Source organism: Heterodontus francisci, chromosome 31 (assembly GCF_036365525.1).
Source record: "Heterodontus francisci isolate sHetFra1 chromosome 31, sHetFra1.hap1, whole genome shotgun sequence".
NCBI classification, from domain to species: Eukaryota; Metazoa; Chordata; class Chondrichthyes; order Heterodontiformes; family Heterodontidae; genus Heterodontus; species Heterodontus francisci.
This window is the reverse complement of record NC_090401.1, coordinates 61353098-61497276: the sequence shown is the minus strand read 5'-3', so window position 1 is coordinate 61497276 and position 144179 is coordinate 61353098. Positions and strand designations below refer to the sequence as shown.

Here is a 144179-nt window from a genome sequence, read left to right as displayed (position 1 = left end):
ATTGAGAAGGGCCCGCCGCATATTACCAGCGGCGGTGGGAACTCAGTGCGGCTCCCCCCACCCCGCCATCTGGCGGCGGGCCCTTCATCTCCATTCGCAGATTGACACTATATATATTCAAAATAACTTATCTGCCGTCCCACGCTGATTTTACGGCCTCCATTTGGCCTTCGCGTGCCTTTGGAGCTCCGCACGGAGTTCCGAGGAGAGAACTTGGTGGGGAGGAGGGAGTAATAAACATTTCAGGACGATAGGGGTGGGAAAGTAGGGAAAACAAATTTAATTGGTTGTGTGAATGGTGGAAAGAGGTTAGAGGCCAAACGTTAGAAGGTTTGGGCCGAAAGTCATTTCAGGCAATAAAATCACCATTGTGGGGGGGTGGGAGAGGGGGTTGGCGAAGGGCATCCATTACTTACTTTTCTATTTAATAAGAAGCACTTATGTTTTGGCTTGGCCATGTGAGCCGCATGGAAGATGGCAGGATCCCCAAAGACACATTGTACAGCGAGCTCGCCACTGGTATCAGACCCACCGGCCGTCCATGTCTCCGTTATAAAGACGTCTGCAAACGCGACATGAAATCGTGTGACATTGATCACAAGTCGTGGGAGTCAGTTGCCAGCATTCGCCAGAGCTGGCGGGCAGCCATAAAGACAGGGCTAAATTGTGGCGAGTCGAAGAGACTTAGTAGTTGGCAGGAAAAAAGACAGAGGCGCAAGGGGAGAGCCAACTGTGCAACAGCCCCAACAAACAAATTTCTCTGCAGCACCTGTGGAAGAGCCTGTCACTCCAGAATTGGCCTTTATAGCCACTCCAGGCGCTGCTTCACAAACCACTGACCACCTCCAGGCGCGTATCCATTGTCTCTCGAGATAAGGAGGCCCAAAAGAAGAATGTTTTGACTCTAAAAATTAAAATTAATTGTCAGGGCTTAAAGCCCTTTAAAAATGGTGCTGGTGGCGGACGCCATTGCCGGGGAGGCCGCTCCTACGTGTCATCGGGGGCCAGCGCTCCGCCCCCACTATTTAGATGAGCCCTCATGCAAAATATCACGGGGGCTCCTCAGCGGTTTTTGAATGCAGGCACCCCACCGTGTTCAGAGGGCGCCGACTGCAGAGCGTGTGCCCGAGTAAAATTCAGCCCACAGCGTCTAAATTACAAATCAGGTTTTTTAAGTAACATTAAACAGTAAAGCAAAAACAGCGGACTTCACTAGATTATCATACCTTATGCAATTTTCCAGTATGTCTTTCCAAATAGTAAGTCAAGAATACTTTAGCAGCACTTGCTGCAATGCTTTGAACCGCTTGTGTCATTGTTAAGATTTTTATGCATTTATACAGCCAATGTAGTATTTTTGTAGTCGCTGTTATAATGTAGGGAGACATGGCAGCCAGTTGGCATGCATCAATGAGATAAACAACCAAAGAATCTGTTTAGTGATGTTGATTGAGGGATAAATTTGGTCAGGACACTCAGAGAACTCTTCTCTTTTTCCAATACTGCCATGGGACTTTTTGCATCCACCTGAGAAGGCAAATGGGGTCTTGATTTAACACTTTATCTGAAAGATGACACATGTGACAGTGCAGCACTCCCTCAGTACTATACTAAATTGTCATCCTAGATTATATGCTCAAATCTTCAGAGTAGGGCTTGAACACACCACCTAACTCAGCGGCAAGACTGACCCAAGACTAGCACCTAAAAAGATAATCAATATAACAAGTAGCTTTTCAAAGACCTACACAATATTAGTAAATCTGGGGAGAACTCCAGTGATCCATATTAATTACTGCTACCACCTGGGTAAACTTCCAGGTTTCTCCCATTTGCTGAATAGGATGATAAAACCCACATTTTACATATCTAATCCACCTCCTTGAAACCCGAAAAGATTAAATAATGAGGACAGGTTGCATAAAGTTGGCTTGTATTTTTTGAGTATAGTAAGTTGAGAGGGTGATCTATTGGAGGTATTTAATATGATTAAGGGATTCAATAGGGTAGATGTAGGGAAATGATTTTCTCTAGTGGGGGAGTGCAGAACTGGAGGGAATAATCTTCAGATTTGAGCTAGGCCATGTAGACGTGAAATCAGGAAGTACCATTTCACACGAAGGGGAGTGAAAATCTGGAACTCCCTCGCCCAAAAAGCTGAGAATGTCTAGTCAAATGAAATTTTCAAGACTGAGATCAATATATTTTGTAAGGTAAGGGTATCAAGGGACATGAAACAAAGGCTGGTAAATGAAGCTGAGGTACATATCTAATTGAATGCCAGTACAGGCTCAAAAGGGTGAATGACCTATTCCTTGTCCTATGTGGATAACCTTCCCCAAACCTATACCAGCGCATAGTTATGAACAGATGAAACCTACTATTTACAATGTTAAGTTCGAGAATTTTAAACTCAAAAATGGATGACAAGATAATTGCTGCTTCAGGACATTTCAGTATAATACTATCTGTTTAATTAAAGGAAAAATGATTAAAAGATGGAAAGTGAATGAGAATGTACCTTTGGGTTAAGTTTGGCAAAGCCAAAGTTACATATGCGTAATTTTAATGAACGACAAGACCTTCAAATTCAAGATTTAAATGTTTTGGATATAAAATTTGCTATTACTTCATATAAATGACGAGTGACAAAAAATGGTGGATTAGACTGAAAAACAACTACACCATTCATGTATTATTGTAATTGAACCTAATATAGGATTTTAATTTTCAGTCTATTAGCAGAAGATAATATGAATTTGATCTGATGTCTCTGTCAAGGCCAATGAATTTCAACAGGTTTTGATGCCAAGTTAACACTAATATGAATCCTTATTAACCAAATTCTCTTTTCCTCTTCAATTATCCTCGTCTTATCCCCTGAAGTTCCAGATGTGCTGGCTGGCCTCCACAGCTTTGCCCAAGTGGTCATTCTTTAACTACTACTGGTATCCTGTAGTCAGAACAAAGCAAATTTCCTTTAGAGTGTATGAATGATGTTTGTAGGTGAGTGTCATGGTAGGCCCCCACCTGCCAAGAATGAGGCACATTAATTTTGTCATGAACATTAATTTTAAACTGTTACTGGAGTGAACAAAGGATTTGTTAAACAGATCAGCTGTGGCTGGAAAAGACATTTGCATATTAACAGATAGTGATTGGAAGGACAAAGGACCATTCCCTGACACATTCAACCCACAATGGACCTTGATCGCCAGGTATTGTGTGTAAGAAGAGCATTCCAGAGACTGCTAAGGTGATACAATCCAAGACGTGGTCAGATCAGTTAGTCACATGACTAACCTGCTTGGCAACCTGTGTTTTTCTGAATTGTGCAAACAGTTTGAACTGACAGTGTCTGTTTGCTCCTGGACTGAAAAGATCTCTCCTGTCTGCTCGCATCTCTTTCTCACAAGCCTCTGAATCCACTGAAGACACATGAACCCCAAGAGAGAAAAGCCTCTTACAGCAAACAAGGTTTAAGAAGAATACTGGGCCCCAACGAAAAGCAATATCTACCTACAATCCAGGACTTTACAGTGAGCTCAAAGAACCGTAACAAAAACTCTTCAGATATTGCCTCAAACTTTTCTACTTTATTTTTCTTCTGCTCTTTTCTGTCTCAATTTGCATGTGTGTATCGCATATGCATGCAATACAATCTTGTATCCGTAGGCGTGAACCAAATTAGAGTTTAAGTTAATTAGAGTTAGTGTTTCTTCTTTAAACCTAAGAAAACCTGGCTGTGCTGGTTTCTTTGCCTTATAATTGGAAAGCGGTGAACAAGGACTCACCAAGGGGGAGATAAAAACACAGTGTGTTTAAAATTAAACCCTGTTACAGTAAGACCAGGTGAAGGCTGAGAGCGACCCCTAGACACCTTTCTCACAGAGTCATAACACTGGGGATACGAGGATCTACAGCTTTGGGAGCTATCGTTGATAGATGCATGCAGCTGTTGGCATTACTGTGAGTCAAGATTGGTGAGGCCCAAATATGAAGTGCACAACATATCAGATCAAATATATTTATAGTTGAGCTTAGCGATTCAGTTGTCGAAAGTATCACAGATGAAACCAGTCCTGTCCCTGCACACATTTCCCAACAGGAGTCACTGACTTTTAAAAAACATTATGGGAACCATGACTGCCCTGTTAAACGTACAATCTTAGCTGCAGCCTTGCTTTCCAACTTTTCGAAGCGGTTTCTGATTTTTTTTAATGTTTAAAGAATTTACCATAATGTCAAACAATTTTCTTTGATCATTTTAATATCAGATTAAAATTAATTTACATCTGGATATCCTCAAACAAGGAGGTAATGGGGAAATTTACTCACCACTGGTACAGTATGGTCTAAAAATATGACTGTATATGCATGTTGTAAACTGGGTAAACTGTCTTTCCACTGCAATAGAGGAGTGATCTTTAGGATAAGTCTCTCTGGTGAGGGAACAGCCAGTATCGTATTTAGTTGATATGTGGGTAGGGATGAGAAACATCTAAATGGGCAGTGTTCCTCTGACCTCTGTGCACAGATCTGAAGTGCATTGCACCTGACCAGATTTGAATCCAGGTAAATGGCCCAGATGCTCACCTGGCCCCAGCACAGCCAAGCACCTGGAAAGTCTACTATTGCTGCAAGCCTGAGGCAACACAGTCAGGATTTTGGTTTCTGTCCAAAAATTAAAGGCAGAAGCTCTCGAACACCAATCCTTGGCCCAATGTCTTTTTTCCTTTGGATCCTGTTTGCTTGCCATCAGAGAAAGAAGCAGTGCAGACCATAAGGACCATGTCTTCAGATCATCCATCAAAATAGGTGGCGCACATAAACAAATATGAAAATGAGATGTATGGGCTGGGAACAGACCCCTCATTTAAATGGCTGTCGTTAGCCTCCGTAGGTACAGTCACAGCAGTGCCCTTGGAAAAGCCTCATCAATCGCAGTGTAATAAAAGGGCATCTGCCCATTCTTCCTGTGCTTTGAACCTGGGCAATAAGCATTTCCCAAGTGAAACATATAAGCAAATCAGCCCTGTCTCTGGAGCACTGCATGACTTCTGTATAAAACACATTTTCTGTATCATTTTCACCAGTAAACAGAGCAAGAGCTCAATTATGAAAAAGCTGTCAAATTTTGCATATCAAACTTTGATAGATCAACATATAAAAAAAACATTTAACATGGACTTTAGTTAGTTACATACTTAAGAGCTCCTTTAATGTTTGGGAAAGAAAGACAGCTTGTGAATACTTTGTAGAGGTACTTATGAGTTTCAAAGGGAGGGGTGTTTGGTGGTATTGTGTGTTCAAGAATTAACCATATGAAGTTTGTTCGACTACTACAATAGGTTTTTGAAATGACAGGGTATGCAAGTTTATGAGCATGGGAGAAGATGGACCTTTAACTTTGCTGTTCACACTTTGTGCTCTTGAGTATCAGATAGAATTGACAGTCTGATTAACAGGCTGTTGAGAAATAATCTGGTGATCCTTTAAAGACACCTGCCTCCACTTCAAAGAAAGGCCAGAAGCCTGCTGTTCACACCACCTATCTAAATGGCAACATTGATTATTGCATGCCAGCTGGGGAAGTAACTACTTTGATCTGGGATGCAGAACCCTACCTTTGGAAAGGCAAATGTGTTTCTGATTTCCTTGTATCTTCAGTTCCTTGTTCTCCTGCCAGTTGTACCTGGCCAGCAAGGGCAGGAGCTCCATGAGTTAAACTATCCATATTGCATCCATCAAACACTCAGCTAAAAGATTCAGAAATGGACACCAAGATGTTGGACTTATTTTCAGGATAACTTTAAATACTCTAAGTTCAGAATTGTATTGCTGATTGTTTGCTCAAGGCTTTTGCTTTTTTTTTTAGTGATTATGATTCTTCTAAACAGATTCAACTACAATTTTGAGCTTCAACAATATGTGCTTCAGGATGATCAGGAATTAATGTGCAGTTTTGGTACAGCAGAATGAGGTCCCAAAACACTTGATTTGGTCCAGTCAGATGAACTGATGGTTGGTAAATTAGTTGTGTTTCAGATAGGCTCAGGGCTGTGCTCCTTGAACTTGGGGAAGTGAGGATAAGGGCCATACCAGAGGGAACAACTAGGAGAGAAAATAAAGGTTTTGCTTGGGAACAAAGGCTGAACAAATCAATGACTGGAGAAGCATCATGGCAAATAAGAAGGCAAAGTCCTAAATGAATGAAGTTGAGAACACCATGTCCCCTACCTCTTTTATGATTCCATATGACTTGGGTCCGAGTGGAAGTCATCTTCTCTATGTTTAAGACTAGCCACTGATCGCATTGTCCTTGTTGCTCCAATCAGAACTCTTGAGCAGCAGGGGATAGTGGGATCAAGGGCCAAGAAGCAGCGTATTGTAAATCCTAGTCTCAATGTGTGTCGGGAATTTCCTCAGGATTCTCCTGATTGGCTGCTTCAAATTTGGTAGAAACCCTAGATAGATATGTAAATGGAGTTTAACCAAAATTATGCCTGGCAGTTGAGAAAATGCCCATGGAAACTTCCAGCAATAGCCACTGGATCTCAAAGTGATATTTTAAAATTCCTTCCTCCACCTGTAAGGTTGTTTTTTTTTTATAATTGTTGGGTTGAATTTTCACAAATACTCAAAAAAATTGACCTTGTTATACAACTTGTATTTACATAACAATTAATCCATCGGAAATAATCGGAATATCATTGATGCTCAAATACCTAAACAAGGTAGTTTTACTGCCCTCTGGTGGCTAACCTCATTATTCAGACACCTTAAGGATTTCTCATAAAGGAAGTGATCATAGAAGTATGAACAAAAAATTGACTGATTAAGTTATAATTGACCTGGGAATATTTAATTTAATTGGGTGACAAGAGTGGATAAAGTGTTCCTTTCTCAGAATAGATATCTTACATCTTGCTGAGACTAAAATTCACCCAAAATATTGGTGCAGTGGTAATGTCACTAGAGTAGAAACCCAAAGCCCCAGGCTATTGCTCTGGGGTCATGGGTCCAAAACACAGCAAGGCAGATGGTGGAATTTCAATTCAATTAATAAATCTGGAATTAAAAAAACTAGTCTAGTGGTGATCATGAAACTATTGTTGTAAAAACCCATCTGGTTCACAAATGCCCTTTAAGGAAGGAAATCTGCTGTCCTTACCTGGTCTGGCCCCCATGTGACTCCAGACCACAGCAATGTGGTTAACTCTTAAATGCCCTCTGAAATGGCCTAGCAAGTCACTCAGTTATATCAAGCCGCTACAAAGTCTAAGAGAAGGAATGAAACTGGATGGACCATCCGACATCGACCTAGGCACTGGAAACGACAATGTAAACCCGGCCCTGTTGACCCTGAAAGTCCTTCTTACTAACATCTTGGGGCTATTGCTAAACTTGGGAGAGCTAACCCACAGACTAGTCGAGCAACAGCCTGACAATCATACTCATGGAATCATACCTTACAGTGTCCCTGACACCACCACTACCAGCCCTGGGTATGTCCTATCCCACCGGCAGGGCAGACACACCAGAGGTGGCAGCACAGTGGTATACAGTCAAGAGGGAGTTAACCTGCCCTCGACATTGACTCCAGACCCCATGAAGTCTCATGACATCAGGCCAAACAGGGACAAGGAAACCTCCTGCTGATTACCACCTACCGATCCCACCCCCCACCCTCTCGACTGATGAATCAGTGTTGCTCCATGTTGAACATCAATTGGAAGAGGCACTGAGGGTAGCAAGGGCACAAAATAGACTCTGGGTGGGGGACTTCAATGTCCACCACCAAGAGTGGCTTGGTAGCACCACTAATGACAGAGTCCTAAAGGACATAGCTGCTAGACTGGGTCTGTGGCAGGTGATGGGGGAAAAGATACTTGACCTCACCAATTTACCTGTCACAGATGCATCTGTCCATGACAGTCTTGGTAGGAGTGACCATCGCGCAGTCCTTGTGGAGACAAAGTCCTGTGTTCACACTGAGGGTACCCTCCATGGTGTTATGTGGGACTACCACCATGCTAAATGGGATGGATTTCAAACAGATCTAGCAACTCATAACTAGGCGTCCATGAGGCACTGTGGGCCATCAGCAGATGCAGAATTATGCTCAACCACAATCTGTAAATTCAAGGCCCAACATATCCCCCACTCTACCATTACCATCAAGCCGGGGGACCAACCGTAGTTCAATGAAGAGTGCAGGAGGGCATGCCAGGAACAGCACCAGGCATACCTAAAAATGAGGTGTCAATCTGGTGAAGCTACAACACAGGACTATTTGCATGCCGAATAGCAGAAGCAGTATGCAATAGTCAGGGCTAAGCGATCCCACAACCAACAGATCAGATCTGCAGTCCTGCCACATCCAGTCGTGAGTGGTGGTGGACAATTAAACAACTGACAGGAGGAGGAGGCTCCACAAATATCCCGTCCTCAATGATGGGGGAGCCCAGCACATCAGTGCAAAGAAAAGTGAAACATTTGCATCCACCACCAGCCAGAAGCGCCGAATGGATGATCCATCTCGCCTCCTCCTGAGGTCCCCAGCATCACAGATGCCAGTTTTCCAGCCAATCCGATTCACTCCATGTGATATCAAGAGATGGCTGAACGCACTGGATACTGCAAAGGCTATGGGCCCTGACAACATTCCGGCAACAGTACTGAAGACTTGTGCTCCAGAACTACCCATGCCACTAGCCAAACTGTTCCAGTACAGCTACAACACTGGCATCTACCTGGCAATGTGGAAAATTTCACAGATATGTCCTCTGCACAAAAAGCAAGACAAATCCAACTTGGCCAATTACCGTCCTATCAGTCGACTCCCTATCATCAGCAAAGTGATGAAAAGGGTTGTTAACAGTGCTACCAAGTGGCAGTTGCTCAGCAATAACCTGCTCATTGATGCTCAGGTTGGGTTCTGCCAAGGGCCCTCAGCTCCTGACCTCATTACAGCCTTTGTCCAAACATGGACAAAAGAGCTGAACTCAAGAGGTGAAGTGAGAGTGACTGCTCTTGACATCAAGGCAGCATTTGACCGAGTATGGCATCAAAGAGCCCTAGAAAAACTGGAGTCAATGGGAATAATGGGGAAAACTCTCCTCTGGTTGGAGTCACTTCTAGCACAAAGGAAGATGGTTGTGGTTGATGGAGGTCAATCATCTCAGTCCCAGGACATTACTGCAGGAATTCCTCAGGGTAGTGTCCTAGGCCCAACCATCGTTGGCTGCTTCATCAAGACCTTCCCTCCATCATAAATCAGAAGTGGGGATGTTCGCTGATGATTGCACAATGTTCAGCACCATTCAAGACTCCGCAGATCCTGAAAGAGCCCATGTCCATATGTAGCAAGACCTAGACAACATCCAGGCTTGGGCTGATAAGTGGCAAGTAACATTCGCACAAGTTCCAGGTAATGATCATCTCCAACAAGAGAGAATCTAACCATCTCCCCATGACGTTCAATGGCATTACCATTGCTGAATCCATAGGAACATCCTGGGGGTTACCATTGACCAGAAACTGAACTGGACCAGCCACATAAATGCTGTGGCTACCAGAGCAGGTCAGAGGCTGGGAATTCTGCGACGAATAACTCACCTCCTGCCTCCCCAATGCTTGTCCACCATCTACAAGGCACAAGTCAGGAGTGTGATGGAATACTCTCCACTTGTCTGGATGAGTGCAGCTCCAACAACACTCAAGAAGCTCAACATCATCCAGGACAAAGCGGCCCACTTGACTGGCACCCCACCCACCACCTTCAACATTCACTCCCTCCACCACCGATGCACAGTGGCAGCAGTGTGTACCATCTACAAGATGCACAGCAGCAACTCACCAAGGCTCCTTCAACAGCACCTTCCAAACCAATGACTTCTACCACTTAGACGGACAAGGGCAGCAGATGCAAGGGAACATCAACACCTGCAAGTTACCCTCCAAGCCACACATCATCCTGACTTGGAACTACATCGCCGTTCCTTCACTGTCGCTGGGTCAAGATCCTGGAACTCCCTTCCTAACAGCACTGTTGGTGTACCTACACCCCAAAGACTGCAGCAGTTCAAGAAGGCAGCTCACCACTCCACCTTCTTCTGGGCCTGTATTGTCTAGAGTTTCAAAGAATGAGAGGTGATCTCATTGAAACTTACAAAATACTTAAAGGGATAGACAGGGTAGATGCAGCTAAGATGTTTCCCCTGGTTGGGGAGTCTAGAACCAGGGGACACAATTTCAAAATAAGGGGGAAGCCACTTAGGACAGAGATGAGGAGAAATTTCTTTACTCAGAGGGTTGTGAATCTTTGGAATTCTCTACCCCAGAGGGCTGCGGAAGCTCAGTCACTGAGTATGTTTAAATTAGAGATTGACAGATTTCTAAATACCTATGACATAAAGGAATCTGGGGATAGTGTGGGAAAAAGGCATTGAAGTGGATGATCAGCCATGATTGTATGGAATGGCAGAGCAGACTCCAGCTGGGTGGCCTACTCCTGCTCCCATGTTCTTAAGGGCAACTAGGTTTGGGCAATAAATGCTGACATACCAGTGACACCCACACCCCGAAAGAATGAAAAAATATTTCTGGCTCATGCATTCTTCTAGCTGTTTGCCATTTTTCATTGATAGCAAGAGCCACCAGTCCTCACCCAATGTTCACTGGGCAGAGATCAAGAATGCCAACTCTGACCATTTGACCCGGCAGCTTTTACCCCAAATCTCACATTTCCCCAAAACCTCCCACCCTCTATATACTAAATCATCAAGCACTGGGACGCTAAATCAATTGTACCACCCTGATAGCACATCCCAACTAGACGGCAAAGGACACAGAGCAGAGACTGAAGCTGGGCCTTCTCAATCTGTATGGCTAAGGATTCCATCATACATGCATTTATCCACTAAACCAGGGGGTTGGTTTACCACACCTAACTGCTATCAATTTTAACATAAGAACATGGCGTAAGAAGTAAGAGCATAAGAAATAGAAGCTGGAGTAGGCCATTCAGCCCTTCAAGCCTGCACTGCCATTCAATAAGATCATGGCTGACCAAATTCTAAAACTGTGCCCCCTTAGTTCTAGATTCCCACACGAGGAGAAACATCCTCTCAGCATCTATCCTGTAAGCCCCCTCAGAATCTTATGTCTCAAAAGATCACCTCTCATTCTTCTAAACTCCAATGAGTATAGGCCCAACCTGCTCAACCTTTCCACATAAGACAACCCCTTCATCTGAGGAATCAACCCAGTGAACCTTCTCTGAACTGCCTCTGAAACAAGAATATCCCTCCTTAAATAAGCAGACCAACACTGCACGCAGTACTCTAGGTGTGGTCTCACTAACACCCTGTAAAGTTGTAGCAAGACTTCCCTACTTTTATATTCCATCCCCCTTGCAATAAAGGCTAACATTCCATCTGCCTTCCTAATTATTTGCTGTATCTGCATCCTAACCTTTTGTGATTCATGTACAAGGACACCCAGCAGCATTCTACAAATTCGAATCCACGCCTCCTAACAGAGTTGGGCTTTAATCTTGGAATTATTTATATATGAAATCATAAAAAATTTAACAGTTGCAGCCACTTTATCAGAGTCTGAAGCAAAACAAAGATGAATTCAGAATTCAGTATTGCGATCCTAGAGATGAAAACACATCCACAACTGCATTACAATATATGCTTGGAGTCATTCTGGGTTACTGGTTACTGATGTACCTGATAAACTAATTTCAGAGAAGTACTTAGGGACAGATTTCTGTCTTCTCCTGTGCTATTTGTCAAATCTAAAAAGATCAAATATAATCAATAATAAATAAATAATGGGGAAATAAAGTTTGATGAGACTTTTTCTCTGTGGTCTTATCTCATAGTGGGCTGGGTCGAGTAATTGGTTCAAAAATTAAAATGCATGTGCATCTGGCATCCGACTGCATTTATTCCTCAGAAATACTTATGTAGTATTATTGTGTATTTTGCTATATGAACAATTTCAGTAAGACCAATGGCATTGATGCAATGGTATGAGGTTAAATATTGTGATAGAGCTGCTGGATTTTCAACTAAAATTTTAATTGAACATGATTGATCAGCTGGATTACCAAAAGCAACCAACGTTTGAGGACTGTGAAGTGGATTCTATATCTAAAATCTAACAAAATACTGTAATCCAGGTTTATTTCATTTTTAATTTTGTATTCAAAAGAGAGCTGCACTTGAGGTCCGGAGACGGAAGTTTTCGGTATACTTTAAAAAACAGTCCAGGTGAGGGTTGTGAAGAGAAAAGATAACTTTTAATGTGAATATATACTTATTTTATGAATTTCCTAATACATAAGTGCATAATTCAGAAAAATACTTCTGTAATGTTGCAAATTTATAGCAGATTTCAACATCTCACAACAGTAACATCAAAAAGCATTAGACAATATTCTAAAGTGAACACATCATGTCACAAAAGTCCATATTTTAATTCATGGTCATTGTTTAAGGAATAGTCAAGAAAAGGCTCATGCTCACTTTTCTTCTTTACAATGTAGATACTTAAGCACAAACAAGTGTTTGATTTTGCTATTTCCTTAGGGAAGTACCTGACTTCTGTTCTGTGCACTTCCTCATCAGAGTGCAATCAGGAACTTGCAAAAGAAATTACGGACACAAATTATCATCTATAACATAATCACTCTTAAATCTGAACCCCCCACTACGCACCCCCCTGACCCAAATTAGTTTCTTTTGTAACATTAACCCTGAAGCACTACATCTTGTTTGGACAAGATAAAGCTCTTGGGATAACAGAAAAAAATAACTCAATCGAGCAGCAGGTATTTCCTCTCTACGGTAGGCCATAGCAGCTCAGGCACACCAGACAAACTGATCAGTGATGGAGCTGGTTAGCAGCACCTTGGCTAGACGCCAAGATCAGTGAAAGTGACTCTAGTCCACTGACCAGGAAATCAGCCACAAGTAAATAAACAGGCATACTAAATTTGAAAGGATTATTATTTTATGAAGTATACAAAATAGGGCTAGGAGTTTAACAGGACCATTAGAGAACCTTACCTGGAACATATGAACTGAAGTATTGCTTCAAGAAATGCATTAAGTTAATGTCATTAACATTCTTTAACTTTATGCTTTCTAAAAAAAATTTTCCAGCAGGTTCCACTTCATTGCATTCACTGCACACAGAATTGCATCCAGTTCATCACCAACTACCAAGAAGAACTTTTCCATGGTTTGTTCAGATCTACTTCGTATGGTTCATACAGTGCTGCCAATTCTGAAACCATATCATCATTCTGGAGTTCTCAATCGTTGCTTCAGTATCAAATACTGTTAAAGTGAAATAAGACCATTACAGTGAGTGAGTAAAATCACACACACACAATTGTTTATAAGATTGCAACAATGAAGACAGGCTATTTCAGACACACAGCTTATTGATTAGATGCATTGCCTCAGTCACACAGCAACTTACGTACATTTTTACGACTAGCAATGGCCTGTTGCAGCCACAAGAGTTCCATAGCAAGGCTACTTCTGTACTTCTGTAGCCCTTCCAGTGTTGTCGGCATCTCTTTCTTTTGTAATTCAAACAAAGGTTCTGTAAATTCAAATATCAACATTCCTCAGCATGCAGCTTTTCACTAGTTGGTTCTTGTATTTAATTACAATTCACAAATTAACAATTTTTAATGGGTGTGTCAAGAAAAACGATATACCAAAAAAGGAATATTAATTCATCAGTTACAAAGTGACATTAAATTTTTAATGAAAAAAATCCTGCAGTTAACTTTTTAAAAACTGACAGCCAAGATGGTCACCGCAATTTGCATCTGAAACACATTTTCACATTTACAGTCTGAGCAGCATGGACCCAGAACAATAGCTTGCTTTAAGTGTTTGAATTACCTAAGATTACTTCATTAGCACAGTATTTAAGGCAATCCTAACACCTTGACTTGGAAAGAGCAAACCCCAAGTGAAAAAATTGGCATCCTGGGGCGCCAACTGAACCTTGAATCTCATTAGAAGGTTCCAGAGAATACAGTGAGGCACTCATGTGACCATCTGTCCATCTGTATGAAAGCTGGGAGTTTCCTTGAACAAAGAGTCAAACCAGTAACGCAGACTGTGCAGCAGCAGAAAACCTGTGTGCCTCCCTCTCTCTCTCTCTCCCCAGATAACCCCACAAGTTTGAAAACCGTCTGCGACTGTGTACCCTCCAACCCTGCAGATTGCTACAGACAGAGACCAAGGGAAAAGAGCCACCTACAAGTCTGCTTCCAAGAAAACCCTGAGCCTAGCGGGCCAGCCACAAAATGCACTTTGACCAGCCAAAGACTTCAAGAATACAACTTCAGCTGGAAGACTACCGAATCATCCAACCTCACAAACTGGGTATTTAATTTCCATTTATTCTGGACTCTAATCCGACCACAAAATTTACTTTTCACTCTGTTTGCATCTGTGAGATTCTCATGTGAAGTGTGCGTGAATGTGTAGCATATTTTTTTAGATCAAGTTTAGAATGTTAAGTATAATAAACTCACCTCTTTTGTGTTTAAACTCAAGAAAACCTGTCCGTTTGGTTCTTTCACAATCACATTAAAGGTAAAAAGTAACACACTCACTGAGGTGGTAATCACAACCACTGTTTAAAAAGGAAGAAACCCAGCTGCGGTCAAATAAGAGGAAGGACAAGAGGGGAGCCTGCGACCCCTTCCTCACCTGGCCGTAACGGGTGTTATAAAGGAAAGCAGGTTGGAGAGGAGCAGTTTTATGCAAAGTCTTCCCCCATTTTAAGAAAAAAATCTGTACTCATTTCTAAAGACATTCTTTTTAAATCAAGACAACAACAGTTGGATCTGTGATTGACACACGGGTCAAAATGGTTTTCTAGTCGTGCAATTAAACAGATCCAAATAGGAACACACTCAAAAATACATGCAGGTGGAAGAGAGGGGAAACAGTCTATCCATCTTCCTAAAGAAACCCACTGTCCTCTATCTCAGCATCCAACTTTCCTATCAATCATTCCAGAGTTTTAAAACTTATATTTTTTTTATAATCAAACTGAAGAGTCTATTCCAGTATCTGCAAAAATATTCGAAAACATTTTATGAACATTAGTTCATTATAAAAACAAATACATTTTATTCAAGTTTAGTTTCCTCTTTTGCACACCACTCATTGTATTTTGCATTTTACCTGCACTGATAACATTGGACGAAACCTCTAGTACTGTACTATTCCAGACCGATGTTACATCAGTAAAGTTCATTGTGGTATCAGAGTCCTTCCCCTCATCACCACGTGCAGAGGTTGCTATTTCCACTTCTAAAGGTTGAATAACACCTTCAATCTTATCTGGTGACTGTTCATGTGAAGCAGGAACTACAAGCGGAGTACCAGGAACTTCCAGCTGATCAGACAATGTAGGAATATGTTTTGTGGTGGAGGCTGTCCTGCTTTCACAATAATCTTTTTCTGGTTCATCATCCTCAAATAGTGGGCAGATTTCCTTTTTTTCGTCGTCAGGACAAAGTGTTTCAGATGTTTTCCTTTTGGTTACACTGTTCACAACTTTTATTTTTGTATTCTGTTAAAGAAGAAAACAAATTCAGTCAGATCAAATTCTCAAATGAAGCTTTGTAGAAAAAGAAGCTTCGTTGTCACTATTTCAATCTAGTTTAGCCAGGAAGTGATGCACACTGAAGACACTAAACTCATTACTTGTATAAAAGTGACTGCAATGGTCATTGCACTTGGGAGATATCAATACTGCTAACACTCGACAAGACTATTCTGCTGTTCTACCAAATCTACTGGTTCTAGGTTCTGGATCCAATATCAGTTTTTCCTGACTCAATTGTAGGATCTAAGGGGTTAACCTGTTGTTACTGTACTGCTTGAATGAAACTGTGCAGGTTCTGGCCTGCTGCAGTTTTTATGAGGTGCTATATTTTAAAAATAGAATGCTTTTAAGAAATGATGCGGTTAAGCTCGGGAATAGTTATACTTTGTATGTATATCAATGCATTATAAAAGGATTAAGTTGTGTACCTTGTGTCTGGAATCATGTTATGTGAAATGTATATCTGTATGCTGTACTGGAAAGAAGGTGACAGACAGAGTACCTGCTGTAGCAACAGTAGCAGAAGTGGCTTTTGAGATAAAACAGGATGTGCGATGAATTCCAGGCCTCATGAGGATGGAAATGGAAATAAAGATACTCAGAGGCAGTTTTAATTGAAACAGCATCATGACAGTAAAAGAGGGACCTCAAAATGTAACCAGCAGGTAGAATTCACTTTGGGAACAGATTTCAAGAGGGCTCGCTTAGCAATGATGGCAGAGGACTTGAATGAGATCGACTGGGCACCCCTACAAATGAAAAATGGAATATCTCTAAATTAATCCTGATGTAGAAGGAAGCCACATATGCTCTTAGAGTTGAAACAAAGGCACATGGTAAAGCAAAGCCAAATTGGTTAATCGTTTGTGTGCAAGGATAAATCAGATTCGAGCAATATTACTTCTAAAGACTCAAAGGAAAACTGTTCTCAGGAGAACAGGGATATGTATTGATGTCAGCTATAAAAAAGCTGTTTTTACAGCAGTCAAATAGGTCACTGGAGAAGACGACAGTGGATAGCTGTGGTAGCACTCAAGACCTTTTCTAGTTAGGTCAGAAAGCCATTAAGAAAAAAGGAGGAAGAAAAACATGCATTTATTATAGTATCTTTCATAAACTCAGGATGTCCCAAAGCACATCACAGCCAATGAACTATTTTTTGAATGTAGCGATTGTTGTAATGCAAAGAACACAACAACCAAGATGCACAGCATGTTTGGCAAGCAGCAATGGGATAAATAACTGGAGAGAATGTGATGTTAGTTAAGGAATAAATGTTGGCCAGGATACTGTGAGAAATCACTTGCTCTTGTGTGAAAAGTGCTATGGGATCTTTTACATCCATCTGAGAGGGCAGATTTTGCAGCGATCCCTCAGTAACACACACATACACACCCCTGGTCATTCATCTCATGTGGGCTTTTGCGGTGCACTTATGCCTACATAATTGACTATACTTCAAAAATCATGAACTAGCCAGGATTTGGAACATCTACAGGATACGAAAGCTGCTGTATAAATACAAGTTATTTCTTCTTCTTCTCGTGTTCAAATCCTACCATTTGTTGGCTAGTTGGCAGGATTCCCTGTCCCTACTGGTCCAGGAAGTGAGAAGAGTTGGGACAGTTGGAAAAGAAACAACTATACTTTAAACTGGCACATTTTCTTCAAGCCTTATAGCAAATCAGAACTCTGCACTGCTCTTTATAGAAAATAAAAGCTAATCAAGAAATGTAACACTCAAAATGCAGCATGACAGGCAGGAAATAGCACTATTAATAGGATTCCACAGAATACTGTTTCAAGATGTTTGAGTTGTGGTATTTTAAAGCAGAGATGTTATTCCTTGTAACACAATGCATCAACAGCACACATTTGTATTTATGGAATAAGTCAAACTGTGTATTTCACCTGGTATTCTAGGATTTTGAAGCATCTTTTGGGGTCAGTGGAGAGAGGTAGGAAAAACAAATTCCCCAATTTGGTCCATATGCAGCGAAAAGTATAAATCAATGGCTTTATTATATGTTCTTTTATTTAAGTACTCAATTTTTATCTTTTTAAAAAACATTACACAGCAACATGTACTATGCTGAAAGTACTTCCTAGTGTTTAGCAGCATTGGAAAAGGAAATATCTTGAGGTTTAGCAGTACTAGGAGGGTGGTCTTGAGCTGTGGTTCTACCATGGTGAGAAGGGGAGGAATAAGAAGATAGAAATAGCAAAGAATTTGTAAGCAATTTCCCCAAACACACAGTTGTTCCTAAGTCTATGTTTTACAGTGTCTCGATGTAGGAGCTGGGGGTAGAGACATCTGATAAGTTTGAAGTATGCACTATTTTGCTGTTAAACTGTAGGCCTATGCCCATTTAATACCATAAAGACCATGTGATATTAAGTACACACTGAGTAACATCATTCAATGATTCAGATTGAGGATCAGGATCCTGAACTATTTTGTGGAAAGGCTGTGGCTTTCTAGAGTGTTTTTTCTGTACATTGCAAATGACTGGTTTTGTTTCTGAAAATTTGCATTAGACAGTGCAATACATGGGTATTAAATATGACAAGATTTACCAGAATGCTGTAACCCATTGTTCTGATCAATAATTTGAGCTTCGAAAGGCAATTTACCAAGAAGTCATATATACTGAAATAAATATGCACTTTTGTCCAGTGAAACATACCTGGTTCATAAATTTGGGCCTCGGTAACTCCTTGCCATCCCATTCCAACAAATCCACACCTCCCTCGATTTCCTTTACAATACTTTCATAGTCTTGACGCAAACGTCGGAACCTTTTTCTCACCAAATAACCTCTAACATAAGCCTAGAAAATGGGGAGGGGGAATGGTTTAAAAACAACAAATGTATGTAGCAGAGAGGATTACACGTCAAGGAGTATCGCTAAAATAAACAAAACTGCCAGCCACTATACCTGCATAGCATGTGTACAAAACTTGACACTTAAATTGGGCAGTAACTACCATTCACCAACACCAATTCAATATAAGACAATGGCAAGATAACCACTGTTCATTCCATTTAAAATAGCATTCACCTTTGCTGACTAATGCTTCATGCAAAATCATCCAAGAGATGTGATTAACAGAAATTTTGACAACAATTTAATAAATATTGGCTTTATGAAAAAAATGTCCATTTTTTAAAACAAGTAGCCTCTGAGCTCTTAAACAACTCTCAAAAAGAAAATGGTTCACTGTCAGGACCCCAATTAAAATATTCTTGTTTAAATCTCAATGTTGACAGCAATCATTGAAGGACTTCTGCAGAAAATCTAAAAAGGTAAAAAATATACAAGGGAAATCAGTTGTAATGACAAATTTGGTTATTCTTCCTTTCAATAGTAATTTGCAAAGCGTTTCTGGGCAGCAAAACAATGTTACAAAAAGCACTGAACATAAACAAGTTCTGATGAAAGGTCAAACACGAAACGTTAACTCTGCTTCTCTCTCCACAGATGCTGCCAGACCTGCTGAGTATTTCCAGCACTTATTGTTTTTATTTCAGATTTCCAGCATCTGCAGTATTTTGCTTTTATTTTCTAAATATTCAAGTGTCAGCTTTGCTAAGGGATAGCACTCATGCCTCAGACAGAAGCTTGTGGGTTGTAGGTTCAAGCTATACTCCTGGGCTTAAGTCTTGGTTTGACACTGTTGCGTTATTTACTAGTTCAACCTTTCAACTGAGACATTAAACAAAGGTTCCGTTTGCCCATTTGAAGTGGACATGAAAGATCCCACTGAGCAGGGAATTTGTCCACTGCTCAGGACGAGGTTCGGCCTTCAAACAGTACCTCCAAAACAGCTGAGCTGCTCATTTATAACATTGCTATTAATGACCTTAGAGTCAACACGGCACAGAAGGAGGCCATTCTGCCCACCAAGTCAATGCTGGCTCTCTGAAGAACAATCCAATTAGTCCCATTCCCCCACTCTACCACGTAGCCCTGCAAGTTTATTTCCCTCAAGTACTCACCCGATTTCCTTTAAAATCATTCATCATCTCTGCTTCCACTACACTTGCTGCGTAAAAAGGTGTTTCCTCACATCCCCCCTGCATCTCTTGCTCAAAACCTTAAATCTGTGTCCCCTACTCCTTGAACCATCAGCTACTGGGAACAGCTTTTCTTTATCTACCTTAGGTAGACCGGTCATAATCTTGTAGACCCCTACCAAATCTCTCCTCAATTTCCTTTGCTCCAAGGAGAACTACTCCAGCTTCTCCAATCTAACCTTGTAGCTAAAATCCCTCATCCCTGGAACCAGTCTGGTAAATTTCCTCTGCACCCTCTCATGGACCCTCACATCCTTCCTAAAATGTGATCAGAACTGGCCAAAATGCACTAGTTGTGGCCTAACCAGAATTTTTATAAAGGTTCAGCATAACACCCCTGCTTTTGTACACTAGAGGCCTGCTACCCGACCCGAACCCAACCACACGTGTCGGGCTTGGCTTGGGTCGGGCCCATCTTCCGGGGCTGACTTTCAGGCTCGGGTCGGGCCGAGTCCAGGACGAGTCAGGCCAGACACACACGGTAAGTGCTCTGCTGGTTAAGTATTAAAAATAAAAAACTTACCTGAGCTGGGAGTCCGGGACGAAACTGAGTCCACGCATTGAGCGAGTGACGTCCCTATGACGTCATCGCGCATGCACTGCAGCTTCTTGCAGATCCGGTGTCAGGAAGGTAAGTAAAGGGATGGTTGGGTCGGGCTCGGGTCAGGTCGAGTAATGGTAGGTTCGGTTCGGGTCAGGCATGGGGCAAAATCGGAGGGACTCAGGCCGGGTCAGGCTTGGGTCCGCTGTGGTTCGGTCGGGTTCTTTTTCCCGACCTAAAGCAGGCCTCTATTGTACACAGTACCTCTACTTATGAAGCCCAAGATTCCATATGCATTGCTGACTACTCTGTCAATATACCCTGACACATTCAAAGATCTATGCACCTAAATCCCCAGGTCCCTCTGTCCCTGGACACTGTACCATTTAGTGTATATTGCCTCTCTCTATCCCTGGTGCCAAAATGCATCATCTCACACTTCGCTATATTTAATTCCTTTTGCCACTTGTCTGCCCATTCTGCTAGCCTATTTATGTCCTGTTGACGTCAACTGGTATCATCTTCACCGATTGCCACACCTCCAAGTTTGGTATTATTGGCAAATTTTGAAATTTTAGTCTGCATTCCAATATCCAAATCATTTATATATATATGTGGTCCTAATACCAAACCTTGAGGAACAGCATTGTTTATCATCCTCCAGTCTGAAAAACAACCATTTACTGACTCGCTTTTTTCTGTTCTTAAGCCAATTTTTTATCCAAGCTGACACTGACCCTCCTATTCCATGAACATCAATTTTGTTAACCAGCCTTTTATGTAGTACTTTGCCAAATGCTTTCTTAAAATCCACATAGATAACATCCATTGCTTTTCCTTCATCAACGTTCTCTGTTACTTTATCAAAAAAAATCAACTAAATTAGTCAAGCACGATCTGCCTTTTACAAATCTGTGCTGGCTTTCCTTAATTAACTCATACCTGTTGATTTTCTCCCTGATTATTGTTTCTAAAACCTTACCCACCACTGATGTTAAACTGACTGGCCTGTAGTTACTAAGAGCGTCTTGGACCCTTTGTCATATTTGCTACTCTCCAATTTTCTGGCAACTCCCTATTATTGAGGGAAGATTGGAAGATTATGGCAAGCCCTCTGCTATCTCCACTCTCACTTTCTTTAGCAACCTTGGATACAAGCCATCCGGACCAAGTGACTTACCCACTCTAAGCATAGTCAGACTTTCCAGTACATCCTTCCCATCAATTTTCCACCCCATCCATTATCTCTACCATCTCCGTTTCTACTGATATTTTGTCAGTATCCTCTTCCTTAGTAAACATCGATTCAAAATACTCATTAAATATTCTGGCCTTGACTTTGTCCCTAATAGACCCCCACCTCTTACTACCCACTTACTACTTACATGCTGGTAGAAGATTTTTGGGTACCACTATATGTTAACTGCCATTCCATTCTCATATTGTCTCTTTGCCAGTCCTATTTTCCTCTTCATTTCCCTTCTCAACTTATTGTTGTTGGCCTGGTTGTCCCTTGAAGAATTCACCTGACATGCATCATACACCCTCTTTTTGTTTTATCATATTCTCTATCTCCCTCTTCATCCAAGGAGCCCTGGCTTTGGTTCCCTACCTTTCATCCTTGTTGGAATATACCTATCTTATACCTGAAACATTTCCTCCTTAAAGATCACCCTTTGTTCCGTTACAGTTTTTCTTGTCAGTCTTTGGTTCCATTTTTCCCTGGCTAGGTGTCTTCTCATCCCATTGAAGTTGCCCGTCTTCCAAGTTAGAAGTTCTACTTCAGATTGTTCCTTGCTCTTCCCCATTACTAACCTGAACCTTATGATACGATGATCATTCTTTCCAAGTGTGTCCCCCACAGACACTTGATCCACCTTATTCCCCTGCATCAGATCCAGAAATGCTTCCTTCCAGTTGGACTGAGAACATACTGGTCAACGAAGTTCTCCTGAACACATTTCAGAAATTCCTCCCCCCTCCTTACTCTAACACTATTCCAATCGATATTTAGGTAATTAAAGTCCCCTAATATCATCACTTTATAGCTCTTGCACATCTCTGTGATTTCCCTGCAGCTTTGCTCCTCCATCGCTATCTCACTATTTGGAGATCTATATAATACCCCCAGTAGTGTGATCATTGACCTTGCTGTGCACATGTTAGCTGCCAGATTTTCCTGCAAAAGAGAAATGACTATATTTCATAAAGTAACTCATCGGTTCCAAAGCACTTTGGAACATCCTGAGGATATGAAAGGTGCTTTATCAATTATAGTCTTATTAGGGGAAATAAGTACTTTGAGAGTCAGAGGGCAAAATTTCATTTAGTTGTTCAACTTATCAAGAAGGTCAATAAAGCCATAAGAAAAACAAAGCACTGGGGTTCATTTCTAGTGGGACAGAATTGAAAAGCAGAGAAGCTATATTAAACTTGTATAGAACCTTAAAATAAAAGCAAAATACTGCGGATGCTGGAAATCTGAAATAAAAACAAGAAATGCTGGAACCACTCAGCAGGTCTGGCAGCATCTGTGGAAAGAGAAGCAGAGTTAATGTTTCGGGTCAGTGACCCTTCTTCGGAACTTAGAACCTTACTTAGACCACTTGGATAGCTCAGGTCAAAGGATGTTAAGGCAAAAAGAATTTACTAGAATGATACCAGAATATTCTATTCTTTGGCCTCCTTGTCTCGAGAGACAATGGGTAAGCGCCTGGAAGTGGTCAGTGGTTTGTGGAGCAGCGCCTGGAGTGGCTATAAAGGCCAATTCTAGAGTGACAGACTCTTCCACAGGTGCTGCAGATAAAATTGGTTGTCAGGGCTGTTACACAATTGGCTCTCTCCTTGCGCTTCTGTCTTTTTTTCCTGCCAACTGCTAAGTCTCTTCGACTCGCCACGCTTTAGCCCCGCCTTTATGGTTGCCCGCCAGTTCTGGCGATCACTGGCAACTGACTCCCACGACTTGTGATCAATGTCACAGGACTTCATGTCGCGTTTGCAGACATCTTTAAAGTGGAGCCATGGACGGCTGGTGGGTCTGGTACCAGTGACGAGCTCGCTGTACAATCTGTCCTTGGGGATCCTGCCATCTTCCATGCGGCTCACATGGCCAAGCCATCTCAGGCGCCGCTGGCTTAGTAGGGTGTATATACTGGGGATGTTGGCCTCCTCGAGGACTTCTGTGTTGGAGACACGGTCCTGCCACCTGATGCCAAGGATTCTCCAGAGGCAGCGAAGATGGAATGAATTGAGACGTCGCTCTTGGCTGACGTACGTTGTCCAGGCCTCGCGGCCGTAGAGCAAGGTACTGAGGACACCGGCTTGATACACTTGGAATTTTGTGTTCTGTGTCAGTGCGCCATTTTCCCACACTCTCTTGGCCAGTCTGGACATAGCAGAGGAAATCTTTCCCATGCGCTTGTTTAATTCTGCATCGAGAGACAGGTTACTGGTGATAGTTGAGCCTAGGTAGGTGAACTCTTGAACCACTTCCAGAGTGTGATCGCTGATATTGATAGATGGGGCATTTCTGACGTCCTGTCCCATGATGTTTGTTTTCTTGAGGCTGATGGTTAGGCCAAATTCATTGCAGGCAGCTGCAAACCTGTCGATGAGTCTCTGCAGACACTCTTCAGTGTGAGATGTTAATGCAGCATCGTCAGTAAGGAGGAGTTCCCTGATCAGGACTTTTCGTACTTTGGTCTTCGCTTTTAGACGGGCAAGGTTGAACAACCTGCCACCTGATCTTGAGTGGAGGAAAATTCCTTCTTCTGAGGACTTGAATGCATGTGAGAGCAGCAGGGAGAAGAAGATCCCAAACAGTGTAGGTGCGAGAACACAGCCCTGTTTCACGCCACTCAGGATTGGAAAGGGGTCTGATGAGGCACCACTATGCTGAATTGTGCCTTTCATATTGTCATGGAATGAGATGATGATACTTAGTAGCTTTGGTGGACATCCAATCTTTTCTAGTAGTCTGAAGAGACCACTTCTGCTGACGAGGCCAAAGGCTTTGGTGAGATCAATGAAAGCAACGTAGAGGGGCATCTGTTGTTCACGGCATTTCTCCTGTAGCTGGCGAAGGGAGAACAGCATGTCAATGGTGGATCTCTCTGCTCGAAAGCCACACTGTGCCTCAGGATAGACACACTCAGCCAGCTTCTGGAGCCTGTTTAAAGCGACACGCGTGAAGACCTTCCCCACTATGCTGAGCAGGGAGATTCCATGGCAGTTGTTGCAGTCTCCGCGGTCACCCTTGCTCTTATAGAGGGTGATGATATTGGCATCGCACATGCCCTGTGGTACTGCTCCCTCATCCCAGCACAGGCAAAGCAGTTCGTGCAGAGCTGAAAGTATAGCAGGCTTGGCACTCTTAATGATTTCAGGGGTAATGCCGTCCTTCCCAGGGGCTTTTCCGCTGGCTAGAGAATCAATGGCATCACTGAGTTCCGATTTTGTTGGCTGTTCGTCCAGCTCATCCATGACTGGCAGAGACAGGGTTGCATTGAGGGTGGTCTCAGTGACAACATTTTCCCTGGAGTACAGTTCTAGGTAGTGTTCCACCCAGCGGTCCATTTGTTTGCGTTGGTCAGTGGTTGTGTCCCCTGATTTAGATTTGAGAGGGGCAATCTTCTTGACGGTTGGCCCAAAAGCTCTCTTAATGCCATCATACCTCCCTCTGATATTTCCTGTGTCAGAGGCCAGCTGGATATGACTGCATAGGTGTTGCCAGTAGTCATTTGCGCAGTGCCTGGCTGTTCTTTGTGCAGCGCTTCTGGCAGCTTTAAGTGCTGTGGATGTTAACTCGCTGGGGGCTTTCTTGTAGTTCAGCAGTGCAATGCGCTTAGCGGCTATGACAGGTTCCAGCTCTTCAATGTGAGATATACCAGAATATATATCAGGAAAAACTGAACATGCTGGGACTCTTCTGAAAGGTGGTTTCACTTCCCATTCACGGACTGCATCACTTCACCTGGGAAATGGTGTTTCAGTTTAAAATGGCAGCAGAAAAAGGCCTGAAGAAACTGTGCAACCTGCAGGTTAGTGACTTTCAGCAACTTGCTGGCGTTTTTATTGTGTGGTTATAAAGGGATATAGACAGGTTAACTGAGTGAGCAAGAACAAGGCAGATGGAATATGATGTCGAGAAATGTGAAGTTATCCATTTTCGGGCGGCACAGTGGTGCAGTGGTTAGCATTGCAGCCTCACAGCTCCAGCAATCCAGGTTCAGTTCTGGGTACTGCCTGTGCGGAGTTTGCAAGTTCTCCCTGTGACCGCATGGGTTTCCGCCGGGTGCTCCGGTTTCCTCCCACAGTAAAGACTTGCAGGTTGATAGGTAAATTGGCCATTGTAAATTGCCCCTAGTGTAGGGTAGGTGGTAGGAGAATGGTGGGGATGTGGTAGGGAATATGGGATTAATGTAGGATTAGTATAAATGGGTGGTTGTTGGTCGGCACAGACTCGGTGGGCCAAAGGGCCTGTTTCAGTGCTGTATGACTCTAGTAGAAAAAAAATAAAAGTAACCTATGTTTTCAATATTGAGAGACTAGGAAATGTTGGTATTCAGATTGACCTTGGTATCCTTGCACATAAATCAAAGAAAGTCAATATGCAGGTACAGAAAGCAATTGGGAAAGTAAATGGTATGTTAGCCTTTATTACAAAGAAATTGGTGTATAAGAGTAAAGAAGTCTGACTGCAATTATATTGGCCTTGGTGAGACCACACCTGCACTACTGTGTACTGTTTTGGTCTCCAACAACAACTTGTATTTATACAGCACCTTCAACAAAATAAAACATCCTAACGTGCACCTAAGAAACTTTAGAGAGAGTTCACTAGTCTGATTCCTTTTCCGATAATAACCCAATTCCCTCTTGAATGCCTCGATTGAACCTGCCTCCACCACACTCTCAGGCAGTGCATTCCAGATCCTAACCACTCACTGCATGAAAAAGTTTTTCCTCATATCATCATTGCTTCTTTTGCCAATTACCTTAAGTCTGTGCTCGCTTGTTCTTGATCTTTCCACCAATGGAAACAGTTTCTCCCTATCTACTTTGTCCAGATCACTCATGATTTTGAACACCTCTATCAAGTCTCCTCTTTTCCAAGGAAAATAGGCCCAACTTCTCCAATCTATGTAAATAACTGAAGTTCCTCATCCCTGGAACCATTCTTGTGAATCTTTTCTGCACCCTAAAGCCTTCACATCCTTCCTAAAGTGTGGTGCCCAGAACTGGACACAATATTCCAGTTGAGGACTATTAATTTTGTCCTGAATTATCATTGTAGAAGCTTCCCTACCACCAAGATCAAACTGACTGGCCTGTAGCTGCTGGGCTTATCTTTACACCCTTTTTTTAACCAGGGTGTTACATTTGCAATTCTAGAGTCCCTTGCCACCATCCCTGAGTCTAAGTGTCAGGCAAACCCCCCACCTGCCACGATTGAGGCACACATGATTTCGCCACATGACCCTTAAAACTTAAAATTGCAAGCCTCTAACCGGAAAGACATTTCCATGGTAACGGACAGTGTTGGAACAAGGGACAAAGGGGCCATGCCCTGATTCATTCAACCAACAATGGACTTTTGATTACCAGACGTTGAAGGTGGGGGGAAGCTAGCATTCCAGAGACTGCTAAGGTACAATCCACAAACCTCGCAGGAGAGACTGTACCATATAAGGAGCTAGTCACTTGACTAACCAGCTGGGAAACCTGGGAGTTTTTTGAATTTGAACTCCTAACAAAGGAATTGGAACAGAGACAAAGCCATGTGCTCATGGAGTAAAGATGGATGTCTCCTGGAACTGAAGCAAGAAGACCTCAATCTTGCCTGCTTCCATCCCCTTCCCACAGAACTGAATCTTGTGAAAACACATGAAACTCAAAGAGAGAAAAGTTTCCTACGTCAACAAGGTTTTAAGATGACTACTGGGCCCCAACAAAAAGCAAGACTACTTACAAAAGGACTACAGCGAGCTGGAAGCACCATAACAAGATATTGCCTCAAACTGTACCACCTTATCTTTTCTGTTCCTATCAGCATGTGTATATCGCACATGCATGCTGGCATGTGTCTTATATCCGTAGGCGTGAACTGTATTCGAGTTTAAGTTTTAATAAAATTTCATCTTCTTTAAACCTGACAGAGCCTGTCTGAATTGGTTTTTTTGTCTTATAATTGGAAAACTGTGAACAAGGATTAACAAAGGGGAAGCTCAAAACACAGCGTGTTTAAAATTAAACCCTTTTACAATAAGACCAGGTGAAGATAGTAACAGACCTCTAAACACCTTTCGCATCTGGTTGTAACACTAAGGAAGACTGGAGAATTATGGCTAGTGCCTCTGCAATTTCTACACTCATTTCCCTCAATATCCCTGGATGCATCTCATCCGGTCCTGGTGCCTTAACATCTTTAAGTACAGACAGCCTATCCAAAACCTCCATCAATTTTAAACCCTTCAAGTGTCTGAACTACCTCCTCTTTCATCATGACCTGCACAGATACAAAGTATTCATTCAGTACCTCAGCCATGCCCCCTGCCTCCATGTATAAATCCCCATTTTCCCCCCAATCAGCCCCACCCCTCCTTTTACCACCCTTTTGCTATTTATATGCCTACAGAAGACTTTTGGGTTCTCTTTTATGTTAGCTGCCAATCTCTTCTCATACTCTCTTTGCTTTTTCACTTCCCTTCTGAAACTTCTATATTCAGCCTGGTTCTCAGTGTATTATCCAACTGACATCTTTCATAAGCACACTTTTTCTTCTTCATCTTAATCATCTATTGTCATCCAGGGTGCTCTAGATTCATTTGACCTACCGTTCCCTTTCGTGGAAATATAACTTAACTGTGCCTGAACTCTCTCTTCTTTAAAGGCAGCCCATCGTTCAGTTAATTTTGCCTGCCAAACTTTGATTCCAATTTATCTGGGAGAGATCCATTGTTACCCCGCTGAAGTTGGCTTTTCCCCAGTTAATTATTACTCTGGCTGATTTCTTGTCCTTTTCCATAGCCAACCTGAACCTTTTGATATAATAATCACTATCCCCTAAATGTTTGGCATACTGACACTTGATCCACTTGGCCCATCTCACTCCCAAGAACGAGGTCTAGCAATACCTCCCTTCTCTCTGGATTGGAAACACACTGCTGTAGACTAAACTGCAACAAGCTCATTGCATTTTGGTCTATAAGTGGAAAATAAGATTCTTAATCAGCACAAGATCCAGATTTTGAATTTTCAATCACTGAAGGTTGCTGAGTTATTACCATGGCAACCACCTTGCGAAGTTATCAACTTTTAGAAAACAAACTTTCAATGTTTATTAATCAGCTTGAGACACAAATCCTAGTACTAAAGTTGTGATTTGCATTCCAGATTCAGAAATTATAGTGAAACAGCAGTGAGTAACCAAGACTCACTAACCTGCAGGATGCACAGTCTCTGCAGCTCATCAGTCACCGCCATTTTAAACTAAAACGGGAGAAGTGACGTAAACAGTGAACGGGAAATGACGCTCCTTTTCAATGCGACCAGCCACCGAGATAATGGACAACCATCGGAACCAATCAGAAACTGAATTGGGAACCAATCACCGATTGAGGGGGCGGGGGCCCCCCCTCAGGCCCCAGATCCACGCATGCGCACACACGACAGGTCCGGGCCCAGTGAGTGATGGACGACAGGGAATATGACCTGACCGCGGCGCAGAAAGCGGTCAAAGCTAAATATCCGCCCGTCAGTAAGAAATACGAATGTAAGTGGACCTTTCTCTATTGTTGTCCTGTTAGTGGCGGTGTCCGTTCACTCCTTGGGTAAAGACTGTGAGGGGGTTGCAGGGCTTAGGCCCAGTTCCCCTGACGCTGTTTGATTTCAGTCGATGAGTTGACGGGTTAACCGGGGTCCGGGCGGGGCGAGGGATCGGGGGTGGGAGTAGGAGGAGGGGGAGGGGGCTGGCAGGTTGGGGGTTAGCGTGGGGAGTGGTGGGGTGGAAAGGTTTGGGGGATTGGGGTGTGTAGCCACTCTGATGTTTTAAAGCCAATTAAGCCCCTAGAATATTCACACTTTTTCTAAGAAACATCCCTGCTTCCAAACAATTACTAGAATTCAAAATTATTATGACACACCCGCTGCCAAATCAGATCATGTGAGTGTTTGGTATCCTGGATACAGTAACACACTGAGCAAGATTGGTTAGAGAAAGAGGGATTTGTAATGTAACTTGGGAATTTGCATGTCTTGGCATGAAAGGTACTGTTGACTCTAATAATTGGATTTTTCTGGTTTTAGACTCCAGATAATCAAACTCACAATAACCAACTGTTTTCAATGTCTTTATTAACAGCACTGTCAAAAACAGAAATAATATTTGCCTGTGTGTGGAGAACAGTGTGCTACCTTCTCAAGTCTTGTTTTACCAGACTTTATGTGCTACGACACTTTTTTACGTTATGCTTCAAGAAATGTTTTTTTTTATCTGTCTTTATCAATTCCTGCTTGTTCAGGACAATGTTTGTATGTGAAATGGCCTCCATACATCGAATTGCCTGATGTGGAGCCCCATAAATGATTTTTAATATTTTTGTGTGCCTTGAGAATTTGGGTCAAAAGTTTGAACCTAATGTTTCCAATTACTTCGTGACCTTTTGGTCAGCTATGGGCCTGGTCCAATCTAGACCTCCTTTGTTATCTCTAGCCCCACCCCCACCTCACTTGCTTATAACCTGTGACTTTTCTAATATTTGTCAGTTCCGAAGAAGGGTCACTGACCCGAAACGTTAACTCTGCTTCTCTTTTCACAGATGCTGCCAGACCTGCTGAGTGGTTCCAGCATTTCTTGTTTTTGTTTCCAATTACTTAATGGTTAAGTGCATTGCACTGACCATTTTATGTACAAGCATTCTTCTGAACAAGCAGGAATTGATAGGTCAAAAAAATGAAATTTCTTGAAGCATAACATAAAAAAGTGTCGTAGCACATAAAGTCTGGTAAAACAAGACTTGAGAAGGTAGCACACTGTTCTCCACACACAGGCAAATATTATTTCTGTTTTTGACAGTGCTGTTAATAAAGACATTGAAGACAATTGGTTATTGTGAGTTTGATTATCTGGAGTCTAAAACCAGAAGATTCCAATTATTAGAGTCAACAGTACATTTCTTGCCAAGACATGCAAATTCCCAAGTTACATTACAAATCCTTCTTTCTCTTAGGTCAGGAAGTTTACAGATTTAATAAAAACAGAAATGACTGGCAATACTCTGGTCACGCAGCATCTGTGGAGAGAGAAACAAAGTTCATGTTTCAGGATGATGACCTTTCATCAGGTTACGGATTTGATTCTTGGTGGGTGTTAGCTGATCTCAGCCACATTAAGAATAGGAAGGCTGCAGTTGGGTCTTTCTTTCTTTTGGGCCTCCTTATCTCGAGAGACAATGGATACGCGCCTGGAGGTGGTCAGTGGTTTGTGAAGCAGCGCCTGGAGTGGCTATAAAGGCCAATTCTGGAGTGACAGGCTCTTCCACAGGTGCTGCAGAGAAATTTGTTTGTTGGGGCTGTTGCACAGTTGGCTCTCCCCTTGCGCCTCTGTCTTTTTTCCTGCCAACTACTAAGTCTCTTCGACTCGCCACAATTTAGCCCTGTCTTTATGGCTGCCCGCCAGCTCTGGCGAATGCTGGCAACTGACTCCCACGACTTGTGATCAATGTCACACGATTTCATGTCGCGTTTGCAGACGTCTTTATAACGGAGACATGGGCGGCCGGTGGGTCTGATACCAGTGGCGAGCTCGCTGTACAATGTGTCTTTGGGGATCCTGCCATCTTCCATGCGGCTCACATGGCCAAGCCATCTCAAGCGCCGCTGACTCAGTAGTGTGTATAAGCTGGGGATGTTGGCCGCTTCAAGGACTTCTGTGTTGGAGATATAGTCCTGCCACCTGATGCCAAGTATTCTCCGAAGGCAGCGAAGATGGAATGAATTGAGACGTCGCTCTTGGCTGGCATACGTTGTCCAGGCCTCGCTGCCGTAGAGCAAGGTACTGAGGACAGTTGGGTCTGGACACTGGAAAAATCAAGGGTATCTCACTTTATTCCAGCTTCTGGTTGCAGTCCAGTGGCCTGACCTGGAAAGTATACATGTAAATGTCAAGTGGGGTAAAGCAGAATGAGTTAATCGCCACCCTGCACATTCAGTCCTCATGTATCATCAGACAGTAAGATGCGACCTCTTTACCGGGGACCTTGGGTAGCAGAATGTGAACCAATATAAATCATGGTAATGAAAAGCAATTAACACACCAGTAAGTGAACAGATATTTCATAATTCCTTCCAGTATTGTGGGGTAAATCAGATGAATACACATCATAAAAGGGCGGCGCAGTGGTTAGCACCGCAGCCTCACAGCTCCAGCGACCCGGGTTCAATTCTGGGTACTGCCTGTGTGGAGTTTGCAAGTTCTCCCTGTGTCTGCATGGGTTTTCTCCGGGTGCTCCGGTTTCCTCCCACAAGCCAAAAGACTTGCAGGTTGATAGGTAAATTGGCCATTATAAATTGTCACTAGTATAGGTAGGTGGTAGGGAAATATAGGGACAGGTGGGGATGTTTGGTAGGAATATGGGATTAGTGTAGGATTAGTATAAATGGGTGGTTGATGGTCGGCACAGACTCGGTGGGCCGAAGGGCCTGTTTCAGTGCTGTATCTCTAATCTAATCTAAAACAATTTTTTCTTTGATATATTGAATCAGCTTGACTTCTGTACATTGTCACTTCAAGCACTTATAATGCATCTGAGTACAATGTACATTAAACTGATATTTAGCTTTCAATTTTTGTAATTTGTTTTCTCCTTAGACCTGGACCACACTGCAGATGTACAGTAAGTTCTTAAAATAGCTACTTTTAAATGAACTATGTTATTAAAAGGGATTGCAGATTTGGAATGTAATTCTTTGATATTCAGGAAGTTGTGTAACCTGTAATACCTGATTGTATGATTCAAGCTGGCATTCATTGCTGCTGCTGGAATTCTCCAGTGATTCATAGAGTTATACAGCACAGAAACAAGCCCTTCTGCCCATCGTGTCTGTGCCGGCTATCAAGCACCTAACTATTCTAATCTCATTTTCCAGCACATGGCCCATAGCCTTGTATGATATGGCATTTCAAGTGCTCATCTAAATATTCTTAAATGTTGTGAGGGTTCCTGCCTCTACCACCCCACCCTCTGGGTGAAAAGAAGTTTCCTCTAAACCTCCCGTCCCTTACCTTAAATCTATGCCCCCTGGTTATTGACACCATCGCTAAGGGGAAAAGGTTTCTTCCTATCTACCCTATCTATGCCCCTCATAATTTTGTATACCTCAATCAGGTTCCCCCTTAGCCTTCTCTGCTCTAAGGAAAACAATCCCAGCCTATCCAGTCTCTTTTCATAGCTGAAATGCTCCAGCCCAGGCAACATCCTGGTGAATCTCCTCTGCACCCTCTCCACTGCAATCACATCCTTCCTATAGTGTGGCGACCAGAACTGTACACAGTACTCCAGCAGTGGCCTAACTAGTGTTTTATAAAGCTCCATCATAACCTCCCTGCTCTTATATTCTATGCCTTGGCTAATAAAGGCAACTGTCCCATATGCCTTCCTAACCACCTTATCTACCTGTGCTGCTGCCTTCAGTGATCTAAGGCCAAGTACACAGAAGTCCCTCTGACTTGCTGTACTTCCTAGGGTCCTAACATCCATTGTATATTCCCTTGCCTTATTACTCCTCCAAAAATTAATCACCTCACACTTCTCAGAATTAAATTCCATTTGCCACTGCTCTGCCTATCTTACCAGCCCATCTATATCATCCCGTAATCTAAGGCTATCCTCCTCACTATTTACGACACCACCAATTTTCATGTCCTCTGCGAACTTACTGATCATACCTCCTATATTCGCGTCTAAATCATTAATGTACACTACAAGCAGCAAGGATCCCAGCACCGATCCCTGTGGTACACCACTGCTCACAGGCTTTCAATCGCATAAACCACCCTCAACCATCACCCTCTGCCTCCTGCCAGTAAGACAATTTTGGATCCAATTTGCCAAATTGCCCTGGATCCCATGGGCTATTACCTTCTTAACCAATCTCCCATGCGGGACCTTATCAAAAGCCTTACTGAAGTCCATGTAAGCTACATCAACTGCTTTCCCCTTATCTGCACACCTTGTCACCTCCTCAAAATTCAATCAGATGTGTTAGACACGATCTCCCCCTGACAAAGCCATACTGACTGTCCTTGATTAATCCCTGCCTCTCCAAGTGGAGATTAATCCTGTCCCTCTGAATTTTTTCCAATAGTTTCCCTGCCACTGATATTAGACTCACTGTACAATGTTTCATTGTGTCTGCTTTCTGATATAGGACCTTTTCATGCCTTATCTTGCAATAGAATAATCAATTGCTTTTGATTGAACTGTATTTTTTACATTTTCGTTACTTCAGAGGCATAGCTGTCTTGTTAAAAGTACGACTGTTTAATCAACATATTCTACTTAAACTTTATTTACATGTTTTTTCAATTAAATTCTGTCAATCATTGTAATAAAACTTATGGAGCAGAAGAATTCCAAAAATTTACAGCATGTTCAACCATAATAGACAATCTGTATGCTCTTCCCAGGCAAAATAATCATTTCTCTGTAATAACAGCCATAGGTCACTGAAATTTAGTCAGTTTACTGGACCATATAAACCTGCAGGTGGATTATCAGTGAGGTACAATAATGGCAGAACCAAGTTAATCCAATATTGTCACTGAGATGTTCATTTAAAGTGAAGCATGTAAAATGTTCTGCATTTTTACACTTGGATTATGAAAAGTATCTAGCATTATAATTAGACTCTGGCCTTGCAAGCGTGAACTGTGTCTGTGGAAAGAGTTTTGAACAATATCAACACTGGAGTACTTGCAGGCTTCACTGGTGTTTGTACTACTGGGAACAATCTTAGATGAATTTGAATGAGTCACAAACATATTGGACCATATTAATGTATATTGGCTTTTAATTGGTTCTATGCATAGTTTAGTGCCTCTTTGACAGCATTATAAATACATGACTCTGGACAATACTCTTTTCGTCCTTTTCAAAAAATTACATCCCGTGTCCAAGAAAAGGCTATGGTTGGGAAATATGCAGGTGTTGTGATCGATATTGGAGTCTTCCTCTCTGTGATCAGCTGATATAAAAACAGTAAATGTTAATGCACCACAACATCTTAAAAGATAAATTAACATTTCAAGTAGAGTCAAAACTAAAGCATGTGATGAATATGGGCCTTTGTTCTTCAGCCTGCTGTATATTGTCATTACAGCTTCTGTTTATGTTTAGAGATACAGCACTGAAACAGGTCCTTCGGCCCACCGAGTCTGTGCCGACCATCAACCACCCATTTATACTAATCCTACACTAATCCCATATTCCTACCACATCCCCACCTGTCCCCCTATATTTCCCTACCACCTACCTATACTAGGGGCAATTTATAATGGCCAATTTACCTACCAACCTGCAAGTCTTTTGGCTTGTGGGAGGAAACCGGAGGAAACCCACGCAGACACAGGGAGAACTTGCAAACTCCACACAGGCAGTACCCAGAATTGAACCCGGGTCGCTGGAGCTGTGAGGCTGCGGTGTTAACCACTGCGCCACTGTACCGCCCTGATGAGGCTTTGTCATCAAAATGCATTTTGGCTGAGTATTTGTGATTTGCAGCTGAAAAAAATGACAGTTATTAGTTTCACAGTTCATGATCGGTGTGTAACAGAATCTGCAATCAATGTGTTACTATATGAAGCAATTAACTTTCAGTTTTGAAGCCCCGAAATGTTCTCCTTTTCACAGGTTACATTCATGGGGCGATACGCTAGAAGAAGCATTTGAACAGGTTGTTATGGCCATGTTTGGATATATGACTGACATTGAAACAGTGCAACCCACAACAACAGTTGAAGTAGAGGCTGAAGGTAACCGTGTTGATATAGTGTATACCGTTATGATTATAAGTTTTCAATGAATAAAAATTGTGCCTAATGTATTATCCTTGAAGCCAGCACACTTGTGTGTCAGGATGGTTTGTTACTCAGCTGCTCCAGTTTCGCATGCACAATTGTGCATGCATCAAATTCCTGTGGAGATGAAGATGGGAGGCTACAGGGCATCAATTACCTTGTAACTTCAAACCATGTTCTCGCTGTTCTCAGGGACTGGTTAAGGCTAGGCCTTGAAAGAAGTTTGTTTGCCCAGTTGTCTGCCAGGTGATGTTTGGGGGAAGGGGAGAAACGTGGAAGGTAAAATATGTTTTAATTGTTGCATTTTGGGTTGAGGAAGAATCTTTTCCCAATCAATAATTTGGGCTAAAAACACAATCCTATTTTTAATATTGACAAAAAAATTAACTAGATAGGCACAGCTCAACTGAGGCAAAGCAAATCATGATCTGATAGCCACATATGCTTTACCATTCCACAAAGCTGGAGACAGGTTCATGCTTGTTTGCTGAGTTATGCTCAACTGTGTAAGGATACAGCAAGTGATAGTAAGGTACATTCAGTAGGAAGGAAAGCGATGGGCATTGGAGAGCCTGATATGTTCTCATAAATATCCTAGTCATTAGATGGATATATGTTCTGTTATCAGTGATTCTGTCTATTAGTCCATTAGTCACATGTACTTTATCTGATAGCAAGTCAGTATAAAGATTGTTTGAGAACTGATAATTCTAAAGCAGATAATAGTGATGTTCTGTAGCTTAGAAAAATGATTGGGCCTGACTGATGGATAAATTAATCACACCAAGCTTTCCCATACCAATACTTGGCAGAATAAAAAGATATGATAAATAAAGCTTTTTATTTTTGCTTCGAGATCAACAAGAGACTTTCCTCTAATTTCCATGGTCAGCTACCATGTGCTGCTCCTCAAATCCCCACCCACTTAGAATGATGTCAGCAAGTTTGACATTTGCGCAAATTGCAATCAACTTCCTGGAGGTGGGTGGGGCAGACAATGGTGTGACTGCTCATCTACCATTGCCTTTACATCAGAAATTTTATGTAAGGAACTCCCTGCAAATATTGACCCTGTCCCAACCTCAAAGACAATTGGGTAGGCAGTATGGGGGAACCGATGTGCAGCAGGGTAGTTCCTCAGTCATCACCGTGCCCTGTCCCAAATATCGAGGACAGGATCATCTGAATTCGCTGGGCGGATGCTTACGTCTACAGTGGCACAACACAGTTGTTCATCTGATTGAAGGTGCAGAAGTCGAAATGCTACCCCATCGCTCTGATAGGGAGGTTCCAATTAAAATTTGCCCTTACTCCCTTCGGAGGAATGGAAGGGTATTTTGGTAAAGTTAATCAATTCCGTTGGTTTGGTGTAAAAGCAGGACCTTTTTACTTCCTGGAACTGGATGTAGGCTTGTTTTCAGCAGATGTAAGTCTTGCTTGACCCACTGAGGAAGAATTCCACCCAGATTTGAGTCACCTCTGACTGGAATAGTGTCAGTGTTCCAGATTGGCATCTGGCATTTCACACCATCCACCAAAAATTTCCAGCCTAGTGTCAGTTACCTAAAGAAAATCAAAGCTTTAATTGCAGAAAATGTTTCTGAGTACCAGGTGACAGAAATTTTTGGCTAATACAGCAACAAATGCTGAAATGTACAGAAATTGGTGGCAAATGAGCAACGGTCTAATGGCCTTGCAGGCCCTTTAAATTTCCTTCCTCAGGCACCCCAGAGACTTTAGTTTAAAAAGCAGTTCTGCATGTTTTATAATTACATTGCATTGTGAGGATGTTGATTTGAAGTTATTTACTAGACAATGTCTTCAAAGCTCTGACACAATATTCTTGGGGATTTTATTGCTGCTAGTGTCTGTTGCATAGAAACCATCAATTGTCAACAAGAAACTTGATTGCATACCTCCTGATCAATTTATATAACCCATGAGTGTTGGTGCTGGTCAGAATACAATTTGAATGCATAGACATTAGTTTTTTTCTGTCCAGTGTCCATTGTGAACTGACTGCTGATTAGCAGTCTTCCGATAAGTTTATATCTGCAACAAAAAATACAGGAATCGCAGCAGGTTAGTCAGCATCGGTGGAGAGAACAGACAAGTCGGCGTTTCAGGTGTAAGCCCTGTGCCGGTACTTTAATTTCCATCATTTACATTTTGTTTTACCTCTCTTGAGGTGGAACATCATTTGACCTTACCAAGTGACCAACTCTACTGTTAATATGGTCACCAGAACTCAGTATATTCTCTGGCTGCTTGTCCATGGTTCTGGTCTGGCTTGCATAATATGAAATATAATACCAAACAGTAATTCCATCCTAATTTTAATATATTTTGTTTATTTTCTTTTAGGACATGACATGATGTCTCTGCTCTATAACTTCATGCATGAATGGCTGTATCAATTCAGCGCAGAAATGTTTTTTATTCCAAGGGTCAGTGAATTGTTTTAAGATTGGAATAAGTCTGATGTGCGCGGACATTAGAATTTATCACAAGTGCTGTGTTTGTACAGTGGTAGAAATGATTCAGAAAATTTGAACTGCGCCTGTGATGGGTGCTAGGAAATAAATGCAAGTCTACAAATTTATATATCCTGCTTGTTATAAGCATGCCTGAAAAGCTGTCCAGTAGAGGCTTATGGAGGTGTTGCACCCCAGGTTGATCTTATGTTTTACACATCATGGTGCCAGCAGGCTTAGCCAATACTTTTACTTGCTGCTAATAACCTGCCAACTTCAGCTTCCTTGGTTTTGTTCTAAAGGGCACAATGACAACCTAGCCTGTTCACAAGGCTTACCAATAAAATATGCTTTCCAAGGAAATTGGACTTGCTTACCCAATAGTTAAGCTAATTAAGGCAGCGAGTAAATAAGTTGAACGTATACACGTGGATGTTGGACGAGGATGAGATTAGGCTCCGTGAGGGCTTTGCAGTTAATGCTCAGGGTTAATTTTAACCTGTCATGCCCAATGAGGAATTAACTGACTGGATTGGACCATCCACCCAGTTTTATGCTTCACTTGGTTTTGACTTCAATGGAGAGCAAAATCATGCAGGGTGTAAAATGGGGGACCAACCCAATCCTATCATTGTACCTGCAGGTGGGTTAGGTTGAAATTACCCCTTAATTTTCTAAGTTCAGGTGAAAAATAGCCACTTGGTACTGGAGTAAAGACCGAGATAACTAAAAGAAGGAGGAAGTGTTCTTGAAACAGCAAGTTGCATTTATAAAGCATCTCTAACATCCCATGGTGTTTCAGAGACATAAGGAGTAACAGGTGCCAAACCAAAGAAAGAGCTTAGGAAAGATAATTAAAAGCATGGTCAAAGACATAGATTCTAAGGAAGGGAGGGAGATGACTGGCAGAGGGGTTTAGGGTTGGAATTTGAGTGAGTCCCAGGCACCTAAAGTACACCCGTCATTGGGACAAAGCAATTGGGGGGGCAGTGGAATGGAGTTGTTGGACAGTAGGAGGTTAATTGTTGACTGTTGGGGAATGTATTTTTGGTGAAGTAAAATGAAACTACTGTTGAGAAAGACCTATTATTGTAATTTACCCATTCCCTCCACATTGCAGATACTTCTCCATTAGCCTAGCTAAATTTGAAAGCTTGCTGTGGGAAAAGTCACAACCATGACCCTGTATCTCTGCATTCTTAACATTGGCCCACCATGCCATTGATGTGGCACAAGAGTCAGCTTGTAAAGAGTTTTTCTTTCCTAAAGGCATTACCTCCTTGCTTCACAGCACTTAGATTAGATTAGATTAGATTAGAGATACAGCACTGAAACAGGCCCTTCGGCCCACCGAGTCTGTGCCGACCATCAACCACCCATTTATACTAATCCTACACTAATCCCATATACCTACCAAACATCCCCACCTGTCCCTGTATTTCCCTACCACCTACCTATACTAGTGACAATTTATAATGGCCAATTTACCTACCAACCTGCAAGTCTTTTGGCTTGTGGGAGGAAACCGGAGCACCCGGAGAAAACCCACGCAGACACAGGGAGAACTTGCAAACTCCGCACAGGCAGTACCCGGAATCGAACCCGGGTCCCTGGAGCTGTGAGGCTGCGGTGCTAACCACTGCGCCACTGTGCCGCCCACTTGTGAGGATGCCTTTGGTCACCATGCTTCATGTGCAAGCTTAGATACTGAATGTTGGCAGCTTATTCAGCAATGGGGACATCCATTTGACCTCAGTTCTAATTTCAACTGATCTTCACACACATGCATCCCAGGCAGAGGATATTGGACAGCTATTTACAGCAATTTCCCTTCCATACTCTGGGGTGCTGAGGCCACTTGTGGTACCCGACCTGCTGCCCTGTCTGCGATAAGCTAACTCAGCACAGGCTAGGGCTGGGATTTGGAGCCTTCCTGATCTAGTTACTGCTTTGATTAACTTAACCATCAAGGGAGCTACCATAATTTAAAATTTTAAAACTTTCAGTAGGGAACATTATGACTGTCCAAATAATTCAACCAGTCTCAAAATGGCCATGGTTTACTTTGTAAGTGTTGCTACTATATGGTCCAAACAAATGTAAAATTTCAATGACAAATGTAATATACTTTATCAGGAATTCTTGATTTCTAATGCATGTTTAAGATTTTTTAAAGTTGCTATTCTAACTTTCTTGAATTTCTCTTTTAGGAAATGAAAGTGATTCATATAGACAGAATTAATTATAAGATTCGATCAATCGGGTATGTACAATAAACTTAACAATATAGTATATTGACCATTAACCCTAACTGCTGGTAGGTCTAGAAAATTGACAATCTCTGGGCCCAACTGGTTACTTAGATTTTCATCTTGCATACTGTCACTGAAAAACCCTATTTCCATTCCCCCTCAGCTTTAAATTATATATTCTAATTTTAATAATTAAAGTTTTTACTTGTAGGAAGCATTTTTCTACCTGTGATTTATCTAGTGGCAAGTTTCTTGTTGCAGCTCCATTATTAGTGGGGAAGAAATGTCAGCCAAGTGCTGTTCTTTGAAAGGAAGAACTCAGTTCCCAGGCTGGCCTGTCTTAACATCTTTGACCAGCTTGAGTGACGTTTGCACAAGTCTGTGACTGGGCTGTCTGGCTGCTTTATCATTGAGAGAATGGTGCATGGCAAGGGGAGACCTAAAGACAGTGAAATATACTAGGAAATTGGGTTAGGATCTAGGGCTTCAACTGGTTATTAATATTTTTGTATTTATGCTCCAAATTGTGGTCCGTAGCACTTCCAACTATCCACTGATCAATACAGCAATGTGTTCAGTTGTGTTATTTAAATTTCTGTATTTATTTTGTTCTCTATTCTGTGGCTATTCTATTGGTATTGCTGGTTGATTTTTTTATGTTGCCGTTTTCCTTGTATTTTAATCCATAGGCATCACTAGTGAAACCATTTCATAAAAGGGAAGGAAATCTAATGGGTGGATTGAAAATTAATTTAGAAAATTGGATATTCAGAGATCTTTTGTTTCAGTTTTAGAGATCTAAGCATTGAAAATTCGTTTGACAACAATACAGAACTTGGATTTATGTGCTTAGATTCTAACTTGTATGAGTTCATTTTCTTTTGGGCAGTGAAATTAATAATTATGTCTGTAGAATTAAAGAAACAATGGTGGACACAGTTGAAATAAAAACAGAAAGTGCTGGAAATACTCAGCAAGTCCGGCAACATCTGTGGAGAGAGAGAAGCAGAGTTAACATTTCAGTTCTGATGAAAGGTCACAGACCTGAAACGTTAACTCTACTCTCTTCACAGATTCTGCCTGACCTGCTGAGTATTTCTAGCACTTTGTTTATATTTCAGATTTCCAGCATCTACAGTGTTTTGCTTTTATTTTAGTGGGCACAGTTGAAGTTCATTTAAATTTGTCCATTGAACTAGTGTTTTATGAAGATTTGGCCTTTTATCCTGTCTAATGATTAAGATGAATCTCGTAGTATGTTGGCTAATGCGAGGTTTGTAATAAGTTTGATACCTCGGCTCACCTGAAATGTGACCTAAGGTGCCTTTTTTTTCTTGTAAGGTGGGGAGAAGAGTTTGATTTGGCCAAACATCCACAGGTAACGCTACAACATTGTGATTTTCATTTTACACCATCTCTTACTATTTGAATTGCGGAATTGTAAGCAAAATTGTAAGTTGTTTCTCTACTTTTACAGGGCACTGAAGTCAAAGCCATCACATACTCAGCAATGCAGATTCACGAGGACGAAACACCTCAAATTTTTGTTATCATTGATATTTGATTTTTATTTAAATTTTAGAAAATTTTCTGTGTATTTCAAAATATCTCCAGACGTATTTTATTGAAGTAATTCATTAAAGTATCTGGAAATTATAGCTAGTGCCTGTAAATAAAATATCAGGAAAACTGACTTCTATTTATGTTTAACATGCACTCCTTTTCATTTATTAAAAGAACTTACTATACCAGGAGGTAACTATAAAATCCAGATTTTCTGTAGTTTGCCTTTTTTTGTTGAAATATAATCGGAATGGGTGATTTAGCAAATTAAAAATGGGTGTATCGTACCAGAAGGGCATGTCCCATCTACTGGAAATATTTGGTTCTCATCTGACAAACCGATCAACAGTAAATGTGGCAGTTATGCATCTCGCATTTATTTTCTATTTTTTACATAATTTTTACTTCTCTGAAATGGATGCACATTTTTCATTTCCTTCCACAGCTGGCAGGACTGGCACTGTCAGCTGCTTGTTTGATGGGCATGCCTGAAGATGGACTGTTTGAGGTTGCAGTTATTGTTGGTCAAGATGTATATAGTATTTTTTTTATTGGATATGAAACTTTTAGAAAATGAAATGTACCTGACTTAGAAATATGAGGGTCACTCTCCACTGGGCCCCAAATCATTCCATTGGCAGTGCAATAGAAATGGCTTTTCTACAAAACAATGTGGTGTCTCAATAAAATTTATATTTCTGTGCTAATGATTCAGGAAGAAAAAAAATAATCATTGTCAAACTTTTCTGAACATTTAATGTTCAATATAGGGATGGGAAAAAATCAGGAAACATTAAAACATTCCCTGTAGTAATGCACAAAAATGTCTTTTGTATCCATAAATAAATCATTGGTGGTGGTAGGGCATAATACTTAATCCTTTATTAATACATAATTAAAATTGAGTTCATTGCTTTAAATAATTCTGATCAATTTTGTTTTTACAAATGTTCTTTGGCATCACCAGTTTATAATATATGTTTGATATTTCTGGATTGCTTCATACAATCTACAAAGGTTTAGCCTTTACAAATGTATGATCAATTATATAAGCGGTGTTGGTAATTTTTTAAAGGTTTAATTTAAAGCATTGTTTTAGTTTAAAATGGACAATAAAGCTGTTTAAGTAATGCATATAATGATCTTGTTCATTCATGTATTATCGGACCTTGCTGTGTTTAAATTGTTTGTCACATTTACCTACATAAAGTTACTGCACTTCAGAAGTAATCCCTTGGCCTTAAAGCACTTTGCTTTTTTTTTAAATATTTAAAGAACAATCTGGTTCCACCTCAGACAGTTGCCAGGGAGAGGGATGGAGTCAGAGCTAAGGAACGGGGTTTGTCGTTGGGACTATAAGCAATGTCAGTCTTTCCAATATTTAGTTGAAGGAAATTTCTGCTCATCAATGAATACAACTAAATATTCAGTGATGTATATCTTCCTCAGTACCTTGCTCTACGGCAGCGAGGCCTGGACAACGTATGCCAGCCAAGAGCGACGTCTCAATTCATTCCATCTTCGCTGCCTTCGGAGAATACTTGGCATCAGGTGGCAGGACTATATCTCCAACACAGAAGTCCTTGAAGCGGCCAACATCCCCAGCTTATACACACTACTGAGTCAGCGGCGCTTGAGATGGCTTGGCCATGTGAGCCGCATGGAAGATGGCAGGATCCCCAAAGACACATTGTACAGCGAGCTCGCCGCTGGTATCAGACCCACCGGCCGTCCATGTCTCCGCTATAAAGACGTCTGCAAACGCGACATGAAATCGTGTGACATTGATCACAAGTCGTGGGAGTCAGTTGCCAGTGTTCGCCAGAGCTGGCGGGCAGCCATAAAGACAGGGCTAAATTGTGGCGAGTCGAAGAGACTTAGTAGTTGGCAGGAAAAAAGACAGTGGCGCAAGGGGAGAGCCAACTGTGCAACAGCCCCGACAAACAAATTTCTCTGCACCTGTGGAAGAGCCTGTCACTCTAGAATTGGCCTTTATAGCCACTCCAGGCGCTGCTTCACAAACCACTGACCACCTCCAGGCGCGTATCCATTGTCTCTCGAGCTAAGGAGGCCCAAAACAAAGAATATCTTCCTCAGATAAAGTATTGTCTATATACTATGTGCTGAGTGCTGGAAAATGGGATGAGAATAGATAGGTGCTTGATGGCTGACATGGGCACGATGGGCCGAAAGGCCTGTTTCTGTGCTGTATAACTATGACTACCGCCATTCACAAGAGTTTGTGATACAGTTTGTGGGCGGCGCAGTGGTTAGCACTGCAGCTTCACAGCTCCAGCGACCCGGGTTCAGTTCTGGGTACTGCCTGTGCGGAGTTTGCAAGTTCTCCCTGTGACTGTGTGGGTTTCTGCCGGGTGCTCCGGTTTCCTCCCACCTCCAAAGACTTGCAGGTTGATAGGTAAATTGGCCATTGTAAATTGCCCCTAGTGTAGGTAGGTGGTAGGAGAATGGTGGGGATGTGGTAGAGAATATGGGGTTAATGTAGGATTAGTATAAATGGGTGGTTGTTGGTCGGCACAGACTTGGTGGGCCAAAGGGCCCGTTTCAGTGCTGTATCTATAAATAACTAAAAGCAGTAAAATGGAAGAAATTTGTATGTGAATATGAAGTAATTTCTTGAACTGCCTACAGGTGGCAGTAGCAAGCCAGGAATATTTGCCTGATTTATCAGCAGATCTTTATTGCAGAGTACAGGCTGAGGAATTACCAGAGCACAGAAAGAAGCCATTCAGCCTACTGTGTCTGTGCCAGCTCTCTGCAAGGAAAATTCAGCTAGTTCCACTCCCCCTCTCTTTTCCCATAGCCTTGCAAATTTTTCCCCTCAGCTGCTCATCCAATTCCTCTTTGAAAGCCACAATTGAATCTGCCTCTACCACATTCTCGGGCAGTGTATTCTAGATTCTAACATAAAATAGTTTTTCCTCATGTTACCTCTGGTTCTTTTGCTATTCACTTTAAATCGGTGCCCTCTGGTTCTTTGCCCTTCCCCCAATGGGAACAGTTTATCCCTATCTACTCTGTCCAGATGCTTCATGATTTTGAACAATCCAATCTCCTCTCAACCTTCTCTAAGTAGTACAACCCCAGCTTTTCCAGACTCCACATAACTGAAGAAATATCATGAATTTATTAGCTTTTCTTAAAAGAAATGTTAAACACATTTAAAGTGGTATTAGCTATATTTTGTATTTTTATAAACTGGTAATTTTTGACCACCAGCAAATGTACAACAACTTGAATTTATATAGTGCCTTTAACTTGGGAAAATGTCCCAAGGCACTTTGCAAGAGCGTAATAAGACAAAAGTGGCACCGAGCCAAAGGTGGCCAAAAATTAGGACCGCTGACTAAAAATTTAGTCAAATTAGTAAGTTTTAAGCTGGATTTTAAAGAAGGGGAGAGAGATGGAGCGGTTTAGGATCGGAATTCCGAGACAGCTGAAGGCATGACTGTCAATGATCTGGCGCATGGATGGGGGATGCGCAAGAGTCCAGGAGAACAAAGAGTTGGAGGGTTGTAGGGTTTGAGGAAGTTACAAAGATAGGTGTAGGCCCATGGCAGGAATTGAATGTTAGGATGAGATTTTAAAAATGGAGGTGTTGGACTGGGAACCAACGTAGGTCAGCGAGCACAGGGGCTGATGGGTGAGCGTGACTTGGTGTGAGTTAGAATACAAGCAGAAAAACTTTGGATGAGCTCAAGTTTACGGAGGATGACAAGCTGGCCAGGAGAGCGGAATAGGTGAGTCTAGAATTCACAATGTACAGTTGAAGATTTCAGCAGATAAGCTGAGATCTTTGAAGATGAGCGACATTACTAAGGTAAGAATGGGTGGTTGTGATGGAGAGGATATCGGGTCGGAAGCTCAACTGGGGGTCAAAAAGGATGCTGTAACTCCCTCTTGCCCATCACCCTGAGTATAATGACCTCTTTAAACTTGTTAGCCTGAGCTGCATCAATTTCAAAATCCTTTTTCTCAAGGGTCTTGATCCTTGCTACCTGAACAACTTTTAGCCCTATCCATATCGTCTGTTCTTCCAATGCTACTGCTTCCACATGCATGCTCTACAACCCTGAAAGAACCTCAGTCACCTTGATCTACACTCAAGGTCCCTTCCTAGACTCCATGTTGCTACATTGTTTACTATTTTGGAAAGCTCTTAAAACCTACCTCTTCAGCCACCTCTAATTTCCCTCCTACCCCCTTCTGTGATGGGACATGGTGCAACATTTGTTGTGCTTTCTATATAAATGCAAATAGTTGTTATTTGGTCAAAAGTTAGATCAGGTTCACCACCACCACCTTCTCAAGGGCAATTAGGGACGAGCAACAAGTGCTGGCCTTGCTGGTGATGCTCACGTCCAGTGAAAGAAAAAAAGTTACGGGGCAAGAGAATAGTTTCACTGGTTAAAAAGGAACCTGGTTAGAGGTGGGGGTGATGTCAGATGGGGTCAAAATTGGGGGGATGAAGGAAGGAGGCTGAGGCAGATATGGAATAGTATCACTCTTAGAAACTTAAAAACCCTTGAACTCTTTGTGGTGATGATAGAGAGGGGCTTATTGTTGAGTCTGGAGCTGCATCTAAATATAATCCTGAAGTAGCAGTAAGAGTTAGATTGCAGAGAGCAATGTGGTATATTTGACTTGGTCAAGCCAGATCTGAGAGTGGATAATCAGTCCAGTCATGGGGTGTGTACAAGCCTCTATTTGGGGTCTTGTGCGTGTGGAGTTGGAATTGTACGAAGGGAACAATGGGAATGGGAGATTGAGGGAGTTGGTATACCAGCCACTCTGAGATATCTGTGCTCCTCTAATTCTGGCCTCTTGACCGTCCCCAATTTTAATTGCTCCACCAGTGGTGGTCGTAAAGGACAGCTATCCAACGGGACTTGATGTCGGGTTTGGGTCGGGTCACATTTCCGGGTCCAGCATTCGGGCTCGGGTCGAGTCGGGTTGGGTCGGACGCACTCTATCACAGCCTCAGGTAAGTGGCTCCAACGTTAATGTAATTTTTGGACTAAAAAGGTGGTTTTGTTACAGTTATTTTAAGCTTGTGCAGATCAGCAACAAAGTGAAAAATGGAAGGTAGGTTAACTGATGGTCGGGTCGGGTTGGGCGCAGGAAAAAATGGAAGGACTTGGGCCGGGTTGGGCTCGGGGTCAGATTGGGTTACATTTGCAGACCCGAGCAGGCCTTTAGGTGACCGTATCTTCAGCTGCCTAGGCCCCAAGCTCTGGAATTCCCTCCCTAACCCTCTCTGCCTCTCTCCCCTCCTTTAAGATGCTCTTTAAAACCTACCTCTTTGACCAAGCTTTTAGCCATCTGCCCTAATATCTCCTAACATAGTCCTGTGTCATATTTTGTTTTGGAAAGCTTCATATGTTAAATGCGCTATATAAATACATTTTTTTTTGTCATTGTCAAGGGATTGAATGGTGAAACCAAGGGACTTATTAAAAAGATGGGAGGAGTGACTGATATCCTGTGCACTTCATGCAGAAGCAAATTCCACATTCCAGTCACTCTCCAAGTAAAGACATTTATTGTTATTTCTCTAATGGACTAAGACTTGCAATTTTCTCTTCATGTGCTTATTCAATTCCTTTTTGAAAGCCACAGTTGAATCTGCCTCCACCACAATGCAGTGCGTTCCAGATCATAACCCCTCACTGCGCAAAGAAATGTTTTTCCTCATGCCGCCTTCGGCTCTTTCACCATTCACCTTAAATCTGTGACCTCTGCTTCTCGACCCTCCCGGCAATGGGAACAGTTTCTCTCTTATCTGCCCTGCCCAGAACACAGGGAACACTCCAGGAACACAGAGTAATACTACTTCTTCTTTGGCCTCCTTGTCTCGAGAGACAATGGGTAAGCGCCTGGAGGTGGTCAGTGGTTTGTGGAGCAGCACCTGGAGTGGCTATAAAGGCCAATTCTAGAGTGACAGACTCTTCCACAGGTGCTGCAGATAAAATTGGTTGTCGGGGCTGTTACACAGTTGGCTCTCTCCTTGCGCTTCTGTCTTTTTTCCTGCCAACTGCTAAGTCTCTTCAACTCGCCACACTTTAGCCCCGCCTTTATGGTTGCCCACCAGCTCTGGCGAACGCTGGCAACTGACTCCTACGACTTGTGATCAATGTCACAGGACTTCATGTCGCGTTTGCAGACATCTTTAAAGCGTAGCCATGGACGGCCGGTGGGTCTGGTACCAGTGACGAGCTCGCTGTACAATGTGTCCTTGGGGATCCTGCCATCTTCCATGTGACTCACATGGCCAAGCCATCTCCGGCGCCTCTGGCTTAGTAGGGTGTATATGCTGGGGATGTTGGCTGCCTCAAGGACTTCTGTGTTGGAGATACGGTCCTGCCACCTGATGCCAAGGATTCTCCGGAGGCAGCAAAGATGGAATGAATTGAGACGTCGCTCTTAGCTGACGTATGTTGTCCAGGCCTCGCTGCCATAGTGCAAGGTACTGAGGACACAGGCTTGATACACTTGGACCTTTGTGTTCTGTGTCAGTGCGCCATTTTCCCACACTCTCTTGGCCAGTCTGGACATAGCAGAGGAAGCCTTTCCCATGTGCTTGTTTAATTCTGCATCGAGAGACAGGTTACTGGTGATAGTTGAGCTTAGGTAGGTGAACTCTTGAACCACTTCCAGAGTGTGATCGCCAATATTGATAGATGGGGCATTTCTGACGTCCTGTCCCATGATGTTTGTTTTCTTGAGGCTGATGGTTAGGCCAAATTCATTGCAGGCAGCCGCAAACCTGTCGATGAGACTCTACAGACACTCTTCAGTGTGGGATGTTAATGCAGCATCGTCAGGAAAGAGGAGTTCCCTGATCAGGACTTTTCATACTTTGGTCTTCGCTTTTAGACGGGCAAGATTGAACAACCTGCCACCTGATCTTGAGTGGAGGAAAATTCCTTCTTCTGAGGACTTGAATGCATATGAGAGCAGCAGGAAGAAGATCCCAAACAGTGTAGGTGTGAGAACACAGCCCTGTTTCACGCCACTCAGGATAGGAAAGGGGTCTGATGAGGCGCCACTATGCTGAATTGTGCCTTTCGTATTGTCATGGAATGAGGTGATGATACTTAGTAGCTTTGGTGGGCATCCAATCTTTTCTAGTACTATGAAGAGACCACTTCTGCTGACGAGGTCAAAGGCTTTGGTGAGATCAATGAAAGCAACGTAGAGGGGCATCTGTTGTTCACGGCATTTCTCCTGTACCTGGCGAAGGGAGAACAGCATGTCAATGGTGGATCTCTCTGCTCGAAAGCCACACTGTGCCTCAGGATAGACACGCTCAGCCAGCTTCTGGAGTCTGTTTAAAGTGACACGAGCGAAGACCTTCCCCACTATGCTGAGCAGGGAGATTCCATGGTAGTTGTTGCAGTCACTGTGGTCACCCTTGTTCTTATAGAGGGTGATGATATTGGCATTGCGCATGTCCTGAGATACTGCTCCCTTGTCCCAGCACAGGCAAAGCAGTTCGTGCAGAGCTGAGAGTATAGCAGGCTTGGCATTCTTGATTATTTCAGGGGTAATGCCGTCCTTCCCAGGGGGTTTTCCGCTAGCTAGAGAATCAATGGCATCACTGAGTTCCGATTTTGTTGGCTATACGTCCAGCTCATCCATGACTGGCAGAGGCTGGGCTGCATTGAGGGCGGTCTCAGTGACAACATTCTCCCTGGAGTACAGTTCTATGTAGTGCTCCACCCAGCGGTCCATTTGTATGTGTTGGTCAGTGATCCTGTCCCCTGATTTAGATTTGAGGGGGGCGATCTTCTTGCTGGTTGGCCCAAAAGCTCTCTTAATGCCATCATACATCCCTCTGATATTTCCAGTGTCTGAGGCCAGCTGAATATGACTGCATAGGTGTTGCCAGTAGTCGTTTGTGCAGTGCCTGGCTGTTCTTTGTGCAGCGCTTCTGGCAGCTTTAAGTGCTACGGATGTTTACTCGCTGGGGGCTTTCTTGTAGTTCAGCAGTGCAATGCGCTTAGCGGCTATGACAGGTTCCAGCTCTTCAATGTGAGATTGAAACCAGTCTGCATTCAGCTTCACACAATTGCCAAAGGTGGTCATTGCATAGATGGCGTCTCTGATATGGGTCCACTTGGTCCCTGCATCCCCTCTAGGAGTGTTTTGGAGGGCTTTCTCAAGTGAATTTAGAAACTTGCGTAACAGCTGTGGATGAGAAATTCTGCTCGTGTTGATGCGCGGGTGGCCCTTCTGCTTGGAGTGATGCAGCTTCTTTGGTTTGAGTCTAACCTTGCTGCACACCAGGGAGTGTTCGGTGTCACAGTCCGCACTGTGGAAGCTGCGTGTGATTTGAACACTGTTTGAACACTGCTCTGGGAACACAGCGAACACTCCTTTCCTGATAATCTCTCCGTTCCAGTACATCTGCTGTTTAATTGTGTGTTGAATTATATTAAACCAGGCTGCAGTGTGTAATTAGGCTTTTTGAAAAGTTTGATCGCAATGACAGAGATTTTTTTAAAAGTGAAGGTTCCACCGAGATTTGAACTCGGATCGCTGGATTCAGAGTCCAGAGTGCTAACCATTACACCATGGAACCGTGCAGACACTCTGCCGACTGCGGCATTTAGAGGAGACAAACTCCGCTCAAATTCCCCATCTTGGTCACAGTAAAGTGACTGGACAGAATTCCCCGGGAGAAACGCCGCACCCACCGCCCGGTACCCCCGCATCCAGCCCGGGGAGCCGAGCCCGGAGCCCCCGAGGCCCCGGCACTTCACTGAGCACCGGAAGACCAGGAATAGGGAACACTCCGGGAACACAGGGAACGCTCCAGGAACACAGGGAACACTCCGGGAACACAGGGAACACTCCGGGAACACAGGGAACGCTCCAGGAACACAGGGAACACTCCGGGAACACAGGGAACGCTCCAGGAACACAGGGAACGCTCCGGGAACACAGGGAACGCTCCAGGAACACAGGGAACGCTCCAGGAACACAGGGAACGCTCCAGGAACACAGGGAACGCTCCAGGAACACAGGGAACACTCCGGGAACACAGGGAACGCTCCAGGAACACAGGGAACACTCCGGGAACACAGGGAACACTCCGGGAACACAGGGAACGCTCCAGGAACACAGGGAACGCTCCAGGAACACAGGGAACACTCCGGGAACACAGGGAACGCTCCAGGAACACAGGGAACACTCCGGGAACACAGGGAACGCTCCAGGAACACAGGGAACGCTCCAGGAACACAGGGAACACTCCGGGAACACAGGGAACGCTCCAGGAACACAGGGAACGCTCCAGGAACACAGGGAACACTCCGGGAACACAGGGAACACTCCGGGAACACAGGGAACGCTCCAGGAACACAGGGAACACTCCGGGAACACAGGGAACGCTCCAGGAACACAGGGAACGCTCCAGGAACACAGGGAACGCTCCAGGAACACAGGGAACACTCCGGGAACACAGGGAACGCTCCAGGAACACAGGGAACACTCCGGGAACACAGGGAACGCTCCAGGAACACAGGGAACGCTCCAGGAACACAGGGAACACTCCGGGAACACAGGGAACGCTCCAGGAACACAGGGAACACTCCGGGAACACAGGGAACGCTCCAGGAACACAGGGAACACTCCGGGAACACAGGGAACGCTCCAGGAACACAGGGAACGCTCCAGGAACACAGGGAACACTCCGGGAACACAGGGAACGCTCCAGGAACACAGGGAACGCTCCGGGAACACAGGGAACACTCCGGGAACACAGGGAACGCTCCAGGAACACAGGGAACGCTCCAGGAACACAGGGAACGCTCCGGGAACACAGGGAACGCTCCAGGAACACAGGGAACACTCCGGGAACACAGGGAACGCTCCAGGAACACAGGGAACGCTCCAGGAACACAGGGAACACTCCGGGAACACAGGGAACGCTCCAGGAACACAGGGAACACTCCGGGAACACAGGGAACACTCCGGGAACACAGGGAACACAGGGAACGCTCCAGGAACACAGGGAACACTCCGGGAACACAGGGAACACTCCGGGAACACAGGGAACGCTCCGGGAACACAGGGAACACTCCGGGAACACAGGGAACGCTCCGGGAACACAGGGAACACTCCGGGAACGCAGGGAACACTCCGGGAACGCAGGGAACGCTCCGGGAACACAGGGAACACTCCGGGAACGCAGGGAACACTCCGGGAACGCAGGGAACACTCCGGGAACACAGGGAACACTCCGGGAACACAGGGAACACTCCGGGAACGCAGGGAACACTCCGGGAACACAGGGAACGCTCCAGGAACACAGGGAACACTCCGGGAACACAGGGAACACTCCGGGAACGCAGGGAACACTCCGGGAACACAGGGAACACTCCAGGAACAAAGGGAACACTCCGGGAACACAGGGAACACTCCGGGAACACAGGGAACACTCCAGGAACAAAGGGAACACTCCGGGAACACAGGGAACGCTCCAGGAACACAGGGAACACTCCGGGAACACAGGGAACACTCCGGGAACGCAGGGAACACTCCGGGAACACAGGGAACGCTCCAGGAACACAGGGAACGCTCCAGGAACACAGGGAACACTCCGGGAACGCAGGGAGCACTCCAGGAACAAAGGGAACACTCCGGGAACGCAGGGAGCACTCCAGGAACAAAGGGAACACTCCGGGAACGCAGGGAACACTGCTCCGGGAACACAGGGAACACTCCGGGAACACAGGGAACACTGCTCCGGGAACACAGGGAACACTCCGGGAACACAGGGAGCACACAAAGACCACAGGGAGCACTGCTCCGGGAACGCAGGGAACACTCCAGGAACACAGGGAACGCTCCAGGAACAAAGGGAACACTCCGGGAACACAGGGAACACTCCGGGAACACAGGGAACACTGCTCCGGGAACACAGGGAACACTCCGGGAACACAGGGAGCACACAAAGACCACAGGGAGCACTGCTCCGGGAACGCAGGGAACACTCCAGGAACACAGGGAACGCTCCAGGAACAAAGGGAACACTCCAGGAACACAGGGAACGCTCCAGGAACAAAGGGAACACTCCGGGAACACAAGGAACACTCCGGGAACACAGAGAACACTGCTCCGGGAACACAGGGAACACTCCAGGAACACAGGGAACGCTCCAGGAACAAAGGGAACACTCCGGGAACACAAGGAACACTCCGGGAACACAGAGAACACTGCTCCGGGAACGCAGGGAACACTCCAGGAACACAGGGAACGCTCCAGGAACAAAGGGAACACTCCGGGAACACAGGGAACACTCCGGGAACACAGGGAACACTCCGGGAACACAGGGTACACTGCTCCGGGAACACAGGGAACACTCCGGGAACACAGAGAGCACACAAAGACCACAGGGAGCACTGCTCCGGGAACGCAGGGAACACTCCAGGAACACAGGGAACGCTCCAGGAACAAAGGGAACACTCCGGGAACACAGGGAACACTCCGGGAACACAGGGAACGCTCCAGGAACAAAGGGAACACTCCGGGAACACAGGGAACACTGCTCCGGGAACACAGGGAACACTCCGGGAACACAGGGAACACTCCGGGAACACAGGGAACACTGCTCCGGGAACACAGGGAACACTCCGGGAACACAGGGAACACTCCGGGAACACAGGGAACACTGCTCCGGGAACACAGGGAACACTCCGGGAACACAGAGAGCACACAAAGACCACAGGGAGCACTGCTCCGGGAACGCAGGGAACACTCCAGGAACACAGGGAACGCTCCAGGAACAAAGGGAACACTCCGGGAACACAGGGAACACGCCGGGAACACAGGGAACGCTCCAGGAACAAAGGGAACACTCCGGGAACACAGGGAACACTCCGGGAACACAGGGAACACTGCTCCGGGAACACAGGGAACACTCCGGGAACATAGGGAACACTCCGGGAACACACGGAACACTGCTCCGGGAACACAGGGAACGCTCCGGGAACACAGGGAATGCTCCAGGAACAAAGGGAACACTGCTCCGGGAACACAGGGAACACTCCGGGAACACAGGTAACACTCCGGGAACACAGGGAACACTGCTCCGGGAACACAGGGAACACACAAAGACCACAGGGAGCACTGCTCCGGGAACACAGGGAACACAGGGAACACTCCGGGAACACAGGGAACACAAAGACCACAGGGAGTACTGCTCCGGGAACACAGGGAACACTCAAGGAACAAAGGGAACACTGCTCCAGGAACAAAGGGAACGCTCCAGGAACAAAGGGAGCACTGCTCCGGGAACACAAGGAGCACTCAAGGAACAAAGGGAACACTGCTCCAGGAACAAAGGGAACGCTCCAGGAACAAAGGGAGCACTGCTCCGGGAACACAGCAGGTACTGCTCCAAGAACAAAGGGAACGCTCCAGGAACACAGTGAGCACTGCTCCGGGAACACAGGGAGCACTGCTCCAGGAACACAGGGAACACTGCTCCGGGAACACAGGGAACATACCAGGAACACAGGGAACACTCCGGGAACGCAGGGAACACTCCAGGACCACAGGGAGCACTGCTCCAGGAACACAGGGTGCACTGCTCCGGGAACAAAGGGAACACTCCGGGAACACAGGGAACACACAAAGACCACAGGGAGCACTGCTCCAGGAATACAGGGAGCACTGCTCCGGGAACACAGGGAACACTACTCTGGGAACACAGGGAACACTGCTCCAGGAACACAGGGAACATATCAGGAACAAAGGGAGCACTGCTCCAGGAATACAGGGAGCACTGCTCCGGGAACACAGGGCACACTGCTCCGGGAACACAGGTCCAGGAACACAGGGAACATATCAGGAACACTCCGGGAACACAGGGAACACTCCAGGACCACAGGGAGCACTGCCCCTGGAACACAGGGTGCACTGCTCCAGGAACAAAGGGAACACTCCGGGAACACATCTAGACCACAGGGAGCACTGCTCCGGGAACACAGGGAGCACTCCAGGAACACAGGGAACACTGCTCAAGGAACAAGGGAACAATCCAGGAACACAGATAGCACTGCACCAGGAGCCCAGGGAACACTCCAGGAACACAGGGAACACTGCTCAGGGAACACAGGAAACACTCCAGGAACACAGGGAGCACTGCTCCGGGAACAAGGGAACAATTCAGGAACTCAGGGAACACAGGGAGCACTGCTCCGGGAACACAGGGAACACCTGGAACGCAGATGACATTGCTGCATTAATGCCACCAATTTGAAGTCAATGGGAATCGGGGGGAAACTCTCCGCTGGTTGGAGTCGTACCTAGCACAAAGGAAGATGGTTGTGGTTGTTGGAGGTCAATTATCTCAGTCTCAGGACCTCAATGCAGGAGTTCATCAGGGTAGTGTCCTGGGCACAACCATCTTCGGTTGCTTCGTCAATGACCTCCCCTTCATAATAAGGGCAGAACTGGAGATGTTCGCTGATGATTGTACAATTTAGATTAGATTAGAGATACAGCACTGAAACAGGCCCTTCGGCCCACCGAGTCTGTGCCGAACATCAACCACCCATTTATACTAATCCTACACTAATCCCATATTCCTACCAAACATCCCCACCTGTCCCTATATTTCCCTACCACTATACTAGTGACAATTTATAATGGCCAATTTACCTATCAACCTGCAAGTCTTTTGGCTTGTGGGAGGAAACCGGAGCACCCGGAGAAAACCCACGCAGACACAGGGAGAACTTGCAAACTCCACACAGGCAGTACCCGGAATGTTCAGTATCATTTGCAACTCCTCAAATACTGAAGCAGTCTGTGTCCATATGCAGTAAGACCTGAACAACATTCAGAATGAGATGCATCCAAAAATACTGAGGGAGGTAAGAGTGGAAATTGCAGAGGCACTGGCCATAATTTTTCAGTCTTCCTTATACTCACAGATGGTGCCAGAGGACTGGAAAATTACAAATGTTATACCCTTGTGCAAAAAGGGTGTAAGGATAAGCCCAGCAACTACAGGCCAGTCAGTTTAACTTTGGTGGTGGCGAAAATTCTAGAAAGAATAATTCGGGACGAAATTAATAGTTACATGGACAAATACGGGTTAATTAAAGAAAGTCAGCATGGATTTCTTAAGGGAAAATCATGTTTAACTAACTTGCTGGAGTTTTTTGAAGAGATGACAGAAAGGGTTGATGCGAGCAATGCAGTTGATGTGTTGTACATGGTCTTCCAAAAGGCATTTAATACAGTGTCACACAACAGACTTGTGAGCAAAGTTATAGCTCATGGAATAAACGGACAGTAGCAACACGGATATGGAATTGGCTGAGTGACAGTAAACAGAGTAGTGGTTAAAGGATGTTTTTCAGGCTGGAGCAGAGGGACCTGGGTGTATATGTGCGTAAGTCATTGAAGGTGGCAAGACATGTTGAGAGAGTGGTTAATAAAGCATACAGTATTCTGGGCTTTATTAATAGGGGCATAGAGTACAAGAGCAAGGAGGTTATGTTGAACTTGTATAAAACACTAGTTCAGCCTCAGCTGGAGTATTGCATCCAGTTCTGGGCACCGCACTTTAGGAAGGCTGTGAAGGCGTTAGAGAGAAAAGATTCAAGAGAATGATTCCAGGGATGAGGAACTTCAGCTATGAAGATAGATTGGAGAAGTTGGGGCTGTTTTCCTTGGAGAAGTGAAGGCTGAGAGGGGATCCGCTTGGCCCACCTCATTCTCAAGAACCAGATCCAGCAGTGCCTACTTTCGCATTGGACTAGAAACATACTGCTGTAGAAAATTTTCTCACTGCCCTTTACACTACTGCTATCATTCTATGTTTGGATAAAGTCCCCCATTATAATTACCCTATAATCTTTGCACCTCTCTGTAATTTCCTTGCAAATTTGTTCCTCTACATCCTTTCCACTAGCTGGTGGCCTATAGACAACACCAAACAATGTAATTGCACCTTTTTTGTTCTTTAGCTCTAGCCAAATAGATTCTGTCCTTGACCTCTCTGGGACATCCATATTGTCCAGCACCGCAATGCCCTTTTTTCTCTTTCCTATCTTTCCTGAATATCTTATATCCAGGAATATTTAACACCCAGTCCTGCCCTTCTTTGAGCCACTTCTCTGTAATAGCCACAACATCATATTTTTACATGTCAATCTGCACCTGTAATCCACCAATCTTATTAACAACACTCTTTGTCTTCACATGCATGCACATTAACTCTGATTCGGACTTTATTACTTTCTCCCTTACTCTGACCCCACCTAATAATCTACTATTCCCTACTCTAGTGCTATCTATCTCTCCCAGTATTCTGTGCACCTTGGTATTCCTCTCTGATATTACCTCCTGGTTCCCACACACTTGTCAAGTTAGTTTAAATCCTCCCCAAGTGTCATGCAGGGCCCCACCCACCAAGAATGAGGCACACTAATTTTGCCACATGAACATTGATTTTTAAACTGTTACTGGAGTAAAGAAAGAACTTGGTTTTTCAAAGAAAGCAACACCAGACTCTTGACTGGAAGGACATTTGCATATTTACAGACGGTGCTTAAAGGGGACAAAGGACCATTCCCTGCTCCAATTTAATCCACAATGGACTTTTGATTACCAGACAGTGAGGTTGGAGGAGCTCGCAGTCCAGGTTAACTGCTAAATTGGCCGAATACACAAACAGAAGTGGGTCAGAACAGTTTAGTCACATGACTAACTGGCTATTGGAGTTTTTTGAATTTGAACTTGCCACAGAGTTTTAAACTGCCAGAAAGCTCTTTGCTCCTGGACTGTAAAGACCTCTCCTGGCTGGCTCGCCACAGCCTCTCCTGTCTGTTCCCATCTCTTTCTCACAGAACTGAAAACCACTGAAGACATATGAATCCCAAGAGAGAAAAGTCTCCTACAGTGAACAAGGTTTAAAAAGAATACTGGGCCCCAACAAAAAGCAAGATCTACCTACAAGCAAGGCCTACAGCGAGCTCGAAGCACTGTAACAAAAATCCCTCTTCAGAGATTGCCTCAAACCTCTCCATATTTTTCTTCTGCTCTTTTCTGTCTCTATTTGCATGTGCATATCACGTTTGCATGCTAGCAAGGGCGCAGCGTGTATCCGTAGATGTTAACCAAATTAGAATTTAAGTTTTAATAAGTTTATCTTTTCTTCTTTAAACCTAAGAAAGCATGTTTGTGCTCATTTCTTCGCCTTATAATTGGAAAGTGGTGAACAAGGATTCACCAAAGGGGGAACTCAAAACACAGTGTGTTTAAAAACATAAACCATGTGACAGTAGGACCAGGTGAAGATTGAAAGGGAACCCTAGACCTCTCTCACCTGGTCGTAACACCAAGGTACTATCAAATTGCCCACAAAGAAATTTGTTCCATCTCTGTTCAGGTGCAACCTGTCCAGCCTGTACAGGTCCCACCTTCTCCAGATCTGGTCCCAAGTATCCCAGGAATCTACCACCATCTCCTGCACCATCTTTCCAGCCACGCATTCATCTGCACAATCCTCCTATTTCTATACTCACTTGTGCGTGGTACTGGGAGTAATCCAGAGATCACCATTTTTGAGATTCTGCTTGCTAATTTCTTACCTAGCTCAGTAAACTCTTTCTGCAGGTCCAATCCCTCTTCCTACCTATATTGTTGATACCAATGCAGACCACAACTGCTGGTTGTTCACCCTCCTCCCTCAGGGTGCTCTGCAGCCGTTCAGTGACATCCTTGACCCTGGCACCAGGGAGGCAACACACCATCCTGGATTCACATCTGCCACCACAGACACTCCTGTCTGTTCCCTTGACTATCGAATCTCCTATCACTATCACTCTTTCAGTCGTCCTTGTACCCCTGTACAGCTGAGCCACCTGTGATGCCATGGTCTTGACTTTGGCTGTGCTCCCTAGATGAACCATCACTTTCCTCAGTATTCAGTACTGAATACCAGTTGAACAGTGAGACACATTCAGGAGTCTCCTGCACTACCTAAAATAAAAGCAAAATACTGCGGATGCTGGAAATCTGAAACAAAAACAAGAAATGCTGGATTCACTCAGCAGGTCTGGCAGCATCTGTGGAAAGAGAAGCAGAGTTAACGTTTCGGGTCAGTGACCCTTCTTCGGAACTGACAAATATTAGAAAAGTCACAGATTATAAACAAGTGAGGTGGGGGTTGGGCAAGAGATAACAAAGGAGAAGGTGCAGATTGGACCAGGCCACATAGCTGACCAAAAGGTCACGGAGCAAAGGCAAACAATATGTTAATGGTGTGTTGAAAGACAAAGCATTAGTACAGATTAGGTGTGAATATACTGAATATAGAACATCAGCAAGTGCAAACCTGAAGAAAAACAACCTGAAAAAAACAGTGGGTAAGCAAACTGAACAAACTAAGATGAAATGAAATAAATGCAAAAATTTTTTAAAAAGGAATGCAAAAAAAAGGAAGAAAAAATAACTAAAAATGACTAAAAATGAAAGTAAAGTGGGGGGCTGTCATGCTCTGAAATTATTGAACTCAATGTTCAGTCCGGCAGGCTGTAGTGTGCCTAATCGGTAGATGAGATGCTGTTCCTCGAGCTTGCGTTGATGTTCACTGGAACACTGCAGCAATCCCAGGACAGAGATGTGAGCATGAGAGCAGGGGGCAGTGTTGAAATGGCAAGCAACCGGAAGCTCAGGGTCCTGCTTGCGGACTGAGCGGAGATGTTCCGCAAAGCAGTCACCCAGTCTGCGCTTGGTCTCCCCAATGTAGAGGAGACCACACTGTGAGCAGCGAATACAGTATACTACATTGAAAGAAGTACAAGTAAATCGCTGCTTCACCTGAAAGGAGTGTTTGGGGCCTGGGATAGTGAGGAGAGAGGAGGTAAATGGGCAGGTATTACACCTCCTGCGATTGCAAGGGAAGGTGCCCTGGGACGGGGACGAGGTGGTGGGGGTAATGGAGGAGTGGACCAGGGTGTCGCGGAGGGAACGATCCCTTCGGAATGCTGACAGGGGAAGGGAGGGGAAGATGCGACTGGTAGTGGCATCACGCTGGAGGTGGCGAAAATGGCGGAGGATGATCCTTTGGATATGGAGGCTGGTGGGATGAAAAGTGAGGACAAGGGGAACCCTGTCACGGTTCTGGGAGGGACCTTTACATGGTCCATCTCTGACACTTCCCTTCCCTTCCTCGACTTCTCTGTCTCCATCTCTGGGGATAGGTTGTCTACCAATATCCATTATAAGCCCACTGACTCCCACAGCTACCTCGACTACACTTCTTCACACCCTACCTCCTGTAAGGACTCCATTCCATTCTCCCAGTTTCTCCGTCTCCGACGCATCTGCTCTGATGATGCTACCTTCCATGACGGTGCTTCTGATATGACCTCCTTTTTCCTCAACCGAGGATTTCCCCCCACTGTGGTTGACAGGGCCCTCAACCGTGTCCGACCCATTCCCCGCACCTCTACCCTCACCCCTTCCCCTCCCTCCCAGAACCGTGACAGGGTTCCCCTTGTCCTCACTTTTCATCCCACCAGCCTCCATATCCAAAGGATCATCCTCCGCCATTTTCGCCACCTCCAGCGTGATGCCACTACCAGTCGCATCTTCCCCTCCCTTCCCCTGTCAGCATTCCGAAGGGATCGTTCCCTCCGCGACACCCTGGTCCACTCCTCCATTACCCCCACCACCTCGTCCCCGTCCCAGGGCACCTTCCCTTGCAATCGCAGGAGGTGTAATACCTGCCCATTTACCTCCTCTCTCCTCACTATCCCAGGCCCCAAACACTCCTTTCAGGTGAAGCAGCGATTTACTTGTACTTCTTTCAATGTAGTATACTGTATTCGCTGCTCACAGTGTGGTCTCCTCTACATTGGGGAGACCAAGCGCAGACTGGGTGACCGCTTTGCGGAACATCTCCGCTCAGTCCGCAAGCAGGACCCTGAGCTTCCGGTTGCTTGCCATTTCAACACTCCCCCCTGCTCTCATGCTCACATCTCTGTCCTGGGATTGCTGCAGTGTTCCAGTGAACATCAACGCAAGCTCGAGGAACAGCATCTCATCTACCGATTAGGCACACTACAGCCTGCCGGACTGAACATTGAGTTCAATAATTTCAGAGCATGACAGCCCCCCACTTTACTTTCATTTTTAGTCATTTTTAGTTATTTTTTCTTCCTTTTTTTTGCATTCCTTTTTAAAAAATTTTTGCATTTATTTCATTTCATCTTAGTTTGTTCAGTTTGCTTACCCACTGTTTTTTTCAGGTTGTTTTTCTTCAGGTTTGCACTTGCTGATGTTCTATATTCAGTATATTCACACCTAATCTGTACTAATGCTTTGTCTTTCAACACACCATTAACATATTGTTTGCCTTTGCTCCGTGACCTTTTGGTCAGCTATGTGGCCTGGTCCAATCTGCACCTTCTCCTTTGTTATCTCTTGCCCAACCCCCACCTCACTTGTTTATAATCTGTGACTTTTCTAATATTTGTCAGTTCCGAAGAAGGGTCACTGACCCGAAACGTTAACTCTGCTTCTCTTTCCACAGATGCTGCCAGACCTGCTGAGTGAATCCAGCATTTCTTGTTTTTGTTCCTGCACTACCTACCTTTTTCTTTTTGACTTTGGTCGTTACCCATTCCCTCTCTGCCTACATACTCAAGCTACGGGATGACCACATCTATAAACGTGTTTTCCATGAAACTCTCAACCTCATGGATGCGCCACAGTGATGCCAGCTGTTGCTCAAGTTCTGAAACCTGGAACTCAAGCTACTGCAACTGACAACACTTCCTACACATATGGCTATCCAGGATATAAGAAGCATACTGGAGTTCCCACATAGCACAGGATGTGCACTCTAGAGGTTGGAGCAGTCTGCCATTCCTTTATCAATTGATTAATAAGAATAAGGCAGCCTTGATCGGCACCTTAAACATTCACTCCCTCCAGCATTGATGCACAGTGGCAGCAGTGTGTACCAAGTACAAGATGCACTGCAGCAACTCATCAAGGCTCCTTCAACAGCATCCTCCAAACTTGTGACCTCTACCCCTAGAAGGACAAGGGCAGCAGACGCATGGGAACACCACCACCTGCAAGTTCCCCTCCAAGTTACACACCATCCTGACTTGGAACTATATCACCGTTCCTTCACTGTCGCTGGGTCAAAATCTTGGAACACCCTTCTTAACTCATTTCCCGGCGGAGAAGCAGGAGAAGGTAGCGACTCTTCGGTGGGTAAGTGAAGGCAACAGGAGCTGTGTTTTAAAAGTTGTTTTAAAAGTTGTACTTACTGTTTTCCTTGTGTTCAAGTTACTTTTGGCGCGGGAGGAACCGGAAGCTGGACGGCAGCAAGGACTCCTGGGTAGGTATTTTCTTTAAAGGTGCGGAGCAGAGTTAACCCGAGACACTACACATGTAGTGTTTCCCACCCATCCTCCTCCTCTAACCTAATAATAAGACCCTTTTTACCCTCCTCCTCTAGCCAAAAAGGACTGAACAGGTAAGCTATTTCACTGTTTTTGTTAATATCTATATTTGTACTTAATTAAGGGGTAATTGAGTAAAAGAAATGGCAGCCAGGGGAGTGCAGTGCTCCTCCTGCAGTATGTTCGAGGTGAGGGGAACCTCCGGTGACCCTGCCGACTTCACCTGCTGGAAGTGCATCCGTCTCCAGCTCCTATCAGACCGTGTTAGGGAACTGGAGCTGGAGCTGGATGAACTGAGGATCATTCGGGAAGCTGAGGGGGTGATAGATAGAAGCTACAGGGATGTCGTTACTCCACAAAACAAAGGCAGCTGGGTAACAGTTAGAGGTGGGAAGAGGTCAGTGCAGGGATCTCCTGTGGTCGTTCCCCTCAGCAACAAGTATACAGTTTTAGATACTGTTGGGGGGGACGGCCTATCGGGGGCAGGCTGCAGTGAACGGGCCTCTGGCACGGGGTCCTGCACTGTGGCTCAGAAGGGAAGGAGGGAGAATGGGAGAGCACTAGTCATCGGGGACTCGATGGTGAGGAGTACCGACAGGCGGTTCTGTGGGCGCAAGCGAGACGCACGGATGGTTTGTTGCCTACCTGGTGCCAGGGTCCGTGATGTTTGTGATCGCGTCTTCAGGATCCTTAAAGGGGAGGGGGAGCAGCCAGAGGTCGTGGTGCACATTGGCACCAACGACGTAGGAAGGAAGGGTGGCACAGATGTTAGAAGTGAGTTTAGGGAGTTAGGCTGGAAGCTGAAAGCTCGGACGGACAGAGTTGTTATCTCTGGTTTGTTGCCGGCGCCACGTGATAGTGAGGCTAGGAATAGGGAGAGAGCACAGCTGAACACGTGGCTGCAGGAATGGTGTAGAAGAGAGGGCTTCCAGTTCTTGGATAATTGGACTGCATTCTGGGGAAGATGGGACCTGTTCAAACAGGACGGGCTGCATCTGAACCAGAGGGGCACCAATATCCTGGGAGGGAGGTTTGCTAGTACTGTTCGGGAGGGTTTAAACTAGTTTGGGAGGGGGATGGGAACCGGACTTGTAGTCCAGGGACCAGTGGGTCCACTCAGAAAGACAAAGAGTGTAGTGAGGTATTGGGGAAGGTAGCACTGTCGCAGAGGACAGATGGGCACGGAGAAGGGTTAAAGTGCGTATACTTCAACGCAAGAAGCATCAGGAATAAGGTGAGTGAATTGAAGGCGTGGATGGGCACTTGGGACTACGATGTTGTGGCCATCACTGAAACGTGGATAGGTGAGGGGGAGGAATGGTTCTTGGAGGTACCTGGTTATAGATGTTTTCATAAGATTAGGAATGGTGGTAAAAGAGGTGGGGGGGTGGCATTGTTAGTTAGAAATAGTGTAACAACTGCTGAAAGAATTTTCGAGGAGGATCTGCCGACTGAGGCACTGTGGGTTGAGGTCAGGAACAGGAAAGGAGCAGTCACCTTGATGGGAGTTTTCTATCGGCCCCCCAATAGCAGCAGGGAGGTGGAAGAGCAGATTGGGAAACAGATTTTGGAAAGGAGCAGAAGTCACAGGGTAGTAATTATGGGGGATTTCAACTTCCCAAATATTGATTGGCAACTCTTTAGATCGAATAGTTTGGATGGGGTAGTGTTTGTGCAGTATGTCCAGGAAGCTTTTCTGACTCAGTATGTAGACTGCCCGACCAGAGGGGAGGCAATATTGGATTTGGTACTAGGTAATGAACCAGGGCAAGTGATAGAGCTGTTGGTGGGCGAGCACTTTGGAGATAGTGATCACAATTCTGTAGCATTCACTGTGGTAATGGAGAGGGATAGGTATGTGCAACAGGGCAAGGTTTACAATTGGGGGAAGGGTAGATATGATGCTGTCAGGCAGGAACTGAGGAGCATAAGTTGGGAGCATATGCTGGCAGGGAAGGGCACGGTCGAAATGTGGAACTTTTTCAAGGAGCAGATAGTAGGGGCCATTGATAAGCATGTCCCTGTCAGACAGGGAAGGGATGGTCATGTGAGGGAACCGTGGTTGACAAGAGAGGTTGAGAGTCTTGTTAGGAAGAAGAAGGATGCGTATATAAGGTTGAGGAAAAAGGGCACAGGCATAGCTCTGGAGGGATACAAGATGGCCAGGAAGGATCTGAAGAAAGGGATTAGGAGAGCTAAGAGAGGGCATGAAAAATGCTTGGCGGGTAGGATAAAAGAAAACCCCAAGGCCTTTTACGCGTATGTCAGAAATATGAGGATGACTAGGGGGACCGTAGGTCCGGTCAAGGACAATAGCGGGAGACTATGTGTTGAGCCGGAAGAGATAAGTGAGGTTTTGAATGAGTACTTCTCTTCGGTATTTACGAATGAGAAGGGGTGTATTACTGAAGAGGACGGTGTGAAACAGACTGGTAAGCTCGAGGAAGTGCTCGTTAGGAGGGAAGATGTGTTGGGGTTTTTGAATAACTTGAAGATAGACAAGTCTCCCGGGCCTGACGGGGTATATCCAAGGATGTTATGGGAAGCAAGGGATGAAATTGCAGAGCCGCTGGCAATGATCTTTTCATCTTCTCTGTTGACGGGGGTGGTACCAGGTGATTGGAGGGTGGCAAATGTTGTGCCCCTGTTCAAGAAAGGGAATAGGAACAACCCTGGGAATTACAGGCCAGTTAGTCTTACTTCGGTGGTAGGCAAGTTGATGGAAAAGGTGCTGAGGGATAGGATTTCTGAGCATCTGGAAAGACACTGCTTGACTCGGGACAGTCAGCACGGTTTTGTGAGGGGTAGGTCTTGCCTCACAAGCCTGATTGAATTCTTTGAGCAGGTGACCAAGCAAGTGGATGAGGGTAAACCAGTGGATGTGGTGTACATGGATTTTAGTAAGGCATTTGATAAGGTCCCCCATGGTAGACTTATGGAGAAAGTCAGGAGGCATGGGATAGTGGGGAATGTGGCCAGTTGGATTAAGAATTGGCTAACTGATAGAAGGCAGAGAGTGGTCTTAGATGGTAAATACTCAGCCTGGAGCCCAGTTACCAGTGGCGTGCCACAGGGATCAGTTCTGGGTCCTCTCCTGTTTGTGATTTTTATTAACGACTTAGATGAGGAAGTCGAAGGGTGGGTCAGTAAATTTGCAGATGATACAAAGGTTGGTGGAGTTGTGGATACCGAGGAGGGCTATTGTCGTCTGCAAAGGGACTTGGATAGGTTGCAGTGCTGGGCTGAAAAGTGGCAGATGGAGTTTAACCCTGAAAAGTGTGAGGTCGTCCATTTTGGAAGGACAAACACGAATGCAAAATACTGGGTTAACGGTAGGGTTCTTGGGCATGTGGAGGAGCAGAGAGACCTTGGGGTCTATGTGCATAGATCGTTGAAGGTTGCAACTCAAGTGGATAGGGCTGTGAAGAAGGCATATGGGGTGTTAGCGTTCATTAGCAGAGGGATTGAATTTAAGAGCCGTGAGGTGATGATGCAGCTGTACAGGACCTTGGTAAGGCCTCATTTGGAGTACTGTGTGCAGTTCTGGTCGCCTCATTTTAGGAAGGATGTGGAAGCCTTGGAGAGGGTGCAGAGGAGATTTACCAGGATGTTGCCTGGAATGGAGAATAAGTCTTACGAGGAAAGGCTGAACATTCTAGGCCTCTTCTCATTAGAACGGAGAAGGATGAGGGGTGACATGATAGAGGTTTATAAGATGATCAGGGGAATAGATAGGGTAGACAGTCAGAAACTTTTTCCCCGGGTGGAGCAAAGCGTTACAAGGGGTCATAAATTTAAGGTGAAGGGTGGGAGATATAAGGGGGATGTCAGGGGAAGGTTCTTTACCCAGAGAGTGGTCGGGGCATGGAATGCCTTGCCTGGGGAAGTTGTTGAGTCAGAAACTTTAGGGACTTTCAAACGGCTTTTAGATAGGTATATGGATAAAGGAGAATGATGGGGTATAGATTAAATTGTCCTTGACAGAGGACAAAGGATCGGCACAACATCGTGGGCCGAAGGGCCTGTTCTGTGCTGTATTTTTCTATGTTCTATGTTCTATTAACAGCACTGTGGGTGTACCTACACCAGATGGACTACAGCGGTTCAAGAAGGCAGCTCACCACCACCTTCTCAAGGGCAATTAGGGATGGGCAAGAAATGCTGGCCTAACCAGTGACACCTGCATCCCATGAATGAATAATATAAAAAACAAAGGGTGGTAGAAGTTTGGAGCTCTCTTCTGCAAATGCCAATTGAATCTAGATCAATTGTAAATTTTAAACCAAAGTTAAAGGGATATAGGGCAAAGGCGGCTATATGGAGTTAGGTCACAGAACAGCCATGATCTCATTGAATGGCAGACAGGCTCGAGGGGCTGAATGGCCTCCTCCTGTTCCACTGTTTCAATGAGTTATTAACTTTGCCTATTTTGTTATTTTGCATACTATGATTCATTCCTAGTTGAAGTTAACAATTGAATTAGAGGATTTAATTCCTGTGCCCTTCTCACTGACTGACCCATTATGAGGAAGGGCATTCCCTGTTTAGTTCACAGATGAAAAACAGTAATATTGTGAGTATTTTCCCAGAAAATTTTAAGAATGCTCAATTTATCTAATAAGATTAGCACACCAATAAAAAATTATGAACTTTTCTCTCTTAACTCCATGGGGCACAGCTGATTAAAGAACTGCTCATGATGAATTGCTATTAATCATCTGACAGAAACCGATACTGTAATTGATAAAATATTATCTCGATTACACAGGAAATTTCACACCATCTTTTTCAAACTTAACTATAGGTGAATCAAAATTCCCCTGATACTTTTAAACAACTCAAAATTGCTTGTTAGGATAATACTAATTTTAAAATAGTTGTTGAAACCAGTTTAAAAATGTTTTACAATATGATTCATTGGTTTATGCTGTCAGGCATAACTCACAAGTGAGTCATAAATACATGAGATTAAAAGAAATAGGAACAGGACTGGTTATTTGGCCCCTTGAGCCTGCTTCACCGTTCAACAAGATCCTGACGGATATACCCAAACACTTTCCCATTCAATCCCTGTATCCCTTGATTGTTGTGTCCAAAAGTCTGTCAATTTCAGTTAAATATACTCAAGGACTTTTAGCTGGGCTGGAGAATTGCAAAATTTCACAACTCTCCTCGTCGCAATCCTAAATGGGGTATCCCTTATCCTGAGGCTGTGTCCCTTAATTCTAGACTTTCCAGCCAGAGGGAAACAGCGTCCCCTCCTCTACCCGGTCAAACCCTCTAAGAATTTTATACATTTGCATGAGATCACCTCCCATTCTTCTAAACTCCAGAGAGTATAGGCCCATTCTGCTCAATCTCTCCTCATAGGGTAACCCAATTGAGTCAGTGTTACGACCAGGTGAGAAAGGTGTCTAGGGGTCTTTTACTGTCTTCACCTGGTCTAATTGTAACAGGGTTTAATTTCTAAACGCTGTGATTTGAGCTCTGCCTTTTGTGAATCCTTGTTCACAGATTTCCAATTAAAAGGCAAAGAAATGAGCATTAGCAGGCTTTCTCAGGTTTAAAGAGGAAAAGTGAAATTTATTAAACATTAAACTTAAACTCTAATTCTAATACGGTTAATGCCTACGGATATATGACGCGTCCGCGACAGCATGTACACGTGATACACACATGCAAATAGGGACAGAAAAGAGCAGAAGAAAAATTAAATGGAGAGGTTTGAGGCAGTCTCTAAAGGGGGGTTCTTGTTACTGTTTCTGTGTTTCCAGCTCGCCGTAGAGTCCTTGATTGTAGACAGCTCTTACTTTTCATTGGGGCCCAGTATTCTTATTAAACCTTGTTCACTGTAGGAGACTTTTCTCTCTTGGTGTTCATGTGTCTTCAATAGTTTCCGAAGCTGGTGAGAGCGAGATGAGAGCAGACAGGAGAGAGGTGTTCTCAGTCCATGAGCCAACAGCCTTCTGAGTTTCAAACACTCGATGGTAAGTTCAAAATTCAAACAATTCCAACAGTCAGCCAGCCATGTGATCAAACCAGTCTGGCCACATCTGTTTGTGTATTCGGCCATCTTAGCAGCTAACCTAGAATGCTAGTCTTTCCACCTTCAGCGTCTGGTAATCAAAAGTCCATTGTGGTTTAAATTGGAGCAGGGAATAGCCCCTTTGTTCTTTGAAGTACTGTCTGCGGATATGTTAATGTCTCTCTCCAGCCAAAGTTTCCAATTGTTTTATAAAGCAGGTTCTTCACCACCAGCAGTTTAAAATCAATGTTCATGTTGCAAAATAAATTTTCCTCAATCTTGGCAGGCAGGGATTTGCCTGGCATCAGCAATACACTGCATGATCCCTAAAGCAGCAAGGCTTGAGTGGTCTGCGTCAGGGCCTGGCCAAAACGGCATTCCCATGTTCGGAATGAACATGGCCCTGCAGTTTCTCTCCCAGTCTTGTCCAGTGACCCCAGTGACCCTGGAGAGGGGGCATCCACTGTCTGCAAGCCTGCTCAAGGACTTCCGCGACTGGTGGGCACTGCAGGGTACAGTGTCGAATTGACACAAGCATCAATATTTCTATTTGCGCTTTCAGTTCATCTGTTTTGTTTTGAATGCGATGTACATTCAGATACAGAGCCTTTAGTTTTGTCTTTTTATAACCTCTAGCCTTGTCTGCTGATTTACTTTTAGATTTGTCACTGTCCCTTCCTGTCACGGTCTATTTTATCTTTTCCCATATTAATACCTTTCTCTCTTGCCTTGTCTCTACTCTTTGATTGACCACATCTTCCCAAATGTGATCCCTTGCCCCCACTATTTAGTTTAAAAATCTCTCTACTTCCCTAGTTATGTGGCTCACTAGAACACTGATCCCAACTTGGTTCAGGTGTAGACTATATCAATGGTACAGCCCCCACTTTCCCCAGTACTGGTGCCAATGCCCCACAAACCAGAACCTACTTCTACCACACCAGTCTTTGAGCCACGCATTCATTTCTCTAATCTTGTTTGCCCTACTCCAATTTGCATGTGGCTCAGGTAATAATCCAGAGATTATTACCTTTGAGGTTCTGCTTCTTAATTTGTTCCTAGCTCCTCATACTGACTATGCAGAACCTCTTTCCTTGTCCTGCCTATGTATTTAGCACCTACATGGACCATGGCAACTGATCCTCCCTCTCCCATTGTAAGTTCCTCTCCAGCCCTGAGATGTCCCAAAATCTGGCACCAGGCAGGCAACACAGCCTTCTGGACTCTCGCTCTTTGCTACACAGAAGTGTCAATCCCCCTCACTATACTGTACCCTACTACCACTACTTTTTGCTCCCCCAACTTGAATGTCTTCCTGTACCATTGTCGGTCTGCTCAGCCACACTACAGCCCTCGTTCTTGACCATATCCTCAAACTTGTTGCTCAATTGCAAAGGCTGAGGCTCCTGCACTCCGACATTCTTGATCCCCTTACCTGCCTGACTCGCAGTCACACCCTCCTGTCCCTGACCACTGACCAAACCAGATCATCCTATCCTAAGGGGTGTGACTGCCTTCAGGAACAAAGTGCCCATGTAACTTTCCCCTTCCCTGATGCATCGCAGTGTCTGCAGCTCAATGACACTGAGCCAAAGCTCCTTATGCTGCAGACATTTGCTACAGACGTGGTTGCCATGGAATCCAGGAGCTCCCACATACTGCAAATACAACACATCACCTGTCCTGTGTTAATTTAATTTAACTTATTTTTTCTTAATTCATTTATAGTTCTCTTCCTTACTGAACTCTCTCACTCACTAAATTCCTTTCTTCACACTCTGTGCTCTCCAGCAGCACTGAGAGTCCCCTGAATTTATACTTTCTGAAAACAATGATGTGTCAGCTCTGCTAGAGCTCAGAAACCAGTTTAAGCTAGCTACCTAATTAACAAGCTACAGCTACTTTCAGAACTTGTATACCCCTGATTAAAACTGTAAGAAACTTACCTTGCCTCTTAACTTAAAGTAATTTCAGTTAATTGCTAACTGTAAACAAAAGAAAACCTAGATTTGAGATTAACCCTTAAAATCCACTCACTTACCAAACTCCCTTCTTCATACTCTATGCCCTCCAGCAGCATTTAGTGCAGAAGTGTGAGATGTGATATGCAAATATAAAAGCAACAAACGTGCAACTAATTTTGTTTATTAAAAAAAATGTATTTTCAAAAGCCTCATAAATGAAATGAAGTGCATTGGATTAGTCATTTACAGCATAGAAGGAAGTCATTATGCCCATCGAGTCCATACTAGCTCGTTGTGGAGCAATCCAGTCAATCCCACTCTCCACTTATATTGTGCTTTATTTTCTCTTCTGCAATATGCAAAGTTCAAATATGTTTTGGAATAAAAAATAAATTAAACTTTAATCTCTCCTGAGCCAGCAGAAGATAGATAATATATTACTATATTAAATAGATGAAGTTCTTGGCAGTTAGAAATGCAAATTGGATCAGATAGCATTTGGTTTTCAACATTTAGAAATTTTACAGTAACTTCATTTGTCTTCATGGCTGAAGAGGTAGCCTTTAACCACACGCATGACTTCATGGATCATTCAAGAAAATGTAGTTTCCATTTTGTCTTTCTTTATTTTCCAGTCAACGTGTTTCTTGTACAAGACTGTCCCGAGAATTAAAATGATTATAAATTCAGTAACGAGGAGAAAGACTACAAGCATCCATCGATTTCTTGTATGAACTTCAGCAGTTTTCATTTCTATGAAAAAAATTATGGCATTGGTTTCAGTGCTAGCTTGGTTTTCTTTGCTGATACAGTTTAAAATACAACCATAAAAGAATATGGTCACACGAGAAGGTAATTCTCTGGCATTTTTAAAAAATTGGCTAGTGTAGTAGCCTAAATCAGGAAGAAAAACAAAAAATGCATTAATATAAAACCTTTAAATGTAGAAAAACATCAAGGCACTTCAAAGTAGCATAAATCAGCCAAAAAAAACTTGCATTTATATAGCACCTTTCATGACTTCAAAGCAATTTACAGCCAATGAAGTACTTTTGAAGTGTGGTCACTTCAAAACATAGGAAAAACAGCAGCCAATTTGTGCACAGCAAGCTCCCACAGCACTAATTAGATAATGACCAGATATTTTTTTTTTAATGATGTTGGTTGAAGAATAATAACTGGCCAGACACTGGAGAGAACTCCACTGATCCTCTTCACTATAGTGACATGGGCTCTTTTACATCCACATGAGAAGGCAAAGGGGGGGCCTCAGCTTAACATCTTATCCAAAAGATGGCACTTCTGACAGTGCAGCAATCCCTCAATACTGCACTGGACTGTCTGTCCAGATGTAGTGCTCAGGTGAGACTGGACCACAACCTTCTGCCACTGATGCACAGCTGACATCTGCAAAAGGAAATATTAGCAGGGGTGGGTAAAAACTTGGTCAAAGATGTGGATTTTAAAGGAAAGCTTTAAAGGAGAAGATGGAAGAGAGACAGGGAGCTTGAGCGAGGGAATTCTGCTGCATAGGGCAGAGACGGCAGTCATTGTAGGGCAATGACAGTAAGGAATTCACAAACTGCCAGGGTTGGAGGAATGCAGAGTTCTTGGAGGATTGTAGGGTAAGTGAAATTTACAGAGATAAGGAGGGATGAGGGCATGAAAGGGACTTAAAACATAAAAGGATGAGAATTTTAAATTTGGAGGTGTTGTGGTGACTAGGAGCTGATGTCAGCCAGTCAGCAGAGTGAAAGATAGCAGGTCTTAGTGCAGGATAGGGGAATTTTGGATGAGGCAAAGTTCACATAGGACGGAGGATACAATATAGCAGCACGAGAAAAAAAAAAACCCTTCTTTCTAATAACTTTAATGAGAGCAAGAGGGAGGCATTAGAGAGAGTCATGAGCTGTATTCAAGTCACAATTGGACTCAAGCTATCTGGAATTAAAGATTTAAAAACAAAAAAGTTTGTCATAAAACGAGGAAACAGCTTTTGAAAGAAGTCAGAGCACTACAGCAGTTCCATTTGTGATCTTGGAAGATAGCAAGGCCAAGAATTGATAAGTCAAGAAGAAAGAATTGTAGGGTCAAAGTTCAAAAACGTGCAGCTGTCTAGAATTTTGAAACAGAGAGGAACTTGTGGAACAGAAATAACTTTCTGAAGAAGAACTGAAACAAGGGATGGGGGTGGGGTGTTTTGAGGCCAAAAACAGAGATCGGGACTGTTTCCAGGTGCCGATCACACCCCTGGGGGGAAACCAGTCAGACACTCACTGAGATTTTTTAAGGAGGCCCCACCTTAATTGGTCTGGAGACAGGTTCGCTGCCTGGTTAAGGATGATAGCAAGCTCTCAAAGCTAGAGAGCCAACCCAACGCCTTACAACTTGAAAGGAGCAGCAGGCTGTAATGGAAGGTAAGTGAGAAAATGGAGTGCCCTCCCTCCAACTTAAATCTTGAATTAAAAAATCTCTTTTGCAGTTAGGTCACTACTGGGGAGGGGAGGGGAGGGGAGGAAGGGGAACCCCTCTATAGGGCAGCCTGTGGCTGCTCCTGCACCCAGGCAAGCAGAGATGGCCTCTAAGCCTGCTTGGAGCACATGCCCCCTCACCTGCACCCGTTCCCCCCCACCCCTTCACCCCATCCCCTGAGGATTGCAGGCCCCGTCCATGCACCTAAACTGATAAACTGGCTCCTGCCGCCTGCGGGAACCTGGCGACTGACAGGGAAATTCCAGTTGGCCTCCTTTTTATGGCATCAATTAGGTGCTTCATGAGCATAACTGTCTACACACCATGTGCAGTTAGGTAATCCTACCACAGCCTCCCCACCCCGATCCCACCTCTGCAAAAGTAGCCAAGGTGGGATGGAGCCAGGAGGCTGGCACGCTGGCCAGGATGTCTATTTTTAGCTCGTCCACCTCCGATCCCGATCCTGGCAGGGGCTGAAAAATCAGCCCAAAGCATTCTTCGCTTTACCCAATGCATAGAGACTAAGATGTAGCAATTCAGTTTTGTATTACAAGATAACGGGAGGTTATGATACTGAAGGTGTCAGACACACAAGTTAACCTACCTGTAAGACCAAATGTTCTGGAAACTGATTGGTGTAGCACATCATTCCTTAACCTAAAGGTGTAGTTGGAACTTCTATTGTGATCATGGATTTCCAGAATACTCTGCAGCAAGTATAGACCATCTCCGCTTTGTCGGTACGAAGTCTCAGTCAGTCTAGAAATATCCTCATTTTCTTCATTGTACCAGGAAACAGAAGCCTTAGGATAACCTTGGGATTCAAATCTGAACACTGTCCCAGATGGTCTTAATTGGATAAAAAAGTCAGGTTCCTTGTAATATGCTGCAGAATAAAACAAGCAATTAAAAACAAGAAACAAAAATAATGCCAACTAGGAATTTTCTTCCTGTTAATAACTAATTGAATAATGCAATAAAAGCTTTAAATTCTCAAAAACAACTTCAAGTACAAACACACCTGTAGCAATTATTGCTGTCCGTATCAATTGGAAGATATTTACATCATAGTAAACAAATTATCTAATTGAAGGTGAAAAATCCCACAATATCCAGCCAGAAGTGGTTAAACCAAGATCCAGTATCGAGGAGAGTGCTGTCCAGCTGTTTAGACGGCCAGTGAAGGGTATTAATGAACAGCCAGCCACTCACGTTAAACTAAGACTTTGAGCTTTCATATGGCACCTGCACCCAGCAGAAGATGCAATTCATAATCACTGAACACCCAAGTTCACACTGGATGCACAAACTGCAACAGTTCAATCTTTTCTTGGATAAAGTAGAACCACTGTGTGCTGGTGGCTGCTCTGCTTGGCAAAAAGTTACCCAGCAGCAATTTAAGTGAGCAGCACAAAATCAACTTTTGATTTGACACAGACTCCACAGAGTGTTTGTGGATTGCCACCTTCCTTCCTGGAATTGGCAGCTTCTGAACTGAATCTCCAGCACAAACTGATCAGTACAGCTAAAAGGAAAAATGTCAACGAACTTGGCAAATAGGATCTGAATACTAAATCCACAAGATGCATCACATTTTACTGACATTCGACCTGGATATTTACAGCACAAATTGAAGCACTTATTTCCCCCTCTCTTTTCTTGTCACTTTTTCCCTCCCTGTACCCACTTGCTCCTGTAGGAGTTTGACTCTTTGCTGGGGTAACCAGGGCTATGCACAGGCATCAGCTTAAATCACCATTATTCATACGTAATCCTCAATAGTTAAGGTCAGTGTGCTTTTCATCTACGAGGAGATCACATTTCAACTGGATTCTGGAGCCATCCCGATAGACATTTCCAACAGGGGCTACAGAATAGCAAAGAGGAGTGGCCACCCTAACAGATGGGCTGAAGCCAGCCATTACACCACTAGAACTGTTGCAGCATAGAGGAGCTAAACTGGCACAGTCTGGGCACCAGTGCCTGCCTCAGGCATTCAATCATTAGTCTCACTGGGCCATCTGGGGAACCCAAGAACAAAGATTTTAATTTGCAGCAGAGAAAAAATGAACACAAGTACCTGTAAATATCAGCGACATAGTGCTCTGGTCATTTCCTTTTGTATTACTGACAAAGCACTGGTATTGTCCAGCATCCGCTGGCCTCACTCGGTCTAACTTCAGCGAAGCATTCCCCTGTTTTAACTGCTCCGGGAATAAGCTTGTCCTCCCTGAATACTGAGGGCTTTGTCGACTCAGTTGCTCTTTTCCATAATAATAACTGTAAACAACTTCCTCCGTCTCGACATGTTGCCAACCGATGACCAGTCGTTCTAGTGATGATTCATCCTGAACTGTAAAGCTACATCTCAGCACGGTATATTGGCCATAGATAGCAGTCACTGGTGCCTCCGGAGTGTCAACCTTAAACTCAGCTGGGAATAAAACAATAGATTATAGCAGCGTTGTTCCAAGAAGAGATTTATCTTAAAAATCTCCATTAAGTACTTTATTTCAAAAGGATGATTATGAGACAACTTAATCATGAACACATTTCAAGAAAGACAAATGAGAGGAAAACCTGAAAGACATTATCCCCTCTGCTGCTTTTTCTCCCCCTTCCCCGACAGGTCGATATTTCCTGGTTTACTTTTCCACCCCCTCAAGCAATTCAGGTGAACATTACCCGAATCATAGCTACTCAACCCGAGAGCCTGGGAACTGCACATTCCAGCTGGGAGCCACTGGACAGAAAATCGGGGTAGGACCCAATTTTCTTTTTCTTTTTAAACCCTACAGAGCCACTGGGGGCCAATTGTTCCCCCCCACCCAAATCCATTGCTGCCCTCAAAAAATCAGTTTCAGTGCAGACTAAGGATCAAATCCGGTATCTCCTGGTCTGTTCGCCTGGTGCCAAACCAGGGTATGTTTACCCAAAAGCTACTGAGGAAGTGGAGAAACTTAAGAGTTTGTGGAAATATAAAAAAAAATACATGGAAAGGCAAAAGCAGAGAAGAAACAACAGACTAGATAACCTCAACACATGCAACAATATTTAAAGAGGATACCTAAAGCCCCAAATCAATAAACATATAAATCTTAACTCAATAACTATGTACGCACTACTATCATTGAGAGAAACAATGGAATTGGGGGATTGGGCAGTGCAGTTTGTTAAACACTGGCCTTTCAATTCTGGGATCCCGATATGAATCCTACCCAAACAGAGAATGAGAATCTTCTTTGCAATGCTGCTACAGGAGGTCAGTTTGGATGGTCTCACTGCAGTTCCTACGGAGCATGAACACATAATACAAAGTGGCCCCAAAACTGGCAATCACACTCCGAGAGACCACAAGATGACCAAGGTGATAGGAGGAAAAATGTCACAGATCCAGCAGTGAAGGATCCTTTTCCGAGATTGGGCTGGAGGATCATCACTGGGGCAACAGCTTCATTGAAATGGGGGCTTTACCCCACTGAAGTGTTGATCTGATTGAAAGGGAAAATACTCTGTTCGCCAACACACCTTCACACCACAAAACTGGCATCAAAAAAGTAACTGCAGCACATGATCAGTAAACCACAAAACAGATGGGGCTGCTGGAATATTTTGGTACTTTTAACCTCTGAAGAGAAATATTTACTTGGGAAGTACCCATTTTACCCAATAAATAGCCTAACATCACAAATGTTTTGAGCCCTTGCCAAGCAGTGAAGCCGGCTCTTTAAACCGCACAGATTATTTATTAAAATGTGTGTAAGAAAACAGTTTAACAGGAAGTCTTACCAACAGCCAAACTGAATCCAATAATCACCAAAACGCTGATCAGACTTCTCACAATACTTGGATCACTTCGCATAATACTCTGATCTGCTACTTCGACACCTGTCAAAACAAGATACATGATCACCAGTGGAAACTATGAGCTGATCTTCATTTCTGCAGCTGCAGACACAGCAATGGCTCCACCTCCAAGTAATTATTGGCTCTAAGGCACTTTGGGACATCATAGAGATAGTTCTTTCTTTGCATATTGAGAACAGAATCAGTTTTACAACCTCAAGTTGTTGATTTTTAAAAATGCTAGTCACCATTTGCGATAATGGATCGTCATTTTGGTCACAATTGGGCATCTAGTCCTCGTGTTGATGTTAATAGAGCAGACCTTTATGGAGACTTTGAGATGGTCTTTGAAACGTTTCCTTTGGCTCCTGTGTGTGAGTGCCTGTGTGTGAGTGGGCTCCCTGGTATAGCTCAGGAGTAGAGTGCCTGTTTGAGCAGTCTTGAGTCGGGCATTCTAATGCCATATCCTGTCCATCTCACCTGAGGTGAGATTATCATGCCCTCCATACTTGGCATGTCTGTGTCTTGGAGAACACTTATGTTTGTCCTTTTGTCCTCCCAGTTGATTCGCCAGATCCTTCCAAGACAGCGTTGATGATGTTGTTCTTGGGCCTTAACATAACGTCTATAAGCTGTTCAAGCTTCAGCACCATAGAGGGAAGCGTGGGGAGAATCACTGTTTACTGTCGGGTCTGATATGATTCTTGAAAACTCAAGTATGTACTTTACATAGGCTGTGCTAGCATATTGGATTCGGTGGTGTACCTATTCATCAATGTCAGCTTGTTGGGATAGATAGCTTCCAAGATATGGGAAGTGAAGGACTTTTTCTCAACACTTCACCATGAATCTCAATTGAAGGCGTTGGATTTAATACATTTGGTGAAGGTTGGTAGCGGACTCTGGTCTTCCTGGTGTTCAGGGCAAGTTCCATGCTCTCATAGGCTTTAGTGAGTATATCAACTATCCTAATTAGTTCTTCAGAGTGGGCACTAACTTGTGCATCTATTACAGAAGTGGTTGTTGTCTTGGTTTAGGCCTTCAGCCTGTTGAGGTTGAATTTACCATCAGTGCGCTGTTATTACCACACCTGAGGGTGCCTGTCAGTAGTAAGCTGTGGTGTTACTGCAAGAAAGATTGAGAATAGTGTTGGTGCAATGACACACCCCTATTTGACACCTGTTGAGAGGAAAGGGTCCACAGTAGAGCCATTGCAAAGTACTGTTATTTTCATATTGTCATGTGGGAGACAGTTGATGTTAGTGAACTCAGCCGGACATCCATATTGCTGTAGCGCCTTCCAAAAGGTCAGTTCAATTCACTGAGTGGAAGGCCATGTGCAAAGGGATTTCTGCTCTCTGCACTTCTGAAGTTGGTGTGCTGTGACGATCATGTCGGTTGTTCCTCTGGTGAGTCAAAAGCCGCTCTGGGACTCTGGAAGGACTTCCTCTGCAATTGGCGAGAGGCAATTAAGAAGTATCCTAGCTAGGACTTTGCCAACAGTTGAGAGCAATGTTATGCCCCTGTAGTTGCTACAGTTCAACTTCAATTTACTTGTATTTCCTTCAATTTAGTATACTGTATTTGCTGCTCACAATGTGATTGGTCTCCCCAGTGTAGAGGCAAACACAGATTGGGTGGTTGCTTTGTGGAATACCTCCGCTCAGTCTGAAAGCATGACCCCAAGCTTCTGAATGCTTGCCATTTCAACATCCCTCCCCCCACCCCCTGCTCTCATGCCCACCTTTCTGCCCTTGGTCTGCTGCAATGTTCCAGTGAACATCAACGCAAGTTCGAGGAGTAGCGCCTCATCTTTTGATTAGGTACTCTGAAGTCTTGTGGAGTTCAACAATGTTAGAACATGACTGGCCTTTTTTGAATATTTTTCTTTATTTCATTTAATTTATATTTTTAACCATGTGCCTGTTTTTCATGTGCTTTTGGACAGAGCTGCTTATTACTCTGCCATTAACACTCTCTCTGAACTAATGCTTTGTCTTTCACCACAAGCATTAACACACTCTCTGCCTTTGTCCCATGACAGCTTTGTTACTTCATCTCTCCTGTCCTCTGCCCTATCACACACCTTCCCTTTTGTCCCCTTCCACATCAAACCACCCCCACCTCCCTTCACTTGCTTAAAACCTAATTCTTCTCCAACCTTTGCCAGTTCTGATGAAGGGTCACTGACATGAAACATTAACTCTGCTTCTCTCTCCACAGATGCTGCCAGACCTGCTGAGTATTTCCAGCACTTTCTGTTGTTTTATATCATTGAACTTGGTGTCATTTGACAGGCCAGAGACCTTTAACTTTCTCCGTACCTGTTAGTTCCTTTTGGGAACCGCCTGAAGTGCTAATACTGAGCGAATGAGTCAGTCACAAGAACACAAGAATTAGGAGCAGGAGTAGGCCATTCAGCCTAAATTGATCGAGCATTAGTTGGCCGTAACCATAGCACATGTAGTCAGCACATCTTTTCAATCCCTGGTCCTGACTAACAAAGTCTATTACGTGCCAGTGTGCCTTGAAATGGTTTCTTTGGTGGAAAAGAGTGTTAGTGACCACAAGACCATGTGCACAGGCTAAGAAGGCAAATACCGTTGGGATTGGACTTTCAAACTCCATGCTTTCCAGTGGTGTTCAGCCGAAGGGCATGGTTGTCCCCCATCCTGGCACTGAAATCACTGAGAAGTATGATCTTTTCGAACATACGAATGAGGAGCAGGAGTAGGCCACTCGGCCCTTCATGCCTGCTCCACCATTCAATAAGTTCATGGCTGAACTGATTACTCCACATTTCCACCTACCCCCAATAACCTTCCACCCCCTTGCTTATCAAGAATCTATCTACCTCTGCCTCAAAAATATTCTGTAATCATACAGTTGTCAGAGTTGTGTCTAAGTTGTAGTAGAAGGTTTCTTTCACTTTGGCCTGAGAGTCCAAGGTAGGTGCATAAACACTGATGGGGTTGGCAGATTGATTGCCTTTGAGCTTGAGTGTCATAAGATACTCCTTGATCCCAACAAGGGGTTCGTGGAGTCTCCTCAAGTTTGTTTTTGATGGAAAAGCTGTAAATTGCGGGTCCTTCTTTGTGATTTTCCCTTGTAAACCAAGGTCAAGTCCAAAATAATGACACATTTGCAACTCGTGCATTACTTTCAGTATCGTGATGAAATATCACGTGCAACAGGCTCCCAGTAATGTGCCATTCCCTATTCAACGCTTCATTTACAGAACAGATATGCTTTCCCCTTGTCATCATCACCCTTCAAAAAAAAAGGGGGGGAACAAGTTGAACAGCTTCACTTTACCTCTGCTACACTTGTACATTTTATAGGTTACAACATAGTAATGAATTAAATCATTGACACCCCACCAGCAAACAGGGACAAAAGCCAAGTCGGAATCCCAGCTCTGGTTTGCCATATTCCTGGCGATTTGATCCTGTGATATTTGATGGTGCAACATTACTGGTGACAGTGTAACATATTGTATCTGTTATTGTATTTACTTCAGTATCACCGAGCACCACCACCCCATCCCGAACAACATATTTATATCACAAAAAGTTAACTAAATGTTATTCATCTCACCGTAAACCGAAACTTTCTATTCTTGTTAGTATTTGAGATAAGTAGTTTGAATGAACAGGGCCAGTGAGATGTTTCTACTGTGTTGAGCACAATGAGAAACAGCAAGTAAATAACACACAACAAAATCATTGAGTAACTTCTAACTAAAGTGATTGTACAAAACTCAGCAAGTTATAAAAATAATAAAAACCAAAACAAATTCAATGGTCTTACTTGTGTCTCTGTCTCTGTCTCTGTCAGTGATGTCAGTGATCCCGATCCCCGAGCTCCGCAATCTAACAAATATCCTGCACTTTCCAACTATTTATAGAGTTTAAACTATGCAGAATATTCCAGACGGATCAGTGTTCATCACCATGACGATGCTCACTGACGTCACCCCTTCATCACAGAAATCCCTCCCCCCCCCACCCCGCTCCTCCCCCGCTCCCGAGTACCCCCCACCCCGCTCCTCCCCCGCTCCCGAGTACCCCCCACCCCGCTCCTCCCCCACCCCGCTCACCCCCGCTGCCGAGTACCTCCCACCCCGCTCCTCCCCCGCTGCCGAGTACCCCCCCCACCCCGCTCCTCCCCCGCTGCCGAGTACCCCCAACCCCGCTCCCCCCCCCCGTGATTTCCCGCTGCCTACTACTCCCCCGCAAAATCCCGCTGCCAACTACACCTGGCTCCCCACCGTGCTGCCCGAAGAAGGGGTGGGGGGGGGGTAGTGGGGAACGGGCAGCGGGAGGGATGATGGAGCGAGCGGCCGAGGGCAGGGTGGCGGAAACAGGGAGCGAGTGACCGAGTTGGAAGGGGTGATGAGAAGGGGAATTCCCGTAGGGAATGACACATTGCTGGGGACTGTTGCACGTGATATCTAATCAAGGTTGTGAGTAATGCACCAGTTTCCAAATCCGCAACCTCTACCAACTAGAAGGACAAGGGCAGCAGATGCATTGGAACACCACCACCTGCAAGTTCCCCTCCAAGTCACACACCATCCTGACTTGGAACTATATCACCGTTCCTTCACTGTCGCTGGGTCAAAATCCTGGAACTTCCTAACAGCACTGTGTGTGTACCTACACCCCAAGGACTGCAGCGGTTCAAGAAGGCAGCTCACCACCACCTTCTCAAGGGCAATAAGAGACAGGCAATAAATGCTGGCCGAGCCAGCGATGCCCACATCCCCCGAACTAATAAAAAAAGTTGCAAATATGTCGTTATTTTGGACTTGACCTTGCTGCACAGGGGCAATCACAAGAAGGATGCACAATTCGGTGTTACAAAAGTGCCTCTGTTTTTAAATATGTATTTTTTGAGGATTTATTTCTGAAAGAAATGTGAAATTTTGGGGTTTTCAAAGCGGGTGATGTAAAGGCCGCTTGACTGAGAAACAGTCCCTGGAGATGTTTTTCAATAAGGGCACTGAGAGGTTTTGGTGACTGCAGCTTTGACAGTAGCGGAGGTGCAAGAGCGAGCTATCAGCTGGGAAGTCAATTTCAGTGGAAGTTTAGAAGTTAATTCCCTTTTGTTTTCGGAGGACCAGGGGACTGCTGGGTAAGGAAAAACTATATATTTGGGTGGTGGCTGTACCTGAGACACTACACGTGTAGTGTCTCCCACCCACCCTCCTCCTCTAACCAAAAAAAAAGGACTCTGTTGTGTTGATAAGGTAAGCTTTTTATTTAAGAAGTTCTGTCCGTTGGATTGCGAACCTAACAAGTTCTGACATTTTTTTTTTTGGTTTTTCAGTAGTTTTGTTGGGAATTTAGAATAGAGGGAATGGAGGTTAAGGCAGTTGTATGTTCCTCCTGCAGAATGTGGAAGGTAAGGGTCGCCAAGAGTGTCCCTGCTGACTGCATCTGCGGGAAGTGCACCCAACTCCAGCTCCTCGAGAACCACGTTAGGGAACTGGAGCTGGATGAACTTCGGATCATTCGGGAGGCGGAGGGGGTTATTGAGAGGAGTTATGGGGAGGTAGTCACACCTCAGGTAAAAGAAGTAGGTAGATGGGTTACCGTCAGGGGAAGGAGAGGGAACCAGCAGGCAGTGCAGGGATCCCCTGTGGCCGTTTCCCTCAACAACAGGTATACCGTTTTGGATACTGTTGCGGGGGACGACTTACCAGGGGTAAGCAATGGGGTACAGGTATCTGGCACAGAGTCTGTCCCTGTTGCTCAGAAGGGAAAGTGGAAGAGGAGCAGAGCATTAGTCATTGGGGACTCCATAGTTAGGGGAACAGATAGGAGGTTCTGTGGGAACGAGAGAGACTCACGGTTGGTATGTTGCCTCCCAGGTGCCAGGGTTCGTGATGTCTCGGATCGTGTTTTTGGGATCCTTGAGGGGGAGGGGGAGCAGCCCCAAGTCGTGGTCCACATAGGCACCAACGACATAGGTAGGAAGAGAGATGGGGATTTAAGACAGAAATTCAGGGAGCTAGGGTGGAAGCTTAGAGCGAGAACAAACAGAGTTGTTATCTCTGGGTTGTTGCCCGTGCCACGTGATAGCGAAGCGAGGAATAGGGAGAGAGAGGAGTTGAACACGTGGCTGCAGGGATGGTGCAGGAGGGAGGGTTTTGGTGTCCTGGATAATTGGGGCTCTTTCTGGGGTAGGTGGGACCTCTACAAACAGGATGGTCTTCACCTGAACCAGAGGGGTACCAATATCCTGGGGGGGAGATTTGCTAGCGCTCTTCGGGGGGGGGGTTTAAACTAATTCAGCAGGGGGATGGGAACCTAAATTGTAGTTCCAGTGTACAGGATGTTGAGAGTAGTGAGGTCAGGGATAAGGTTACAAGGACGCAAGAGGGCACTGGCAAGCAAGAACCTGGTTTAAAGTGTGTCTACTTCAACGCCAGGAGCATCCGGAATAAGGTGGGTGAGCTTGCAGCATGGGTTGGTACCTGGGATCTCGATGTAGTGGCCATTTCGGAGACATGGGTAGAGCAGGGACAGGAATGGATGTTGCAGGTTCCGGGATTTAGATGTTTCAGTAAGAACAGAGAAGATGGTAAAAGAGGGGGGGGTGTGGCATTGTTAATCAAGGGGAGTATTACAGCGACAGAAAGGACGTTTGAGGACTCGTCTACTGAGGTAGTATGGGCCGAGGTTAGAAACAGGAGAGGTGAGGTCACCCTGTTGGGAGTCTTTTCTAGACCTCCAAATAGTTCCAGAGATGTAGAGGAAAGGATAGCGAAGATGATTCTCGACAGGGGCGAGAGTAACAGGGTAGTTGTTATGGGGGACTTTAACTTTCCAAATATCGACTGGAAATACTAAAGTTCGAGTACTTTAGATGGGTCAGTTTTTGTCCAGTGTGTGCAGGAGGGTTTTCTGACACAGTAGGTAGACAGGCCAACCAGGGGCGATGCCACATTGGATTTGGTACTGGGTAATGAACCCGGCCAGGTGTTAGATTTAGATGTAGGTGAGCACTTTGGTGATAGTGATCGCAATTCGGTTAGGTTTACCTTAGCGATGGGCAGGGACAGGTATATACCGCAGGGCAAGAATTATAGCTGGGGGAAAGGAAATTATGATGCGATTAGGCAAGATTTAGGATGCGTAGGATGGGGAAGGAAACTGCAGGGGATGGGAACAATCGAAATGTGGAGCTTATTCAAAGAGCAGCTACTGCGTGTCCTTGATAAGTATGTACCTGTGAGGCAGGGAGGAAGTTGTCGAGCGAGGGAGCCGTGGTTTACTAAAGAAGTTGAAGCGCTTGTCAAGAGGAAGAAGAAGGCTTATGTTAGGATGAGACGTGAAGGCGCTTGAGAGTTACAAGCTAGCCAGGAAGGATCTAAAGGGAGAGCTAAGAAGAGCAAGGAGAGGACACGAGAAGTCATTGGCGGATAGGATCAGGGAAAACCCTAAGGCTTTCTATAGGTATATCAGGAATAAAAAAATGACTAGAGTTAGATTAGGGCCAATCAAGGATAGTAGTGGGAAGTTGTGTGTGGAATCCGAGGAGATAGGGGAAGTGTTAAATGAATATTTTTCGTCAGTATTTACAGTAGAGAAAGAAAATGTTGTCGAGGTGAATACTAAGATTCAGGCTACTAGGCTAGATGGGATTGAGGTTCACAAGGAGGAGGTGTTAGCAATTTTGGAAAGTGTGAAAATAGATAAGTCCCCTGGGCCAGATGGGATTTATCCTAGGATTCTCTGGGAAGCTAGGGAGGAGATTGCAGAGCCTTTGTCCTTGATCTTTATGTTGTCATTGTCGACAGGAATAGTGCCGGAAGACTGGAGGATAGCAAATGTTGTCCCCTTGTTCAAAAAGGGGAGTAGAGACAGCCCTGGTAATTATAGACCTGTGAGCCTTACTTCGGTTGTGGGTAAAATGTTGGAAAAGGTTATAAGAGACAGGATTTATAATCATCTTGAAAAGAATAAGTTCATTAGCGATAGTCAGCACGGTTTTGTGACGGGTAGGTCGTGCCTCACAAACCTTATTGAGTTTTTCGAGAAGGTGACCAAACAGGTGGATGAGGGTAAAGCAGTGGATGTGGTGTATATGGATTTCAGTAAGGCGTTTGATAAGGTTCCCCACGGTAGGCTATTGCAGAAAATACGGAAGTATGGGGTTGAAGGTGATTTAGAGCTTTGGATCAGAAATTGGCTAGCTGAAAGAAGACAGAGCGTGGTGGTTGATGGCAAATGTTCATCCTGGAATTTAGTTACTAGTGGTGTACCGCAAGGATCTGTTTTGGGGCCACTGCTGTTTGTCATTTTTATAAATGACCTGGAAGAGGGTGGGTTAGTAAATTTGCGGATGACACTAAGGTCGGTGGAGTTGTGGATAGTGCCGAAGGATGTTGTAGGGTACAGAAGGACATAGATAGGCTGCAGAGCTGGGCTGAGAGATGGCAAATGGAGTTTAATGCGGAAAAGTGCGAGGTGATTCACTTTGGAAGGAGTAACAGGAATGCAGAGTACTGGGCTAATGGGAAGATTCTTGGTAGTGTAGATGAACAGAGAGATCTTGGTGTCCAGTTGCATAAATCCCTGAAGGTTGCTACCCAGGTTAATAGGGCTGTTAAGAAGGCATATGGTGTGTTAGCTTTTATTAGTGGGGGGATCGGGTTTCGGAGCCACGATGTCATGCTGCAGCTGTACAAAACTCTGGTGAGACCGCACCTGGAGTATTGCGTGCAGTTCTGGTCACCGCATTATAGGAAGGATGTGGAAGCTATGGAAAGGGTGCAGAGGAGATTTACTAGGATGTTGCCTGGTATGGAGGGAAGGTCTTACGAGGAAAGGCTGAGGGACTTGAGGTTGTTTTCGTTGGAGAGAAGGAGGAGGAGAGGTGACTTAATAGAGACATATAAGATAATCAGAGGGTTAGATAGGGTGGATAGTGAGAGTCTTTTTCCTCGGATGGTGATGGCAAACACGAGGGGACATAGCTTTAAGTTGAGAGGTGATAGATATAGGACAGATGTGAGAGGTAGTTTCTTTACTCAGAGTAGTAGGGGCGTGGAATGCCCTGCCTGCAACAGTAGTAGACTCGCCAACTTTAAGGGCATTTAAGTGGTCATTGGATAGACATATGGATGAAAATGGAATAGTGTAGGTCAGATGGTTTCACAGGTCGGCGCAACATCGAGGGCCGAAGGGCCTGTACTGCGCTGTAATGTTCTAATACTAATTGTGAGGAAAACAAGCCTTTCAGGGAAACCACGTGACTTCCAGCATAATAAATAACAGAGAACTTTGGACACCCAGAGAAGTTGTTTACAAAGTGACAGGTCAAGATTGATGGAGGTCAAATGGTTGAAATCCTGTTGTCGGTTTTGCTTTTGAATTGGTTTCAGTTGGGGTTGAACTGTATAAAAAGGCAGAGAACTTCCAAGGAGAGGAGAGAAGACCACAACCCAACTCAGATTTCCAGCACCTCTCTAAAAGACCCTGAGAAGTCCACTGTGTCAACTCATCTCAGCACCTGTTTTTGAAGAAAAACCTGCTAAATTAATTCTCAGTGTTGCTTGAAAAGAACTGTTCTGAAAGATCCCAGTGACCCAGCTGTGTGTACTCGGAGGCCAGACTGTATGCCAGTTTTGGAACACAACATATCTCATCTGTATTTCTTCAAGAATGAGCAAGTATTCAGCATGTGTTTTGTGTCTGCAATAGAGCTCTAAAAACAAAAATCCCCTTTATTTTTCCAGTTAACCAGTGTATGTATGTGAGAGTGTGAGGGGCTAAGATAAAAAGGGAAAATTAATATTTCAATCAGTGTGTTTATGCTTTACTTCATTACTGGTTAAAACTTGTTTTATAATAGATAATTTTGTTGTTTATTAAAGAAATCTGGTTGGTGTGTTTTATTCTGGGATTAAAAAAAGTGTCTATGATTGACCATATCAGTAAGTGGGAAAACATTTAAATATATGTTGTGACCTGTGGAGAAGTTGAATTAGAATAAACAGTGCACTCCTCCCGCCTCAGTCGTAACAACAGCTTTTCCAGCAAAAACAAATTTGTCAAGCGACTCCACGAACCCCTTGTTGGGATCAATGAGCGTCTTATGACACTCAAGCTCAAAGGCAATCAATCTGCCAACCCCATCAGTGTTATGTACCTACCTTGGACTCTAAGGATGAAATGAAAGAAATCTTCTACTGCAACTTAGATGCAGCTCTGACTGCTTACAGTCAGAGATCATACTTCTCAGTGATTTCAGTGCCAGGATGGGGGAATAACCTTGCCCTTTGTCTGAACGCCACTGGAAAGCATGGAGTTGGAAAGTCCAATCCCAGCAGTGTATGCCTTCTTACCTTGTGCACTAAACATGGTCTTGTGGTCACTAACACTCTTTTCCACCAAAGAAACCATTTCAAGGCACACTGGCACTTAATAGACTTTGTTAGTCAGGACCAGGGATTGAAAAGATGTGCTGACAACATGTGCTATGGTTACGGCCAACTAATGCTCGACTAATTTAGGCTGAATGGCCTACTCCTGCTCCTAATTCTTGTGTTCTTGTGACTGACTCATTCGCTCAGTATTAGCACTTCAGGCCGTTCCCAAAAGGAACTAACAGGTACGGAGAAAGTTCAAGGTCTCTGGCCTGTCAAATGACACCAAGTTCAATGATATAAAACAACAGAAAGTGCTGGAAATACTCAGCAGGTTTGGCAGCATCTGTGGAGAGAGAAGCAGAGTTAACTTTTCAGGTCTATGACCTTTCATCAGAACTGGCAAAGGTTAGAAAAGAATTAGGTTTTAAACAAGTGAAGGGAGGTAGGTAGTTTGGTGGGCAAGAGAACAAAAGGGAAGGTGTGTGATAGGGCAGAGGGCAGGAGAGATGAAGTAACAAAGCTGTCATGGGATAAAGGCAGAGAGTGTGTTAATGCTTGTGGTGAAAGACAAAGCATTTGTCCAGAGAGAGTGTTAATGGCAGAATAATGAGCAGCTCTGTCCAAAAGCACATGAAAAACAGGCACATGGTTAAAACATAAAATGATTTTAAAAAACAGAAAAATATAAAAAAGGCCAGTCATGCTCTGAAATTGTTGAACTCAATGTTCCGTACACCAGGCTGTAGAGTGCCGAATCGAAAGATGAGATGCTGTTCCTCGAACTTGCATTGATGTTCACTGGAACACTGCAGCAGGAGAAGCACAGAAATGTGGGCATGAGAGCAAAGGGGTGGGGGTGGGGGTGGGGGGAATGCTGAAATGGCCAGCAACCAGAAGCTCGGTGTCACGCTTTCAGACTGAGTGGAGGTGTTCTACAAAGCGATCACCCAATCTACGTTTAGCCTCCCTAATTTAGAGATGACCGTATGAGCAACAAATACAGTTCTGTTACAACCAGGAGAGGAAGGGGTCTCAGGCTCTCCTCTTGTTCCTTCTCTGGTTTGGCCGGAACAGGGTTTATCTTTTTAAAAACAGTGACTTTAGCTTACCATCTCAGTGAGCCCTTTGCTCACTGCACTCTCATTGCAATTGCAAATAAACTAATCAGACAGGTTTTCTTAGTTTTAAACAAGAAAGATGTAAGTTTATTAGCCTTATCACTCTAACCTGGTTAAAATTACTAAAATATGCGATGCAACCACGCTCGCATGCACGCAAGAGGCACACACGCACCCAGCCCCGCACACACACACACACACACAAACACGCACCCAGCCCCGCACACACACACACACACACACACACAAACACGCACCCAGCCCCGTACACTCACACACACACAAACACACGCCCAGCCCCACACACACACACACACAAACACGCACCCAGCCCCGTACACTCACACACACACACAAACACGCAGCCAGCCCCGTACACTCACACACACACAAACACACACCCAGCCCCACACACTCACACAAACACGCACCCAGCCCCGTACACTCACACACACACAAACACACGCCCAGCCCCACACACGCACAAACACGCACCCAGCCCCGTACACTCACACACACACAAACACACGCCCAGCCCCACACACTCACACACACACACAAACACGCACCCAGCCCCACACACTCACAAACACGCACCCAGCCCCAGACACTCACAAACACGCACCCAGCCCCGCACACTCACACACACACAAACACACGCCCAGCCCCACACACTCACACACAAACACGCACCCAGCCCCAGACACTCACAAACACGCACCCAGCCCCAGACGCTCACAAACACGCACCCAGCCCCGCACACTCACACACACACAAACACACGCCCAGCCCCACACACTCACACACACACACACACAAACATGCACCCAGCCCCAGACACTCACAAACACGCACCCAGCCCCGCACACTCACACACACACAAACACACGCCCAGCCCCACACACTCACACACACACACACAAACACGCACTCAGCCCCAGACACTCACAAACACGCACCCAGCCCCGCACACTCACACACACTCAGCCCCACACACTCACAAACACGCACCCAGCCCCACACACTCACAAACACGCACCCAGCCCCGCACACTCACACACACACAAGTAGATACAGAGGGGGAGAACAAATTGTGAGGAGGGGAGGTTGAAGTGGAGTTGGCAATAAATGGAATACAGGTACTGTCCTGTGTCCTTGATGTAATATACTTGATTGAAGTTAAGATCTGGGAGTCCTTGCTGGGGCCACGTGCACAATTCCAAACTTGTTACTCTGGTACCAGAAGGCCGAAGAGCGGCTTTGTCTGTAGTCTTGGAGACTAAGCCGCCACGTGGGTTCCCTGGGACTTTTCTGGAGAGAGAGAGAGAGATCTCCTTGGTGTTTAGATTGCAGTCTTTTTCCTTTCTGAGAAGCACAATTCAAAAGCCCCAGGATTACCAGCAGGTAAGTCATGTGACCATCTCTTTGACACAGCAACTTTTTGGAGGGTTGCTGTAATTTCAGTCTTTCACACATACTCAGTGGGGGGTGGAGTTTTGTCTTTTACAAAGTCAAAGGCTTTCGATGTGTTTTGATCATCACTGTTGACAAAACCTATCTCACTAATTGAATCAGCGAGCACTCCCATTGTGTCTCTATCCAACTGTCTCTCGGCTAGTCCTTGTATACTCAGAATGCAAATGTGCGGCCATCTTTTAGTGTTCAGTACTGCTTTTTTTTCTTCTTAAAAAATCATTTGTAATGTCCCGTATGACGAAATTAATGCTTTCATTTGGCAGTTGTGATTTTTTCGCCACAGTGTACTAAATTGAAGGAAGTACAAGTAAATTGCTGCCACACCTCGAAGGAATGTTTAGGGCCTTGGATGGTGAGGAGAGAGGCCTACACTTACTCACACACTATTTCCTATATGGACTCCATCCCACTCTCCCAGTTCCTCCGTCTCCAATGCATCTGTTCCAATGATGCAACCTTTCACAACAGCACTTCTGACATGTCTTCCTTTTATCCACAACCGAGGACTCCCCCCCCACCCCCACCCCACCCAACTGTGGTTGACAAGGCCCTCAACCCTCTCCGACCCATTTCCCACACTTCTGCCCTAACGCCTTTCCTCCCTCCCAGAACCGTGACAGGGCTCCCCTTGTCCTCACTTTCCACCCCACCATCCTTCTCATCCAAAGGATCATCCTCTGCCATTTCTGCTACCTCTAGCATGATGCTACCAGCAAATACATCTTCCCCTCCCCTCCCAGCATTCCGAAGGGATCATTCCCTCCACGACAATCTGATCCATTCCTCAGTCACCCCCGATACCTCCCACCTTTCCTACGGGAACTTTCCGTGCAAGCACAGGAGATGCAACACCTGCCCTTGTACCTCCTCCCTTCTCACCATCCAGGGCCCCAAACACTCCTTCCAGGTGAAACATTGTTTGACTTGTACTGCTTTCAATTTAGTATACGGTATTCGCTGCTCACAATATGGTCTCCTCAACATTGAAGAGACCAAATGCAGATCAGGTGATCACTTTGCAGAACTCCTCTGTTCAGTCTGCAAGTGTGACCCTGAGCTTCCAGTTGCCTGTCATTTTAATTCTCCACCTTGCTCCCAATCTGACTTTTCTGTCCTCAACCTTCTACACTGTTCCAATGAAGCTCAAGGTAAGCTCGAGGAACAGCACCTCGTCTTTTGATTCGGCATTTTACGTCTTTCAGACTTAACACTGAGTTCAACATTTTCAGATCATATCCTCTGCCCCCAGCTGCTGGTGATGAATCTATTTTTCACATTTACACCTTCTCTAGACACATCTTTTGTTTCTTTACTTGTCCCATGACCATCTTATTACCTTCTGTTTGAGGGATCTTGCTGTGCGCTAATTGGCTGCTGCCTTTCCTACATTACAACACTGACTGTACTTCAAGAGAACTTCTTTGGTTGTAGAGTGCTTTGGTCATGAAAGGCGCTTTATAAATGCAAGTCTTTTTGTGTTTTTGCCTTGTACCATCATCTATTGTGTCATTTCACCTCTCCTGTCTTCCATTCTATCACAGACCTTCCCGTTTGTTCTTTCCTCTCCTCCCCCCTTACTGATCAACAGGGTTTTTAGACCTGAGTCTTTTCCACATCCTGTACTTCCACCCTAACCCCTCAACTTCTTTTGTTAGGCATGTGATGTATGATGCAAACGAGCAACAGTGACTACAAGCCTATATACTCAAGTAGTCGTGTTTATTCTTCAAAGTGATACACATTTGAGGAAGTAACTTTTAAAAACCCAAGAGGGGGACAATTGATAGTTGTATAAGCTCATCTCCCAGGAGAGGCAGGGATGAAAATGATTAAAGGTTAAATCTGAAACAGCAACCTGACACATGACTCACTGGATATTTCTAATATTTTTTGTTGAATATTTCAAGAAATATTATGGTTCTTGTTTCAAGTGCTGGAGTGTTTCATGTGGTTCGAATAGTTCTGCAAGATGGATATCTGACCTATGTGTTTGTCATATGAGAGAATGAAAACTAGACCCAGGAAGTAGCAACTGGGTCTGCAAGCCTGACATCTGACTGGTGAAGTCATGTTAAATGATTATCATTCTTGTTTAACCAGTAATGGAAAATATTACTAATGAAATATTAAAGCAATTAATTGAGGTGAAGGTTCAGCAAGGGTATTCCAGAGGTCAGGGCCTAGGCCTTAATTCCCTGACAGACCAAAAATCTATCCATCTCGGCCTTGAATATACTGGCTTTGTACTGAATTTCAGTACGAAGTAGTTAAAGAAAGGAAAAAGCTTGCTGTCTAAATGCAAATTACAAATCCTTTGATGGCTACCCATCATCCACTCTCTGTATACTTCAGTTTATCTAAATCTCTGCTGTTCATATCCAATCTCACATCATGTCTCTGACCCGTCATCCCTGTCCTTGCTGATCTACATTGGCTCCATGTCATTTGATAAGGTGCCGCACAAAAGGTTGATACACAAGGTAAGATCACATGAGGTTAGGGGCAATTTATTAGCTTGGATAGAGGACTGGCTAACCAACAGGAAACAGAGAGTCGGGATAAATGGGCCTTTTTCTGGTTGGCAAGATGTAACTAGTGGGGTGCCACAGGGTTCGGTCCTCGGGCCCCAACTATTTACAATCTATATCAATGACTTGGATGCAGAAATAGAAGGTACTATAGAAAATTTGCAGATGACACTAAAATAGGTGGGATAGTAAGTTGCAATAAAGAAATAAGAAATTTACAAATGGATAGATTAGGTGAATGGGCCAAAATTTGGCAGATGGAGTTTAACATGGATAAGTGTGAGGTTATCCATTTTGGTCGAAAGAATAGAAAGGCAAATTATTATCTAAATGGAGAGAAATTTCAGAGTGCTTTGATGCAGAGGGATCTGGGTGTCCTCGTGCATTAATCGCAGAAAACTAGTTTGCAGGTACAGCAGGTAATACGGAAGGCAAATGGAATCTTGGCATTTATTGTAAAGGAATAGAGTATAAAAGTAGGGACGTGTTGCTGCAACTGTAGAAGGCATTAATGAGACCACAATTGGAGTATTGCGTACAGTTTTGGTCCCCTTGCTTGAGGAAGGATGTAGTTGTATTGAAGGCAGTTCAGAGGAGGTTCACGAGATTGATTCCAGAGATGGGGGGCTTGTCTTATGAAGAGAGATTGAGCAGTTTAGGCCTTTACTCTCTGGAGTTTAGAAGAATGAGAGGAGATCTAATTGAGGTATATAAGATGATTAAGGGGATTGACAAAGTAGACAAAGAGAGGATGTTTCCTCTTGTGGGGCAATCTAGAACAAGAGGTCATAGTTTTAGGATAAGGGTAGCAGATTTAAAACCGAGATGAGGAGAAATTACTTCTCTCAAAGGGTCATGAATCTGTGGAATTCACTACCCCAGAGTGCGGTGGTTGCCGAGACATTGAGTAAATTTGAGGAGAGAGACAGACTTTTGATTAGTGATGGGTTGAAGGTTATGGAGAATGGGCAGGAAAGTGGAGTTGAGGTCAAGATGAGATCAGCCATGATTGTATTGAATGGCGGAGCAGGCTCGAGGGGCTGAACTGCCTACTCCTGCTCCTAGTTCTTATGTCCCTATTTGCCTCCGATTTAACATTCCCATCCTTATGTTCATGTCTTTCCCTTCCCAATCTCTGCAGCCTCCTGTGACCCTACACCTTCACCCCCAAATTCTCTGTTCCTCCAACTCTGACCTCTTGGGCATTCCCCCACCCTCCCAGCATCCCATCATTGGCAGTGTGCCTTTTGTCTCCCAAGCTCCAGGCTATTGAATTCACTCCCTTAACCAATCCTTTTTTCCACCTCCTTCCTCCTTTAAAACATTCCTTAAAACTTACCTTTTGGTTAAAATTACTTTCTTTGGCTCATGACCTTTTTTTTTGGTCACGCCCTTGTGACACGCATTGGGATGTTTTTCTACATTGAAGGCATAATATAAATGTACGTTATGGTCACTGTTGTAGTATCAGTTCACCTTGCTCAGCGTCTGACTGCATAGATTAATCAGTTTTAGCCTAACTGAACGAAAGGACTCCATCTGACTGAGCAAAAAAAATCAGTTCTTCCCAGTTTCAGTTAATTTGCTCCTAATTTAACATCTGACTGTCCTGTTTTGCAGTGAAATGCCAACAGACCAAGTAAAAACACTCTCCTCAACCCACCCGAGAAGGCTAATAAAAACCAGATGATCAATTTAAATTTCGATATCCATGCCAGAAACAATGATAACCTGGACATTTGCAACTATGAAGCCATCAAGATGAACAGCTGTCAAAGATCAGCAGCTGAAGTAGGGTAAACCCCCCACTCCATACGTCGCCCTCCCTCTCTTGCTGTCACCTAACACAGCATTTCAAATTATAATCCCTGGGGACAGGAGAGTGAATGTTTTCATAAACAATTTTTTTTTACTGGCACCATGATTAATTTTAAAGTGCTATGCATCAATATCCCCACATGACTTCGCCCCTCCCTATCTCTGTAATCTCTTACAGCCCCATAACCCTCGGAGATATCTGCGTTCCTCTAATCCTAGTTTCTCGAGCATTCCCAGTTTTAATCCTCAAACATTGGTGCTATGCCTTCAGTTGCCTAGGCCCTAAGCTCTGGAATACCCTCTATCTCCACCTCTGTCTCACTTTCCTCCTTTAAGACACTCCTTAAAATCAGACATGGTAAAATGTCAGAAATGTTGTTTGCAGCAGACAATGAAAATAAATTAAAGACTTAGAGAAACAAAGAATGAGTGATTACTGAGACTGTAAGAGGCAAACAAGGAAGACACAAAAAAGTGGATTGAAAGGCTGTAGATCATATCCAAAATTAAAGATTCCACCAATTCTCCCAAGGGATCTCTAGAAAATGTAACAACTTTCCAGCCTACCTAATGTTTCGTAACTTGATGCTTGTTCTGGGATTACTTCCTTCTCCAATTGTGTGATGTTTGACCAAATAGAAATCACTAGGTGACACACCTGTAACTACGTGCATGGAAGGAGGAACCCTGTCAGGGCGCATTACTGACTGGGGTTTGGCGATCAACAACAATATATATAATGATTCAATTATTGTAGCTATTGTTTAAGACCATTTAGCACTGAGTAGGTTGGGGAGGGAATATGTTTTGCTTGACAATAATTGTCATGTGCAGAGAATTGGTTACTGTCTACCATTTAACAAGAAAACACAAGCTGAATCAAACATTCAAAATAGAAATGGTAAATTTGAGGGAAATTCACTGAGGACACTGGGCTGCTGGATTGAGTGGCACCGATGGGGCTCACGGTGCCGGGCCAAAAAGGAACGAGAAATCCTGCCTCAGTCATTTGGAGGCCCCCCTGAGCAATTCTACATTGCTGGGGCAGTTAGCAGCCTAGCGCCGGGGTCCCCGTTCCTTTAAAGACAGGGATTCGGCCTCCAAGAGCTGCCAGCCAATCAGAGGGCCGGTAGCTCAGTAGTCTTGGCAGCACCACTGGGAGCAATGGCCACAGCCGGTTCTGCAGAGGCCTTGGAACCAGGCCCAGCACTGGAACCTAGACATATGGTGAGTGAGGCAGGGTCACTGGGGCCAGACTGGCAAGGAAGTGGGGGGAGGAGGTGTGTTTGGTGCAGGGGGAGTGGGGGTTCAGGGAGAAGGTGTTTTTCATGGCAGGGGCCTTCCATGGCCACAGATTGCCCACAGAGGAGCCCCCCCCCCACCCCCGCACTAGCCCACAGGGAAGTCGCTTCATTTTACTGGGCAACCTCCCCACATGGCGGAGGCCCCCACACCCCCACCATCCACTGCAGGTTAAATCCAGTGGCGAAAGGGATAGGCCCTTAAGTGGTCGGTAATAGGCCAGTTAAGGGCCTCAATGGCCTCTGGGCGGGAAGGCCGTCCTCGGCCTTTACCGCCTCAGACAAAACTGCGTTGCGATAGGAAGGCGATGGGCCCTCCTGTGGCAATTCTGTGTGCCCCCCCCCCCACCCCCCGCCCAGTGTGCGAACCCTTCTCCAGGGGGGCCCATAAAATTCAGCCCAGTAAGAAGCTGGACTTCATGTCAACATCATGATTAAACAAAAAAGTAACTTTACCAGTTGTGTAAGTGTCTTTGTACATTTTAGCATGCTTACATCAAAAACAACTTGCTTTTATACAGCGTCATTAACACAATAAAAAGTTCCAAGGCACTTCACAGGAGTATTAAAGAAAATTTGACACTGAGCCATGTAATGAGATATTAGGACAGATGACCAAAAGCTTGGTCAAAGATGTAGATTTTAAGAAGAGTCCTGAGGGAGGAAAGAGAGGTGGAGAGGTTTAGGGTGGGAATTCCTGAACTTAGGGTCTCGACAGCTGAAGGCACAGCCACGATAGTTGGAATGGTTAAAATCGGGAATGTGCAAAGGTCAGAATTAGAGGAATGTAGAGATCTCGAAAGATTGTGGGGTTGATCGAGGTTACAGACATAAGGAGGAGAGCATAGCTACGGGACCTGAACTGGACAGGACCCGACGACGTGTGTCAGGTTCGGGTCGAGTCACTCTTCCAGGTCCAGCATTCGGGCTCGGCTCGGGTTGGACACGTTCTAACAGCCTGGCGTTACAATTGTGTTAGTGAAACACTGGAAACTGCAGGTCTTTTGAAGTGTGCTTCCTACTCTGCTTGCTATTTCAACTTACTGTGTCCTAATCAATAAACGGTTCTTGCATACATTGTAGCAGAACTCAGCCTCAGGCTCAATTATCCGGTTAGCCCTTTCTTGTCCTTTTCTGATTCTAGGGGTGTTGAAGGTCTTTGAAGTTTTAATCTTAATGAAATATTTACAATGTAATCAGTTGCTGTACTGTTATGTTTCCGGGTTTCGGAGCTGGAGCGGCAGCTGGGGACACTGTGGAGCATCCACGAGGCGGAGAGTATCGTGGATAGCACGTATAGAGAGGTGGTCACACCGCAGGCTCAGAACCGCAGGCAGGAGGGGAATGGGTGACCACCAGGCACGGCAAGAGGACTAGGCAGGCAGGTCACGAATCTCCTGTGGCTATTCCACTGCAAAACAGATATACTGCTTTGGATACTGTTGGGGCAGAATGGCCTCTCAGGGGAAAGCAGCAACAGCCCAATTCGTTGCACCACGGTTGGCTCTGCTGCACAGAGGAGGAGTAAAAAGTGTGGGAATGCAATAGTTATAGGGGATTCAATTGTAAGGGGAATAGATAGGCGTTTCTGTGGCTGCAAAAGAGATTCCAGGATGGTATGTTGCCTCCCTGGTGCTAGGGTCAAGGATGCCTCAGAGCGGTTACAGGACATTCTGAATAGGGAGGGTGAACAGCCAGTGGTCGTGGTACACATTGGTACAAACGACAGAGGTAAAAAAAAAAAGGATGAGGTCCAAAAAGCAGAATATAGGGAGTTAGGAAGTAAGTTGAAAAGTAAATCCTCAAAGGTAGTGATCTCATGATTATTACCAGTGCCACGTGATAGTCAGAGTAGAAATAGCAGGATATATCGGATGAATACATGGCTGAAGAGATGGTGGGAGGGGGAGGGTTTTAGATTCCTGGGACATTGGGACTGGTTCTGGGAAACGTGGGACCAGTACAAACTGGACGGGTTACACCTGGGCAGGGCCGGGACTGATGTCCTAGGGGGAGTATTTGCTAGAGTGGTTGGGGAGGGTTTAAACTAAAATGACAGGGGGATGGGAACCTTTGTAAGGAGTCAGAGGAGGGGGGGATCAAAGACAAGAACAAAAGACAGTAAGGGGAATAAGAAAAGTGATAGGCAGAGAAATCAAGGGCCAGAATCAAACTGGGCCACAGTGAAAAATTGTGGGAAGAGGACAAGTAATGTTAAAAAGACAAGCCTTAAGGCTTTGTGCCTTAACGCACGGAGCGTTCACAATAAAGTGGATGAATTAATCGCGCAAATAGATGTAAATGGCTATGATATAGTCGGGATTACGGAGACATGGCTGCAGGGTGACCAGGGATGGGAAATGAACATCCAGAGGTATTCAGTATTTAGGGAGGACAGACAAAAAGCAAAAGGCGCTGGAGTTGCATTGCTGGTTAAAGAGGAAATTAACACAATAGTGAGGAAAGATATTTGCTCTGACGATGTGGAATCTGTATGGGTACAGCTGAGAAACACTAAGGGGCAAAAAACGTTAGTGGGGGTTGTAAATAGACCCCAAACTGTAGTGGTGATGTTGGGAATGGCATTAAACAGGAAATTAGAGATGCATGTGATAAAGGAACATCTATAATTATGGGTGACATTAATCTGCATATAGATTGGGCAAATCAAATTAGTCACAATACCGTAGAGGAGGAATCCTTGGAGTGTATACGGGATGGTTTCCTGGACCAATACGAGGAACCAACTGGAGAACAGGCCATCCTAGACTGGGTATTGAGTAATGAGAGAGGAATAAATGACAATCTAGTGGTGCAAGACCCCTTGGGGATGAGTGACCATAATATGATAGAATTCTTCATCAAGCTGGACAGTGACGTAGTTGATTCTGAGACTAGGGTCCTGAATCTTAGTAAAGGAAACTACGAAGGTATGAGGCGCGAGTTGGCTATGATGGATTGGGAAACGTTACTTAAAGGGATGACGGTGGAAAGGCAATGGCAAACATTTAAAGAGCGCATGGATGAACTGCAACAATTGTTTATCCCTGTCTGGTGCAAAAGTAAAACGGGAAAGGTAGCCAAACCATGGCTAACAAGGGAAATTAGAGATAGCATTAGATCCAAGGAAGAGGCATATAAATTCGCCAGAAAAAACAACAGACCTGAGGATTGGGAGCAGTTTAGAATTCAGCAAAGGAGGACCAAGGGATTGATTAAGAAGGGGAAAATAGAGTACGAGAGCAAGCTTGCAGAGAATATAAAAACTGACTGTAAAAGTTTCTATAGGTATTTGAAGAGAAAAAGATTGGTGAAGACAAATGTAGGTCTCTTACAGTCAGAAACAGGGGAATTTATTATGGGGAATAAAGAAATGGCTGACCAACTAAATGCATACTTTGGTTCTGTCTTCATAAAGGAGGACATAAATATCATACCAGAAATGTTGGGGAAGACAGGGTTTAGTGACAGAGAGGAACTGAAGGAAATCAGTATTAGTAGAGAAATGGTGTTGGGGAAATTGATGGGATTGAAGGCCGATAAATCCCCAGGGCCTGATGGTCTGCATCCCAAAGTACTTAAGGAAGTGGCCATAGAAATAGTGGATGCATTGGTGGTCATCTTCCAAGATTCTATCGACTCTGGAACAGTTCCTACAGATTGGAGGGTAGCTAATGTAACCCCACTATTTAAAAAGGGAGGTAGAGAGAAAGCAGGGAATTATAGACCAGTCAGCCTGATGTCGGTAGTGGGGAAAATTCTAGAGTCCATTATCAAAGATTTTATAGCAGAGCACTTGGAGAACAGTGGTAGAATCGGACAGAGTCAGCATGGATTTACGAAAGGGAAATCATGCTTGACAAATCTACTGGAATTCTCCGGGGATGTAACTAGTAGAGTTGATGAGGGAGAGTCAGTGGATGTGGTTTATTTGGACTTCAGAAGGCTTTCGACAAAGGCCCACATAAGAGATTAGCATGTAAAATTAAAGCGCATGGGATTGGAGGTAGTGTATTGCGATGGATAGAAAATTGGTTGGCAGACAGAAACAAAGAGTAGGGATAAATGGGTCTTTTTCGAAATGGCAGGCAGTGACTAGTGGGGTACCGCAGGGATCGGTGATAGGACCCCAGCTATTCACCATATATATTAATGATTTAGATGAGGGAACTAAATGTAATATCTCCAAATTTGCAGATGACACAAAACTGGGTGGGAGGATGAGTTGTGAGGAGGATGCAGAGAGGCTTCAGGGTGATTTGGACAAGTCGAGTGAGTGGGCAAATGCATGGCAGATTCAGTATAATGTGGATAAATGTGAGGCTATCCACTTTGGTAGCAAAAACAGGAAGGCAGATCAATATCTGAATGGCTATAAACTGAGAAAGGGGAACATGCAACGAGACCTGGGTGTTCTCATACACCAGTCGCTGAAGGTAAGCATGCAGGTCCAACAGGCTGTAAGAAAGGCAAATGGTATCTTGGCCTTCATAGCAAGAGGATTCGAGTACAGGAGCAGGGATGTCTTGCTGCAATTATACAGGGCCTTGGTGAGGCCACACCCGGAATATTGTGTGCAGTTTTGGTCTCCTTATCTGAGGAAGGTTGTTCTTGCTATAGAGGGAGTGCAGCGAAGGTTTACCAGACTGATTCCTGGGATGGTGGGACTGATGTATGAGGAGAGATTGAGTCGGTTAGGATTATATTCACTGGAGTTCAGAAGAGTGAGGGGGGATCTCATAGAAACCTATAAAATTCTAACAGGACTTGACAGGGTAGATGCAGGAAGGATGTTACCGATGGCGGGGGAGTCCAGAACCAGGGGTCATAGTCTAAGGATACGGGGTAAACCTTTCAGGACTGAGAAGAGGAGAAATTTCTTCACCCAGAGAGTGGTGAGCCTGTGGAATTCCCTACCACAGAAAGCAGTTGAGGCCAAAACATTGTATATTTTCAAGAAGGAGTTAGAGATAGCTCTTGGGTCTAAAGGGATCAAAGGATATGGGACGAAAGCAGGAACAGGTTACTGAGTTGCATGATCAGCCATGATCATAATGAATGGCAGAGCAGGCTCGAAGGGCTGAATGGCCTATTCCTGCTCCTATTTTCTATGTTTCTATGTAAAAAGATGTTTTTAATGAGTTCTATTTTTCATTGACAGAAATTTAACCTTTTTGTGTTTTGGTTTATCTCTTGGTTTTCCTTTGCGCTTTGTCTTCTTGGCGACACAAGCAGTTTAACAGCTTCAATCTGCATTAATAGGAACTTGGCCCTTTTCTTTAATTGCACAGTTTTCAACTGAATTGACTGCATCCCGTTAGGTGTTGGCAAGACCTCTCGTGCCTGCCTGAAAACATATTGTATTGAATAAAGAATGTAAAGGAGGCTTGTAAGGTAAATTAAGAGATTTAAAGGGAAAAGACAATGAATTATGCTCTGAATTTGGAATATATTTAATTAATTGTCAGACCTGATAAATTGCTACTTTTAGTTTAATGTGGCCTCAGTGTTTATGGACAATTAATGAAATTAAGAGGCATTTTTTATATATATAAAGCTGGGCATTGATCACAAGTCGTGGGAGTCAGTTGCCAGCATTCGCCAGAGCTGGTGGGCAGCCATAAAGACAGGGCTAAATTGTGGCGCGTCGAAGAGACTTAGTAGTTGGCAGGAAAAAAGACAGAGGCGCAAGGGGAGAGCCAACTGTGCAACAGCCCCGACAAACAAATTTCTCTGCAGCACCTGTGGAAGAGCCTGTCACTCCAGAATTGGCCTTTATAGCCACTCCAGGCGCTGCTTCACACACCACTGACCACCTCCAGGCGCATATCCATTGTCTCTCGAGATAAGGAGGCCCAAAAGAAAAAAAAAGAGTACTTAATAGTCGATATATAATTTTGAATATATTTTTATTTCTTAATTCATGTGACACTGCTAAATACGAAGTGGTCTTACATCAGTTAATATTTTTGTTTGTAAAATCTGACCTACCGGATTAAAATATTAAATTGAGGAGAGACATTTCAAAGATTACTGGACTAGTAATCCAGAGGCCCAGACTCATGATCCAGCCTGGACGTCAAGGCGGGAAACACTCCGCACTAGTCTGCAGTGAGCGATTCCATCAAAGGTAGAGCACAACCTCTTTAACATAGGAATGTACATTTTGCAATAATGAATCACTCAGGAACTTCCTGGTCTCTGCATCTCAGCTGCTCACTGGATAAACTTGCAGCAAGTATTTCAACCTGTAAAGCAGGAGTCTAGGTAATGTATAATGATATTGTGATAATGTGTAATGCTGTGTTTATTTTAAGCAATACAGATACTGGTACAGTGTGGCACAACCTGTCTGGGCACAACTCCATGGGTTTCTGTTTAACCTGTGACCAAACAATCACTGACTTCCATGTTAACAATCTTCAGCTCACCACCTCTGGTATGTGGCTCCAATCTTAATGTAATTTTTAAACAACCTTTCAAGTCCAGTTACAGTATTTGTTGCTTGTCTGCACAAGCTGAAAAAGTGAAAAACGGAAGCTAGGTTAACTGAACATTCCGGTGGTCGGGTCAGGCGCGGGAAAAAATGAAAGGACTCAGGCCGGGTCGGTTTCATTTAGCAGACCCGAACCGGCCTTTAATAGGGAGGGGCAAGGCCAGGGAGGTGTTTGAAAACAAGGATGAAAATTTTAAAATTGAGGTCTTGCTTAACCAGGAGCCAGCGTAAGTCAACGAGCACAGGGGTGACGGGTGAGTTAGGATACAGGCAGCAGAGTTTTGGATGAGCTCAGGTTTATGTAGGGTGGAACATGACAGGCTAGCCAGGAGTGCATTGTAATAGTCAAGTGTACAGTCCTTTAGAGTATTTTAAAGGACAGTCGAGGAGGATGGAACAAGATGATACTCAAAGGAGGAGAAGGCGCCAGAGGTGTAAGAGGGCAAATCTAGGTGTGATTTGCTGATCAGAGTCACACTGCCACTACTGTGGTCTTGAAGGGGCAAGTGGTGGAAAGGGGTAGCCAGACTGGGAGGCTTCATTAAGGGGGAAGGTGTTATCACCTGTCAACTAAGTTTTGGTCAAGGCCATGATGTTGATGCAATCATCCACACTAATCTCATGGATCATAACAGCCTTATTCAGCACATAAATATCACAAGTTTACACTGACATTACTACCTAGAACTGTACTCCAGGGAGAATGCTGTCACTGAGACTGCCCTCAATGCAGCCCAGCCTCTACCAGTCATGGATGAGCTGGACATACAGCCAACCAAATCGGAACTCAGTGATGCCATTGATTCCCTAGCCAGCGGAAAAGCCCCTGGGAAGGACAGCATTACCCCTGAAATAATCAAGAGTGCCAAGCCTGCTATACTCTCAGCACTACATGAACTGCTATGCCTGTGCTGGGACGAGGGAGCAGTACCCCAGGACATGCGCGATGCCAACATCATCACCCTCTATAAAAACAAAGGTGACCGCGGTGACTGCAACAACTACCGTGGAATCTCCCTGCTCAGCATAGTGGGGAAAGTCTTTGCTCGAGTCGCTCTGAACAGGCTCCAGAAGCTGGCCGAGCGCATCTACCCTGAGGCACAGTGTGGCTTTCGTGCAGAGAGATCGACTATTGACATGCTGTTCTCCCTTCGTCAGATACAGGAGAAATGCCGTGAACAACAGATGCCCCTCTACATTGCTTTCATTGATCTCACCAAAGCCTTTGACCTCGTCAGCAGACGTGGTCTCTTCAGACTACTAGAAAAGATCGGATGTCCACCAAAGCTACTAAGTATCATCACCTCATTCCATGACAATATGAAAGGCACAATTCAACATGGTGGCTCCTCATCAGAGCCCTTTCCTATCCTGAGTGGTGTGAAACAGGGCTGTGTTCTCGCACCCACACTTTTTGGGATTTTCTTCTCCCTGCTGCTTTCACATGCGTTCAAATCCTCTGAAGAAGGAATTTTCCTCCACACAAGATCAGGGGGCAGGTTGTTCAACCTTGCCCGTCTAAGAGCGAAGTCCAAAGTACGGAAAGTCCTCATCAGAGAACTCCTCTTTGCTGACGATGCTGCTTTAACATCTCACACTGAAGAATGCCTGCAGAGTCTCATCGACAGGTTTGCGTCTGCCTGCAATGAATTTGGCCTAACCATCAGCCTCAAGAAAACGAACATCATGGGGCAGGATGTCAGAAATGCTCCATCCATCAATATTGGCGACCACGCTCTGGAAGTGGTTCAAGAGTTCACCTACCTAGGCTCAACTATCACCAGTAACCTGTCTCTAGATGCAGAAATCAACAAGCGCATGGGTAAGGCTTCCACTGCTATGTTCAGACTGGCCAAGAGAGTGTGGGAAAATGGGGCACTGACACGGAACACAAAAGTCCGAGTGTATCAGGCCTGTGTCCTCAGTACCTTGCTCTACGGCAGCGAGGCCTGGACAACGTATGCCAGCCAAGAGCGACGTCTCAATTCATTCCATCTTCGCTGCCTTCGGAGAATACTTGGCATCAGGTGGCAGGACTATATCTCCAACACAGAAGTCCTTCAAGCGGCCAACATCCCCAGCTTATACACACTACTGAGTCAGCGGCGCTTGAGATGGCTTGGCCATGTGAGCCGCATGGAAGATGGCAGGATCCCCAAAGACACATTGTACAGCGAGCTCGCCACTGGTATCAGACCCACCGGCCGTCCATGTCTCCGTTATAAAGACGTCTGCAAACGCGACATGAAATCGTGTGACATTGATCACAAGTCGTGGGAGTCAGTTGCCAGCATTCGCCAGAGCTGGCGGGCAGCCATAAAGACAGGGCTAAATTGTGGCGAGTCGAAGAGACTTAGTAGTTGGCAGGAAAAAAGACAGAGGCGCAAGGGGAGAGCCAACTGTGCAACAGCCCCAACAAACAAATTTCTCTGCAGCACCTGTGGAAGAGCCTGTCACTCCAGAATTGGGCTTTATAGCCACTCCAGGCGCTGCTTCACAAACCACTGACCACCTCCAGGCGCGTATCCATTGTCTCTCGAGATAAGGAGGCCCAAAAGAAAAAGAACACTGACATTAGTAGCTATAAAGAGCTACAAGATCAGAAATCTCAGGAGAGGTTTCTTCTGGTAGTTATCATTAAACAGTGAGGCTGCTAGCTCCCAAATCTGAAAATTCCTTTTCTGAAAGCCACACATTTCTGACAAAAGGTAATCGACCTGAAAGGTTAACTCTTGTTTCCTCGCCACAGATGCTGCCAGACCTGCTGAGTATTTTCAACATTTCTGTTTTTAATCAACCAGTTCACTGAACCTTCCCTGCACTTCCTCAAGTAAGTATATCTTTAGGTAAAGCAGCTGAAGGCATGGCCACCAATTTCATTACAAGCAGCTAAATATTGAGATTTTTTTTTACCGATGTGCTAATAATTCACAATTTCCCCTTATTTTTCATTCAAATTTTCTCCAATCTAATCCCCTACATATCAATTCCACAGCAGAGAGTAAAAAGGCAAACTGCTCACAGGGCCAGTCAGCCCTGCTTTTGTCAATGACCAGCAGGTAGCAGTTGAGACCAGTTCTGGGTTACTTGCCTCTGGCTTTCCATCAGTGCCTGGGGAACTGTCATAAAAACAAGAAATACTGGAACCACTCAGCAGGTCTGGCAGCATCTGTGGAAAGAGAAGCAGAGTTAACGTTTCGGGTCAGTGACCCTTCTTCGGAACTAGCAAATATTGGAAATGTCAAAGGTTATAAGCAAGTGAGGCGGGAGTGGGGCAAGAGATAACAAAGGAGAAGATGTAGATAGGACAAGGCCACATAGCTGACCAAAAGGTCATGGAGCAAAGGCAAACAATATGTTAATGGTGTGTTGAAAGACAAAGCATTAGTACAGATAGGGTGTTAACGAACTGAAGGTTGAACAGCAGCAAGTCCAAACATGAAAAAAAACAGTGGGTAAGCAAACTGAACAAACTAAGATGAAATGAAATAAACATGAAAAAAAAGGATGTAAAAAATGTAAAAAAGAAAAAATAACTAAAAATAAAAGTAAAATGGGGGGCCCGTCATGCTCTGAAATTATTGAACTCAATGTTCAGTCCGGCAGGCTGTAGTGTGCCTAATCGATAAATGAGATGCTGTTCCTCGAGCTTGCGTTGATGTTTAGTGGAACACTGCAGCAATCCCAGGACAGAGGACTGTTTGCATCTGTGGATAGAAAAAGAGCGTTAATGTTTCAGGTCTGTGACCTTTTAAAACTCCTGTTCTGATGAAAGGTCACAGACCTGAAACATTATTTTTGTTTTTTTTCTTCCCAGATACTGCCTGACCTGCTGAGTGTTTGTAGCATTTTATGTTTTTTGTTTCAGATTTCCAGAATCCACAGTATTTTGCTTTTTCATTAACTGTTTGCTCATGGATTACAAATTATTCAAGGAACAAAACCAAGCTAAGCAGTACATACTCAGCAGCTCAGACAATATCTGTGGAGAAGCAGAAGTCAGTCAGTCGCAAATCTTCATTCTCCTTTATATTATTAGTGGTGCTGGATTTTCACACTGGTCATCCAGCAGTTTAAAATATCACAGTGATAGAGCAAGCTTTCAGTTTAAATATTCAAACAGGGTATCCTACTATGGATCAATGCACTACCTGGTTTAGTATTGATCAGGATGATGCTGGGTCAATGCTGAGATAGCTAATCTCAGTCAGGCCAGTCGTGGGAAATTACATTTAGCTACAGCTGAAACACATCAGCCAGGTTAAAGGCTGGCTCGTGTCTGCAAATAAAAAACCTGACCCAAGCCCGACAGAACTACATCCGATCCGAGCCTGACCCGGCCCAAGTCTTTCTATTTTTTCCCACGCCCGACCATCAGTTAACTTACCTTCCATTTTTCACTTTGTTGCTGATCTGAACAAGCTTAAAATAACTGTAACAAAACCACCTTTCTAGTCCAAAAATTAAATTAACAGTGGAGCCACTTACCTGTGATAGAGTGCGTCCGACCCAGCCTGACCCGAGCCCGAATGCTGGACCCGGAAGTGCAACCCAACCCGACCCGAACACGACACATGTCGTCGAGTCCCATCGGGTTCCAGTTGGGTAGCCGGCCTTTAAGCCAGGTTTCCCGATTCCTGTCCCGTGACCCATACTGGAAAATGTATGCATGTGGATGTTAAATGCAGATCGTGACCCAGGTCTCCAAGTAACTCACTGTCTATGCTTAGACACCATGAAAGGATAAAACAAAAATAAAGCTGCAAATGCTTGAAGTTTGGCACAATCACACACAGCAGGTCCATCAGCATCTGTAAAGGATGCAGAACTGCCTCAGAACTGAAGACTGGTCTTAGTGATGAGCTAGGCAGCTATTGGCACCAGTAATCCTGCAGTACTATGCACAGTTTGGTCTCTTTACCTAAAGATATACATGCCTCAAAGGGAATGCGGGGAAGGTTCACTGAACTGGTTCCTGGGTTGTGGGGATTGTCCTATGAAATTGAGTAAGCTAGGCCTATATTCCCTAGAATTTAGAAGAATGAGAAGTGATGAGGACTAATTTCTTCAAAGCAATGTGGATCTTTGGAATTCTTCACCCCAGAAGAAAGAGGTCAATAGATTTTTGGGTTCTGCAGCAAGTAAGGGATTATGGAGATAGTGCAGGAAGGTGGAGTTGAGGTAGGCAATCAGCCATGATATTGAATGGCGGAGCAGGCTTGAAGGGCAAAAATGGTCTCCTCCAGCTCCAATTCTTATGTTCTTACATCACACGAGCTACACCTTCAGGAGAAAATTGGAAGGAAAATGCTAATTAAATGTCCGTTTAGATTGTGGGCAGAAGGGAAGACTGAAGGAGGTGAAGAGATCTACAGTTTTGACACATGGGGAAAACATTAGTTACAGTCGGAAAACAATTAAATGAATCTTGATTTCAACCACAAAGGCAATACAGTGAGGAGGAAGAGTTTACACGATAGTGAATTTGCAGTTAATAAGGAACAAAAGGGATAAGATGAAAGAAGCACTGACTTTAACAGTATTGTTGAAATAGAGATAGGACAGACTGCAGTAGAGAGGTTGAACACGAGGCAAGAGAGGGATTACCTATCAGACAACAAGCTTTTAGCTTTTCTCTGTCTTGAATGTGAGGAGGGTGTCTGTAAAATGGGCCTAGACTCTGGAGTTTAGAAGAATGAGGAAATCAAAAGGAAATGTGTTCACAATTTTATTGCACATCTTTTCATTTATTCACAGGATGTAGGCATCACTGGCAAGGTCAGAATTTATTGCCCATCCTTAATTGCCCCGAGAGCTGCCTTCTTCCACCGTTGCAGTCCGTGTGGTGCAGATGGAGTGACTGTTTAAGGTGCTGGATGGGGTGCCGATCCAGCAGGCTGCATTGTCCAGGATGAGGCCGAGCTTCTTGAATGTTTTTGGAGCTGTACTCATCCAGGCAAGCAGAGAGTATTCCAACACACTGCTGGCTTGTGCCTTGTAGATGGTAGACAGGCTTTGGGGAGTCAGGAGGTGAGTTACTTACCGCAGTATTCCCAGCCTCTGACCTACTCTTGTACCCCTAGTATTTATATGACTGGTCCAGTTAAGTTTCTGGTCAATGGTAACCCCAGGATGTTGATGGGGGATTCTGCAACAGCAATGGCAATCAATGTCAAAGGGAGATGGTTAGATTCATAAGTGGCACCAATGTAACTTACCAACAATCATCCCAAGCCTGAATGTTGTCCAGCTCTTGCTGCATGTGGGCACGGACTGCTTCAGTATCTGAGGAGATACAAATAGGACTGAACACTGTGCAATCATCAGTAAACAAACCCACTTCTGACCTTATGATGGAAGGAAGGTCATTGATGAAGCAGCTGAAGATGGTTGGGCCTTGGACACTGCCCTAAATAACTCCTACAGCAATGTCCTGGAACATGGCCTCCAACAACCATAACCATCTTTATTTGTGCTAAGTATAAAGCGCTAGTGATTGCACTGTGAGGGTGCAGAGGAGATTCACCAGGATGTTGCCTGGGCTGTAGCATTTCAGATATGAAAAGAGACTGAAAAGGCTAGGATTGTTTTCCGTAGAGCAGAGAAGGCTGAGGGGGGACATGATTGAGGTAGACAAAATTATGAGGGGCATTGATAGGTTAGATAGGAAGAAAATTTTTCCCTTAGCAGAGGGGTCAATAACCAGGGGGCAAAGATTTAAGGTAAGGGGCAGGAGGTTTAGAGGGGATTTGCAGAAAAATCTTTTCACCCAGAGGGTGGTTGAAATCTGGAACACACTGCCTGAAGAGGTGGTGGAGGCAGGAACCCTCACAACATTTAAGAAGTATTTAGATGAGCACTTGAAAAGCCATAGCATACAAGGCTACGGGCCAAGTGCTGGAAGATGGGATTAGAATAGTTAGGTGCTTGATGGCCAGCACGGACACGATGGGCCGAAGGGCCTGTTTCTGTGCTGTATAACTCTATGACTCTACGACTCCAGAAAGTGGAGAGTTTTCCCCCCGATTCCCATTGACTTCAGTTTTGCTCGGGCTCCTTGTTGCCACACTCAGTCAAATGCTGTCTTGATGTCAAGGGCAGTCATTCTCCCCTCAAATCTGGAGTTCAGCTCTTTAGTCCATGTTTGGAGCAAGGTTGTAACAAGGACTGGAGCGGAGTGGTCCTGGCGGAACCCAAACTGAGCATCGATGAGCAGGTTATTGCTGAGTAGATGCCACTCGACAACACTGTCAACGATCCCTTCCATCACTTGCTGATGATTGAGTAGGTTTTTAGGGCGGTAATTGGCCAGATTGGATTTGTCCTGTTTTTTGTGCCCAGTTATTGTCCAGTAGATGCCAGTGTTGTAGCTGTACTGGAACAGCTTGGCTAGAGGTGTGGCTAGTTCTGCAGCATAAGTCTTTGCTGTATCCAGTGCACTCAGCCATTTCTTAATATCACGCGGAGTGAATCGAATTGGTTGAAGATTGGCATCTGAGATGATGGGGGTCCTCAGGAAGAGGTCAACATGGATCATCCAGTCAGCACTTCTGGCTGGAGATGGTTGCAAACAATTCAGCCTCGTTTTTTGCACTGATGTGCTGGGCTTCGCCATCAATGAAGATGGGAATGTTCATGGAGCCTCCTCCTCCCGTTTAATTGTCCACCACTATTCACTATAGAATGTAGCAGGACTGCAGTGGTTTGATCTAATTCGTTGGTTGTGCAATCGATTAGCTCTCTCTACCTTGTTGCTTCCACTGTTTAGCATGCATGTAATCCTGTGTCATAACATCACCAAAAGTTTTATCAAAGTGTTATGTTTTAAGGAGGGTCTTAAAGGAGGAGTGAGATGGAAAGAAGGATTGGATTAGGGAGAGAATTCCATAGCACGGAGCCTGAGAGATTGAAGGTACAGCTGTCAATGGTGGAGTGTTGGGAGGGTGGGGAATTGCCCAAGAGATTAGAATTGGAGGAGCAGAGAATTTGGGGGTGAGGGTATAGAGTCAAAGGAGGCTGTAGAGATTGGGTGGGGAAAAGACATGAAAGGAATTAAATATAAGAAGGCAATGGGGGACAGGGAGCCAATGTTGATCAGTGAGGACAGGGATGATGAGATGGGAAGTGAGATTTGAATAATCTGAAGTAGACAGGTGAATGATGGGTAGCCATCAAAGGATTTCTAAGCCACTATATAAATGCAATATTTTACCCCTTTCTTAAACTACTTACTCTGTACTGAAATAGCAAGGGTAAATAAGTTGTGGCTGTTACCAAGGTGCAGTGGATGGATGTCAGGACACTAGAGGTATCAACAATGCTTTGATTTGATTACCCAGAAATATTCCAGGAATTTTTGTAACTTCAGTAAAAGGTGCTTTTGATGTTCGACTAGTAATATTTCCCATTACTCTTTGAGCAAGAATGATAACATTCAGTTGTACATAATCAAAGAGTTGCTACAGCACAGAAGGAGGCCATTAGGCCCATCCTGTCTGTGCTGGTTCTCCTAAAGAGCCATGTTATAACAGTTTTAAACCTTAATAACCTTTTAGAACACTTTACAACCATTTAGAATCCTTTAGAACTCTGAGTCATAGTCATTTACAGCACAGAAGGAGGCCGTTCGGCCCATCGAGTCCATGCCGGCTCTACACAGAGCAATCCAGTCAGTCCCACACCCCTGCTCATTCCCTGTAGCCCTGCAAGTCTACCTCCCTTAAGTGGCCATCCAACTTCCTCTTGAAGTCATTGATCATCTCCGCTTCCACCACCCTTGATTACCATGCACTACGTAAAAAAGTGCTTCCTCATATTCCCCCTGCATCTCTTGTCTAAAACTTTCAATCTGTGTCCCCGAGTCCTTGTACCATCTGTTAATGGGAACAGTTTTTCCTTCTCTAACTTATCTAAGCCTGTTATAATCTTGTATACTTCTATTAAGTCTTCCCTCAATCTTTGTTCTAAGGAGAACCACCCCAGCTTTTCCAACTTAACCTTGTAACTAAAATCCTCCATCCTTGGAACCATTCTGGTAAATCTCCTCTGCACCCTCTCAAGGACCCTCACATCCTTCCTGAAGTGTGATGACCAGAACTGGATGCAATACTCCAGTTGGGGCCTAACCAGAGCTTTATAAAGGTTCAGCATAACTTCCCTGCTTTTGTACTCAATGTCTCTATTTATGAAGCCCAAGATCCCATATGCTTTGCTAACCACTCTCTCATTATGTCCTGCCATCTTCAAAGATCAATGCACATGCACCCCCAGGTCCCTCTGTAGAGCTGCCCTCTTTAGAACCGTGTCAATAAGTATATATTGCCTCTCTCTATTCCGTCTGCCAAAATGTTTCACCTCACACTTTTCTATATTAAATTCCATCTGCCACCTGTCTGCCCACTCCGCTAGCCTATGTCCTGATGCAGGTGGCTCATATAATCCGCATTGTTTGCCACATCTCCAAGTTTGGTGTCATCAGCAAATTTTGAGATTTTACTCCTTATTCCAAGATCCAAATCATTTATATATAGCAAAAAAGCAATGGGCCCAGCACTGACCCATGGGGAACACCATTGTCTGCCACCGTCCAGTCCGAAAAGCAACCATTTACTACAATTTGCTGATTTCTGTCCTTTAGCCAATTTTTTATTCAATTAGACACTGACCCTCCTATTCCATGAGCCTAATCTCTGTTAATCAGCCTCATCATAAGGTACCTTATCAAACGCTTTCTTAAAATCCATATAAACAGTTACCGTATTCCCTTCATCAACTTTCTCTATTACTTCATCAAAAAATTCAATTAGATTAGTCAAGCATGATCTGCCTTTTACAAATCCATGCTGGCTATTCTTAATCAACTAGAACCTCTCTAAATGTCTGTTGACATTTTCCGTATTTATTGATTCTAAAAACCTTACCCACCCTGATGTTAAACTAACCGGCCTGTAGTTGCAAGGACTGTCCTTACACCCTTTCTTGAATAAGGGAGTCACATTTGCCAGTCTCCAATCCTCTGGCACCTCCCCCGTATCCAGGGAAGATTGAAGGTTATGACAAGCCCTTTCACTATCTCCATCCCCACTTCCTTTAGCAACCTGGGATGCAAACCGTCTGGACCAGGTGACTTATCAACCCTGAGCATAGCAAAGCTTTTTTAGTACTCCCCCCCCAACCCCTCTCAATTTTTATCCTTTTCATTGCCTCTACTCTCTCCGCTTCAACTGATATTTTGATCAATTTTTTCATTTAACATGACTTTTCCCTAATCAAATATCGGGTTTGCAGACTCAGTTCCTACTCCATTAGTCATAATTATACTTTCTGAGTCTAGTTTTCATTCTTTCACATGACAAACACATAGTTCGGATATCCATCCTGTAGAACAAGTCTGACCACCCACCCCACCCAAGACTTATTGTCCGTGTTCCTCTTTCAAACATCTGACTCCTTACATTTCCCCAGCTGTCACAGATGAATGTCTGGCTGCATCACAGGTCATCCGGAATGGATGGACACATGGCAAATGAAATTCAACACAGAACAGAATGGATACATTTTGCATAAAGAATAAGGAGCATGCAGCGGAGATGGTGGCATTGTGATAACGTCACTGGATTAGTAATCCAGAGGCTGAGGCTAATGCCCTGGGGACATGGGTTCAAATCCCACCAGGGCATGGAAGTTAAATTTAAATGAATAAAAATCTGAATTGAAAGCTAGTCTCAGTAATGATGCCAAGAAAATATCTTTGTCATCTGGCATCATTAATGGTGAGCTCCTTTCTTGAACCGCTGCAGTCCATGTAGGTACACCAACAGTGCTGTTAAGGAGTTCCAGGATTTTGACCCAGTGATGGTGAGGGAACTGTGATATAGTTCCAATTCAGGATGGTGTGTGACTTGGAGGGCAGCTTGCTGGTGGTGGTGTTCCCATGCATCTGCGGCCCTTCTTCTGGGTGGTAGAGGTTGCGGGCTTGCAAGGTGCCGTCGAAGGAGGGTTCGTGCCCTCTGAAATGGCCACTCAATTCAAGGGCAATTAGGATGGGCAAATGCTGGGCTTGTGACATTGTCAGCAACACCCATATTCCCATGAAAGAATAAAAAAAGGGAGGAATGCGAAAAATGGTGCAATTTTAAAGGGGGCGTTACGACATCAATCTTTGAAGGTGGCAGGATAGAACTATAACACAGTAAAGCACAAAAGGGAACGGTTAACTCCTGGGCTGGTGGGAGGAATGAGAATGAATTGCAGAAGGTACAGCAGAGATTTACTGACATAGTTCCAGGGATGAGGGATTAGTTACGTGGATTGACTGGAGAACTGGGGTTGTTCAACTTAGACCAGAGAAGGTTAAGAAGAGATTTGATAGAGGTGTTTAAAATCATGAATGGCTTAGATACAGTAAATAAGGAAAGATGGTTTGCAATGGCTAAAGGATCGGGAATTGGATAAATACTGAAGTAGAAAAAATTTCAAGGGAATTTGAAAAATGAGCGGGCAGGGGGGCCTCTTTCTGTCTGTCCCAAGCGGTGGTTCTGCTGCTGAAGGGATATTCCCCTCACCCTCTCCCCGAGGGAACATTCCCCTCACCCTCTCCCCGAGGGAACATTCACCTCACCCTCTCCCCGAGGGAACATTCCTCTCCCCGAGGGAACATTCCCCTCACCCTCTTCCCGAAGGAACATTCCCCTCACCCTCTCCCCGAGGGAACAGTCCCCTCACCCTCTCCCCGAGGGAACATTCCCCTCACCCTCTTCCCGAAGGAACATTCCCCTCACCCTCTCCCCGAGGGAACATTCCCCTCACCCTCTTCCCGAAGGAACATTCCCCTCACCCTCTCCCCGAGGGAACATTCCCCTCACCCTCTCCCCGAGGGAACATGCCCCTCACCCTCTCCAAGAGGGAACATTCACCTCACCCTCTCCCCGAGGGAACATTCCTCTCACCCTCTCCCCGAGGTAACATTCCCCTCACCCTCTCCCCGAGGGAACAGTCCCCTCACCCTCTCCCCGAGGTAACATTCCCCTCAGCCTCTCCCCGAGGGAACAGTCCCCCCACCCTCTCCCCAAGGGAACGTTCCCCTCACCCCCTCCCAGAGGGAACATTCCCCTCACCCTCTCCCCCGAGGAAACATTCCCCTCACCCTCTCCTCCGAGGAAACATTCCCCTCACCCTCTCCCCGAGGGCAGTCCCCTCACCCTCTCCCCCGAGGAAACATTCCCCTCACCCTCTCCCCCGAGGGAACAGTCCCCTCACCCCCTCCCCGAGGTAACATTCCCCTCACCCTCTCCCCGTGGGAACATTCCCCTCACCCTCTACCCGAGGGAACATTCCCCTCACCCTCTCCCCGAGGGAACATTCCTCTCACCCTCTCCCTGAGGGAACAGTCCCCTCACCCTCTCCCCGAGGGCAGTCCCCTCACCCTCTCCCCCGAGGAAACATTCCCCTCACCCCCTCCCCGAGGGAACAGTCCCCTCACCCTCTCCCCCGAGGAAACATTCCCCTCACCCTCTCCCCGAGGGCAGTCCCCTCACCCTCTCCCCCGAGGAAACATTCCCCTCACCCTCTCCCCGAGGGCAGTCCCCTCACCCTCTCCCTCGAGGAAACATTCCCCTCACCCTCTCCCCCGAGGGAACAGTCCCCTCACCCTCTCCCCGAGGTAACATTCCCCTCACCCCATGGGAACATTCCCCTCACCCTCTCCCCGAGGGAACATTCCTCTCACCCTCTCCCCGTGGGAACATTCCCCTCACCCTCTACCCGAGGGAACATTCCCCTCACCCTCTCCCCGAGGGAACATTCCTCTCACCCTCTCCCTGAGGGAACAGTCCCCTCACCATCTCCCCGAGGGCAGTCCCCTCACCCTCTCCCCCGAGGGAACTGTCCCCTCACCCTCTCCCCCGAGGAAACATTCCCCTCACCCTCTCCCCGAGGGCAGTCCCCTCACCCTCTCCCCCGAGGAAATATTCCCCTCACCCTCTCCCCGAGGGCAGTCCCCTCACCCTCTCCCCCGAGGAAACATTCCCCTCACCCTCTCCCCCGAGGGAACAGTCCCCTCACCCTCTCCCCGAGGTAACATTCCCCTCACCCTCTCCCCATGGGAACATTCCCCTCACCCTCTCCCCGAGGGAACATTCCTCTCACCCTCTCCCCGAGGGCAGTCCCCTCACCCTCACCCCCGAGGAAACATTCCCCTCACCCTCTCCCCCAAGCTAACAGTCCCCTCACCCTCTCCCCGAGGTAACATTCCCCTCACCCTCTCCCCATGGGAACATTCCCCTCACCCTCTCCCCGAGGGCAGTCCCCTCACCCTCTCCCCCGAGGAAACATTCCCCTCACCCTTTCCCCCGAGGGAACAGTCCCCTCACCCTCTCCCCGAGGTAACATTCCCCTCACCCTCTCCCCATGGGAACATTCCCCTCACCCTCTCCCTCGAGGAAACATTCCCCTCACCCTCTCCCCCGAGGGAACAGTCCCCTCACCCTCTCCCCGAGGTAACATTCCCCTCACCCTCTCCCCCATGGGAACATTCCCCTCACCCTCTCCCCATGGGAACATTCCCCTCACCCTCTCCCCGAGGTAACATTCCCCTCACCCTCTCCCCCGAGGTAACATTCCCCTCATCCTCTCCCCATGGGAACATTCCCCTCACCCTCTCCCCATGGGAACAGTCCCCTCACCCTCTCTCCGAGGAAACATTCCCCTCACCCTCTCCCCGAGGGAACAGTCCCCTCACCCTCTCCCCCGAGGAAACATTCCCCTCACCCTCTCCCCGAGGGCAGTCCCCTCACCCTCTCCCCCGAGGAAACATTCCCCTCACCCTCTCCCCGAGGGCAGTCCCCTCACCCTCTCCCCCGAGGAAACATTCCCCTCACCCTCTCCCCCGAGGGAACAGTCCCCTCACCCTCTCCCCGAGGTAACATTCCCCTCACCCTCTCCCCATGGGAACATTCCCCTCACCCTCTCCCCGAGGGAACATTCCTCTCACCCTCTCCCCCAAGCTAACAGTCCCCTCACCCTCTCCCCCGAGGAAACATTCCCCTCACCCTCTCCCCCGAGCTAACAGTCCCCTCACCCTCTCCCCGAGGTAACATTCCCCTCACCCTCTCCCCATGGGAACATTCCCCTCACCCTCTCCCCGAGGGCAGTCCCCTCACCCTCTCCCCGAGGGCAGTCCCCTCACCCTCTCCCCCGAGGAAACATTCCCCTCACCCTTTCCCCCGAGGGAACAGTCCCCTCACCCTCTCCCCGAGGTAACATTCCCCTCACCATCTCCCCATGGGAACATTCCCCTCACCCTCTCCCCCGAGGAAACATTCCCCTCACCCTCTCCCCCGAGGGAACAGTCCCCTCACCCTCTCCCCGAGGTAACATTCCCCTCACCCTCTCCCCCATGGGAACATTCCCCTCACCCTCTCCCCATGGGAACATTCCCCTCACCCTCTCCCCGAGGTAACATTCCCCTCACCCTCTCCCCCGAGGTAACATTCCCCTCACCCTCTCCCCATGGGAACATTCCCCTCACCCTCTCCCCATGGGAACAGTCCCCTCACCCTCTCCCCGAGGTAACATTCCCCTCACCCTCTCCCCATGGGAACGTTCCCCTCACCCTCTCCCCATGGGAACAGTCCCCTCACCCTCTCCCCCGAGGAAACATTCCCCTCACCCTCTCCCCCGAGGAAACATTCCCCTCACCCTCTCCCCATGGGAACAGTCCCCTCACCCTCTCCCCGAGGTAACATTCCCCTCACCCTCTCCCCATGGGAACATTCCCCTCACCCTCTCCCCATGGGAACAGTCCCCTCACCCCGAGGTAACATTCCCCTCACCCTCTCCCCATGGGAACATTCCCCTCACCCTCTCCCCCGAGGGAACAGTCCCCTCACCCTCTCCCCGAGGTAACATTCCCCTCACCCTCTCCCCATGGGAACATTCCCCTCACCCTCTCCCCGAGGGAACATTCCTCTCTCTCTCGCTCTAGACATGGAGCCTCAATGATAAACAATGACTCACTGGAACCGCCATTATCCGGTGATAACCGTCTATAACTGAGAATAAAACTCGCAGCTAGTGTCCAATCCCGGCTGATCTGTGAAGTTACGGGGGTCAGAGAGCAGGAGGTAAGGCCGGGCGGGGAGGAGGGACCGGGTTTCAGATGCCAACTCCTCCCGCTACCCGGGAGGGCGGTTGGTTTCGCACAGGCGCAGCAGCCCTGCCAGGGCGGAGCATGCACAGTGCCTGCAGGTTAGCAGGACATGGCAGGAGGCTCAATGGCAGAAAATAAATGTTCACAAAGCGGGCTGGAGCTGCATGGTGCATTCTATCTTCCTCGGCCATACTGCCTGTAACTCCCCTCCTGGTTCCCCAAAGCCTGTCCACCATCGACAAGGCACAAGTCAGGAGTGTGATGGAATACTCTCCATTTGCCTGAATAGGTGCAGCTCCAACAACACTCAAGAAGCTCGACACCATCCAGGACAAAGCAGCCCACTTGATTGGCACCCCATTCACCACCTTCAACATACACTCCCTTCACCACCTACACACTGTGGCAGCAGTGTGCACCATCTACAAGATGGACCAAGGCTCCTTAGACAGTACCTTCCAACCCGCGACCTCTACCACCTAGAAGGACAAGGGCAGCAGATGCATGGGAACACCACCACCTGCAAGTTCCCCTCCAAGCCACACACCATCCTGACTTGGAACTATATCGCCATTCCTTCACTGTCACTGGGTCAAAATCCCTTCCTGACAGCACTGTGGGTATAACTACACCACATGGACTGCAGCAGTTCAAGAAGGCAGCTCACCACCACCTTCTCAAGGGCAATTAGGGATGGGCAATAAATGCTGGCCTAACCAGTGACACCTGCATCCCATGAATGAATAAAAAAATAACTGGATCAAAATACTGCAGCGACTAGAAATCTGGCAGCATCTGTGGAGAGAGAAACAAGAGTTAATTATATTTCAGGTCGATAACCTTTCATCAGAGCCTCTCACTGTATCTCAAAGCTGCCCTAACCCACTGTTACAACTAATCAGAAATCTGGTCCAACCCACTTGTATTGCAAATAAAAACAGCCCTGCACTTTCTGCGTTCTAGAGGTTGCAGCTGTTTCCTGGGCCAGGTCTCACAACTTACAAATCTATGTGCAGGGATGTTTTGACTCCTTATGTTTCCCCAGTTGTCATTGGATGAATTGGTACTTTCCAAAGAAGCAGCCCCATCTGTTTTGTGTGTTTATTAATCATGTTGTTGTATAAACTGCAGTTACCTTTTTAATGTCATTTGTGAGGTGATGGTGGCTTGTGTTGGGGGAACAGAACACTTTCCATTTCAATCAGATCAGTATACAGCCCTTCAATGGGGCAAAGCACCCTTTACAATGAAGATGATCCTCCAGCCCAATCTCGGAAAAGGATCCTTCACTGCTGGACCTGTGATAGTTTTGCTGCAATCACCTTGGTCATCTTGTGGCCTCTTGGAGTAAGATTGCCAGTTTCCGGGTCACTTTGTATTATGTGTTCTTGCTCAGTAGGAACTGCAGTGAGACTGTCCAAACTGACCTCATGTAGCAGCATTGCAAAGGAGATTCTCATTCTCTCAGCTTGAGTAGGATTCATACCAGAATTGAAATGCCAGTGTTTAACCAACAGCACTGCCCAATCCCCCATAGCAGGAGTTTAAACAATTCCTGTGTTTCTCTCAATGTTAGACTGGTGTGCATTACCACGATGACCAGTTGCTACAGTAGCTTGACAACAGGCGCCAACATCAAAAACAACAACTCACAGCATCACTTGGTAGCTTCACGTGCAGCACTTGTGGCAGAACCTGCCTCTCAGGGATTGGCCTTCACAGCCATCAGCAAATGTGCACCAAGAGAAGACACCCCACCTAAATGGATTGTTTGCTGCATGTCCATCATCTTTCATAGATGGAAGGATGCCAACCATCAACTAACCTCAATGATTGTAGTACATACATGGTTATGTAGTTAAGATTTGTGTATTAATTCATTTTTGGGCTTTACAAAACTGTAAAGTTTCTCTGCTCCCTCAGTAGCTCTTTGGCACCAGGAGATACCAGATTTGATCCTTCGTCTGTGCTGAACAAATTGCTTTTAATGAGGGCAACACTGGATTTGGGTTAGAGGAAACAATTGAATGCTGGTGTTTGCTGGCTAAGGAGGGTTTCAAAAAGTACAAATAATTTGGGTCCTACATTGATTGCTGTCCAGTGATCCCAGATGAACTGGATTGCTCAGTATTTCACCTTGTGTGCTGATAGTGGTTACTATTTGGGCAATATTCAGCTGAGAGCTAGCATAAGACATGGGAGCAGGAGTAGGCCATTCGAACCTGCTCCACTATTTAATAATATCATGGCTGATCGTTGGCTTCAACTCCCCTTTCCCGCCCGATCCCCATTACCATTAAACTTTTAGGCCCATTCTGTCCACTCTGCTTATCTTTGCCCAAAACACTACACTGCTTTGTGGCCTTGACTTTTCTCTTTAAATTTACAAATTTCCCTCACTTGTACCCTTTCCCCATTCCCACCTCAAACTCTGCCACCTTTTAGTTTATAGCCCTGTCTACAGCACTAGTTTTACGATTCATAGGAACTTAGGAACATAGGAAGATAGGAACAGGAGTAGGCCATTCAGCCCCTCGAGCCTGTCCCACCATTCAATGAGATCATGGCTGATCCGCGGCCTGACTCCATCTACCTGCCTTTGGCCCATATCCCTTAATATCTTTGCTTAACAAAAATCTATCTCAGATTTAAAATTAACAACTGTTCTAGCTTCAACTGCTGTTTGTGGGAGAGAGTTCCAAACCTCTACCACCCTTTGCGTGAAGAAGTGCTTCCTAACATCTCTCCTGAACGATCTGGTCCTAATTTTTAGACTTTCCCCCCTAGTTTTAGAATCTCCAACCAGTGGAAATAGTTTATCTTTATCTAGCCTGTCTTTTCCTGTTAATATCTTGGCAAATAATTGGCCGTTTCTCACCGTCGCTGCCCCATGTAAATTGGCAGCGGAGGCAGGAGCGGGTCGGGAAGGGCCCCCCGAGTCTCCCACTCCATTTTACGCACCTCGCCCCCCCCAACATCCCGCCACCAGCCCGCTCTTTTGTATGATATAAAATTCCGGCCATAGACTAAGTCATTAACTTAGCTTAAAGTTTTAAGTCTAATTACTTGGTCTAGTTTAAGTTATAGATAGATTAAATTAAATATTTATCTGTAACATGAACCACCAAAATATTGGAGGGAAAAAGCAGCACCTCCTTTGCCCTCTGCACTTCCGACCCTCAGTGGCACCAAATTCCCAACTTTTGTACTTTGTGCTGGTGGAACAATAAACCAGGAAATATCAATCTTTTGAGGGAAGGGGAGAAAATGCAATGGACAGGATAATGACTTCCAGGTTTTCATTTCAGTATTTTACGTGGAATGTGTTCATGATTAAATCTTCTCATATTAACCATCCGTTAAAATAAAATACTTGGAGATTTTTAAGATAAATCTCTTCTTGGAACAACGCTGCTATAATCTATTGTTTTATTCCCAGCTGAGTTTAAGGTTGACACTCCGGAGGCACCAGTGACTGCTATCCATGGCCAATATACCGTGCTGAGATGTAGCTTTACAGTTCAGGATGAATCATCACTAGAACGACTGGTCATCAGTTGGCAACATGTCGAGACGGAGGAAGTTGTTTACAGTTATTATTATGGAAAAGAGCAACTGAGTCGACAAAGCCCTCAGTATTCAGGGAGGACAAGCTTATTCCCGGAGCAGTTAAAACAAGAAAATGCTTCGCTGAAGCTGGACCAAGTGAGACCAGAGAACACTGCACAATACCAGTGTTTTGTCAGGACTACAAAAGGAAATAACAAGGGCTTCATGTTTAGTATTTGCAGGTACTTGCTTATTTCTGTTTTTGATTTTTGTTACTTGTTCTTTGTCTGCTTCACATAAAAATCATGCTGCTGTTACGACCGAGGTGGGAGGAGTGCACTGTTAATTCAGTTCCACTTCTCCACAGGTCACAGCAGATCAATAAATTTTCCCACTTACTGAAACAGCCAATTAGATACTCTATTTGTCCCCAGACTAAAGCACACCAACCAGGTTTCTTTAATCAACAGCAAAATTAACTATTTATTATAAAACCAGTCTTAACCAATAATGAAGTAAATCTATGTATGAATTCAGCTATTAAAGCTCTTTATTTCCCCAGCACTCATGCACACACATCCAAAAACAACAATTAACCGGGAAGAAAAGAATTTTGATTTACAGCTGTTTCACTGGAATGAAAGGAATAATAAAATAACTTAGTCTGTCACGATCAGGAAGGAAGTTTTTCAGTTTGGCAAGATGTCCCAAAGTCGAATAGTTGGATGCCACTCGAAGTCTTTCAGGCGAGGTTGACGAACAGTCTGTGATGGGTAGGTGTTCAAGGAAATTCAACTGCAGCAGGTTTCACATAGGTCTCCCATCAGGGGTGCAGCAACAAGTGTCAGTTTTCTGTTACACACTCGATGCAAAAGTCCTTCTTGTAAAGAGACAAGATTTCTGCAAGCATTCAGGGTTTCTTAAAAATGCAGGAGGCAACAGTACAGCTTGATGCAGGGATTCTTCAGAGACAGGAGGCAATAGGAATCTGTCACAGTTGAAATACAGGGTTTCTTCTCAAGAGATGCAAGATTCATTTACAGAGAGGTCATACTTTTTCTGAGTTGTCTTCTGATTTCCAGGCAGGTCAGAATCAAATTTCAAATGCCTGCTTTTTGTCCACACTCCCTGGCTTTTTAAAAGTTCAAAACTGAAACTGAAACTTCCAGAAACAAGTCACATGCCCAGTCATAAAGTTTCTTGTTACTCAAAGAGTAGCTCTGAGGTCAAAGCCCTTGCTGGTTTCCTTGTAAACAAGAACAGGAAAGCAGCTAATTTCAAGTTCAGCTCTTGTTGAACTTCCTTTCAAAACATCTATAAAGTCAGATGTCTCAATGTCCACTGAAATCCTTTTTCAATTTTTAAAAACACAGAATCCTAAGTTTTAATTTCTTTCTTTTGGGCCTCCTTATCTCGAGAGACAATGGATACGCGCCTGGAGGTGGTCAGTGGTTTGTGAAGCAGCGCCTGGAGTGGCTATAAAGGCCAATTCTGGAGTAACAGGCTCTTCCACAGGTGCTGCAGAGAAATTTGTTTGTTGGGGCTGTTGCACAGTTGGCTCTCCCCTTGCGCCTCTGTCTTTTTTCCTGCCAACTACTAAGTCTCTTCGACTCGCCACAATTTAGCCCTGTCTTTATGGCTGCCCGCCAGCTCTGGCGAATGCTGGCAACTGACTCCCACGACTTGTGATCAATGTCACACGATTTCATGTCGCGTTTGCAGACGTCTTTATAGCGGAGACATGGACGGCCGGTGGGTCTGATACCAGCGGCGAGCTCGTTGTACAATGTGTCTTTGGGGATCCTGCCATCTTCCATGCGGCTCACATGGCCAAGCCATCTCAAGCGCCGCTGACTCAGTAGTGTGTATAAGCTGGGGGTGTTGGCCGCTTCAAGGACTTCTGTGTTGGAGATATAGTCCTGCCACCTGATGCCAAGTATTCTCCGAAGGCAGCGAAGATGGAATGAATTGAGACGTCGCTCTTGGCTGGCATACGTTGTCCAGGCCTCGCTGCCGTAGAGCAAGGTACTGAGGACACAGGCCTGATACACTCGGACTTTTGTGTTCCGTGTCAGTGCGCCATTTTCCCACACTCTCTTGGTTTTAATACAAAAACAAAATCCTTCTAACACTGCTTAGACCCCCAGTCTCTGCCGATTTAGTTAATTTCGGCTGGACTCTATCATTGCTGTAATTGTTGATCTCAGTACCTCTGGATTTGGGGAGATGAAAATTGAGCAGGGGTCCTTCCCTTATACGTCATCCAGAAACCACTATCAAAAGGATGCAGGCATGTATGTCAGGTGGTACAGGATTAGACTGAACTGTGATAGTTTTATAGTTCAACAGGCTGCCAGTACTTGCTGTCAAGGTTTCCACACGCCCCTATCCGGGCGGGTAGGGGTGAACCTGGTCTGCAGAACCATAATCCTACAGCAAGTCAAATTTAGGGAAGGAGATAGAGAGGAAAATTGACCAGCAGGAGAATAATTACCTCCTTTGTTAAAGTACAAAGGATCACATTCAACAAAATGTTGACTTGGTAAAGTCTCCATTCCTGAGTCTGCAGACAGCCATCATGGACTTGATGGGCTGAATGGCCTCCTTCTGAGCCGCTGTGACTCCATAGTCATACAGGCCAAGAATGTATTTGCTTCAATTCCTGGCTTATGCAGAACTTGCTAATCTCAGCTAGAGTAACTGTACAGGCATTATAATTATCTGAGTTGGGGTTTCCTTCTCCTGATTTGCTACCCAGTGATCCCTATGTGAAAAATCATGTGATGGATGCTGGATGAGGGGAGGATTGTGCTTGGCAAGAATGTTTGTTATTCTGGGGATATTCATACGCAGGCTTCAATGGCAGATATTAGACACGTGGGTAAGGAATTGGGGCAACCATTGCTGGGGTAAATGTACTGCAATGAGAGACACTACCTCCAGGAGAGGAAGAGAAAAATGCCATTTGTAACAAATTATAAATAATAACTTTAAATTCATTACTTTATTCACAGAATCAGTTTAAGGGGATGTTTCAACATTCTCAAAGTTCTTCCATTCTGATGAGGATGATGACTTTTAAAACTGTAATATTTTCTGGTAAGTTTAAAGTCTTTTTTATAAGCTTGATAAATTACTTTTAGCAATTTGCTAAAGCCTAGTTGTGGTCTTTTGGATTTATTCTGCTTCGTAGACATTGGCCCAAATCTTGTGGTAGAAATAACGTGAGGCAAATAGCAGTCGCCGTTATTAAGGAGTAAATTGCACAGCAACTTCTGGATTCCATACATATGCAGTTAAATGTGGAAATCAGGAAGTTGTGGCCCTCTACAGGCTGCACTACTACGGTACTTCACTGATGAACTCAGCATTGACATCCATGTAATAGCATGAAATTGCTCCACTTACCCACTAAACTCACCAGAAAAGGTTGGGGCTGGTGCATTCAGGTGTAAGTCTTAATTACCAAACAACCTCTCTGGCCCTGAAAATTAACTTGTACAAATATAGCATTTCATTCCTTCAGAATGTAATTGTTGTTGGAGATATAAAACAATTAACATAACTTATTACTTTGCCTCTTTTATCTCTCCCAATCCCATCTTTCTTCCTCTTCTTTTGCTTTCTGTACACAATTTTGTGATTATTTCAATTTGTAATAATTCATTTATACTTGTACTAATCCACCCTCCACCCCCCTCCCCCTTTCACTTGCTTAAAATCTATTATATTTCTAACTTTTCCCAATTCTGATGAAAGGTCACAGATCTGAAGTTTAACTGTTTCTCTCTCAATAGATGCTGCCAGACCTACTGAGTATTTCCTGCATTTTTTGTTTATATTTCTAATTTTTACTGCCATTTTTAGACCCTGCATGGCTGTGAGGATTCCTTAATCTGGTTGACGAGACGTACTGTTGCTTGCCCTGCTGTCATGCCATGGATCCTCTGTAAAGGGTGCTGCACTGAAAATTATCTCTAGGGACTGCAAGTTGCCCCTCCAAAGCCCACAAAAGAAAGCGTCAAGAAAGGCAAGACTGTTCCTTCGCTGCTGCCTGCAAAATCCAGGCCAATATTACAAGTAACTTTTGCAATTGCAGTAGGATACACTTACTGCACTTTAAAGTCTAGGTTCATCTGATGGAGGAAGAAATACCGTACAAGAATATAAACCAGATACCCTAGTTTACCAGCACAATAAATATTTTTGCTTTGCAATGGTTAAGATAAATATGCTGAGAAGTCTGCTTGGTGTCAAGAATGGAATAGAGCATAAAGAGAGACATGGCTTAGTTATATGGTTCATTGTAGAGATCTGACAAATGTTTCCCAGTGCTGCTGCTCATTTTCCAAATGGGCCCTGAAATTCCTGGGACCAGGAAAGGGCAGGAAGACTTTTTTTTTCTACCCTTGGGCAGAACCTACACATTGGAATTCTGCCCTGTTTATGTTGGCCAATTAACTTCTGCAAAGGTGGAAGGAAGTTTCATTCTAACACTTACTTTGATGGAGTAGATGCAGCAGGAATTTCTAGCCCCATGGTGTTTTAATGTATGATGTATTAAAGTATCATTTGTATATGAAAAGTATTAAGCCATCTACAATTTTGCAGATCAACTACAAGTAAGTGTTTGGGTGAAACTGTACTAACCAACCATGGCCAAAACACAGTGCTGCCATGGCGATTCTTCATTGGTGACTTCTCATTCGACCAGATCATCATCTTCTGGCAACATGTCGGAACCAAAGAGGTTGTTTACAGTTATTAGATCAGCTCAATCAGCAGTGTCGGCAGTGTTCAGGCAGAGCCAACCAATTCCCGGAGAAGTTGAAATGGGGAAACACTTCCCTAAAATTAAAAGGAGCCAGATCAAAGGATGCTGGACATGACAAGTCCTTTATCAACACTCCATTAGAAAATAGTACAGGAACTCTATCTCTATTATTTCCAGGTATACTCACATTTTCAGCTACAACACAAAGAATAAAAATGTTTTTTTTTAATTCACTCATGGGATGTGGGCGTCGCTGGCCAGGCCAGCATTTATTGCCTATCCCTAATCGCCCTTGAGAAGGTGGTGGTGAGCTGCCTTCTTGAACCGCTGCAGTCCATTTGGGGTAGGTACACCCACAGTGCTGTTAGGAAGGGAGTTCCAGGATTTTGACCCAGCGACAGTGAAGGAACGACGATATAGTTCCAAGTCAGGATGGTATGTGACTTGGAGGGGAACTCGCAGGTGGTGGTGTTCCCATGTATGTGCTGCCCTTGTCCTTCTAGTTAGTAGAGGTCGCGGGTTTGGAAGGTGCTGTCTAAGGAGCCTTGGTGCATTGCTGCAGTGCATATTGTAGATGGTACACACTGCTGCCACTGTGCGTCGGTGGTGGAGGGAGTGAATGTTTGTAGATGGGGTGCCAATCAAGCGGACTGCTTTGTCCTGGATGGTGTCGAGCTTCTTGAGTGTTGTTGGAGCTGCACCCATCCAGGCAAGTGGAGAGTATTCCATCACACTCCTGACTTATGCCTTGTAGATGGTGGACAGGCTTTGGGGAGTCAGGAGGAGAGTTACTTGCCTCAGGATTCCTAGCCTCTGACCTGCTCTTGTAGCCACGGTATTTATATGGCTACTCCAGTTCAGTTTCTGGTCAATGGTAGCCCCTAGGATGTTGATAGTGGGGGATTCAGCGATGGTAATGCTGTTGAACGTCAAGAGGAGATGGTTAGATTCTCTCTTGTTGGAGATGGTCATTGTCTGGCACTTGTGTGGCACAAATGTTACTTGCCACTTATCAGCCCAAGCCTGGATATTGTCCAGGTCTTGCTGCATTTCTACATGGACTGCTTCAGTGTCTGAGGAGTCACGAATGGTGCTGAGCATTGTGCAATCATCAGCGAACATCCCCACTTCTGACCTTATGATTGATGAAGCAGCTGAAGATGGTTGGGCCTAGGACACTACCCTGAGGAACTCCTGCAGTGATGTCCTGGAGCTCAGATGATTGACCTCCAACAATGATGATGGGGATATTTGTGGAGCCACCTCCTCCAGTTAGTTGTTTAATTGTCCACCACCATTCACGGTTGGATGTATAAAAATGTTTAACGTATAATTTTAGTATCAGTTTAGTTTACTAGTATAACAAGCTAGAACTGGTATACATCCTTTCCACACAATTTAAAATATTTGTTTTTGAGGGTTTATTACAAATATTATCTGGATTGACCCGATAGTGTTGTGTATAAATGCATGGTGTGGTGTGTGTATATATGGGTTTTTAGGCCATAGTATTAAAATGTGGTATATATTAGCAAGAGTGAGGATTAGATTATAATGTGAGTTTATACCTATGATTGTGAAACTCTAAGAAGTAACATAATTAATAGTGGGCAAGCTGGTTTAGGGATAAATGAGAGAATAGTAACAATGCTGCTACTTACCAAGGAATGTGTCCTTGTAAATCAGATGAGAGGTCCCAGCTGCTGTTACTAGTTTCATGCCAAAAGCAGGCAAGAAGCAAAGAAGGCTTAGGATCACTATATTTGAGAATATACCAGTGTAAATGTGTGCAGCTTGAACTCCAGATGATGGATTCATATCACAACTAACCTACAACCACATCTGTAAGATTAAAAGTCACTTGGTAGTACAGAACTTGAGGAGTGCTGAAAGAAGAGAAATATGTTGAAGCTTTTCGTCTTGTACTCATCAGGACAGACACAAGAATACCAAATTTCAAAGGGAGCAACAATTTATACTGCATGAGAAAAGGGTGCTGATTGGTTGGCAATTCAACTCTGGTCAAGGCAGTGTCACGGAGAATGCACCAAGGAACTATTGTCAACCAATGCATTATTAATTCAAAAAAGCTTTGACAGCATGTGTATTCTTTCAGCAATACTTAAGATGATAAAGGAAGCGTGTCCACATGTGTGGTGTAGTGGAAGGCTGCTGGTGTTTGTGGAACCATGCTCTGGCATGTCTTACTGCTTTTTGTAGAGAATTGGTGCTTTTCAATTTCTCCCTCCATCACCTCCCCCCTTCCCCCAAACTCGACCCGGGCGGCACAGTGGCGCAGTGGTTAGCACCGCAGCCTCACAGCTCCAGGGACCCGGGTTCGATTCCGGGTACTGCCTGTGTGGAGTTTGCACGTTCTCCCTGTGTCTGCGTGGGTTTTCTCCGGGTGCTCCGGTTTCCTCCCACAAGCCAAAAGACTTGCAGGTTGGTAGGTAAATTGGCCATTATAAATTGTCACTAGTATGGGTAGGTGGTAGGGAAATATAGGGACAGGTGGGGATGTGGTAGGAATATGGGATTAGTGTAGGATTAGTATATATGGGTGGTTGATGGTCGGCACAGACTCGGTGGGCTGAAGGGCCTGTTTCAGTGCTGTATCTCTAAACTAAACTAAACATCAACTGGTGGCAGGAATTAAAACCTTAGTTTGTATTTTATTTGTATTGTATTTCCTTCATATATTGACCAATTTTTAAATTCTTCAGCATACTACACAGAACCCAGCCTAACAATCAAACTAACACCAAATGAAACAACTTTTGTCTTTGAGTCCCAAGGTTTCCCCACGGCTGCTGTCAAGGTTTCCCTACAGCTGCTGCTTTCAGGTACAATGAAAAACACCAGAATATTTCTGCACTATCTAAGACTTTGTGCCAACGTAACGAAGATGGACTGTATTCACTGCAGAGCACTCTGCAAACCAGTGGTACTAGTATGGGTTCAAACTACACATTTAGATTAAGGAATGATATTCTTCAGCAATCCCTTTCCAGGACATTTGGTCTATCTTTGGGCAAGTTAATTGATCTCGATCCTATGCAATTAATTTTTCCCCAAATAGGAAATTAAAGCACCGATGTTAACTGTTGTGCAGCTGACACAAGGAGAGTTGTGATCACGGGAAGGAGAACATAGGTGTGAGCCCAATAGTGTCAGTGGCCTACATCATTCTTGTGCAGCCTGGAGAAGCACTCCTTCACCTGGTCCACACAAATAATTTAAAACACTTTTTCATATTTGGGCTTCGTCTGTAGCACAAAGTTTTACTGAGCGTAGCATCTATGATAGGTGCTCCACCATGGTGGCAATTCAAAATGTAAACAAACAGGCAGGTAAATGACCTAAAATGGATACATGGATTTAAAAGGTGAGAATGTGCTTCATAGGACCACAATTTGCATAGACTAATCAGGTTTGTATCTGACTCAGTAGCCTGCTTGATTGGAACCTACTCCACCACCTCAAATATCTATTCCCTCCATCACCAACACAGTGGCAGCAGTGTGTACCATCTACAAGATTAGATTAGATTAGAGATACAGCACTGAAACAGGCCCTTCGGCCCACCGAGTCTGTGCCGAACATCAACCACCCATTTATACTAATCCTACACTAATCCCATATTCCTACCAAACATCCCCACCTGTCCCTATATTTCCCTACCACCTACCTACACTAGTGACAATTTATAATGGCCAATTTACCTATCAACCTGCAAGTCTTTTGGCTTGTGGGAGGAAACCGGAGCTCCCGGAGAAAACCCACGCAAACACAGGGAGAACTTGCAAACTCCACACAGGCAGTACCTGGAATCGAACCCGGGTCCCTGGAGCTGTGAGGCTGCGGTGCTAACCACTGCGCCACTGTGCCGCCCTGCAGTAACTCGCCAAGGCACCTTTGGCAACACCTTCCAAACCCACGACCTCTAACATCTAGAAGGACAAGAGCAGCAGATGCATGGGAACATCACCACCTGCAAGTTCCCCTCCAAGCCACACACCATCCTGACTTGGAACTATATCACCGTTCCTTCACTGTCGCTGGGTCAAAATCCTGGAACTCCTTCCCTAACAACACTGTGGGTGTACCTACACCCCAAGGACTGCATCTGTTCAAGAAGGCAGCTCACCACCACCTTCTCAACATCAATTAGGGATGGGCAATAAATGCTGACTTTGCCAGTGACACCCGCATCCCATGAACAAGTTTTTTTTAAAAAGGTGGTTGCCTCGGCCACTAAACAGAAGCCCCAGGAAAAATGCTGGTGGATCAAGAATGGGACACTAAGTACACCTCCATTTTAACTCCATTACAGAGCAGTGAGGGCTAAAACTTCCCCTAAATGTTTTCCACTGCCAACCTCCCATTTGACATATAAATGAAGTTCTAAATTAGTTACACATTTGATTCTTTTTTGCCACATCTTTAACTTCTAGTTTATGACCAACATATTCAATGTCATGTTTGCATCAAACAATTAGCTTTTTGAAGTCAAATTGCTAATTTAAAATGTATTTGCAAAAAATTCAAACTAGCACTGAAAGCATTTTCATAACTTTTTTTTTACAGAAATTGCAACTGATTTTACAAGAAACTGATAGGTGCTTGCAGTTGTTCTCCTCCTGATAACTGCATTTATAATCCTGCTAATTCTAGTGTAACAATGTGCAAGAAACCCGTTTCACTAGAAAACAAAAACATTTACTTTATGACAATGATAACCTGTTAAAAGACTTTCTATGGATGGATGGTACCTATTCCAGTAAGGGGATATTCATTGCTGTGAGATAGTGATATAACCGTTCTTCACAGTCCTGCAGCAGTTGAGCTGACGAGAAACATTTGGAAGGTTCAATTTGTGGGATTGAGAATCAGAATTGTGGCGACAATGCAGTAGCTTTCATCCCCGATCTCTGCTCCCTTCCAGTGTGACCTTCCTGCCAGGAGCACAGTATTTTATATTCATACAAGGCAAAAGTCATTCTGTATGTTAATGGTGATGCCACCTCAACAAACATTGCTACGTTCAGGATTCATTTTAATACTCTTTCTATGGTGATGGTAATTCACAGATATAATAAATACCTGTTTATTTTTTCCCTACCACAAGGCATTTCCAGAACAGGAGGGCAGGAAAGTGACCTGTTCGCAGGCCTCTCTATCATTGCTACTCTTGAATTGGTTCATGCCAGTGATGCAGGTTGATTTCTCTCTCTCTCTCTCACTTGCTCCTTCCAAGTCGAGAAGTGTATTGATTTATCTCCAGATAATTTATTTAAAATCAAGAACTTACTAGAGCCTGAAAACAGTGAAATGAATCTTAATTTCAACACAATGGCGATACAGGGAGGAGGAGGAGTTGTAAGACAATAAATTTGCAGGAACAAGAGAAGTAAGTTCAAGGGAGCACTGACCAAAACAAAATTGTTAAGAGAGGCAGATCAGACTGCAGTAGAAAGAGGTTGGACGCTAAAGGTGAGAACAGGATTACCTATCAGACAACAAGCTTTTAGCTTTTTCCTGACTACAAAGTGAGGAGGGTATCAGAAGAGAATGTAACACATGGAGGAAACCTTCCCCTATGTTACTTATCACAAGATGATTATGTGTGAGGAAGACCATTCAGCCCATCTTAATTCACCCATTCAGAGAGATCCCAGTGGTCCTCCCTGTTGTGAGGTGCGTATTCGAAATGGTTAATTTCAGATAACCTGCCATGAGGAGAAAGCATTGAGTGAATAACTTGAGAATTGCTAAGGTTACTACGGGAGAACCTAGTTTAGGGATAATGGAAAAAGTACATCAATGAGCTCATGGCAGTCATGTAAAAAAACAAGCTAAAGAGGCCTTGATAAATGAACTGGGACCAACTGGTACAGATGAGGTTCGAACAACAGAGGAAAACATAGCAATTGAAGGGGGAATACAAAGGCAAAACTAACACAACTCTGTTCAGCTACACTTGTTCGCTAACCTGCATTACGTGTGATATGTAACACAAGTTACACAAGACACAAAACTGGGTGGGAGGGTGAGTTGTGAGGAGGATGCAGAGAGGCTTCAGGGTGATTTGGACAAGTTGAGTGAGTGGGCTAATGCATGGCAGATGCAGTATAATGTGCATAAATGTGAGGTTATCCACTTTGGTAGTAAAAACGGGAAGGCGGATCAATATCTGAACGGCTATAAACTGAGAGAGGGGAACATGCAACGAGACCTGGGTGTTCTCATACACCAGTTGCTGAAGGTAAACATGCAGGTGCAACAGGCAGTATAAAAGGCAAATGGTATGTTGGCCTTCATAGCGAGAGGATTTGAGTACAAGAGCAGGGATGTCTTGCTGCAGTTATATAGGGCCTTGGTGAGGCCACACCTGGAATATTGTGTGTAGTTTTGGTCTCCTTATCTGAGGAAGGATGTTCTTGCTATAGAGGGAGTGCGGTGAAGGTTTACCAGACTGATTCCTGGGATGGTGGGACTGACGTATGAGGAGCGATTGAGTCGGTTAGGATTATATTCGCTGGAGTTCAGAAGAGTGAGGGGGGAATCTCATAGAAACCTAGAAAATTCGAACAGGACTTGACAGGGTAGATGCAGGAAGGATGTTCCCGATGGTGGGGGAGTCCAGAATCAGGGGTCATAGTCTAAGGATACAGGGTAAACCTTTCAGGACTGAGATGAGGAGAAATTTCTTCACCCAGAGAGTGGTGAGCCTGTGGAATTCGCTACCACAGAAAACAGTTGAGGCCAAAACATTGTATGTTTGCAAGAAGGAGTTAGATATAGCTCTTGGGGCGAAAGGGATGAAAGGGTATGGGACGAAAGCAGGAACAGGCTACTAAGTTGGATGATCAGGCATGATCATAATGAATGGCAGAGCAGGCTCGAAGGGCCGAATGGCCTACTCCTGCTCCTATTTTCTATGTTTCTAAGTTGAGTCCTAGCACTGCAAACTACAATGAGAGTTAGGTCCTCAATGGGCCTAGTACTTGTGAGCATATTGATGGATGACACTTAATTGTACTACATTGTCCTCTTAAATATCAGTAAACAATTCAATGATTTACTGACTCATGGGTCCTTGAATCTGTAAAATATGGTTTATACAGCACTCTCATTATATTATCCAGTTGTTTAAGCGATTCTTGGGTTTTTGTTTGCACTATTTTGTTTGGAGGTTTATTCCATGTGTTGATCATTCTGTATGATGATGAGTTTTCTGATACCTATCCTAGAGTTACCTTTTAATAGCTTGAACCCCTGTCTTCTACTTTACCTCTGCAACTATATTTAAACTCATTTACTGTTAAATTTTTCTATACTCCTAGCAATCTATATACCTCTACAATATCATCTTTTAGCTGTCTCTTTTGAGGTAGGAAACCCAGTCTTTCCTCAATTCCTAGCCCTGACATTGGGATTCTATCTTGTAGCTCTTTCCTGCACCACCTTTCGCACTTGAATGTTTCTTGGTGATCAGTATGGACATAATATTCATGGTTTGGGTGAGCAAGGGTACTTACATTTTTCACTTCTTCCTCTTAATTGTATTCTACCATTTTGGCTGTATAATTCAACATTCTGTCAGCTTTGCTGTTCCCATTCTGCCTTGGTTGGACCTGTTTATTGTCGAGTTTACCAGGAGTCTTGCCTCTCTTGCCTTTTCATCCTTGGCAATTTCACCATTCATGGTGTATACATGTCATCTATGTTTCCTTCCTATTTGCAGCACTTTGCACTTGTCCGCATTATATTTCATCTGCCATTATATATACACTGTAGCTCCTGACATCGATGATACAGGCAGCTGCCTAAGGCATTGCTGAGTATATCACCAACACTGCACTGTGCAGGAACTGCTCCACCCAGTTTTGCAGTGTCAATAGAGGTAGCGTTTCTGAGCTCCTTTTTGCAATTACACTGCTCCTCCTAGTTTGATATCATCTACAAATTTGGCCACTTTGCATCAATGTTTCTGAGACCTGGTTATTTATGTAAATTAGAAATATTAATGGTCCCATCATCAACCCTGAGCCACCTCATTTGGTATTCAAGAGGTGAGGTGAGAGTGATTGCCCTTGACATCGAGGCAGCATTTGACTGAGTATGGCATCAAGGAGCCCGAGCAAAACTGGAGTCAATGGGAATCAGGGGGAAAACTCTCCACTGGTTGGAGTCATACCTAAAGCAAAGGAAGATGGCTGTGGTAGTTGGAGGTCAATCATCACAGCTGCAGGAGTTCTTCAGGGTAGTGTCCTAGGTCCAATGATCTTCAGCTTCTTCTTCAGTGACCTTCCTTCAATCATAAGGGGCGGCACAGTGGCGCAGTGGTTAGCACCACAGCCTCACAGCTCCAGGGACCCAGGTTCAATTCTGGGTACTGCCTGTGCGGAGTTTGCAAGTGCTCCCTGTGACTGCGTGGGTTTTTGCTGGGTGCTCTGGTTTCCTCCCACAGCCAACGACTTGCAGGTGATAGGTAAATTGGCCATTGTAAATTGCCCCTAGTATAGGTAGGGAATATGGGATTACTGTAGGGTTGGTATAAATGGGTGGTTGTTGGTCGGCACAGACTCGGTGGACCGAAGGGCCTGTTTCAGTGTTGTATCTCTAAAAAAAAATAAGGTCAGTAGTGGGGATGTCCGCTGATGATTGCACAATGTTCAGCACTATTCACGACTCCTCAGACACCGAAGCAATCTGTGTAGAAATGCAGCAAGACCTGAACAATATCCAGGCTTGGGCTGATAAGTGGAAAGTAACATTCATGCCACACAAGTACTAGGCAATGACTATCTCAAACAAGAGAGAATCCAACCATCTCCCCTTGACATTCAATGGCATTACAATCGCTGAATCCCCCACTATCAACATCCTGGGGGTTACCATTGACCAGAAACTGAACTGGTGTAGCCATATAAATACCATGGCTACAAAAGCAGGTCAGAGGCTGGGAATCCTGCAGCGAGTAACTCACCTCCTGACTCCCCAAAGCCTGTCCACCATTTACAAGGCATGAGTCAGGAGTGTGATGGAATACTCTCCACTTACCTGGATGGGTGCAGCTCCAACAACACTCAAGAAGCTCGACACCATCCAGAACAAAGCAGCCCGCTTGATTGGCACACCATCCACAAACATTCACTCCCTCCACCACAGACGCACAATGGCAGCAGTGTGTACCATCTACAAGGTGCACTGCAGCAACGCACCAAGGCTCCTTCGACAGCACCTTCCAACCCACGATCTCTACCACCTTGAAGGACAAGGGCAGCAGATACATGGGAACACCATCACCTGCAAGTTCCCCTCCAAGCCACACATGATCCTGACTTGGAACTATATCGCTGTTCCTTCACTGTCACTGGGTCAAAATCCTGGAACTCCCTTCCTACTAGCACTGTGGTTGTACCTACCCTACGTGGACTGCAGCGGTTCAAGAAGGCGGCTCATCACAACCTTCTCAAGGGCAATTAATGATGGACAATAAATGCTGGCCTGGCCAGTGACGCCTACATCCCATGAATTAATTTTTAAAAATTCCCCTCCAATCTAACAGAACTCCTCTAAAGAGTACTGACTGTTTCCTACCCTCTGCCAGTTGCTTGTCCATTCACAGAATTTAACCTGAGTCTCCTCATCTTTAAATCCAATTACCAAAAGCCATTTGAAATGAAGTTAGTGCTTAACACAGTGAATTTGGGTTGTCATTTCCCCAAAGAAGTCGAGGAGGTTAATCAGGCAGGATCTACCCTTCTGGATTCATACTGACTGCTCTTAACTAGGTTGTTTTATACAAATGACCCCGAAGTTTACATTCGACAATCAATTCCATTATTTTATATGGAATGGAACTGAGACTAATGGGGTCTCTGGCTGCCTATGTCTGTGCTATTCTGCTTTTTGAGTACAGGCATCACATTAGCCTGTTTCTGCATTAGTAAACTGGGAAGATTAAATTACAGAAGTTCATGGCAGTTTGAAACCTTGCCCATTTGACAGTGCAGGGAATTGTGGAACGAACAGGAAAAGGGTCTTGAGGAGAATTAAGTTTAATCAAAGGCACAATGGGAAAGAAAAAGAGAATGAGAGGCACATTGAACAGACTATGGAGTGGGAATCGGAGACATTTAGTAGCCTATCTACTTCCTACCTCTTTCTCTTTGTTTGCCTGACTCTCTATTACTGCAGCAAGCAAGTTAGCTTCTTTCTGACAGTAATTTTGTTGCTTCTATTTGCTGCTGCACTTTGTCTCCAAACCCACCTGCTTAAACAAATAACTACATTTCAGTAACGTTGGTCTGCATGAAAAGTTCTGTCCCACTCTGCTTCAATTTTGCTGAATTCAAAAAATTACAGCTATTACATTCTCTTTTTCTTTCCCATTGTGCCTTTAATCAAACTTACTTCTCCTCAAGACCCTTTTCCTGCTCGTTTCACAATTCCCTGCACTGTCAAATGGGCAAGGTTTCAAACTGCCATGAACTTCTGTAATTTAATCTTCCTAGTTTACTAATGCAGAAACAGGCTAATGTGATGCCTGTACTCAAAAAGCAGAATAGCACAGACATAGGCAGCCAGAGACCCCATTAGTCTCAATTCCATATAAAATAATGGAATTGATTGTCGAATGTAAACTTCGGGGTCATTTGTATAAAACAACCTAGTTAAGAGCAGTCAATATGAATCCAGAAGGGTAGATCCTGCCTGATTAATCTCCTCAACTTCTTTGGGGAAATGACAACCCAAATTCACTGTGTTCATTACAGCTATTGAATCGGGTAATTGTTATTCCTCACCTGATATTGACTAAACTAAGCTTGAAGATTCCAATTTATCTGATTGTGCGGATATTTAAAGTCAGTTTTTGTTGCTGATTTAAAACATCAGTTTTGAGCATAAAAATGGCAAGAAAATCAGGAGAAACAATTTGTGCCCAAAAACAGTAAATCAGGAGAAAATGAGTTGAAAGATTTTTGAACATCATTAAACCACAAGAAAACACACAGGTGACTATTAGGGAGTCAGAGTTAAGCTAACTGACAATTATCTACAGTTTACAAAGACTACTTTTACAGCCTCAATAGCTGTTCCAAAGTAATATGATACCAGTTTCCATGATCACACTCCAGTTACCTTAACAACTACTTATACTAGATGTCAATGGATGATGCAAAATGTTACGAGTAAAATGAATATCCAAAATAGAACATCAGCACCAATATATCACAAAGCACAAATATTTTTTCAATTCAGACTGAAATATGGAATAGACTAGAGTTAACTTTCTGTGGTGAGTTTAATGGATAATTAATGCACAAATGCAGCAATTTCATGAAACTCATCAGGAGATTAAACATGAGATGCCATTTTCACAAAGCTAATGGAAGAGCACAGTAAATTTGCCCAGCAGCTTTTAGCGATTGGTAATTCATGGGCTATCTCTGTTCCACAAGTTGCTGGACAATTTGCACATTGCAATAGTGTGAATCATTCACATGTTGTTATCTTTTCAGCAAATTCGAGGACAATATAATAATACAAGTTGCTGTTTAATGTCAGGCCAGGTCAGGAACACTTTCAGCTGTGATTTGCCTTTGCACAGGGCTTTATTGCTCCCTGACACTCACCACCTAAACTTTTGCATGAAGTACAACCTTTTAGCCAAGGTCCCAGAGAGCTGGGAAGTGCACCCAGTCTGACTTACTGCTGGAAAGTGATATCTGGAGACAGGGGAAAGGGGGGAAAGGTCCTTACAATGGGTCTGAGGACTATATAAATAAAAAAACAAAAAAATGCAAATACTGAAGTCAGTAGGGTAGAGTTTGTGCAATATGGGCGGCACAGTGGCGCAGTGGTTAGCACCGCAGCCTCACAGCTCCAGCGACCCGGGTTCAGTTCTGGGTACTGCCTGTGCGGAGTTTGCAAGTTCTCCCTGGGTCTCCGCCGGGTGCTCCGGTTTCCTCCCACCTCCAAAGACTTGCAGGTTGATAGGTAAATTGGCCATTGTAAATTGCCCCTAGTATAGGTAGGTGTTAGGAGAAATGGTGGGGATGTGGTAGAGAATATGGGATTAATGTAGGATTAGTATAAATGGGTGGTTGTTGGTCAGCACAGACTTGGTGGGCCAAAGGGCCCGTTTCAGTGCTGTATCTCTAAATAAAATTTAAAAAAAATAAAATAAAATAGTGTAGAACTGGTGACAGTCAACAATCCAGGTTCTATCTCTCTCCTATTTTTATTTCCGTCAAAGCCAATGGGTGTGATGTAAACCGAGCTGCCAACTCACTATCACCGGTCTTAAATTATTGCACAAAGTCAAGATCTACCCCAGCACCTGTAGAGAGAACAGCCACCTTAATGTTGCACTGTAGCCCTTCATCAACTGGTAAAACTGTTCCACCTGAAACATAAACTTGCTTGTTCCGCCCCCACCGATAAGGTGCAGACTTACTTCCTGACTTGCTGTTTCCAGCATTTTGTGCTTTTGGTGGTGGATTATGTAATGAATAAAGAGAAAGTGAAATCTAAAATGTTAAGTTAAAACAGACAAAACTCTGAACAGGTGTAGTTAAATTTAAATGAACCTCTTGTTTGTTTTCTTAGGTCTATTAGCAATCTCCTAAATCAATAAAGAATAAATAATGATTGTGTACCAATGCTAGAATGGCTATGGGAAACTATTAACCTCAGCTGTTCTAGGTCACAGGCAGCAGTAAGTGATTACGAACTGGCTTCCATTGACTATTCAACCAGTTGTTGCAAATACTCAAAGAACAAGCCCTGCTAGTCCCCTCTTCCAGCCTGAATCTGAGGGGGAACCAATAGTGTAATATTCTGAATGGGATGTTCAATCAAAACTAAAGCAGCTTACCTTGAAACTAAATCACAACATTGTTTCTGTTGACTAAACAGTGTTATGTATTGTGGGTACCAGATCTCTGCGAGCATTCACTCCCTCCACCACCGACGCACAGTGGCAGCAGTATGTACCATCTACAAGATGCACTGCAGCAATGCACCAAGGCTCCTCAGACAGCACCTTCCAAACCTGCGACCTCTACCAACTAGAAGGACAAGGGCAGCACATACATGGGAACCCCACCACCTGCAAGTTCCCCTCCAAGTCACACACCATCCTGACTTGGAACTATATCGCCGTTCCTTCACTGTCGCTGGGTCAAAATCCTGGAACTCCCTTCCTACCAGCACTGTGGGTGTACCTACCCCACATGGACTGCAGCTGTTCAAGAAGGCAGCTCACCACCACCTTCTCAAGGGCAATTAGGGATGGGCAATAAATGCTGGCCTGGCCAGCGACGCCCACATCCCATGAATGAATAAAAAAAAAAGAAAAGAATAATGCACGTGTTATTCCCCAGGCAATTACTAACCAGGCCTGACTATTTTGCTTCCTAGATCAGCTAGCATTGGGTATTTTCATAGTAGTAGGGCTGGAAGCTATATCCTCCTTTGGTTCTCTTTACATAAAGGCTTCCTGCTTGATGTCTGTTTTTTGTTAGTTTATTTTACACAGTTACAAAATATTTACAGCGTAGAAACAGGCCATTTGGCCGAACTGGTGTTTATGCACCACACGAGCCTCCTCCTGCCCTTGTTAATCTAACCCCATCAACATCGCCTTCTAATCTTCTCTCCCTCATGTACTAATATATTCAAGGCTATGAGCCAAGTGCTGGCAAATGGGATTAGGTAGACAGGTCAGGCGTCTTTAATGCATCGGTGCAGACTCGATGGGCCGAAGGGCCTCTTCTGCACGGTATTATTCTGTGATTCTGTTATTTGCCTCAACTACGCCTTGAGGTAGAGAATTCCATATTCTCACCACTCACTGGGCAGAAGGTGCTACCACTGAGCTGCATCTGACAGTGATTTTCTTCTTTTTTCACTCTATCTCAGTAAGCGGGAGAATATGCAGCAAAGGAAAGCGAGAGATTGAGAGGGAGTTTTTTTTAATGTTCAACTGAGTTTTCTTTATTTCAGAAAATTACTTAAGTACAAAAACATGTCACAACTTAACTTGCTTAGCCACGAGACCGATAACCAGTATCCTAAATGCTATCAAAACTGGTAGAAGATATTTCTTGATAGTGTGTACTCTGTGAAATTCCAGTGAATCCATTCCTAACTGTGGACGCTCTGTAGTAAGGTGATGTTGTCCCCTTTCAGCACAACATGACCCAATAGTTTTCTTGATTTCGATTTCATGTGAATTTCCTCTGCATCATCCAAAACAAGGTTCATGTATTCATGAGGGAGTGTAGGAGCAAGCAGCAGCAGGGTTGGTGATTGAAAACAATGTGAATGTGCAGAGAGCAGCTCTGCTGGCAAGCAAAGTCCACTGCACCTGATATTGCCAAGTAGGTTTCTAACCAGTCCCGCCTCTGCTTGGCTTTTTAAAAAATAAAATTATTCAATTAATCCAGTGTTGAACACATTTTGCAGTCAGTGGCGAAGGAACACCAGTAGCCGTTTATTAAATTTACAGCCACCCACAGACATCTCGTGGGCTCTTGAGTGACAACTTACAGTCATCCTTGACCAGAGAGCGTAGATTTATAGTAAGAGGTGTATTGTACTGGTCAGTGTGCTGTTAATATTCAATGAGGATAGTAGATGTTGGGTCAAAGTAACAGGAGTTTATTTACAGGGATCTTATCTCTAAGGTATCTACATTAATACTGAGTAACATGAGATTCAGACTTGTGACATCACATCCTGTGATAATGCTTAAGGTTTATATACATAATCTACCCAACAACAGCTTATGTACATTATACTACAAGAGGTAAGAGTTTTAGAGGGGATTCGAGGGTAATTGTTTTCATCCCAGAGGGTGGTGGGGATCTGGAACTCACAGCCTGACAGGGTGGTAGAGGCAGAAACCTACATAACATTGAAAAGGTACTTGGATATGCACTTAAAGTGCCATAACCTACAAGGCTACAGACCAAGAGCTGGCAAGTGGTATTAGGCTGCTACTCCAAATGGCATTCTTCCATGCTGTAAATTTCTATGATCTACGATCAAGAGTCCGAAACAGGACGATCCCCTCTACAGGGGCTCTGGGACCTATGTGAACAAGATAAGCAACAGCATGTCTCCTCAACCAATCAGAGTCATGCAGAGTCTAAACCAGAAAGTGTAAATTAAAATGTTTAATTAAATCTAAAATCATGTACAGAAAGTGATATAAAGAGAGGGAAATAAAGGTAGGATTAAGGGAGAGATAAAAGGGACAGAAAAAGTACATTAAAAAAATCTTCAAGAATAATTAAAATCTGAAGGAATGAGACGCCACACTTGTAAAATTATACTTTCAGAGTCAGAGAGATTGTTTGGCAGTAATTGAGATTCATCATGTTGTTAAAAATTCACTTATACCTGGATGCTCCAGCCCTAACCTTTTCTGGTTTGTTTAATAGTTATGCACTGCAACTTCACACCCTTCATGTGATGCAATGCCGAGTCTTCTTCGGAAGGGTCACCGACCCGAAACAACTCTGCTTCTCTTTCCACAGATGCTGCCAGACCTGCTGAGTGGTTCCAGCATTTCTTGTTTTTATTTCAGATTTGCAGCATCCGCAGTATTTTGCTTTTATTTTAGAAGACTTCTGTGAAGCACCTTGGGATGTGTTATTATGTTAAAGGTGCCATATAAATATAAGTTGTTGTTGTGGCTTCAAAAAAGGATCAGCCCACAACCCAATTCAAGTCACTTTTGCCCAATTCAGACCAGAACAAGATGTAGGCCTCTCTGTAGATTGATAAAAGCAGCCCATGTCCCTGATTTTGCCAGCTGGAGGAAGTGCTGTAAGGGAATAAGGTGAGGAGAGGGAGAGAAACCTGCAGAAATAATCAGAAAAAAAAAGGTTTTCAAATGAAGGCAGCATCAGTGCAGCACTGAAGCATCAACTTGGGATATTTGTACTCAAGCCTCTGGAGCAGGACTGGAACCCACAACTTTCTGACTCAGACACAGCTGACCCCATATGGAAGGGGCACTACAGAAATGCAGGCTGTTATTGTCCAAGTGCCTGTTCTTTTTTTTTTGCAGCAAATGTCTGTAAACTATTTGACTGTGGGGTAAATCCAGTGCCAACCTGATCAGGCATCTGCACACACTGTGGAAGTGATCAGGAACTGAATCTCACATATTTCTCTTTTTCTCCGATTGCCCAGGAGGTGGAGGTCAGTTATATCCATTATTATTTCAGCAACGACCTGTAAATAATAAAAGCTGAGGCCTTCTTTAAAACAAAAGTTGGACGGCTGAAGAAGTGCTTACATACTGAGGCACTGAGGAGATTTCGTGTCCAGCACATTTTGGGTGGTGGAGGGCTGTAAGTGATTATATGGCAGTAAACGCATAGAGGGATTCAGATGATATCATAAAGTAGAAGAGTTCAGTCCGCCAATCATTCCTATGTATCGTTATGTTTGATGATATTTGAACTGCAGACTTCAAAGGGATGTTTTTATTTCTTTGAATGTCCATCTCTTTCGCAAACAGTCAAGAACACTGATGATACATCCATTCTGCAGTGCTGAGTTTCTCCACTAACCACTGCAAGTACTGAGTGAGAATCAACAATCAATACCTATATTATATACTGTATAACATGTCAAAAGCCAATGGTTTATACAAAATTCATCAAAGAAAACCAACACATACCAAAAGCAGGGCTTGATGATTGTGATACAAACGTCTTATTTTGTGCAACCTGCTGTTTTGCTGTTGCCAGCCATCAGCAATTCTTCTTCCTCGCTCCAAACTTTCACACTCCACAACCTCCTCCCATAACGCATAATCGTCTCCCCGTTCTTCCTCAACTCCAAAACCCAACTCCCAGTACTTCCACGGCTCAAAACCATCCATAAAACCACCTGCATCCCACAATAACCCTCCCACTACTCAGAGATTTCAGAAACCCCTCCCAGATCATAGAATCAGACAATGATTACAGCACAGGAGGCCATTTGACCCATAGTGTCATGCTGGCTCTCTGCAAGAACAACTCATCTAGTCCCATTCCCCTGCTTTTCCCCCGCAGCCCTGCAAATTTTTTTTCAGATAATTGTCCAATTCTCTTTTGAAAGCCACAATTGAACCTGCCTCCACCACACTCTCAGACAGTGCATTCCAGATCCTAAACGCTCACTGAACCTGCCTCCACCACACTCTCAGACAGTGCATTCCAGATCCTAAACACTCACTGAACCTGCCTCCACCACACTCTCAGACAGTGCATTCCAGATCCTAAACACTCACTGAACCTGCCTCCACCACTCTCTCAGACAGTGCATTCCAGATCCTAAACGCTCACTGAACCTGCCTCCACCACACTCTCAGACAGTGCATTCCAGATCCTAAACACTCACTGAATCTGCCTCCACCACACTCTCAGACAGTGCATTCCAGATCCTAAACACTCACTGAACCTGCCTCCACCACACTCTCAGACAGTGCATTCCAGATCCTAAACACACACTGAACCTGCCTCCACCACACTCTCAGACAGTGCATTCCAGATCCTAAACACACACTGAACCTGCCTCCACCACACTCTCAGACAGTGCATTCCAGATCCTAAACACACACTGAACCTGCCTCCACCACACTCTCAGACAGTGCATTCCAGATCCTAAACACTCACTGAATCTGCCTCCACCACACTCTCAGACAGTGCATTCCAGATCCTAAACACACACTGAATCTGCCTCCACCACACTCTCAGACAGTGCATTCCAGATCCTAAACACACACTGAACCTGCCTCCACCACACTCTCAGGCCGTGCGTTCCAGATCCTAAACACTCACTGCATAAAAGTTTTTCCTCATGTCATTGTTTCTTCTTTTGTCAATCACCTTAAATCGGCGTTCTCTTATTTTTGACCTTTCTGCCTATGGGAACAGTTTCTCTCTATCTGCTCTCCAGAGCCATCATGATTTTGAACACCTCTATCAAATCTCCTCTTAACAATCCCAGCTTCTCCAATCTATCCACATAACTGAAGTTACATCAATTCAGTGCGTCAACAGATCACCACCCCGAAAGTGCGGTGCCCAGAACAGGACACAATACTGCAGTTGAGGCTGAACTCGTTCTCTAAAGTTTTTCCCAGGACTAATGGTATTAATCACGGTGGAGATAAGATGAATAAAAAATTGACAGCTACATCAATATTATAGAACCAATGAAAAAGTAGAGCACAGAAGGTGGCCATTCGGCCTATCATTTTTGTGCTGGCCGAATAAACTATCTGCCCAAACTAATCCCACTTTCCAGCACCTGGTCCATAGCCCTGCAGCTTGCAGCACCTCATATACATGTCCAGGTACCTTTTAAAAGAATTGAGGGTCTCTGCCTCCACCACCATTCCTGGCAGTGAATTCCAGACACCCACCACCCTTTTGGTGAAAAAGTTCCCCCTCATGTCCTCTCGAATCCTTTCACCAATCACCTTAAATCTGTGTCCCCTAGTAACTGACCTACCCACCAGGTGAAACAGTTCCTTCCTGCCTAATCTACCGAGGCCCCTCATAATTTTGTACACTTCAATCAGGTCACCCCTCAGCCTCCTCAGTTCCAGGGAAAACCACCCTAGCCTATCCAATCTTTCCTCATAGCCGCAACCTTCAATCCCTGGCAACATTCTTGTAAATCTCCTCTGTACTCTCTCCTGAGTATGTCAATTATGTCATTTCTGTAATGTGTTGACCAGAACTGCACACTATACTCCAGCTGTGGCCGAACAGCTCTATGCAGTTCCAGCATCACATCCCTGCTTTTGTACTCTCTAACTCTGCCACTAAAGGAAAGCAATTCATGTGCCTTCTTGATTAGTCTTATTGCAATTTGTGGGATCTTGCTGTTTAATTTGGCTGTAGTAAGTACCTACATCACATGTCACCAGACTTCAACAAAAAATATTTAATTGGCTATGAAACGCTTTGGGACATCCCCCGAGGATATGAAACATGCTGAAAAATGCAAGTTCTTGTCTTTCTAACAACACTCAGTCGAACACAACCTCCCATTGATTGTAAATACCCAGCACAAAATGTACTAGTTCTCGCAAATCACGTATAACATGTCCTCAATGTTTGCGGCTTCTGCTTATTGGTGGGGATTT

General features: G+C 44.7%; 5 protein-coding genes and 1 non-coding gene across 11 annotated transcripts; 3 read left to right on the top strand and 3 right to left on the bottom strand.

Annotated features, from left to right (window-relative positions):
• Positions 1 to 12294: 12294 nt before the first annotated feature.
• iqcc (IQ motif containing C) lies at positions 12295 to 28830 on the bottom strand. The gene is made up of 5 exons (XM_068011761.1): positions 28725 to 28830; positions 18351 to 18494; positions 15237 to 15627; positions 13508 to 13629; positions 12295 to 13358 (listed from the first exon to the last, which is right to left on the bottom strand). Exons 1-5 carry the CDS (start codon positions 28764 to 28766, stop codon positions 13320 to 13322), a joined length of 738 nt encoding a protein of 245 aa, XP_067867862.1. The 5' UTR covers positions 28767 to 28830; the 3' UTR covers positions 12295 to 13319.
• Positions 28831 to 28927: 97 nt separating this feature from the next.
• zbtb8os (zinc finger and BTB domain containing 8 opposite strand) lies at positions 28928 to 42877 on the top strand. 2 transcript variants are annotated; one of them, XM_068011762.1, is made up of 7 exons: positions 28928 to 29055; positions 32152 to 32176; positions 35192 to 35313; positions 37723 to 37805; positions 40043 to 40095; positions 41426 to 41462; positions 41562 to 42877. In XM_068011762.1, exons 1-7 carry the CDS (start codon positions 28974 to 28976, stop codon positions 41646 to 41648), a joined length of 489 nt encoding a protein of 162 aa, XP_067867863.1. In that variant the 5' UTR covers positions 28928 to 28973; the 3' UTR covers positions 41649 to 42877. The 2 variants fall into 2 exon arrangements, with proteins under 2 accessions (XP_067867863.1, XP_067867864.1); XM_068011763.1 differs by lacking the exon at positions 32152 to 32176 and having other exon boundaries at positions 28968 to 29055.
• A 7300-nt stretch (positions 42878 to 50177) lies between these two features.
• Positions 50178 to 50249, bottom strand: trnaq-cug (transfer RNA glutamine (anticodon CUG)). Its single transcript has one exon. It is a non-coding gene; the product is annotated as a tRNA-Gln (tRNA).
• Positions 50250 to 53671: 3422 nt separating this feature from the next.
• Positions 53672 to 54907, top strand: LOC137347056 (autotransporter adhesin BpaC-like). Its single transcript, XM_068011062.1, has one exon. It carries the CDS (start codon positions 53672 to 53674, stop codon positions 54905 to 54907), a length of 1236 nt encoding a protein of 411 aa, XP_067867163.1.
• A 15356-nt stretch (positions 54908 to 70263) lies between these two features.
• On the bottom strand, positions 70264 to 80334 carry LOC137347320 (CD276 antigen-like). The gene is made up of 5 exons (XM_068011750.1): positions 80227 to 80334; positions 76360 to 76458; positions 74651 to 75004; positions 73175 to 73456; positions 70264 to 70851 (listed from the first exon to the last, which is right to left on the bottom strand). The coding sequence occupies exons 2-5, from the start codon at positions 76430 to 76432 to the stop codon at positions 70691 to 70693; spliced, it is 870 nt and encodes a 289-aa protein (XP_067867851.1). The 5' UTR covers positions 76433 to 76458; positions 80227 to 80334; the 3' UTR covers positions 70264 to 70690.
• On the top strand, positions 72244 to 127594 carry LOC137347321 (CD276 antigen-like). Of its 5 annotated transcripts, none has more exons than XM_068011751.1 (5): positions 72244 to 72515; positions 101356 to 101477; positions 120122 to 120473; positions 123246 to 123330; positions 124099 to 127594. In XM_068011751.1, exons 2-4 carry the CDS (start codon positions 101405 to 101407, stop codon positions 123292 to 123294), a joined length of 474 nt encoding a protein of 157 aa, XP_067867852.1. In that variant the 5' UTR covers positions 72244 to 72515; positions 101356 to 101404; the 3' UTR covers positions 123295 to 123330; positions 124099 to 127594. The 5 variants fall into 5 exon arrangements, 4 of the variants coding, with proteins under 4 accessions (XP_067867852.1, XP_067867854.1, XP_067867855.1 ...); XM_068011753.1 differs by lacking the exon at positions 101356 to 101477 and adding an exon at positions 75200 to 75244 and having other exon boundaries at positions 72245 to 72515; XM_068011754.1 differs by lacking the exon at positions 101356 to 101477 and having other exon boundaries at positions 72251 to 72515.
• Positions 127595 to 144179: the final 16585 nt, after the last annotated feature.

What these genes read in the sequence shown, in the direction of transcription:
- iqcc (XM_068011761.1), bottom strand. Translation starts at nt 28,766, where the DNA reads ATGGCGGTGACTGATGAGCTGCAGAGACTGTGCATCCTGCAG. An exon ending in GGCCCAAATTTATGAACCAG is followed by an intron (nt 15,628 to 18,350) that starts GTATGTTTCACT and finishes CTTCTTTAACAG; the next exon opens with AATACAAAAATAAAAGTTGT. An exon ending in GTCCAATGTTATCAGTGCAG is followed by an intron (nt 13,630 to 15,236) that starts GTAAAATGCAAA and finishes TTGAATTTACAG; the next exon opens with AACCTTTGTTTGAATTACAA.
- zbtb8os (XM_068011762.1), top strand. Translation starts at nt 28,974, where the DNA reads ATGGACGACAGGGAATATGACCTGACCGCGGCGCAGAAAGCGGTCAAA. An exon ending in AAATGTTTTTTATTCCAAGG is followed by an intron (nt 37,806 to 40,042) that starts GTCAGTGAATTG and finishes TTTCTCTTTTAG; the next exon opens with GAAATGAAAGTGATTCATAT. An exon ending in ATTTGGCCAAACATCCACAG is followed by an intron (nt 41,463 to 41,561) that starts GTAACGCTACAA and finishes CTACTTTTACAG; the next exon opens with GGCACTGAAGTCAAAGCCAT.
- LOC137347056 (XM_068011062.1), top strand. Translation starts at nt 53,672, where the DNA reads ATGCTCCAGGAACAAAGGGAACACTGCTCCGGGAACACAGGGAACACT.
- LOC137347320 (XM_068011750.1), bottom strand. Translation starts at nt 76,432, where the DNA reads ATGCGAAGTGATCCAAGTATTGTGAGAAGTCTGATCAGCGTTTTGGTG. An exon ending in TGGATTCAGTTTGGCTGTTG is followed by an intron (nt 75,005 to 76,359) that starts GTAAGACTTCCT and finishes TTTTATTCCCAG; the next exon opens with CTGAGTTTAAGGTTGACACT. An exon ending in TATGTCGCTGATATTTACAG is followed by an intron (nt 73,457 to 74,650) that starts GTACTTGTGTTC and finishes TTTATTCTGCAG; the next exon opens with CATATTACAAGGAACCTGAC.
- LOC137347321 (XM_068011751.1), top strand. Translation starts at nt 101,405, where the DNA reads ATGGGTTTCTGTTTAACCTGTGACCAAACAATCACTGACTTCCATGTT. An exon ending in TCTTCAGCTCACCACCTCTG is followed by an intron (nt 101,478 to 120,121) that starts GTATGTGGCTCC and finishes TTTTATTCCCAG; the next exon opens with CTGAGTTTAAGGTTGACACT. An exon ending in TTCATGTTTAGTATTTGCAG is followed by an intron (nt 120,474 to 123,245) that starts GTACTTGCTTAT and finishes CTTTATTCACAG; the next exon opens with AATCAGTTTAAGGGGATGTT.